Source organism: Thalassophryne amazonica, chromosome 18 (genome assembly GCF_902500255.1).
Source record: "Thalassophryne amazonica chromosome 18, fThaAma1.1, whole genome shotgun sequence".
NCBI lineage: Eukaryota > Metazoa > Chordata > Actinopteri > Batrachoidiformes > Batrachoididae > Thalassophryne > Thalassophryne amazonica.
Genome location: NC_047120.1, coordinates 50,826,624 through 50,932,236, shown reverse-complemented (window position 1 = coordinate 50,932,236; position 105,613 = coordinate 50,826,624). Strand labels below are relative to the sequence as shown.

The window sequence follows — 105,613 nt, the reverse complement described above, 5'->3', positions numbered from 1 at the left end:
AGCAACCCAGTCCAGTCGAAGATTCAAGCTTCTCTACTTTTTTCCTTGACTGAAGTCAGTTGACTCCACTCTTAACACGTCATGTATGCACAAAAACGAGTGTCTGGGTTCATTCTGACTTTGACTGTTTCAACTTAAAAAAAAAAAAAAAAAAATCATCCTGTCTTGATCTTGCATCCTTTGTGGTGTTCAAATACAAAGCAAGACAAATCAGATACTACTTATTTTGCAAATAGAATTTTTACTCTTGATTATTGCAGACTGAAAGGAATTTTCTTGGAGTTGAGTAACAGTACTTAAAGGGTTCATTCCCCTTGTACATCCATGCTTTAAAAGATGTACAGTGTCTGTTTTTTTTTTTTTTTTAATAGACATACAAAATCTTTGGTGCACATGTTATTGGATTAATTCTTACATAGAGTAGACGTAGAGCTGTGCTTGATTGTATGTTTATAGTTTAAAGTTTCTCAGCCTAGTTAACTACCTAACCAGTTATAGTGGTGTGATGTTTTTCTCAGATTTAGCTTTCGCTGACAAATTATTTTCAGATAGTTGTATCTCCTGGTAGATGCATTTGCACAAATTGCAATGCTACTTTGAAGTTGCAATTCTTATTTTTATATTAACTTTTGTACATCATTGTAAATGTAAGAGTAGTAGTGTGTATTCAACATTTCCCAGATTTCCTGAAACATAAGCTAAAAAAGTTATTTTTAATTGTGTTCTGTTGGTACAGTTGAGGCAGGTGTGACAAAGGAATATTGGATGGGTTTTTTTTTTTTTTTTGTATGCACTTCGAGGGGAAAGGATTATGTCCTGCTTTCATTGTCCGGCAGAGATGTTGCTGGTGTGTACGAGGACTGAATGCTGACTATTTGACTTTTTGATTTACCTACTCATCTTTTTACAATCCCGGTGAAATACTGATGGATTGAAACTCTGTTTCCCTTTAATGAACTTGATGATGAGACTGTTTTATGAATCTGTGTAGTTGCTGGACAAATGTTAACTCAGGTTCTTTGTCTCTTCTTCCTGTACTTTGTTCACATAAATCCATCAGTGTGTTTGGTTATTAAAGTAGCCTCAAAAGTGTTGGTACTCTGTGGTTTCTTTTGGTGAGAAAAGCAGAACTTTGAAACTGTCATATGAGCACACTGGCTTAAAAGAATCTCACATAAATGGGCGGCTTTGTTGGCTCTCTAGATGTCTTCCACATTTCCAGTGGCAGTTTTGAATTGAGTATGTAGTACAAAATAATTCAAAATGTGAAATCCTGAGTGAAACATGGCAATATAAAGGATAAGCCAGCACAGTAGTAATCACCAGTGTTCATACTGCCTGTGTACATATGGCCCTACTCTGATCCATAGTGGGACCATATGTAAACTCAGTGTTAACACTGATTTTGCTGTGCAGTTCTTATTGCGGCTAAAATACTACAAATTATGCAACACCCCATGTCTTTCTCAAACCTCATATTACCTTAGGATAGGTTGAGTATGAATTCAGTCAACTTTCACTCAATTGGTAATTGGAGTATTGGTCTGACTTTTTCAAAAAAAAAAAATTTTTTGTTGGGTTTCAAGTTAAATACAGTACGTCTGTATTTCCTTCCGTTGTATCTACTTGCCCCTTTGCGCACTAGCAACAATTTTTGCTCCTGAGTCATTTGACATGGACCAAAATAACTTGTTTTGATCTAATTTGGAAGAAATGGGGGTCAGCCAAGGGCTGCTTTTTTTTTTTTTTTTTTTTTTTTTTTGACATTTATTCCAACTACAGTCAGACTGTACAACACCTCAAAATGTTTTTAGTATCATAACCACCTGCTGATTTTGCACTATTAACTACGACTTCCACCACCTTTTGTGCTTTATTACATTCAGAACTGCAATTTATCCTGTGCAATAATTTAACCATATGTGTACATACTTATGCATACACACACATAATTGTAATCTCTTCACATCAGTATTTATGCACTCACCAGTAAACATTGCAATATACTTTAGTCACCTTTCTTTAATGTAAATATTATTTTATTTTCTTTAGTATTGTACGAGACTTGCTGCTACACCAAGTGATGTCCTCCCGGTTTGAGGTCAGTAAAGTTTCTTATGGGAAGAAATGGACAAACGTCCACATCAGTTGTTAAACTCAAAGTTTTGGCCCAATGCTTATAGAGGATATTTAGAAGGAATATTTTCAGAAATGACTTGTAAAGCTATAATTACAATGAAACACTAATAGTCCTCTTCTGCCTTCCTATTGGTCATATAACCGCTGATCTTGGATGACCTTGACCAATCGCACTAATTTAGATTTGCTCATTTGAGGGATTGGTTAAAAAGACACATGGTTTAAATTCAATTTCAATTTATTTTCATTTATATAGTGCCAAATCACACCAGAGTTGCCTCAAAGCGCTTCACACAGGTAAGGTCTAACCTTACCAACCCCCAGAGCAACAGTGGTAAGGAAAAACTCCCTCTGAGGAAGAAACCTCAAGCAGACCAGACTCAAAGGGGTGACCCTCTGCTTGGGCCATGCTACAAACATAAATTACAGAACATGGACGAATACAAGAAATGCTATTGGCGCACCGGACAGGAGGATCGCCAACACGAATACAACTCCCATCTCTGGATGGAGCTGCACCTTAAACAGAAAAAACAGCATCAGGCATCAGAAAGACAAAAAATACTGTATAATTTGCCAGCATTAAACAAGAAAAACAAGTACTAAGGTGATCGCTGGCCACTAGCCCTAAACTTCACTAAAAGACCCAGAATTTAGGTAAAGCTGAGGCCGCAGCCCGCTCCACTTACTAATAAATGAATTAAAAGAGTAAAAAGTGTAAAACAAAACTGTACCAGTATGCTAGCCATATGAAAGGGAAAATAAGTGTCTTAAGTCTGGACTTGCAAATGTCCACAGAATCTGACTTATTGACGCAGGGAGATCATTCCACAGAACGGGCACGATAAGAGAAAGCTCAGTGTCCCGCAGACTTCTTATTCACCTTAGGGACACAAAGTAGTCCTGCACCCTGAGAACGTAAAGCCTGGGCCGGTACGTAAGGTTTAATTAGGTCAGCTAGGTAGGGAGGTGCCAGTCCATGACCAATTTTATAGGTTAGTAGCAGAACCTTAAAATCTGCTCTCACTGGGAGAGGAAGCCAGTGAAGGGATGCCAAAATGGGTGTAATGTGGTTGTACTTTCTGCTTTGTGCCAAAAGTCTGGCTGCAGCATTTTGAACCAATTGGAGACCCCTAATGCTAGACTGCAGTAAACCAGAAAATAGAACATTGCAGTAGTCCAATCTAGAAGAGATAAATGCATGGATCAGGGTCTCAGCATCAGCCATAGACAGGATGGGACGAATCTTCACTATATTTTGCAGGTGGAAGAAAGCAGTCCTAGTAATATTTCTAATGTGGAAGCCAAAGGACAATGAAGGATCAAAAATTACCCCAAGGTTCTTCACTTTATCAGTGTGATGTATGACACACGAGCCATTACTACTGAACAAGTACCTGTTTATGTGAACTGCTACTGGTTCTCCTTGAAAGATTAGTCACAACTTCTTAACTTGAAATGCTATGGCCACATGGAACCATATCTTCACAAAGAAAGAATCTGTCAAAAAATGTGCAAGGTGCAGATATTGGACTCTAAGATGGTGAGTCTGTTTTTTTTTTTCTTTCTTTGTCAGAATTGGAAAATGCTAAACTCATTTTGCTCAGTACAGCGCTGATGATACAAAAATCCTAAAAGAAAATGATCAGTTATGACAAATATTTCACATGGTTAATTTACACAGACAACATGCCTGTAAACTATAACTGTGCTTTGTTTAAATGGGGTTTATGCAAAATGAGACATACCATAAATGACTTCCTCATAGGCTTTATCTGGCCCATGGGCCACTAGTTTCCCACAGATTTACAGGCTATAAGCAGGTGGCACTGCCTGGGATTTTGGGCCCCATGAAAAGAAATCTTACTGCTCCCCCCACCCCCCCCATATTATTTTGTCAGTATTATAATTGCATTAGGGGCCTCTCTGAGCTCCTGTCAATCACGAGCTGCTATGACCCTTCTCCTTATTCTCCCCCTTTTCGGCACTCCTGACTTTCAGCATTAATTTTTGTTTAAAATTATGTGCTTAAGTGTAGTAATAACTTGTCAGGAATATTAGAAATTGTCTCACTGATTATATGTCCCCTTTAAGACCGATGTCCACACGGTGATGGTTTAAAAAAAAAAAAAAATCAGTCAATATGAACTCTGCCGTTTACTGAGGTCCATACTGCAGTCAACATGACGCAAATGAGAACCACAGTGGAAATGTGTTCCAATTTTGTGTGCTTTATATACTGTTGTTGCCCCCCAAAAAAAGATGATGCTGATGATGACGATGAAACTCGGAGACGGAAATCTTGTTTATTGCGCAAAAGAATGCATGCCTGGAAGCCAGCACGTGGTGCGTAGCTGTTGCATTGTGGGATTGACTGTAGAGGAGGTGATCAACGAGGACGCGCACGGACGCATTGAGTCCGCAGATCTTTTCGTTTGAACGCTCTCTTCCGTCATGCCCATGCTTGCGAGCTTCAGCAAACAGCTCAGGAGGAACCCAGCTGTAAGTGTGAAGCTCATCTTCTTTATGATTTTTGACCCGTTGATTTTTTTTATTATTTTTTTGGAACCTGCTCTTTGGATGCGCCGTGACGGCGCGCGCGCGCTGACTCACCGCAGAGTCAAATATATATATGTATATATATATATATATATATATATATATATATATATATATATATATATATATATATATATATATATATATATATATATATTTTAATTTTAATATGGGATTATTACGTTTTTGTTCTTTTTGACAGCTTCAGCGCTGAAATCAGATATATCAAGATACAAACAAAAGGCGTTATTAACATACTGATCAAACTGTGTATGGTGACATCGCGGCTAAAAATTTAATTAGGTGTCTTTAAAGGAAAATGCCTCCAGTTACAGGCTGACTCCAGGTCAGTACATCCAAGGACAAAAAGGGTGAAACTACTTTACGGCAGCCACCATATTAATAATAACACATCACTGAGAGGAAATGGGTGTGTGTTAATTTATGAAATGTTTTAAAATAGACTTAATTGTGTGGTTTTCCAAAATAAGCAAAATATTAGATTGCAAACTAGAAAGGCACTCTTGAGTTCATAGTCTTTAGCGTCACAGTGGAAGGCTGTCAAAACACTGGATTCTCTACCACATATATATATCAGCTTTGTGACATCATAAACATATTGGTGAGTGTTAAATAAAGAACTAATACAAGGGGGGGAAAGCAGACCCAGAACACCACAAGCAACATTTAAGCAACTATTCCTGGAGTCCAGGAAAATCTGGTGGTAAAATTTTTGACAAAAATGACCACTTTTTTAATTTTTTTTTTTATTTATTTAACCCCTTAATGCCTGAATTTATATAGCTGTATATAAAAAATGTTTTGTGTGTGTTTTTGCCTTTAAGTAGATGGTAAACAATGTTGAGCTTATTAATTACACTTTTGCACAAAAAATAAATAGTAATTTTGGTATTTTGGTAATAATTTATGTTATAATAATAATGGTATGTTGCAAATTTGCGACAACATGTTGCATATTTGAGTCAAATATTGTAGCATATATGCGACAATAGGCGTTAAGGGGTTAAATCTTGTAGATAAAGTCTAGAGAGGTCATCATATTAAGGAAGCTGGGGAATAATAATGTTTGACGAACATGTTGTGGGCTGTGTCTCAGGAGGATATTCCTAAAAGTCACATGATTTTCTGACGTCAAAAGTCCTCTGCCAGTGGCAATTTATGCTGTTCATTGTCTTGGAATGTGCTGTGACGTGGCAGATGTTGGATTCTTGCCCTGTGGTGTGATTACGACCTTCTGGTTTTCTAGCTGATCCCCCTCGTCGTCTTCGTCGGTGGAGGAGGGGTCATGGCAGTGCTGCACTCAGCGCGGGTGGCTCTAAAAAACCCTGATGTCTCGTGAGTCTTTGACATCTGACAATATGTATAATGCAAAAAAAACTACACCTCAAACAGTTTTGTTTGTTTTTTTTGTATTCAGATGGGATCGCAAGAACAATCCTGAGCCGTGGAACAAAATGGCACCCACTCAGCAGTACAAAGTATGAATCATTTGAATACCTTTATGTTGACTCTGATGCAAGCTGGTTCTTGCAGGAGTCCTCATGTACCCTTGTAAGGCTTCAGTACAAAGCTGCTACAGAAACTTTGACTTTACTGTGATCAGGAAGTCGGGACAGGAAGGAGAGGAATAATAGTTGCCAGTAAACCAGTATTGATCAGTATGTCTGGTATTTATATTTGTGAATTTATATTTGCACTTTTTTAAACTTTCACTTTTGATACTCTGTGTGCTTCTTACCCTGTGTGCTGCTATACAGTGCTGCTGGAATCTCAATTTCCCTCAGGGAGTCTTCCCAAGGGATCAGTAAAGTTCTATATAATCTAATCTCATCAAATGTAATCTAATCAGAGGACAAAGGACAGGCCAGTGGTCACTGATTCATGATGGCCAATACATCTATCTATCTATCTATCTATCTATCTGTCTGTCTGTCTGTCTGTAACAAATGGGACACAAAAAATTTACAAGAATCACTAAATTTCATTTTAGCTGAATTTTTATTAAACAAAAATTCCCAATTCATCAGTGAGTGAAAAATAAATACATGTACAAATATTCCTATTATTTATTTTATTTCATTGAAGATATTCATCATTTATCAAATTTCAAATCCCATTTTCAAATAAATAAATAAATACACTGCTAGTCAGATTTGGACACTCTTGTTTCCAAACGTTTGACTTACATGAAAATAAGTTAGTTTCTTAGTCTGTGCACTGCCCACTACGTAACAAGACAAACATAGTTGCCAATGATAATGATTGTGAGATGAAAATTAAAAACAAAACAAAAAAACCTAGTTTAATACAACCTTTTTTTTTTTATGAATTGCAGAAGTGTTGTGAAAACGGACCCACAACAGGGGGCGGTAATGAACGGACAATGGATAAGCCAAAAGTAACAATTTAATGTTGTGAATCGCACGACGTACAGACAATAACAATATGGTGGACTATCAATCATACACCAGGTGACGTGTGGGCAGGCTCGACGATAGAAGACGCCTGGCGAGAAAAGAGCCGGATCCCCACACAGCTTCCACCACCAACGGAGCTGAAGAACACCGGAGCCGCCAAGCCCTGCGCCCCAGGTGGCCGCTGTCTTCAGCAGTCAGACCCGGTACTGCTGGCAGAAAACAGAGACAGTCCTGATGAGTGTGAGTTCGCACACTCAGTAATCCCACAGTCAGTGTTCAGTAAAGGAGGGAGAACCTCCACCTCCAATCATACACTCGTGCAGCTCCTGTCTAACCACTTATCTGGTTGGGGTGTGAAGCGAAGCCGTCCCTGATCACACCAAACGCCAATCCCACAGATAAGGCAAACACCACAGGAAAACGGCTGCAAAGAAGTACAGATTATTACTCAATGTTTGAGTCAGCAGAGAAAGTTACCTGAATGGTATCTGATTTCTCGGCGAGGAGGTGGAGTTGCAGTCCGGCCTTTATGGTGATGGTGATGATGATGAATGAGTGACAGCTGGTGCTGAGGATGAGTGACAGCTGTCACTCCCAGTGGCTCCGGCGCCCTCTCGTGCTTGAAGCCCGCACTCCAAGCAGGGCGCCATGTGGTGGTGGTGGGCCAGCAGTACCTCCTCTTCAGCGGCCCACACAACAGGACCCCCCCTCAACGGGCGCCACCTGGCGCCCGACCAGGCTTGTCGGGCACCGACTTCAGCTTCACTGCGGCTGGACTGAGGACCTTCACGATCTGACCTTCAGCTTTTGGGATTCCGTTTGCAGAGGTATGTCGTTTGTGGATAACCAAACCGCCTGCCCGGGCTGGTATGCAGGGGCCGGGGAACGCCGGCGGTCTGCATGGGCCTTAACCCTCGTCCGGGCTCTGAGCAGGGAAGAGTGGGCGGTACGCCACACCCGACGGCACTTCCTCAGATGGGCCTGGACCGAGGGCACCCCGACCTCTCCCTCCACTAGCGGAAACAATGGGGGCTGGTACCCCAAACACACCTCAAACGGGGAGAGGCCGGTGGCAGATGAAACTTGGCTATTATGAGCGTACTCGATCCAGGCCAGATGGTCACTCCAGGCCGTCGGGTGCGCGGAGGTCACGCAGCGGAGGGCCTGCTCCAGTTCCTGGTTCGTCCGCTCTGCCTGTCCGTTCGTCTGGGGGTGGTACCCAGACGAGAGACTGACGGTGGCCCCCAGTTCCCTGCAGAAACTCCTCCAGACCTGGGAGGAGAACTGAGGACCACGATCTGAGACAGTGTCTGCTGGAATCCCATGCAGACGCACGACGTGGTGGACCAGGAGGTCTGCAGTCTCCTGGGCTGTCGGGAGCTTCGGGAGGGCCACGAAGTGGGCCGCCTTGGAGAACCGGTCCACTATCGTTAAGATGGTGGTGTTGCCCTGGGACGGCGGGAGGCCCGTGACAAAGTCCAGGCCGATATTAGACCAGGGGTGACGAGGCACAGGCAGAGGCTGGAGGAGGCCTTGGACCTTGTGATGGTCGGCTTTGCCCCTGGCACAGGTGGTGCAGGCCTGGACATACTCCCGGACGTCGGCTTCCATAGACGCCCACCAGAAGCGCTGCCGGACCACTGCCACGGTCCTTCGCACCCCTGGGTGACAGGAGAGCTTGGAACCGTGACAGAAGTCAAGGACCACAGCCCTGGCCTCTGGTGGGACGTACAGTTTGTCCTTCGGACCTGTCCCAGGTCCGGGCTTCGTGTCAGGGCCTCCCGGACGGTCTTCTCCACGTCCCAGGTAAGGGTGGCCACGACAGTGGACTCGGGGATGATGGTTTCAGGGGGGTCTGACAGCTCGGTCTTGACCTCCTCTTCATGCACCCGGGACAGGGCGTCAGATCGTTGGTTCTTAGTCCCGGGGCGGTAGGTGATCCGGAAGTCAAAACGCCCGAAGAACAGCGACCAGCGGGCTTGCCTGGGGTTCAGACGCTTCGCGGTCCGGATGTACTCCAGGTTCCGATGGTCCGTGAAAACCGTAAATGGTACCGATGCTCCCTCCAACAGGTGTCTCCACTCCTCAAGAGCCGCCTTCACCGCAAGAAGTTCCCGATTGCCGACGTCATAGTTCCGTTCAGCTGGGGTCAACCTGCGGGAAAAGTAGGCACATGGATGGAGAACCTTATCGGACTCCCCGCTCTGGGATAGCACGGCTCCTATCCCTGAGTCAGAGGCATCCACTTCAACAACAAACTGGCGCTTGGGATCAGGCTGCACCAGAACCGGTGCAGTCGAGAACCGGCGTTTCAACTCCCTAAACGCGGCTTCGCACCGATCCGACCAGGTGAAGGGGACTTTTGTGGAGGTCAGGGCTGTCAGGCGGCTAACTACCTGACTGTAGCCCTTGATGAACCTCCGGTAGAAAGTTGCAAAACCGAGGAACTGTTGTGGTTTCCTACGGTTCGTTGGTTGGGGCCAATCTCCCACCGCCGCAACCTTGGCCGGATCAGGGGCGACGGAGTTCGAGGAGATTATGAACCCCAAGAAGGACAAAGAAGTGCGGTGGAACTCACACTTCTTGCCCTTCACAAACAGCCTGTTCTCCAACAACCGCTGTAGGACCTGACGTACATGCTTGACATGGGTCTCAGGATCCGGAGAAAAGATGAGTATATCGTCTAGATATACGAAGACAAACCGATGCAGGAAGTCCCGCAAGACGTCATTAACCAATGCTTGGAACGTCGTGGGCGCATTGGTGAGGCCGAACGGCATGACCAGGTACTCAAAGTGACCTAACGGGGTGTTAAATGCCGTCTTCCACTCGTCTCCCTCCCGGATCCAAACCAGGTGATAAGCATTCCTAAGATCCAATTTTGTGAAAATTTGGGCTCCATGCAGGGGCGTGAACACTGAATCCAACAGAGGTAACGGGTATCGGTTGCGAACCGTGATCTCGTTCAGCCCTCTGTAATCAATGCATGGACGGAGTCCGCCGTCCTTCTTGCCCACAAAAAAGAAACCAGCACCCATCGGGGAGGTGGAGTTCCGGATCAACCCGGCAGCTAACGAGTCCCGGATGTAGGTCTCCATTGATTTGCATTCCGGACGTGAGAGGTTGTACAGCCTGCTGGACGGGTACTCAGCGCCCGGTATCAAATCAATGGCACAATCGTACGGACGGTGCAGGGGCAGCGTGAGTGCCAGATCCTTGCTGAAGACGTTAGCAAGGTCGTGGTACTCAGCCGGCACCGCCGCCAGATTGGGGGGGACTAAAACCTCCTCCTTAGCTGTCACACTGGGTGGAACCGAGGATCCTAAACACTCCCGGTGGCAGGTTTCGCTCCACTGAACCACAACCCCAGACGGCCAATCAATCCGGGGATTGTGTTTTAACACCCATGGAAAACCCAAAATCACTCAGGAGGTAGAAGGTGTTACATAAAACACAATCTCCTCCCTGTGATTCCCAGACACCACCAATGTCACTGGCTGTGTCTGGTGTGTGATTAGTGGAAGAAGGGTGCCATCTAGTGCCCGCACCGACAATGGTGACAGTAAGGCCACTAGAGGGAGCCCAACCTCCTTTGCCCATCTGCTATCCAGCAGATTCCCCTCCGACCCCGTGTCCACCAGTGCTGGGGCATGAAGGGTTAGATCCCCACTCAGGATCGTGACTGGGATTCGTGCAGATCGTCGGGGTTTCCCCACGTGGGTGTTGTGACCCACCCTTAGCCCAGTCTCTAAGGACGAGTGCTGCTGTTTTGACCGTTTGGGGCATTCTCTCTGTGTGTGCTCGGTAGAGCTGCAGAGAAAACACTCTCCACGGATCAGCCTCCTTTGTCTCTGATCTGATCGTTTTTTGGCCCTGCTCGTTTCCATAGCAACGTCAGCAGGGGGAGCTGTTGTCACGTGGAGAGCCCTGGCAGTGGAGCGTGGGGAAGTCGACTTCCTTTCAGACCCGGGAGGAAGAGGGACGGCTTGTACCTGACCACGCCCCTCGTCTCGCTGCCGTCGGTGTTCCGTTAATCGGTTGTCTAACCGTATAACCAGGTCGATAAGCCCATCTAAATCCCGCGGCTCGTCCTTCGCCACCAGGTGCTCCTTAAGGACCAGAGACAGTCCATTTACAAAGGCGGCGCGGAGCGCAACAGCATTCCAGCCGGCTCGCGCTGCCGCGATGCGGAAGTCGACTGCATACTTCGCTGTACTCCGACGCCCCTGCCGTATCGACAGCAGCACACTTGAAGCGGTCTCGCCTCTATGAGGGTGGTCGAACACCTGTCGAAACTCCCTCACAAACTCAGTATAAACCGTTAGGAGCCGTGAATTCTGCTCCCAAAGCGCCGTAGCCCAGGCGCGTGCCTCTCCTCGAAGCAAATTTATAACGTAAGTCACCCGGCTAGCGTCTGACGCGTACATGACGGGACGCTGTGAAAAGACGAGCGAGCACTGCATCAAGAAGTCCGCGCACGTCTCCACACAGCCTCCGTACGGCTCCGGAGGGCTTATGTATGCTTCAGGGGACGGTGGGGGGGTTCGTTGAACGACCAGCGGAATGTCTGTTTCTGGCACACGGTCAGCAGGAGGAGGTGCTGCAGCAGCGCCCTGAGCATGCGCTTCCACCTGGGCGGTGAGAGCCTCCATCCTACGATTGAGAACACTGCTCTGTTCGGTAACTAAGTCCAACCGAGCGGTAAAGGCGGTTAAGATGTGCTGCAGCTCACCCAACACGCCTCCTGCTGGCGCCTGTGCACCTCGCTCTTCCATTGGCTGTTCAAGCGATGGTTGACGCCCCTCGGGATCCATGACGCTGGCCGAGAAATCCTGTTGTGAAAGTGTCGTGACACGGACCCACAACAGGGGGCGGTAATGAACGGACAATGGATAAGCCAAAAGTAACAATTTAATGTTGTGAATCGCACAACGACGTACAGACAATAACAATATGGTGGACTGTCAATCATACACCAGGTGACGTGTGGGCAGGCTCTACGATAGAAGACACCTGGCGAGAGAAGAGCCGGATCCCCACACAGCTTCCACCACCAACGGAGCTGAAGAACACCAGAGCCGCCAAGCCCTGCGCCCCAGGTGGCCGCTGTCTTCAGCAGTCAGACCCGGTACTGCTGGCAGAAAACAGAGACAGTCCTGATGAGTGTGAGTTCACACACTCAGTAATCCCACAGTCAGTGTTCAGTAAAGGAGGGAGAACCTCCAATCACACACTCGTGCAGCTGTCTAACCACTTATCTGGTTGGGGTGTGAAGCGAAGCCGTCGCTGATCACACCAAATGCCAATCCCACAGATAAGGCAAACACCACAGGAAAACGGCTGCAAAGAAGTACAGATTATTACTCAATGTTTTGAGTCAGCAGAGAAAGTTACCTGAATGGTAGCTGATTTCTCGGCGAGGAGGTGGAGTTGCAGTCTGGCCTTTATGGTGATGGTGATGATGATGAATGAGTGACAGCTGGTGCTGAGGATGAGTGACAGCTGTCACTCCCAGTGGCTCCGGTGCCCTCTCGTGCTTGAAGCCCGCACTCCAAGCAGGGCGCCATGTGGTGGTGGTGGGCCAGCAGTACCTCCTCTTCAGCGGCCCACACAACACAGAAGAATGCAAAAAAAAAAAAAAATCAAAAAATGCATTTTTAGTAGTTAATTGGTCACACATTTTGCTTGTTTGTTTATTTATTTTACAATATATTAATGTAATATTGAATAATATTTACACATTACTGCAGTAAATACTGCTGCACAATACTGCAGTAGTTTTTAAAGTTTTGTGTTACATCTAAGGGGGGGATGTGTGTTTAGTGTACGATAATAAATTGATGGTAAATAGACTGCATTTATACATAGCACTTTTCTATAATGTCAGCGTGCTACCACACAAGGCAGCATAGCTGCACAGTTTGGGCACTTTTGTGATTTAAATGTCTGGTTGTGAATCACCACTCTAAACTCTAGGGCACTGATCACCTCCCATAAGACAAAGAGTACATACATTGCTAAATTATCAGGAATTAAGATAGTAGTAGTAATAATAATAATTCATATTATACCTTTCCTTAATCTGCAGCAGAGTTAGGATTTTTGTAAAAAAAAAAATATTTGCACTCTTTAATTACAAAAATACTTTTTGAAATGAATCTGTACCTTTTTTTTTAAAGCTCATAAATGTTTTCCTTAAAAAATAAATAAATAAATAAATAAATAATGATGTTGCAAATATGGCTGACTGTGAGCAGGGTTTAAGAGTTCGGATGACCTCTGACTTCTAATAGAGTCAAACCAACTCAGGAGTTACTTACAGTGTTAAGATGCTTTACAAGTTACCATGAAAGAATTTATATTTAAATACCATATGTAGGTAGGTGTGTGTGTGTGTGTGTGTGTGTGTGTGTGTGTGTGTGTGTGTGTGTGTGTGTGTGTGTGTGTGTGTGTGTGTGTGTGTGTGTGTGTGTGTGCGTGTGTTTCCTATACAGGCCAGTCAGGAGCTACACTGAAAAAAATTACACTTTGAATCAACTTAAAAAAAAGATGTAATTTGTTACAGCTATTTTTTTAGTTTTCACAATGTATATTTATGATTTGGTAAAGTGATTCCAGCAGATTTAAACTGGAAACCACAATTTTACATTAGACCAATGTAAATAAGTACTTTGAATTAAGTGCAGTGATGTTTCACTTTTTTTAGTGTACCATTACTATAATTCAAACATTATGTGAATATGGCCTTTGTTGTTGTTGTTTATTGTTAACATTATTATGTGCAACAGGTTCAAGCACAAGTTTTTTTTTGTTTTTTTTTTTATAATGGAAGATAAGCCATATCTTGTTTTTCTGTTTGTCCCTTCTCAAAGTTCATTCCACCTCACGCACTGACTGCCTTTGGTTCTGTGTGTTTTCAGCTTATAACAGTTAACATGGACTACTCCAAACTGGAGAAGAACAGACCGGATTTCTAAGTGCAGCCTTTTCACACCTGTTCCTTGTTGCTCTCATTGATCCACTTTGCTTCTGTTGAGCGGAGACGTAAATCATCCCTTTATGAACTGCTGTATGAATAAAGCGAACAGCCACCAGTCTTTTAATTTATTTTCATGACTTTGCTGCATTATAAATTATTGAATGTGTAATGTTGTCTGGAGCTGTTTTTCTTACATCTGACGTCATATGTAATACGTCATATTCATTCATTTTCTATACCCACACACTGCAGTCAAGTGTCACAGGGGGGCTGGAACCTATCTCGGCAGGCACTGGGCGAGAGGCTGAGTACACGTTGCCCACCCACATATAGACAAACAGATTCACACAACTTAAAGTTTCCAATTTAACTAACCTGCATGCCTCTGGAGGAAGCTGGAGCACCCAGAGGAAACTCACAAAAACACGGGGAGAACATGCAAACTCCACACAAAGAAGACCAGGTGGGAAGCGATCCCAGGACCTGCTTGCTGTGAGGCAACAGTGCCAACCAGCGAGCCACTGTGCTGCCTCAACAGCGTTATACTTTTGCAAATACTTTATAAAATGATATTATGGGAAGAATCCACAAAAAAAGTCAATCTCTGCAAATAATAGATGTAATGGCAGTAAATAAGTGCTTTAAGGAACAATTTTTCTGAAACCATGAGGATGAAAAAAAGGTTTGTGAGAAATCCATTTTGCTCTGTGCAGCTGAACAGCCATAATTAGAAAGCATGACTCTCTTTTTTGCATCAAGACTCTTTTTTTTTACGTGATTTATATATACACTCAACAAAAATATAAACGCAACACTTTTGGTTTTGCTCCCATTTTGCATGAGATGAACTCAAAGATCTAAAACTTTTTCCACATACACAATATCACCATTTCCCTCAAATATTGTTCACAAACCAGTCTAAATCTGTGATAGTGAGCACTTCTCCTTTGCTGAGATAATCCATCCCACCTCACAGGTGTGCCATACCAAGATGCTGATTAGACACCATGATTAGTGCACAGGTGTGCCTTAGACTGCCCACAATAAAAGGCCACTCTGAAAGGTGCAGTTTTGTATTATTGGGGGGGATACCAGTCAGTATCTGGTGTGACCACCATTTACCTCATGCAGTGCAACACATCTCCTTCGCACAGAGTTGATCAGGTTGTCAATTGTGGCCTGTGGAATGTTGGTCCACTCCTCTTCAATGGCTGTGCGAAGTTGCTGGATATTGGCAGGAACTGATACACGCTGTCGTATACGCCGGTCCAGAGCATCCCAAACATGCTCAATGGGTGACATGTCCGGTGAGTATGCCAGCCATGCAAGAACTGGGACATTTTCAGCTTCCAAGAATTGTGTACAGATCCTTGCAACATGGGGCTGTGCATTATCCTGCTGCAACATGAGGTGATGTTCTTGGATGTATGGCACAACAATGGGCCTCAGGATCTCGTCACGGTATCTCTGTGCATTCAAAATGCCATCAATAAAATGCACCTGTGTTCTTCATCCATAACAGACGCCTGCCCATACCATAACCCACCGCCACCATGGGCCACTCGATCCACAACATTGACATCAGAAAAACGCTCACACACGCTGTCTGCCATCTGCCCTGAACAGTGTGAACCGGGATTCATCCGTGAAGAGAACACCTCTCCAATGTGCCCAACGCCAGCGAATGTGAGTATTTGCCCACTCAAGTCGGTTACGACAACGAACTGGAGTCAGGTCGAGACCCCAATGAGGATGATGAGCATGCAGATGAGCTTCCCTGAGACGGTTTCTGACAGTTTGTGCAGAAATTCTTTGGTTATGCAAACCGATTGTTTCAGCAGCTGTCCGAGTGGCTGGTCTCAGACGATCTTGGAGGTGAACACGCTGGATGTGGAGGTCCTGGGCTGGTGTGGTTACACGTGGTCTGTGGTTGTGAGGCTGGTTGGATGTACTGCCAAATTCTCTGAAACGCTTTTGGAGACAGCTTATGGTAGAGAAATGAACATTCAATGCACAAGCAACAGCTCTGGTTGACATTCCTGCTGTCAGCATGCCAATTGCACGCTCCCTCATATCTTGCGACATCTGAGGCATTGTGCTGTGTGATAAAACTGCACCTTTCACAGTGGCCTTTTATTGTGGGCAGTCTAAGGCACACCTGTGCACTAATCATGGTGTCTAATCAGCATCCTGATATGGCACACCTGTGAGGTGGGATGGATTATCTCAGCAAAGGAGAAGTGCTCACTATCACAGATTTAGACTGGTTTGTGAACAATATTTGAGGGAAATGGTGATATTGTGTATGTGGAAAAAGTTTTAGATCTTTGAGTTCATCTCATACAAAATGGGAGCAAAACCAAAAATGTTGCGTTTATATTTTTGTTGAGTGTGTGTATATATATATATATATATATATATATATATATATATATATATATATAAAAGGTGTCCCAAAAAAAAAAAAACATTTAAAACACTCGGCTTGACCCTTAAATGCTACAAACTTAATCACTTCTTTCTTTTTTACTTGCACAGACCCTGAAGTTTATGTTGATGCCAAGCATCGATGCATTGAAGGAAAACATCTGAGAAATCCAAAACATTCCTCAGGACACTTTCCCCAAAGCGTTTGCAGGCCATAATTGGCCAGCGTGGGGCCGACATTGAACATGTCTAAGAGAATGACAAAATGCACGGCCAATATTGACATTGGTATGAAAAACTTCAACCTTTCAGCTTTCTATTCAGCCATAAATTTAGCTCCTAGACATATGCTTTGACCATTTTCTTTGCTGATAAAATGTTGCATATTTTTTTGTGTTTTAGTGTATCGGGTGTCCCAAAAAAATATGCAACATTTTATCAGCAAATAAAAAAAAAAAATATATATATATATATATATATATATGTGTGTGTGTGTGTGTGTGTGTGTGTGTGTGTGTGTGTGTGTGTGTGTGTGTGTGTGTGTGTGTGTGTGTGTGTGTGTGTAAAATGATGACAGAGATGTATAAACTTCTTCCCAGCTGTTAAGCCATTTATGACCGAAAGAGGGTACTGTTGTACAAAAAATGTGTGGATATATATAATTGCTGTGTATGCGAGATATTTGATGAAAATCATTATTTTGCTGATATGTTGTAACCACATGCGTTCTTATTACTTGATACGTCAGTTGTCATTTTGCAAAAAGTTTTATTGTGTGGTCAAGGGAATGCCAGTTCCCTTATTTGTGTATGTTTTTGTTGTATTAGTTATATTTCTTTAAGGTGACTGATTCTGCGCATGTCTGGTTTGTTTTGTGAGGGTGTTACCCTCTCGCGAGATTTAGCTTAAATATATCGCGGGAAAAATAAAAAACAAGTACGTACTCGGTCGGTGTTCAGTAGAGCGAATGAACGATTAGAAACTATTGTCAAGCAGTTCAGAACATTTTACATAGTCTGACTCAGCTTATAATACTGCATTGTATAAAAAGTCGGAGTTTATTTGACGTTTACTGGGTTAACGTTATACGGTTAGCTTGTTAGCTAGTCAGTTAACTCAGTCATAATGGATTTTTCGGGCGACTTGACAGCTCGGGTTCTACTGGAACGAATCCTCGTCACCGAATCACCCCGAACCCCGGTCACCTGCAGGTTTGTCTAAATAACTAATGTTACCCTCTGATAACTAAGCGGATGACGATACAGTTGGATGATCTTACCCTGGGTAAATTTCCTTTAACATAAAAAACAACCGTTAATCATTAATGGATATCATTTTTAATTTCAAAATGAAAGCAAGTCTATCCAGCGTGATATAAACTTAAAATTACGGCTTGCCTTTTTGTTGTTGTTTTATACTGTTTTTACTATTTGACCTTCAAAGGCAAGTAAGCAGAAAAACCTCAAACTTCTGGAAAAGCTGGAAACAATGTTATGGGTGTCCTGAATAAACAATTACTTGATTCGAAATTTGTGCAAGTACAGTACAGGCCTGTCTGCTTTTTTTTTTTTTTTTTTTTGGTCTGTGATTACAGCGCATCTAATCCAAAATAGATTCAATTCATTTTGTTCCCTACAAAATTCTACTCACAACACCCCCTAATGACGACATGAAGTGACTCTCAGACCATGAGAAACAAAATTCTCTGGTCTGATGAGACACAGATTGAACCCTTTGGCGTGAACACCAGGCGTCATGTTTGAAGGAAACCAGGCACCATCCCTACAGTGACGCATGGTGGTGGCAGTGTTATGCTGAAAGGATGTTTTTCAGAAATGGAAGGATTTGGAAGACTAGTCAGGATTGAGGGAAACACAAATGCAGCAATGTACAGTGACATCCAGACATCTGCTCCAGAGCGCTCTTAACCTCAAACTGGGGTGACGGTTCATCTTTCAGCAGGACATGACTTTAAGCACACAGCCAAGATATCAAAGGAGAGGCTTCAGGACAACTCTGAATGTCCTTGAGTGACCCAGCCAGAGCCCAGACCTAAATCCAATTGAACATTTCTGGAGAGATCTGAAAATGTCTGTGCACCGACGCTCCACATCCAACCTCATGGAGCTTGAGAGGTGCTGCAAAGAGGAATGGGCAAAACCGAGGCCGCAATTGCGACCAAAGTGTTGAGCAAAAAGTGTGAATACTCATGTAAATGTGATGTCTTAGGTTTTTTTATTTTTAATAAATTTCCAAAAAGAAAAAAGAGAACTTTTTTGACATTGTCCTTATGGGGTATTGTGTGTAGAATTTTGAGGGGGAAAAAAGAATTTCATCCATTTTGGAATAAGGTTGTAACATAACAAAATGTGTATTAAAAAAAAAAAGTGAAGCGCTATGAATACTTTCTGGGTACACGGTAAACATGTTACCCAGTACCTATATTGATCAAAAGTTAATCACATCATCTCTTACATACCAACACGTGACATGGTAAATAACAAGATGCTGGATTTTGAAGTTTTGGAGCTGTAGTGTTTAAAAGAATGTGGATACACTCGGTGACTTGCGCTTTGGCTCACACAGTTGCTGTCATATAAGCCATACTAGATTAATGGAAAATGTCAAGTATAGATTATTGACAAAGGCTAATGTATTTTCTTTTAACTGTCACTTTACAACAAATACATGCTGTTTCCAATCGAACTGCCCCACTCAAATTTCACTCCTAATCCAAGGCTGGTCCATGACCAGGCAAGGTGGCTCAGATGTAGGGCTACAGCTATCGATTGTCTTAGTAATTGAGTATTTTATCAATTATTCTTGTGATTAATCGAGTAATCAGATAAAAAGTACTTTTGCGTTTTTAAACATCAACCGTCCAGGGCTCTCCCATAGCAATGGCACAGTGTCGCTGCGCCATCACACAGATTGTCAAATTTAGTGTATCCCTTTCTGTTTTCCTGGGTAATTATTTATTTTTTCACATCTTTACAAACTTTGGCTCTTTCCCGGTGTCAGGAGCTCAGCCGAAGTCTTGACATTTTGCTGAAATGGCGATGAGATGTGGCTTTCTGCTTTTTGTTTTCCTTTCCTTGTTTTATTATCATTATTATTATTATTATTTATTATTATTATTATTCTCACTCTTGAAATCGAAATTTCGGCCTCTTCCCATGCTCAAAAACTCACCAAACTTCCCAAAGTCGTCCGGCCGGATCCGAAATTCGATATTTTGGGGGCGTCGCACATGGTCGCAGAAAAATCGCGAAATAGCGCCCCCTAGAAATTATCAAAAACCCCTCTGCATTGGGCTTTTTTCGTCGTAGCCTCACGAAATTCGGTACACATATTTACCATGCCAGGACGCACGAAAAAGTCTCTTACTGTCATGGTGAAATATTGACAGGAAGTCGGCCATTTTCATTTTAAGTTTCGATTTTGAGCAAATTTTTGCCATTTTTGGCCATTTCCACTACTTACATTTGAACGAACTCGTCCTAGGGATTTTATCCGATCGTCTTCAAATTTGGTCAAAATCATCACAACACAATGGTGATCAAAAGTTATCAAAACATTCTAATTAAGTCAAAAGGCGTGGCTGCTAGGGGTCATCAAACTTTGGCGAGCTTTTCGGAGCACGCCATTTCACTTCGAACGGCTGTCACGCCCACATACTTTATAGTAGATCCTTCAAACTTGCTGGACATGATGAGGGCTCCGCCCTGAACGTCTACATATCTTAAGTTCCCACCTGCGCCATAGCGCCCCCCGGTGGTGGCGGGAAATGTCCTATTTTTACTTTAAGAGGTCCTGATGTCACATACTTAACCCAATCAACTTCATTCCACTTCTAAAACATGCAAAACAAATTGGTGAACGTAGGCGATGAACGCCGTGACGTTACGAGTAACGGCGTCCGTGTGGCGGCGTGCCGAATATTGCCCATTCGCCATGAAATTACGTTCTTCATTTTGACGGCTTTAATTTTGTCACATCATCATGAAAATTGATACACAGGTCGAACACGATAACCTCTTACAATTCATAGGGGCGTCGCCGCAAAATGCCTCAATAGCGCCCCCTTGAAACTTTCAAAAACCCCTCCACATAGGGGTTTTTTTTTTGGAGTAGGGAGATGAAAATTGGTACACGTGTGACTTGCATAGACGTACAAAAAAGTCTCTTGCACCATGAGTCTACTCCAAACAGGAAGTCAGCCATTTTGAATTTTCTTCTCATTTTGGCGTGATTTCCACATGTTGTATTTGAACGAACTCCTCCCAGGGATTTTGTCCAATGCACTTCAAATTTCTTTGACAGCATCCAAAGATGATACTGAACAAAAGTTATCAAAAGCTTTTCTCTATGTTGAAGGGTGTGGCCGCTATGGTGCCGCCATTTTGACCCTTTGCCATAGAACATCAAGTCATGATAATTCCTTCATGCTTTGCCTGATTGACTTGAAACTTCACATGTATGATGACGGTTGGCCCCTGAACACACCCAGCCCCTCTGTTTGTACACTGAGCGCCCCCTAGTGGATGAACAATCAACATGTCATAACTCCTTGATGCATTGTGTGATTTGTTTAAAATTTTAACTGTGTGATGAGTGGTTACCCCTGCATGCACATGCCCACATGTGGTCACAAGGGCACCCACTGGCCTGGGCAGGCGGTCGCGCGGAACGAGGGCCCGTATATGACTGCTTGCAGTCCTAGTTATTAGGGCCCGAGTAGGCAACATCCTACGAGGACCCTATTGTAATTGCGCTGTTTATTATTATTATTATTATTATTATTCTCACTCTTGAAATCAAAGTTTTCTGCCTGTTCCCGTGCTCAAAAACTCACCAAACTTTCCGAAGTCATCCGGCCGGATCTGAAATTCGATATTTTGGGGGCGTTGCATATGGTTGCAGCGAATTCGCGAAATAGCGCCCCCTAGAAATTTTCAAAAACCCCTCCGCATTGGGCTTTTTTTGTCGTAGCCTCACGAAATTTGGTACACATATTTACCATGCCAGGACGCACAAAAAAGTCTCTTACTGTCATGGTGAAATATCGACAGGAAGTCGGCCATTTTGATTTTAAGTTTCGATTTTGAGCAAATTTTTGCCATTTTTTGGCCATTTCCACTACTTACATTTGAACGAACTCGTCCTAGGGATTTCATCCGATCAACTTCAAATTTGGTCAAAATCATCACAACACAATGGTGATCAAACGTTATCAAAAGATTCTAATTAAGTCAAAAGGTGAGCCTGCTAGGGGTCGTCAAACTTTGGCGAGCTTTTCGGAGCACGCCATTTCACTTCGAACGGCTGTCACGCCCGCATACTTTATTGTAGATCCTTCAACGTTGCTGGACAAGATGAGGGCTCTGCCCTGAACATCTACATATCTTACGTTCCCACCTGCGCCATAGCGCCCCCCGGCGGTGGCAGGAAATGTCCTATTTTTACTTTAAGAGGTCCTGATGTCACATACTTAACCCAATCAACTTCATTCCACTTTTAAAACATGCAGAACAAATTGGTGAACATAGTCGATAAACGCCGTGACGTTACGAGTAACGGCGTCCGTGTGGCGGCGTACCGAATATTGACCATTCGCCATGAAATTACGTTCTTCCTTTTGACGGCTTTAATTTTGTCACATCATCATGAAAATTGATACACAGGTCGAGCACGACAACCTCTTACAATTCTTGGGGCGTCGCCCATGGGCGGGGCAAAATGCCGCAATAGCGCCCCCTTGAAACTTTCAAAACCCCCTCCCCATAGGGGTTTTTTTGGAGTAGGGAGATGAAAATTGGTACACGTGTGTGACTTGCATAGACGTACAAAAAAGTCTCTTGCACCATGGGTCTACTCCAAACAGGAAGTCGGCCATTTTGAATTTTCTTCTCATTTTGGCGTGATTTCCACATGTTGTATTTGAACGAACTCCTCCTAGGGATTTTGTCCAATGCACTTCATATTTGTTCCAGATCACCCAGAGATGATACTGACCAAAAGTTATCGAAAGCTTTTCTGTATGTCGAAGGGTGTGGCCGCTATGGTGCCGCCATTTTGACCCTTCGCCATATGAACATTATACTTAAACAGGTACTGAAGTCACATATTTAACCCCATCAACTTCCTTCCACTTCTAAAACATGCAGAACAACTTGGTGAACGTAGGCGATGATCGCCGTGAAGTTACGAGTAACGGCATCTGTGTGACGGCGTACCAAATATTGCCCATTCGCCATGAAATTACGTTCTTCCTTTTGACGGCTTTAATTTTGTCATATCATCATGAAAATTGAAACACAGGTCAAGCACGACAACCTGTTACAATTCATAGGGGCATCACCCGTGGGCGGGGCAAAATGCCTCAATAGCGCCCCCTTGAAACTTTCTAAAACCCCTCCCCATAGGCGTTTTTTGTAGTAGGGAGATGAAAATTGGTACACGTGTGACTTGCATAGACGTACAAAAACGTCTCTTGCACCATGAGTCTACTCCAAACAGGAAGTCAGCCAGTTTGCATTTTCTTCTCATTTTGAAATGATTTCCACATGTTGTATTTGAACGAACTTCTCCTAGGGATTTTGTCCAATGGACTTCAAATTTCTTTGACAGCATCCAAAGATGATACTGACCAAAACTTATCGAAAGCTTTTCTCTATGTTGAAGGGTGTGGCCGCTGTGGTGCCGCCATTTTGACCCTTTGCCATGGAACATCAAGTCATGATAACTCCTTCATGCTTTGCCTGATTGACTTGAAACTTCACATGTATGATGACGGTTGGCCCCTGAACACACCCAGCCCCTCTGTTTGTACACTGAGCGCCCCCTAGTGGATGAACAATCAACATGTCATAACTCCTTGATGCATTGTGTGATTTGTTTAAAATTTTAACTGTGTGATGAGTGGTTGCCTCTGCATGTACATGCCCACATGTGCTCACAAGGGCACCCACTGGCCTGGGTAGGTGGTTGCGCGGAACGAGGGCCCGTATATGACTGCCTGCAGTCCTAGTTGTACTTGTTTTTTAAAATCCTGTCTGGCAGCAAATGAATATCTTTAGCATGTTTACAAAACAAATTTGTAGGTATCATCTTGGGCTCTAAAAGCCTTGATCACTATCATTTTTTGTATTTTTTTGACACTTTATAGACTTAATAACTAATTATTTAAATGAGATAGTAGTCAAATATGAAAGTCGTTAGTTGCCACCCTAGTTCAAAATGAAAACAACAAATTAGTGATAGCAAGGTAGTGACAGTCTATCAAGTGAAAATACCATGTTGCCAACTCCCTTTTTAAAAAAAAAAAAATTACTTTTTTTTTATTTATAAAATTGTCTTTGCTCAATCAGCTTGTTAACCCCTCTGTCTTTTGGGGGTGTTTCGGGGCAGATGTACCAGAGTCCAGTCCGTCCTATGCGGGGGGGTGAAAGACTCAGAACGGGCACCTCTGGACGACACCTGCTGCATTGCAAATTAATATGAACATCTCGTGCATCAAAACCATTAACGACTTCTGCTTATTATGACACGTACTCTGTCATTTGTCTCTGTGATAGAGTTACCCATGACCCCCTCCCTTGATCACTTCGTTGTGGCAAGAGTTTTTTTTTTTAAATCCATTTTCATTTCGAGCCAGTTCCTTATTTCTGAGACTGAGTCCCATCCACTTGGGTGACACAACAGCACTTGTTCTACACCCCTCCACACACACACCCAATTTACTGTGTGTAGCAAGTCCATTAATTCCACTACAGTGTTTTTGCTGTTAAAATTTAGACTTTCTGTTGTAGAGCTCTTGAAAGCCCAAATCCGACATTGAGGTCCAAACTCCAAAAGTTCTTTTTTGTCCTGATTTAGACAGTTCTGTCATGGAGCTACCACAAATGGTATTGTGAGGCATTATTTATTATGCTGACTCACTATCCTTGTGAAAATGCATTGATTTACACACACAACATTCAGCATGTTTACACACTGGCACGGTGGCGTAGTGGTTAGCACTGATGCCTCACAGCAAGAAGGCTGTGGGAAAGATCCAACCCCTTCTGTGTGGAGTTTGCATGTTCTCCACGTGTCTGTGTGGGTTTCCTCCGGGCACTCCGGTTTCCTCCCACAATCAAAATAACAAAAACAAATTGCTTATTTAGGGTCTGCTCCTTTCTCTGCCTTATGCTGAAGAGGACATGCCCTTGAAATGGGTGTTTCAACAAGACAATGACCCCAAGCACACTAGTAAACAAGCAAAACCTTGGTTCCAAACCAACAAAATTAATGCCTCGCAGGTGTGAAGAAATCATGAAAAACTCTGGTTATACAACTAAATACTAGTTTAGTGATTCGCAGGATTGCTAAAAAACAGTTTGAACATAACGGTTTTAGGTTTGTAGCTTCAACAGCAGATGCTACTATTATTGTGAACACCCCCTTTTCTACTTTTTTTTTTACTAATAGCCCAATTTCATAGCCTTAAGAGTGTGCATATCATGAATGCTTGGTCTTGTTGGATTTGTGAGAATCTACTGAATCTACTGGTACCTCGTTTCCCATGTAACAATAAGAAATATACTCAAAACCTGGATTAATCTTTTTAGTCACATAGCACTACTATTATTCTGAACACTACTGTATGTGTACAATGTCAATAAAGGCTATATTATTATTATTATTAAAGTGTCATTAATGCAATTTTCTGAATTCATGCGCACTTCGTGAATCTGGCGTAGTGTGCTTTTTATCGTATGGTAAGAGAATTTTAAGAAGTTTAGGAAAACGTTCAGTTGTTTTGAAACACGGGTTTGCAAATGTTTTGGAATGCTTCAGAACACTTTCAATTTTTTCCACCTCTACACAAAACTAATTGTATAAATCATGATTAAATATGAAATGCTATTAAAATTGTAAACTAATTATATAAATCATGATTAAATATGAAATGCTATTAAAATTGTATTTAATTCTGTTGGGAAATCTAAGATTTCTCAAAGTTGCCATTAAAACTTTTTTTTTTTTTCTCGGTTGCTCGCTTTTGTGTGTGTGTGTGTTTTGTCTTTAGTTCGTCTGAAACACAGAGTACGAGTGCGGTCCGCCGGAGTGACAGACTAAAAAAGAAGGATGGTGATAAACCACAGGACATCCTAAGACGCAGCCTGAAGCGTAAAATGCATGAGGCGAGTAAAATAAACTAATTTTCCTTTGATGGGCATGTTGTTAAGTGTTCTTCAGCTGACCTACCTTTTTTTCCTAGAGTGTAACCAGGATATCACTGCCTCCTCCTAAGAGGAGAACATCCTCTGTTGGGCTTAGGAAGATGGTGACACCTGGCCCAACTTCATTTCTGTGCAATGACGATGACACTCCAAGGCACATACTTGCGAATATCCTGCAGACAGGTGTGTAACTGGCCTGACTGATTTGGCTGTTGCAGCTCTTTTTATTTTTTACTATTCTGTGTACTTTGTCATGTGATTCAGAGCCGGTGAAATCCCCTGTGATTCATGAAAAAGCTGTACCAAAGGAGCCACAGCTGCCTTCTGCTCATTCTAGCATTAACAGCGGGCATCCCAGGTACACACAGATTATGTGCTTCTGAAATGTTCAAACAGTATCCGTCCTGAATTTTGGGCGGTTTGTATGCAACTGGATAAAATGTGAAGTATTGTTATTTTCTGTTTTTTTTTTTTTTTTTTTTTTTTTTTTTTAGTACTGACTTTTCAGGTTTGGATTTGACTGATGTAACGATTGCTAACTTAGCATGCAGTGCAAAAGGCCTAAGCAGAAAAAGACCACGTCGCAGCTTAAATGTCACAGCTTTTGAAAAGCAACTTAAACATGAAGATGGTAAGGTCAAAGGTTTCAATTAGGATATTTATTGTTGTAAATTTGTACATTTAAAATGGAGTTTGACTGTTTTTGGTGACTAATTTTTAATTATTTTTGGATGTTTCTGCTTAAAGATGTCAAGAAGGATGCTGATGAGTCAACAGACAGCCAGTTATCGCTGTGTTCTTTGTCAAAGTAAGTTGATTCAAAGTTTGTGTTAAATTCACTAACTCTTTGGGTTAAGAGACTAAAGGAAAAAAAAAAAATTTCTGCCTATTTGCTCTTTTTTTTTTTTTCCAGTTCAACTACATTAAATCTTAAAACGCCCATTGTGGATCTTCGGTTAGAGAAAAGGGGCCTTCAGCGAAAGATTCCTCAACGCAGAAAAATCACAGAGGATGAATTTGGTGCTGGTGTGCACAGAAGACAGATGGAAGGTGGTCTCAGTTGTTATTACTATATAATGAATATTAGTAATAATTGCTGTTATTACTCGTATGAAACTAGAGCTACTGTGGTTAATCAGTTATTAATTGACTTAAATTAATCAACAACTATTTGGATAATGGTTTGTACTATTAAAAAAATTGATATCAGCTTCTTAAATGTGAATACTTTTTTTTTTTTTTTTTTTTTTTACATCTGGCAGTAAGATGAATATTTCTCAAAACTGGACAAAACAAGACATTGGAAAGCATCATCTTCAGCTCTGGAAATAATTGACATTTTTCACTATTGTCTGACATTTTATGGAACGTGCAGCTAATTGATCATTTTTCTCAATTGGTAGATTGTGAAAATAATTATTTGCTGCAGCTCTGCATGAAACTAATGTTCTTAACTTGTGCAATATTTTCCTTCTTTTGAGTATTTTTTTCTCAATTATTTGAACTATATAATGGAAAAAAGTAGGAATACACACCAGCATCGGCCTTTCAAGATGATGCAAAATTACATGCCAAAAAAAAAAAACTATTAATACATTACATTTTGAAGCAGTATCATAAAAAGTTTGCTATATTTTTTTAATTAATTGACACAATTAATACATTCTTTCGTAAAACTTGTAACTCTCTGTTTAGCCTTCAATCTTATTTGGATGAAATTTTTTTTTTTCCCTGAAGGAATTCATACAGATAAATCTTATTTTCTGTTGATTATCCTATTGATTGCATGACTAACGAGATTGTACTGGCGGTGGGGGGGGGCACTGACTTGGCATTGTCAACTCGATTGTAGAAGTGCATTGTAATTTTAGATTGTTGGTTTTTTAAACTGTGAAAATAATCTTTTTTTTTTAATTATAATTTATAATTTTCTTCCAGGGTTGAGCGGCACTCGTCCGGTGGACCAGTCTCTTAGTGAGACAGCTCACATAGAGGGCTTCTCCCTTGGTTTCCCTGAACCTGAACTCAGCACTGATATCTTCAGCTGTAACACAGCCCTCTATGCACAGTCTGATGCAATGACATCCAACATTAACCTTCTTGCAACACAAGACAAACCCACAGTGCTGGCATCTCAGCTTCACGGAGAGATGGGAGTAGGTGAGCAGAACCAACTGGCTGGAGTCAAATTAACTTCTGGATTTACTATTAAAGAAGTTGCTGCTGTTGCTAACCCTACAGAAGAATGTTCTTCTGTTAAGTCCCAGTCTGAAGATGTTGATTCGTCTGAATCTCCAAACAAGGAAGAGAAAAGTAAAACTGATTATCAACCTGAAGCAACTGCTGCAGCCATTTCTCAGTCACTGTTTAAGGAAGATGATATTGCAGCAGAATTTCACACTGAAGAAGAAAGTGTTGCTGATTCTCAAGGTGTAGAGGAAGCTGGAGCTAATTCTGAGGGAGGAGAGGAAGTGGCGGCCCATTCCCAAAGCGGTGCGGACGTGGCAGTGACCCATTCCCAAGGCGGGGAGGACGAGGAGGCGGCGGACCATTCCCAAGGCGGGGAGGACGAGGAGGCGGCGGCCCATTCCCAAGGCGGGGAGGACGAGGAGGCTGCGGCCCATTCCCAAAGCGGGGAGGACGAGGAGGAGGCGGCGGCCGACTCCCAAGGCGGGGAGGACGAGGAGGAGGCGGCGGCCGACTCCCAAGGCGGGGAGGACGAGGAGGAGGCGGCGGCCGACTCCCAAGGCGGGGAGGAGGAGGAGGAGGAGGCGGCGGCCGACTCCCAAGGCGGGGAGGACGACGAGGAGGAGGAGGCGGCGGCCGACTCCCAAGGCGGGGAGGACGACGAGGAGGAGGAGGAGGCGGCGGCCGACTCCCAAGGCGGGGAGGACGACGAGGAGGAGGAGGAGGCGGCGGCCGACTCCCAAGGCGGGGAGGACGACGAGGAGGAGGCGGCGGCCGACTCCCAAGGCGGGGAGGACGAGGAGGAGGCGGCGGCCGACTCCCAAGGCGGGGAGGACGAGGAGGAGGCGGCGGCCGACTCCCAGGCGGGGAGGACGAGGAGGAGGAGGAGGAGGCGGCGGCCGACTCCCAAGGCGGGGAGGACGAGGAGGAGGAGGAGGAGGCGGCGGCCGACTCCCAAGGCGGGGAGGACGAGGAGGAGGAGGAGGAGGCGGCGGCCGACTCCCAAGGCGGGGAGGACGAGGAGGAGGAGGAGGAGGCGGCGGCCGACTCCCAAGGCGGGGAGGAGGAGGAGGAGGCGGCGGCCGACTCCCAAGGCGGGGAGGAGGAGGAGGCGGCGGCGGCCGACTCCCAAGGCGGGGAGGACGAGGAGGAGGAGGAGGAGGCGGCGGCGGCCGACTCCCAAGGCGGGGAGGACGAGGAGGAGGAGGCGGCGGCGGCCGACTCCCAAGGCGGGGAGGACGAGGAGGAGGAGGCGGCGGCGGCCGACTCCCAAGGCGGGGAGGACGAGGAGGAGGAGGCGGCGGCGGCCGACTCCCAAGGCGGGGAGGACGAGGAGGAGGAGGAGGAGGAGGCGGCGGCCGACTCCCAAGGCGGGGAGGAGGAGGAGGAGGAGGAGGAGGAGGCGGCGGCCGACTCCCAAGGCGGGGAGGAGGAGGCGGCGGCCGACTCCCAAGGTGAAGCTGTTGCTGCAGTCTTTCCATCTGAGGAGAGAGATGTAATTGATTCTCAGGGTGACGATGATGTTGGAAATAATATTGCCACCATGTCAACTTCTAAGAAAGTTGAATCAGCAGAGCCTCCATTTCTAGATAACAAAGCTGATTCTTTGTCTGAAGTCGAGATGCAGTCTGACAGTAAGGAATCTGGAGGAGATCATGAAAGTGGCCCAGAGGATTTCGCAGCTAAATCTCAGTTAAATGAAGGGAAGAATATGGCTCATTCTCACCCTGGATGCGAGCATGATGAGAAGCAGGAAGATGAAGACGGTGAGCAACTATCACAACAGCTGACACTTAACATTGAAACACATCAGCTTTAGGACTTATCACTTTGAAGTTGGACTCCAGAGGCAGTGAATGGAATCAAAAAACACATACACTAATTGGTATTCGTAGGCACGTTTGGCTGTTTTTAAACGAATGTTCTGCCCATACAGCGGTTGATCTTGAGGATGATGAAGAAAATGCTCCGCACCACTTGGGGATGACTTTTGAAATCGATAACGGTGAACCTGTCAGTGGCTCTGTGCCCGATCAGGCTGCTGACCAGGATGAAGAGTGGGAGGATGAAGAAGATAATGAAAAGAGTGAAGGTCAGGATCTCCTTTATGGAAATTTTTTTTTTTTGTTTTTTTTTAATGAAACCAAAATTGAATAATTATTTTGTTTCTTAAAATCTTCAGATTTCCCCATTAAGACTCCAGCCTTTGTCAGAGAGAGAAGAATTTTTTTTCACTGTGATTCTCAGGCTTCCCCAGTTGGTGTTAAAAGCATTCAGGCCAGGTAATTTTGATTTCTTATAAGACAACGTCTTCCATTTTCTTGGAAATGATGGATCGTCTCTTCTTTTACTGGCCCTGCATTTTCATATTGAGTGTTAATGGCAGTGGATGAAGGACATAATCCTCAGCTTGCAAAAACAAAAACCTATTATCAAAGTGGTATTTACATGGAATGATTAATTGTCCAGAATCCATGTTGAGCATTTACTTTTTAAATATTAGGACCAGTGGTACAAGTGGAGGTTTACCTGGAGCTAAACCTAAGCAAGTGAAAGCCAGGAAGCGGAAGTCTAAGGTGCAAGGGTGTCTGCCCAAGAGCTACCTCATGGGTGTGTTTCGGCACTTTGCCAAGACAAAGGTCTCTGCGGATGTCTACGCCGTCCTAACAGACGTGTAAGCAACTGTTTCGATATGTGTTACACATTGAACTGTTTCCAAACTGTTAACTAATGAGTTAATTGTCAAGCAATGACCCACTTGACTGAGAATACTGAAATAAAAGAATGGAAACTACAATACAGTGAAGTTAAAACAGAGATGGCTCTGTATAAGTCTGGTTTATTGCATTGTTGAAGTTCCTGATGTCTGTTGTTGGTTTAACAGAATGGAGAAATTCTTTCAGCGAATGGCAGAGGACTTGGAAGCGTATGCTGCACATGCAAAGAGAAAAACTATAGAGGTTGAGGATGTGGAACTGCTTTTGAAAAGGTATGTGTGCTCTAGTGACTGTAGGTGGAACAACAATTTTTATTTTTGAAACTCCTGAATTTGAAGAGCATTTGCAAAAGATAAAAAGTGAGGAAAAAGGACGCATAAAGGGCCACATGCATAACATCACGTTAAGACAATATACACTCATCAACCACTTTATTAGGTACACCTTGCTGAGTTGAACCTCCTTTTGCCTTCAGAACTGCCTTAATTCCTTGTTGCATAGATTGAGCACAGTGTTGGAAACATTCCTCAGAGATGTTGGTCCGTATTGACATGATGGCATCAGGCAGTCGCCCATTTAACCAGTCTGCCCATTCTCCTCTGACATCAACAAGGCATTTTTGTCCACACAACTGCCACTCACTGGATATCTTCTCTTTTTTGACAATTCTCTGTAAACCCTAGAGATGGTTGTGTATGAAAATTTCAGTAGATCAGCAGTTTTTGAAATACTGAGACCAGCCCATCTGGCACCAACAACCATTCCATGTTCAGGTCACTTAAATTCCCTTTGTTCTCCATTCTGATGCTGTTTGAATTCCAGCAAGTCATCTTCATGTCTAGATGCCTAAATGCTTTGAGATGCTGCCATGTGATTGGCTGATTAGGTATCTATTTTATAATAACCAAGTGGCCTCTGTGTGTGTGCGTGTGTATGGCTTTGATCATGGCAAAACCAAAGAGAACTGATATTTGCCGTTTTGGTATGCTTATATATTTTGGGTCAAGGATGAACGCTGAGAAAAAGGAAAGTTAATAGGACAAATATTTTTTGAGAAATTAGCAATTTTGGCTAACCAGTAAACAATGGATGTTGTGCTGCAGTGCACCATGAGAGTTTGGGGTTTTGAGGTTTTAATGTTATTCTGGATAATGTTAGTTTAACAGTGTTGTTAGTGTTATTAATTTATTGTTTTTGTAGTTCAGTTGGTTTAGTCAGTTTAGATGAGTGTTATGTTGCTGTTACCATGAGTGAAATGTGTCTTGCTTTTAATGTCTACCACCAGCGTCTCTTTGTCATATTAAAAGCACCTGCTTACAGCAGATTGCAGAAAAGACAAAAAGCTGTGCTTGCGTGCAATTTTGATCATGTACAAACTGGAGAACTGACATTTGCCGTTTGGTATGCTTATGTATTTTGGGTCAAAGTTGAATGGTGCCAAAACCGAACACTGATAGGATTAAGAGCCAATATTTTAAGGATCAGCCATGCTGTGATTCAAGCATTCACAGCCCGTCATCAGCGCCATTGATCCCCCAACCAAATATGTATATAAGATGAAAGAGTTTTCCTCCCTATGTTATTTAATAGTTAAACTAGCTTGGGGACTTGATGGTGCTGAATGTTCCACCACTTGAAAGATGGGAATTTAATGAAATGTCAGTTTTTGCATATTTTTGGCTTGAACTTTGATGACCCCTGGTAAGGTCACTGTTTGCCCTTACCAAAAAATAGTACTTATAAGTATATAAAAAGTAAACTAGAAGTATACTTGAAACATACTTGCATATACTACTTTTTGGTAAGGGTGGTTTTCAGTCCAAAACTTTTGGAAAAGTTTGTTTCTTGATAGGTTCCATCTCTGAACCAAAGTTTCGTTGAAATCCGAGTATGCTTGAATAACACCCTAATGTAAACCTATCTGAACTTTAAAAATATTGCCTCTTAATATTTTAGAGAAGCTACATATATTAGCTAACAGTGAACAATGGACACTGATATTTACTTTCTGGACTCACACGCCAATCCAGCAGGGGGCAGTAAATCTATATTAAAAGTGTGAGAGAGGATTTTTATTTAGTAAGTACATAATATTATTGTAAATGCGTTAAAAGTACATGGATAACAAAAGAAAGTTAAAACACATATTTCCATTGTGGACCATATATTAAAAATCAAATGACAAAACAGAAGTAAAAATAAAATAGCGGTATAGTAATTGTAATTGTGGTAATTGTAATTGTGATAATAAGTGTATGTGACAACAAGTACTTAAACAATTTATTAAAACATTTAGACAGTAAATTAACATAAAAATACTTAACAGGAAATAAAAGGCTTGAGTTCTTAAAAAACTGTTGAGGTCTGGGGTTCTAAAAACATTCTGGACTGACGCCATTCCAACTCATTGTAGAAACATTGCACAGTTTATTGTAACCCTTGAAAAATGTCAGCTATCTATTTTATAAACACTATCCAATCTAGAGCCTGTGGATCCCCATGAGCAACTCGCTAGTTTGTATTAACAAGCAATCTGGTAATAAAGTGGCTGGTGAGTGTAAGAATTGAGCAAAAAAAAAAAAAAAAATCTCATATTAATGACCTGATAATATAAACAAGAAGGTACTATACTCCGGAAAACATGGTCATAATTGTCTTTGTCTTCTGTATCATGCATATTGTTGTTAGATTTTAATTGTAGAGTGAGTTTACCATTGAGCACACTTTCCCACTTTCCTAAGCAGTGTAGGATGTTTTCTGGGAAAGGACATGAGGATAAACAAAACCCAATGCATTTACAGCAGAGGTTATGCATGCTGGCAGTTGCATTGTACATACTCTCCCCCCCCCACACACCCTGTGTGTTTAAATAAGCCCTTAATACCATTGACTTTTGTTCAATTTCAATTCAATTTATTAATTTATATAGCGCCAACTCACGATAGTCGCCCCAAGGTGCTTCACACAGTTCACAACACTAATCTAAAATCAAAATTAAAAGCAAGAAAAGCACAATAAAAACATAAAACACAGTAGAATAAAAAGAAATTACAAAGCAAACGCAAACAGATTAAATTAATTATAAGACAGTCTAAAAAAGTGGGTCTTCAGTCTTGATTTAAGTCTCCACCGTGTCAGACTGCCGAATAACAGCAGGTAGCTCGTTCCAAAGAGTCGGACCACGGTAGGAGAAAGCTCTACCCCACAGACTTCTTGTTCATCCTCGGAACACACAGAAGCCCTGCACCCTGCGAACACAAGGGCCTCGCAGGTACGTAGGGCTTAACCAAGTCGCCAGGTAGGAAGGTGCCTGTCCATGAACAATTTTATAAACCAACAATAAAACTTTAAAATCCGATCTGGCAGAAACCGGTAGCCAATGAAGGGATGCCAGAATGGGAGTAATGTGGTCAAACCTACTTTGTGTCAAAAGTCTGGCAGCAGCATTCTGTACCAACTGAAGTCCTCGAATGCTAGACTGCGGCAGGCCAGAAAATAAAGCATTACAATAATCCAGTCTGGAAGAAATAAACGCATGTATCAAAGTCTCAGCATCAGCCATAGACAGGATGGGACGAATCCTCACCACATTTCGCAGATGAAAGAAGGCAGTCCTCGTAATGTCTCTAATGTGGGGGCCAAAAGACAATGTAGGATTGAAAAGTACGAGGTCTATTAGATAATAAACCGACCCTTTTATTTTTTTTTAACTATATGGATTTGAATGACGTGCGATTACACCAATCATGCTTGAACCCTCGTGCGCATGCGTGAGTTTTTTCACGTGTGTCGGTGACGTCATTTCCCTGTGGGCAGGCCTTGAGTGAGATGTGGTCCCGCCATCTCGGCTGAATTCCTTTGTTTCACACGCTGCTCGAGACGGCGCGCGTTGCTTTATCCAAATTTTTTCTGGACCTGTGAGGAATATCCGAGTGGACACTATTTGAGAAATTAAGCTGGTTTTCGGTGAAAAGTTTAATGGCTGATGAGAGATTATGGGGTGTTTTGTCGCTGTAAGGACTTCCCACGCAGCGGGACATCGTGCAGCGCTTCCAGGCGCCGTCATCGGCCTGTTTCAACCTGAAAACATCCTAATTTAAGGCTTAATTCACCCAGGACGTCGTGAGAGAACAGAGAAGATTCAGAAGAGGCCGGCATGAGGACTTTATGCAGACATTCCACTGTTTAAGAACATTTTGTAATGAAAGACGTGTGCGCAAATTCGCTGAGTCGTTTCCATGACGACTCGGCAAATCTGTGTGCGCCGCGACAGGAAAAACACCTCCGTGTTGAAAACCATTTGTAAAATTCAGGCGGCTTTTGATGGCTTTCAACAAGTGAGTAATTGAGAAATTGTTTAACTGCTTGGGCATGTTCCAACTTGCCCGTTAAGGTTTCCAATGGAGGTGTTTTTCCTGTTGTGACCCCTCGCCGTCGGGTCCAGCCCGACATGTGACTCTGCCCGCACGTTCTTTCATTACAAAATGTCCGTTAACAATGGAATGTCCGAATAAACTCCTCATGCCGACTTCTTCTGAAAGTTCTCTGTTCTCTGACGACTTCCTGGGTCAACAGAGCCTGAAATGTGGAAGTTTTCAACTTGAAACGGCGAGATGCTGCCGCCTCGAAGCGCAGATCGCCGTCAGGCGCCGTGGGCCGTCCTTACGGCGACACTACCACACCAAAATCTCTCATCAGCTGTTAAAATTTTTACTGAAAACCAGCTGAATTTATCAAATGGTGTCCACTCAGTTGTGCCTTACAGTTTTGAAAAAAATTTGATCAAACAAAGCAGTAGTCTCTGAGCCATTACTAAACAATGAAAAAATCGACGAGAGGGTGGGCGACTCCTCACTCAAAGATTGCCCACAGGCGAATGACGTAACCGACAGGCGTGAAAAAACTCTTGCATGCCCACGAGGGTTCAAGCATGTCTGATGTAATCACACGTGATTCAAATCCATATGGTTTTTGAAAAAAATGTCGGATACTTTTCTAATAGACCTCGTACTCCAAGATTCCTCACTTTGTCCGTATGATGCACAACACACGAAAGATAATAGATGATGTTAGTTTAACAGTGTTGTTAGTGTTATTAATTTATTGTTTTTGTAGTTCAGTTGGTTTAGTCAGTTTAGATAAGGCAGTCCTTGTAATGTCTCTAATGTGGGGGCCAAAAGACAATGTAGGATTGAAAAGTACTCCAAGATTCCTCACTTTGTCCATATGATGCACAACACATGTCCAGAATCCATGTTGAGCATTTACTTTTTAAATATTATTTTACTTGTAGCTGTAGCAGCACCTCTTTAAAGTTTATGTTGCTTTGACTGCACGATTTGTAAAAAGCTCCCATGGCCATGTGTTGACACCACAGACTTGTATTATCCCTGCCAGATGCTGCATTTCTTTATCATTTGTGGCATAAAATTTTTTCTGTTTTGTTCTCTTCAGGCAGGGTTATGTAAACGACAAGGTTCCAGTGGAAGTACTTATTGAAAAATATCTTCGGATGGAGCAACGCAAACTTCTGATACCTATTGCAACAAGTGGAAACATTGTTGTTCCTAAACAGAGGAGATGAACTGCAGCCTTTGACGAACTCTGTTATTGATTTGGACATGGGGTGCGGGGTGTCTCCATTTTCCATGCTGTGCAAAGTAAATTGGAATATAATGGCTCTGTAATGTGTGTGTAAATATTTGATATGTTGTTTACCACTTAACCTGCAGTGTATGTTAGTACATTTTATTTTATTATTATTATTTTTTTTTTTGACAAACCAAATATTTGACAGTGCTTGCGGATGAGGGAGAGTTTAAAACATCACATTTTCTTCCTTGTTTTCTAGTTGTACTTACCTGGCACTGTGGTATAATGTCACATAAATTCTCTGTGCAGACTTTTGAAATTAATAAATGTCAAAATCGTGTTTTGTGGGAGGTGATAGTCTAGTTGTTAAGGCATTGGGCTTGAGACCAGAAGATCCTTGGTTCAAATTCCAGCCTGACTGGAAAATCACTAAAGGCCCTTGGGCAAGGTCTTTAATCCACTAGTTGCTCCTGGTGTGTAGTGGACGCCTTGTATGGTAGTACTCTCACATCGGGGTGAATGTGAGGCATTATTTGTAAAGTGCTTTGAGTGTCTGATGCAGATGGAAAAGTGCTACATAAATGCAGTCCATTTAAAATCTTATTTCATTTTTGAGCTTCACTACTAAGTACTGGAGAACATACACATTTCTTGTTGGCTTGCCTGGTCCATATCAAGAAGGGAGATGCAATTTAGAGATTAAACAGCCAGACTTCTAATCTTTTGTAAACTGGTGACATGCAGTTTTAATCCCCCGCTGGTTGAAGGCCTGAAGGGGGATTATGTTGTGCTGATTTCTGTCTGTCTGTCCGTCCCAAAAAGGGTATACAGTGTATCCGGAGAATATTCACAGCGCTTCGCTTTTCCCACATTTTATGTACTGCTTTATTCCAAAATGGATTAAATTAATTTTTTCCTCAAAATTCTACACACAATACCCCATAATGACAGTGTGAAAAAGATTTTTGAAATTTTTTGCAAATTAAATAAATAAATAAATAAAAGAAATCACATGTACATAAGTATTCACGGGCTTTGCCATAAAGCTCAAAATTGAGCTCAGGTGCATCCTGTTTTCACTGATCAATTAAGCTGTAGAAACATCTCACAGATAGAGTCCACCTGAGGTAAATTCAGCTGGCTGAACATGAATTGGAAAGGCACACACCTGCCTGCATATAAGGTCCCACAGTTGACAGTACATGTCAGAGCACAAACCAAGCATGATTTCAAAGGAGTTGTCTCCAGGCACAAATCTGGGTAAGTACAGAAACATTTCTGCTGCTTTGAATGTCTCAATGTTCACAGTGGCTTCCATCATCTGTAAATGGAATCCACCAGGACTTTTCCTAGAGCTGGCTACTGGTCTAAACTGATTGATTGGGGGAGAAGGGCCTTTATCAGGGAGGTGACCAAGATGTCAGAGCTCCAGCATTCCTCTGTGGAGAGAGGAGAACCTTCCAGAAGGACAAGCATCTCTGCAGCAATCCACCAATCAGGCCTGTATGGTAGAGTGGCCATGAAGGATTCTGACCATGAGAAGCAAAATTCTCTTGTCTGATGAGCCAGATTGAACTCGGGTGTTAATGCCAGGCCTCGTGTTTGCAGGAAACCAGGCACCATCCCTACAGTGAAGCGTGGCAGCATCATGCTGTGGGGATGTTTTTCAGCGGTAGGAACTGGGAGACTAGTCAGGATACACGCAGCCAAGATATCAAAAGAATGGCTTCAGGACAACTTTGAATGTCCTTGAGTGGCCCAGCCAGAGCCCAGACCTGAATCTGATTGAACATCTCTGGGGAGATCTGAAAATGACTGACACTTCCCATCCAACCTGATGGAGCTTGAGAAATGCTGCATAGAGGAATGGGCAAAACTGTCCAAAGATATATGCACCAAGCTTGTGGCATCATATTCAAGAAGACTTGGGGCTGTAATTCCTGCCAAAGGTGAATCAACAAAGTATTGAGCAAAAGGTGTGAATACTTGTGTACATGTAATTTCTTAGTTTATTTTGAATAAATTTGCAAAAAAAAAAAAAACTTCAAGTTGTCATTATGGGATGCTGTGAGTAGAACTTTTTTGGGGAAAATTTATTTACTCCATTTTAGAATAAGACTAACAACAAAATGTGGAAAAAGTGAAGTGGTGTGAATACTTTGTGTGCTCTGAAAGTTGTGCTTTCAGTTACAGTTGTGCTCAAAACTTTACATGCCGTGGCAGGGTTTTTTTTTTGTTTTTGTCATTTTCAAAGAATATGAATAACAAACTTTTTTCACTCATGGTTAGTGTTTGGGTGAAGCCATTTATTGTCAAACAACTGTTTACTCTTTTTAAATCATAATGACAACAGAAACTACCCAAATGATCCTGATTGCAAGTTTACATACCCCTGTTCTTTTTACTGTTTCTCCCTTTAACATCAATGACATTTGGAGTCTTTTGTGGTAGCTGTAGAAGAGGCTGCCTGATGGTAAAGCTGCCACTGAATATGTCATGGACTTTATTTACATCAATTAAAAAGAAATACAAACAGTATGGCACTCTATGGTAAATCTGCATGGAGTAGACAGTTCTCAAAAACTGACTGTGCAAGAAGGAAAAGAGTGAGGAATGTCATCAAGACACCCAGACAACCCAGAAGTTACAGGCTTATGTGCCTGTGATTGGAGAAATTATGCAAAGTGCAAGCTTTGCATTTTGTATCACCAGTTATACAGCTTCATGATGAAGTGGTATACGAGAGGAGGATTTTCTTAAAAGACCACCTGAAAGTTTAGCTACAACTTGCCAGAAGGTACATCTGAGATGCCTCAGTTTGATGTGTTTTGCTGAAAGAATGTCCTTTGCTCTACTCCACTATGAAGCTAAGAGTCTCCAGTCTGCATCTGGGCAAGGTAGCGTTCCCTTGTGTCACTCATAAAAGGGTTATTTTCAAATCACCCGTTGCTTACCTACATCCATTATGCTATGAGAGGTCCTACCAAGAGCTAATGCTCTAAACAACATGGCTCACAGGTGATTGTGGAGCTTCAATCTTCATCCACAAAACAACTGATGATGCCTTTTTCTGGATGAAAAGCAAAATGTTTTCAAGGAACTCAGCAAGTCTGTTTGACCTTACCTAACATACCTGAATGGCTCAGAGGATCACAAAGTCCTCCACCACTTTAAGGTGTCGATTCAAGGAGGGGTCTAATTTATATATTTTATGTATATTTAATGTGTAAAATAAATGTATGCGCACTCAATGGATATTCTGCAAATGTAAAACACAGGCTATAGTTAGAATCCATATCGTATTGTGGTACATGATGGCGCTCAAGGCTTGGTGTCGGATCAGTCATCAGAATTATGTAGTCAACTCGGCTCAAGGATCATCTCCATAGAATTTCATCAGAAAGTGTCCGCTACATTTTGAGAGATATTGTCTTCAGTTTGTAGTTTTACAGATTTGTGAAGATACTGTGTAATTAACTGGACATTCATTCATTTTCTAGACCTGCTTACTCCAGGTTGGGGGGGCTGGAGCCTATCCCAGTGGTCATAGGGCAGAAGGCGGGGTACAAGCATGGTTAGGCCACGAGTCTATTGTAATTTGTTCACAGCTACGGTAAATTTCATCACCAATTCGCCTAACCTGCATGTTTTTGGAGGTGGAACCCACCAAACACAGGGAGAACCAGGTCGAAAGCAAGCCTGAGATCGCAACAGTGCTAACCACTAAGCCACAGCAGAGTTCGAAGAAGGAAAAGCAAAACTCCCGTACAGTAGGGGGCGCACTTTAGAAGCAAATCCTTACAGCGCTTTATAGACACTGCTAGCCTAATCGCTAACAACAACAGAGGACTCCGAATAACTAGTAACAAAAAGGTGAGTACAGTGATAAATAAAACAAAACGTACTTACAAAAAGAAATATTTAAAATCGTATGTTGCGTTTTGGCTAGCAGTTGTTACAGCAGCTATTTGTTTTGTTAGTCTTAATTCACTAATAATGCTAACCAACGTTAGCTCGCTCGGATCACTTAGCAAGCGGGGTATCGGAAGATAGTTTACAATATTTATTTTTATGTAATTTTAATATACTTTGTCATCACTTTGTAGTAATCTTTACCCCACATTTACTCCATATTTGACGAGTTGGGAGCTCATCTAGGTGTGGTAGTATTGTCGGCTATGTACAATTTTGGCTCATTTACTACAGCTGTTAGCGCCAACCTGAACTGCGAAATCTCGATTGTCAGATTCTGTTGATTTAAATTTTAAGCTTTTAAACATTGGGCAGTTGATTTTACTATATATGTTCGGTAATGGACGTCAAACAGAAACGGGGAATGTATTCTTAACGGTTTACCGGGCCTTCATTACAGTTTTGTTAGATTTTTTTAATAATAAGTGGAGAATTTCGTGTGGAATGGAAAGGCTCTGGACTCTTTGCCGAAGTAATCAGGAACCGCGGTGCCTGTTGAGCAGGATGTCTTATGCACCAATTTCTGCAGAAGGCCACATCAGCTTCTGTGGCAGTGTTCAATGGCTTGACTTTTTTTTTTTTTTAAACTCTAAATTTAATGGCAACTTCTCAAGATTGCAATTGATGTTCGTCAAATTGTTATCTGTATACTTCTTTAAATGTCCCTAGTTACATAATACTTGATGGTCTCCTACTGGGGCTCTCCGTTAACTTTAGGATACACCTGTCCATACGGCAGGTCATTTTTGAAAAATGCTACACACACAAACAAGGGCCTATACACACACATCTTATAGTTACCAGCATGTTTTTGCATTTTATGTTTACTTAGAACATATGTTGCTGGTGATATTAAATGTAATTTAATATGAGAGGTGATGGTTTTAGTGGTTGAGCATTGGGCTTCAGACCAGAGGATCCTCGGTTCAAAACCCAGCCAGACTTGAAAATCACTAAGGGGTATTTACACGGGCATGCCTTTGCATACTGGAGAGTAAACTCGTCTTTATCTGGTGCAGACAGCATGCCAGAGGGGCGCCGGTGTGTGCTATTGCACACAGAGAATTTTAAAAATCTTTCACGCACAAATGTCGTGCTATGTGGCACGATCTAATCTCCAACACGATGTGCAGCTCATCAGGTGGAGTAAACAAGCAGTGAACAGAGCGAGTGGTGATGTCAGCGGATTGGATCAGAGTGCAGCTCATCTGAAGGATTATAACAAGAAGTTAAATCTGTTATAAACATACTTTAACAACTGCACACAAGAAGCAAAGAACATGCAACTGTTTTATCAAGCCATGACGATGTAAACAAGACAAATAATTACCATTTTAGACGGCTCGGATTTCTGAAGCTTGTTAGGCGCGCGTGAATGGCTCCGGCTGAAGCCTCCTCTGTGATTCAGGAAGTGATTAGAGCCGTTTTCAACGGGCAATTTGCAGAAAAAAATGATTAATCGGCCACAAAATAATTATTTTATATATGCAGCATCCAGCGCAGAGCGCGTGGCAGCCTGTATGACAAAGAACGGCGTCCAGTTGTGAATGCAACGGGTGGGATCGTCACGACACAGTTCGTGCTATTGCGTGAAGCAAAGGCATGCTTGTGTAAATGGGCCTTAAGGGCCCTTGGGCAAAGTCCTTAATCCCCAGTTGCAGCACCCTGACATCGGCGCATGAGTGTGAATGTGAGGCATAAGTGTAAAGTGCTTTGATCTTCTGATGCAGATGGAAAAGCACTATATAAATGCAGTCCATTTACCATTTAATTTGGGACTATCTATGGGTGCTACTCTTTCTGTAAACTTGTACTGAATATTCGGTGTCCGCTTTGTTGTAAAAAATTTTTTTTTAAGTTTCAGGAAACAAAAATGCTTTAGCTGTGTGTCAACCTTTTCAGTTAGTAGTAAACAAGTATCACTTTTGCTTTGGCTGGTTTACCACAGGGGCTTTTTAAAAAAAATTTATGTTGGATTTGTGTTATTTATGTTTCCTGGTTTTGGTTTCCATGTGGTGGATTTCAGTGAAACTTCCCACAGTGGTTGCACAGCATATGAAGATATACGTGAAGGAATTTTTTTCTGTTCAGATGTGTTCAGGGGAAGCAAATTGGACTTTTGTTGTTGTTACGTTTTTATTTATTCCTTTAAACAATGTATCATATCAATTACATGTAGGACTGGGCAGTACAGGACAAATACCCCCCCCCCCCCTTTATTTTAACTTTAATTTTTAACTTTTATATCTTATTGTATTTCATTTTGGGAAGCACTTTGGTCCAGATGACATGCTAGTGGAGGCATGGAAATGTTTAGGAGAAATGGCAGTGGAGTTTTTAACATTATTTGATTCAAATCTTGGAAAGTGAGAGAATGTCTGAGGAGTGGAGAAGAAGTGTACTGTTCCTGATTTTGAACCTTCCTGTTGTGTTCGTTTCGGACTGCATTCCTTTAACGCTTCTTCACTGTCAATTGGGCTTCTGTCCTCCTGATCACTGTCGTGGTCAAAGATGTAATCCAGAGTGCAGTATATCGCTTAGCCATCTTGCTGCCACAGAATTAACTATGAGCAAGGCCTCAAAAAAGCTTTATATACAAGATATGCGAGAAAAATGTATGATTGAAACAATGTTGCAATCTTATTATTTTTATTTTTATTCCCGGGGGGTAAAAATTATATTGACGATAGGTTCCCATGGGGGTTGCCATGGAAGCCAAAAAGGGGCATAAGGTGTGTGTGTGTGTGTGTGTGTGTGTTCATTTTTGATTGGGAACACCGTGGGGCCATACAAGTTCAATAAAACACATTTTTATAAAAATATTTCAAATTTATTTTTTATGTTTAAATGCCTTATGTGAGCAAAGTCATGGAACCTTTATGACAAACACATGAAATTTACTGTACTCTTTTTAGAGAGAAAACTTGTAAATCGGTCAGATTTTGCCGGAATACAACAGGAAGGTTAAGAATAAGGATGATATCCAGTAGGGGTGCCGTAAAAAATCGATTCACGTTCGAATCGCGATTCTTATTTATTACGATTCTGAATCGATCCAAAATGTCCAAGAATCAATTTTTAAAAAGCATTTTTGTAAACATTTTCTTACTTGCTGCGTGTACTGTTTGTCAGGCAGCAGCCTCCGTACTACAGCGTCCCCACGAGTGGAGGGTACGACGTGCTTCAAAAATTCGTGAGCTGCAGCTTAGCATGGCGGATGAAGAGCTAATTCAGCCAGCACCGTCTTTGCTGAAGGCAAATGTTTGAGCGCATTTTGGATTTTATTATTTGCTGCGTAAGAAGGAGATTGACATGACTCATGCGGTGTGCAAAATCTGCAAAATGAAAGTCAAGTACTTCGGAAACACTTCACATCCGCAAGCCCACATGCTACGCCATCACCCGGAGCTAAATTAAGCGGAGCAGCGGTCTCTGCCGACTAGTGACCAACGCTTCGCTAAACTGCCAGCCAACTCTGAACGAGCAAAGCGGATAAGTAAATTTACATCTAGAATCGCTTGATTAACCTTGTAAAGCTGCATTTTCTTAATCATAAACATTTTTAAGTAATATACCTATTTCTCAGAGCTCTTTCAATCGAAAATCAATTCTGAATCGAATCGTCACCCCAGGAATCGGAATCGAATTGAATCCTGAGTTGTTGTACGATTCACATCCCTAATATCCAGAGCTGCAGGAATACAGAGGCATAAAGTTGATCAGCCAAAGTGTGAAGTTGTGGGAAAGAATAGAGGTGAAGATTGGCAAGCATCAATATGGTTTCATGCCAGAATACAGCACTACAGATGCAGTGGTTGTGCTGTAATAGGCTGTGTGATCTGTCCATGCGCGTATAAACAAAGCTTATCATTATCGACGTAAATTTTATCATGATACATTATGGTGATCGTTTTACCCAGCCCTAATTATATGCACAGAGGGTGACCAGTTTAAGTATTTCATTACAAAAGATTTGTAACTACAGTTTCATGTAAGAAACTACTGTGGCAGAGCAGAGGCTATTATTTTGTGAGCTTGTCCTCAGAGCTCAAGTTTTTCCTAAAAGGATTTCTTCCAAATGAAGCAATCATCAGAGGTGAGTAGAGCACTTAGAGCAGTGGTGTCCAAAGTCATTCCAGAGAGGGCCAAGAGGGTGCAGGTTACTTTGCAGCCACTGACTCCAGGGTCATTCCATGTCAATTCAACAAGGGCCTCACTCACTTTGCCTCAGATTTTCTTCAAATTTTAATCAAATATTCACAGACTAGACAGAACAGTAAATCAGAATTTTGAGGCCTGTAGGCCAAGTAGTTTATGAGATATGGCCAATTTAGTGTGCATGGGGTCTGCCGTTTCTTAGGCAAAAATTATGGCCATCATTTCTGGAGCCATGTTCAAGGTAGAATATCTCAGCAAATAATGGACTTAGAGGCCTGAAATTTTTTATGGCAGTTGTCATGGACACCCAGACACTATACTGTGAAGTTTATGTATGCTCAAACTATGGAAAATATTACATTGACTATTGCGAGCATCCATGTTTGAGACACTGAAGCACTCCATTACACTCAAAGAAGCCTCTCTATTTCTTGGCTCCTTAATGCCTGCTATACTGGCTATGAAATATGTAAATTTGACCTATCTGTGGTAAACAGTTATTGTGGGAGAAACCTGTGAAATCTGAAAAAAGCATTTTGTGGTCAAATTTTATTAGAAGAAAAGCTCGTGTGGGCAGTATATAAAACTCTTCAAACTGATTCCATTTTGAAGGTATTGATATCTACTTTATGTGTTATAAATATGGCCTTCTTTATGAAACTCCTTCCTGGTTAATTTAAGCATCCGATTATGGCTAATTTGTGCACTCGCGAGTGTATTTCTAGTGCTGAAATGGCCATTTCATTTTAATTGTGTGCACACACTGCATTCATATGATTCATGGCACACCCCAAGTTTTGATCCAGACAACAAATGATTTACAACCCCAATTTCAATTAAGTTGGGACATTGTGTAAAATGTACATTAGTGTTCAGAATAATAGTAGTGCTATGTGGCTAAAAAGATTAATCCAGGTTTTGAGTATATTTCTTATTGTTACATGGGAAACAAGGTACCAGTAGATTCAATAGATTCTCACACATCCAACAAGACCAAGCATTCATGATATGCACACTCTTAAGGCTATGAAATTGGGCTATTAGTAAAAAAAAAGTAGAAAAGGGGGTGTTCACAATAATAGTAGTGTGGCATTCAGTTAGTGACTTCGTCAGTTTTGTGGAACAAACAGGTGTGAATCAGGTGCCCCCTATGTAAGGATGAAGCCAGCACCTGTTGAACATGCTTTTCTCTTTGAAAACCTGAGGAAAATGGGGCGTTCAAGACATTGTTCAGAAGAACAGCGTAGTTTGATTAAAAAGTTGATTGGAGAGGGGAAAGCTTATACGCAGGTGCAAAAAAATTATAGGCTGTTCATCTACAACAGGGGTGTCCAAACTTTTTTTTAGTGAGGGCCAAAAAGCATTGGAGATCATTGTAGATTCTACAATGATCTCCAATGCTTTAAAATGGACAAAAAACCCAGAGATGCTTGGAAGAAAACGGAAAACAACCATCAAAATGGATAGTAGAATAACCAGAATGGCAAAGGCTCACCCATTGATCAGCTCCAAGATGATCAAAGACAGTCTGGAGTTACCTGTAAGTGCTGTGACAGTTAGAAGACGCCTGTGTGAAGCTAATTTATTTGCAAGAATCCCCCGCAAAGTCCCTCTGTTAAATAAAAGACGTGCAGAACAACTCTAAATTCAAGCCACAGTTCACAGTGAAGACAGTGAAGCTTGGTGGTGCAAGCATCATGATATGGGCATGTTTCTCCGACTATGGTGTTGGGCCTATATATCGCATACCAGGTATCATGGATCAGTTTGGATATGTCAAAATACTTGAAGAGGTCATGTTGCCTTATGCTGAAGAGGACATGCCCTTGAAATGGGTGTTTCAACAAGACAATGACCCCAAGCACACGAGTAAATGAGCAAAATTTTGGTTCCAAACCAACAAAATTAATGCCTTGCAGATGTGAAGAAATCATGAAAAACTGTGGTTATACAACTAAATACTAGTTTAGTGATTCACAGGATTGCTAAAAAAAAAAAAAAAACAGTTTGCACATAATAGTTTTAGGTTTGTAGCGTCAACAGCAGATGCTACTATTATTGTGAACACCCCCTTTTCTACTTTTTTTTTTTACTAATAGCCCAATTTCATAGCTGTAATAATTTCATAGCCTTAAGAGTGTGCATATCATGAATGCTTGGTATTGTTGGATTTGTGAGAATCTACTGGTACCTCGTTTCCCATGTAACAATAAGAAATATACTCAGAACCTGGATTAATCTTTTTAGTCACATAGCACTACTACGTATTATTCTGAACACTACTGTAAATAAAAACAGAATACAATGATTTGCAAATCCTGTTCAACCTATATTCAATTGAATACACCACAAAGACAAGATATTTAATGTTCAAACTGGTAAACTTTATTGTTTTTGTGCAAATATTTGCTCATTTTGAAATGGATGTCTGCAACACATTTCAAAAAAACTGGGACAGTGGTATGTTTACCACTGTGTTACATCACCTTTCCTTCTAACAACACTCAATAAGTGTTTGGGAACTGAGGACACTAATTGTTGAAGCTTTGTAGGTGGAATTCTTCTTTCCCGTTCTTGCTTGATGTACGACTTCAGTTGTTCAACAGTCCGGGGTCTTCGTTGTCGTATTTTGCGCTTCATAATGCGCCACACATTTTCAATGGGTAACAGGTCTGGACTGCAGGCAGGCCAGTCTAGTACACACACTGTTTTACTACGAAGCCACGCTGTTGTAACATATGCAGAATGTGGCTTGGCATTTTCTTGCTGAAATAAGCAGGGATGTCCCTGATAAAGACGTTGCTTGGATGGCAGCATGTGTTGTTCCAAACCCTGGATGTACCTTTCAGCATTGATGGTGCCATCACAGATGTGTAAGTTGCCCATGCCATGGGCACTAACACACCTCCATACCATCACAGATGCTGGCTTTTGAACTTTGCACTTGTAACAGTCTGGATAGTCTTTTTCCTCTGTCCAGAGGACATGACGGCCATGATTTCCAAAAACAATTTGAAATGTGGACTCATCAGACCACAGCACACTTTTCCACTTTGCGTCTGTCCATTTCAAATGAGCTCGGGCCCAGAGAAGGTGGCAGCATTTCTGGATGTTGTTGATGTATGGCTTTCACTTTGCATGGTAGAGTTTTAACTTGCACTTGTAGATGTAGCGATAGGGCTGTCACAATTATTGCAATATTTGCCAATCGTGATTATTTTTCATATTCGCGATTACCGTGAATTATTTAGCATAAAAGCATAAAACGACTCAGAATCTGACGTCGCTCTGGTCTTAAGGCGGGACAATAACAAGGAGGCTGACGGCCGATTAAAACAGTGGCCGTCTTCTTCAAAAGCCGTCTAAAATGCGGAGCTGTCGGTGTGTGTCTGTGCCTGTGTGTGTGCGCGCAGAGTTAACAGGCTGCAGACTGCGAGGGAGGGGGTGGGTGAGGGAGATTCCTGAATGCAGGCGCGACACGTTCAGTGCACAGCGAGCGCGGAGCAGAGAGAGGATTTTAACCCCAGTGAACATGTTAACAAAACGAAACATGAAGCTGCTTTTACTTCTCTCTGAACTTTCTCTAAAGGTGTGATTCTGCCGTTACTGTCCTGTTCACACCATGTGCACGTCGTATGCTGAATTTATGAGATCATGACATGAAATAAACGGTCAAATATCTTTAAAAACATATTTAAAAAATGAGAATATATGAATGAACTGAGCCACAAAAAAAACAATGTTCAGACACACAGATCACAAAAGCAGGTGAGAACTCTGAACTTTAACAGCTGTTATTTTCCAAAGGTATTTATTTGTTCAATCTTGAGCTTAATGCAGTGTTTAAGCACAAAAGGTGACTGATGAGGAGAAACAATTTCAGAAATGCAACAGAAACAACCACAATTCAGAAAAGTTGGGACTGTATGTAAAATTAAGATAAAAATAAAAATGTTGCACCATTCCCAGTTTCTCCACTCACAGAAGCCAAACGTTCTTCCAGAGTTGTGTAATTATACTACTATAGTAGAATATAAAGAAGGGAAAAAAAATAAAAAAAATAGACAATATATTCTTCAATCGCAATTATTTGTCTGACAATTAATCGTCTCCAGAAATTCCTAATCGTGACAGCCCTATGTAGCGACGAACTGTGTTAACTGACAATGGGTTTCTGAAGTGTTTCTTAGCCCACGCGGTAAAATCCTTTACACAGTGATGTCGGTTTTTAATGCAGTGCCGCCTGAGGGATCGAAGGTCACAGGCATTCAATGTTTTCGGCCTTGCCACTTGCGAGTAGAAAGTTCTCCAGATTCTCTGAATCTTCTGATTATATAATGGACTGTAGATGATAGAATTCCTAAATTCCTTGCAATTGAACTGTTGGACTATTTTTTTTCATGCAGTTGTTCACAAAGTGGTGATCCTCACCCCATCTTTGCTTGTGAATGGCTGAGCCTTTTGGGGATGCTCCTTTTATACCTAATCATAACACTCACCTGTTTCTATTAGGTGTTCTTTGAGCATTCATCAACTTTCCCAGTCTTTTATTGCCCCGTCCCAACTTTTTTGAAACATGTTTCAAAATTAGCAAATATTTGCACAAAAACAACAAAGTTGATCAGTTTGAACATTAAATATCTTGTTTTTTTGGTATATTCAATTGAATATAGGTTGAAGGGGATTTCCAAATCATTGGAATTGGGGTTGTACACTTGATTCCTAGTTCTTGTGTTGTTTTGTTACAAGTTGAATTTTAATCTTTTTGTGGCAGCAGATATATCATCCTTCAGGATTATTTGTCCTATAGCTGAGTGACTTTTTTTTTTTTTTGGCAAAATTTTATGCTTTAGGTAAGATATAATACTTATTTTACTATGGTGGTGATGTTTTTAAAACTATATTTACAAACTGGATACCAAATTAATCAGTGGGTCATGTGCAGTCCACTGATACCTTACAAAAACCAATATCTAACTGTAGTTAAGAAAAAGTCATCTTTCTCAACCCATACCCCTTAGTTCCACCTGCACGAGTGTCTACCCTTGGAGGATATATTAAGTAAATTTCAGTCCCATCGTCTGCTCCATTGCTTTCACTTGGGGTCACCACAGCAGATCCAAGGTGGATCTGCATGTTGATTTGGCACAGGTTTTTACACCGGATGCCCTTCCTGACACAACTCCACATTACATGGAGAATGGGCAGGCGGGGGGGGCAGGCCTTGTGCACTGAACCCAAGCAAACTAACCAGTTGGCCACCACCTCTGCTGTTAACACAGCAAATGTAACTGTTGGTAATGATATGAACAAGGTGACTGAAGACATTAGACATGCATTGAGAGCTCACCTCCCTTTCACCTCCCTTGTCTGAAATGAGGAAGGTTAAGTGAAGAAGTACAGAAGGGAGTGAAGTCTGTGCACTAATACTTTATTTATTTATTTATTCCCCCCCCCCCCCCCCCCCCCCCCCGTCAAATCCCCTTCAGCGTAATTGTAGGTCTGTTCAAAGTCAGGGATGAGAGGCAGGCACGCTGATCGCTGTAGCAAAATCAATAGTTCATACCAATCTGAGATTGGGTTTTTAGGAAAGGCAGTGCACCACAAGCAAGGGCAGAATATGAAATCACTCCCTACAGGCTCAACGTGCTTTGTGCCATCGATCCCCGGCCCCTGTACCAATTATAGTTTTAAGGTTTGTCTGTGGGTTACTGTCGTCCTCAATGACTAAAGCTTTAGAAACAGACATTGTGTTCACTGGCGTTTTGACAGGAGTTGCAATTTTTCCATTCCCTTTGGAAATTGCAATCTGAAATACCTCCATACCTTCAGTCTTTAATCTAGCACAGGGATTTTTTTCTTTTTATTTATTTGTGAAAGATTACATGTCATTGTGACATGACATATAACCTCTCATAATAAGTACCACAATTCTAAACAGATGTTAAACATTTTAATTGTCAATTGGAGATTGCAAATATAGATACTGTTTAATTTAATAAACAAATTCAAATTCCGTATGAATTTAGAAACATTGGCAAGTAGTAATACTGTACAAAGTTTTTAGCTTGCATTTAAACTATCCTGGTCGTATTTAGGTTTTGTGTTAACTTTTCAGTCTTGAGACACTCTTAACTTATCACATTTTGGTTTGATAATAGAAGCCATGAGTGGATTTGATGTTTGGATGCATTGTTTATGCCAAAGTTGCTTGTCTTTATATTGAGTACTTGTATCAACAAAATTACAATTATAGAATCTGCATCAGTTTGGTTCATAAAAACGATTATTAAAGTATTAATTTGCCAAAAAGGCATTAGAAAGAAGAAGAATTTAAAAAAGTGTGTCCCTTGTTTTCACTCAGGGTTGCCACAGCAGATCCAAGGTGGCGCATTTTACGCCGGATGCCTTTCCTGATGCATGTGGCAGGGATGGGGTTTGAACCCGGAACCTTCCACACTGAAACCAAGCGCTCAAACCACTTGGCCACCACCACATGAATGTTTTCCTGGTACAATCCCCCCCCGATTTACTGTTGTCTGAAATAAGATTGGATCGATGAACCATCTGACTTTGAATCTGTGTCTGATTTAGATTTCAGTCTGTCAGTGGAACAATGTACCACTGTTGTGTTTCAGGATTAACACTACAACACACGGCACGACGCAATTACAGTTCACCTTTCCAAAAAGCAGTATTTGATTTATCTTTCATCCTTCTTTTTGATTCTCTTGTTTCTATATTAAAAAACACTTTCCTTTGGCAGTTGAACATTTTTCTTTGAGTGGGTCTAGAGGCTGCTGGCCCGTGTTTCATTTGCCATCTGTTTTTCCATTTAGCTTCTATATGATTTTGCTTTCTTCTTTCTTGTGCCTCTACCTTCACTGCCTCAATCTGTCTTAGAACTTGACACTGCTGTTGAAGAAATGAGACCTATGGTTGACTCTTCATTCAGTGGGTTATTATTGTTATTCTTAGACAGCTGATGGATCTCAGCTGAACCAACCCACTGATGTGGCTTTCTTTGTGCTATTTGGAGTGAACTTAAACAGAGCTTTCAGTAACCACAACTGGTAGTTAAAATTGGGTGGTTAAGCATTTAACCTGTTCTCTTTGGTAGAGATTTTGTGGACTGTGCAGGCCGCTGGGCTGTGATGGAAAGTACACTCAGCAAAAATATAAACGCAACACTTTTGGTTTTGCTCCCATTTTGTATGAGATTAACTCAAAGATCTAAAACTTTTTCCACATACACAATATCACCATTTCCCTCAAATATTGTTCACAAACCAGTCTAAATCTGTGATAGTGAGCACTTCTCCTTTGCTGAGATAATCCATCCCACCTCACAGGTGTGCCATACCAAGATGCTGATTAGACACCATGAATAGTGCACAGGTGTGCCTTAGACTGTCCACAATAAAAGGCCACTCTGAAAGGTGCAGTTTTGTTTTATTGGGGGGGGATACCAGTCAGTATCTGGTGTGACCACCATTTGCCTCATGCAGTGCAACACATCTCCTTCCCATAGAGTTGATCAGGTTGTCAATTGTGGCCTGTGGAATGTTGGTCCACTCCTCTTCAATGGCTGTGCGAAGTTGCTGGATATTGGCAGGAACTGGTACACGGTGTCGTATACGCCGGTCCAGAGCATCCCAAACATGCTCAATGGGTGACATGTCCGGTGAGTATGCCGGCCATGCAAGAACTGGGACATTTTCAGCTTCCAAGAATTGTGTACAGATCCTTGCATCATGGGGCCATGCATTATCCTGCTGCAACATGAGGTGATGTTCTTGGATGTATGGCACAACAATGGGCCTCAGGATCTCGTCACGGTATCTCTGTGCATTCAAAATGCCATCAATAAAATGCACCTGTGTTCTTCATCCATAACAGACGCCTGCCCATACCATAACCCCACCACCACCATGGGCCACTCGATCCACAACATTGACATCAGAAAACCGCTCACCCACACGACGCCACACATGCTGTCTGCCATCTGCCCTGAACAGTGTGAACCGGGATTCATCCATGAAGAGAACACCTCTCCAACGTGCCAAATGCCAGCGAATCTGAGCATTTGCCCACTCAAGTCGGTTACGACGATGAACTGGAGTCAGGTTGAGATCCCAATGAGGATGACGAGCATGCAGATGAGCTTCCCTGAGACGGTTTCTGACAGTTTGTGCAGAAATTCTTTGGTTATGCAAACCGATTCTTTCAGCAGCTGTCTGAGTGGCTGTTCTCAGACGATCTTCGAGGTGAACATGCTGGATGTGGAGGTCCTGGGCTGGTGTGGTTACACGTGGTCTGCGGTTGTGAGGCTGGTTGGATGTACTGCCAAATTCTCTGAAACGCCTTTGGAGACGGCTTATGGTAGAGAAATGAAAATTCAATACACGAGCAACAGCTCTGGTTGACATTCCTGCTGTCAGCATGCCAGTTGCACGCTCCCTCAAATCTTGCGACATCTGGGGCATTGTGCTGTGTGATAAAACTGCACCTTTCAGAGTGGCCTTTTATTGTGGACAGTCTAAGGCACACCTGTGCACTAATCATGGTGTCTAATCAGCATCTTGATATGGTACACCTGTGAGGTGGGATGGATTATCTCAGCAAAGGAGAAGTGCTCACTATCACAAATTTAGACTGGTTTGTGAACAATATTTGAGGGAAATGGTGATATTGTGTATGTGGAAAAAGTTTTAGATCTTTGAGTTCATCTCATACAAAATGGGAGCAAAACCAAAAGTGTTACTTTTATATTTTTGTTGAGTGTATGATGGTGCTATAGCCATTTTAAGGTACTTTTGTATGATTCTTTTAAACTTTGAAGTACATCCTGTTTTGCCTCAATGATCTCATTGATTTCACTTAGTGAGGAAAAAAGAGGTGACTGAGCTGTGTACATGAGTGTAATATTTGGATACAGTCAGTAACAGGGTAGAGCTGCAGGTATTAATTTGGCAAGGTGATGGTCTAGTGGTTAAGCAGTGGGCTTGAGACTAGAGGATCCTTGGTTCAAACCCCTATCTGGGCCCTTGGGCAAGGTCCTTAATCCCCAAGTTGCTTCCAGTGTCTAGTGCACGCCTTGCATGGCAGCACCCTGACATCGCTATGTGAGTGTGAATGGGTGAGTGTGAGGCATTACTGAAAAGTACTTTGAACTTCTGATGTAGATCGGAAAATGCTATATAAAAGCAGTCCATTTAAATGAATGTTAAATTAATGCCCTTTTTTTAAATTAATTGTTTGAAAATGTCCAAAGCCTCTGATTTCAGGTGTGTGTGTGTGTGCGCACGTGCGCGCGCGTTTAAACTGAGTATTGTGTGAATGTGGTCACAATAAGACATTTGACTGTCACCTTGGGCTTTGCGAAACACTCATATTTTCACCACACATTTAATGGATTAATCTGGAAAATAATCATCAGATTAATTGATGATGAAAGTAATTGTTAGTTGCAGCCCTATGAAATATGTTAGGATTTTATTATTTTGTGTGTGTGTGTGTTTCAGGAAGAGGCAAAGCTGTGTACAAGATTTTCTTCTATATTTTTTCCTTGATGACCTTTTTATTTATGGCACGTTATATACTTGAATTGAATGTTCCCAATCATACGCATAAAGAGTCAATACTCTAATAATAATTAAGTAGACATAGAAAATAAGCATTAGATTAATCAAAAAATAATTAATAGATTGATAGATAACAAAATAATCATTAGTTGCAGCCTGAGATCAGGGTAAAACTGAAAAACTCAGTGTAATTAAATATATTTTTCTATCATCACAAAATATAGTAACATTATATCGCATTGATACTGTCTCATAAAATACATTTTTAAGGAACTTAGAAATAATTATAGCTTGCCTAATAAACCGGTTGATTGATAATATCCAATATGAGCCTTCCATCAACATATCTGTATCTGTTTTTGCCTATATGAAAACTTTACTTTTACAGAATAAACAATGTAGAAATACACTTTGGCTGTTGTAAACGTGTCATTACATAGCCATTGTTTACAGTGCTGTCATCAAGCATGGTTGGGAATCCCATCACTTCTTAAGCCTGGTTCACACAGCAAGATTTTCAGATTGTCTGTAGGTTTCCATTACCCGAGAGACCACACACACATGGAAATAAAGTAATCATAGATCTTTGGTCGTACAGTGTGTGGTGTGCAGCCATGTGGTAAAGACAACACACCACACATGAATAGATTTCACACAGGAATAGAGATCACACAGGAAATCTCACGAAATCTCTCAAAATTAAACGTGACTTCAGAATAAACAAACATGGTGGACGAGAAAGACGCAACGGAGATAAGTTTGTGGACTATTTCTAATAGGAAAAAAATGATAGAAAAATAAAAGGCGTAGTGCAGCAGATAACAGAATATTGATTGTGGAATCGTTCAAATGGTGATGCAAGCACCAAATTCAGCAGAAATACTCCTTAGACATTATTCTTTTGAAAAAATGACTGGCCACTTGAATGTTCAGTAGGCAGCCAGGTAGGGGCCAATTGAGGAATTACACAGGGGTCAAAAATTAAAAATGCTCCAATATATTGAAGAATGTACCACATTTGACTGATCATAAAGATTCCAAAAAGGTATAGTTTGGACTATCTACAACTGAATGTTCTGGAGTTATGGTGTAAAAACAGCAAAAATGGTGACAAAGGTCAATTTCAGTTTGTACAGGGGTCAAAAGTTAAAGTTACTCCAATTTTGGTAAAAAGTGGTGCAAGTTATTGGTTGAGTTAATAGGGTTTCAAAAACAAATAGTTTGCACCTTGTGTCATCCTTAGTTATCATGTTACAGGGTAACATATGTCACATGTCATAGAATCCAATGGATGTCCACACTGACCTTTAATTTGGAGACCAAGCATTCAACACTGTCAGAACTATTCCATTTATTAATCCTGTAACGGCAGGAATATCTGATAAGATTATCTTTAGCATCCTCATAATAATCGGGGTGTCCTTAAGATTGTCGCAAGGGGAAGATCGGGTCCAATATTGGCCTAATTATCTTGCCGTGTGAACCAGGTTAGTCACATTAGCTGTAATAGGCAGACAAAGCAACCACATGCCATTCATTTTCAATTAGACTGGACTTTTTACAGTGACAAGAGATAAATGGTTGCTATGCCACCAGTTAGGTGGAACCATAATAGATGAGAAGTCTATTTTATGCAAATGCTAAGTGATGCGACATAGTAAAGGCAGCGTGACATACGTTTGTTGGACATATTTAGAGGTATTTATTATAAAGTTCATGTTTAAACTGTAAAACATCAAGCCTCAGTTACATTTCTTTGTGTCATAACGGTTTGAGACTGATATGTTAAGACTCATTGCCATTTTTATGTATATATATATCTGTAAAAAAATTTACTCTCTAATGTAAGTACTTTATCGCTCCCCAAAAACCCCTATTGATCTTGCTGTAAAAATAATTGTAAAGGTTTTGAGTAGCCTAAAATGATTCAGTAGAGTGGCTTATTTCTGTTCAGGTTTACTTGTATTTGCAGTCAGGTCCATAAGTAGTTGGACAGTGACGCAATGTTTGGTAATTTTACCACTCTAAAAGTCCCTCTGGCTTGTCCCTTCTTTCACTTGGGGTTGCTACAGCAGATCGAAGGTGGTTATGCATGTTGATTTGGCACAGTAATGCCGGTTGCCCTTCCCGATGCGACTCCACATTACATGGAGAACGGGCAGGTGGGGGGTGTACCTTCTGCCTGGAAATAACTGCACTAACCGCTTGGCCACCACCGCTGCCTGGTAAATTTGCCTGTGTATGCCACCACAATTGAGGAGGAATGAAGCAATCAAGCTGTCATTGTCATACTGCCCCAACCGGTCCCAGCAGAAGACTGCCCCTCCCTGAGCCTGGTTCTGCTGGAGGTTTCTTCCTGTTAAAAGGGAGTTTTTCCTTCCCACTGTCGCCAAGTGCTTACTCACAGGGGGTCGTTTTGACCGTTGGGGTTTTTCCGTAATTATTGTATGGCCTTGCCTTACAATATAAAGCACCTTGGAGCAGCTGTTTGTTGTGATTTGGCGCTATATAAATAAAATTGATTTGATTTGATATAGCCTAGAGTTTCAACTTTAATTCAACAGTGTAATCATAATACCACATTAACATTTAGGAATTACAGCCATTTTTATACACAGTGCCTCCATTTTCAGAGCGCAGGAATTGTTCAAACTAAATACTATGATTGCTTTACATAATGACAACTCCGAAGGAGTAGTGGCTCCTATGGATGTGATTGGAGAGACTGAGGATAGTGCAACCTTTGCCCATTATGTCACCAGTTACAGCTTAATGGTGGAGTGGAACTGAGAAGGGTTTTATCACAAGCAAATAGGTTAGATTTATGCTAGAGGCTCCCGTGTGGCTTCTGGGAAAATACCTGAAGTTTCAGTTCTTAGTTTTAAGTAAACCCTCTGTGCCACTCGACTATGAAGAACATAACACTGTTTAGATTTCAACATGCAGCCTTTGAACAAGATCCAGGGTTCTCCCTAGACAATGGAATAACGGCACTGTGCCGTTATAGTCTCATCACAGCGCCTGAGGGTGATTTTGCTCAATGTCAGGCCACTATAGGTCAGTACAATTTATAGTGATGGCCTGTTCGGGCCTCTACAAATAATCTTAAAATTCTGTTTATTATGTTTTTCCTGTAGCAGAGTCAAATTTCTTCATATCTCCATGGCATCAAACTTCATTGTGCCCGCCATGTTTATTTTTGTCTTGCGCACGCTCCACTGGGGAAACAAGATTTGCTACGCAATCAGTGGGTCCGAGTCCGACGATTTACCCAGACTGACAACAAATATGAGTAAATTAATTTTTTGGTGGTTTCTTGTGGGATTTTGTACCTCAAAACACGCCCTTGTGAAATAAATCAAGAGCACCTGCTCTTCTTCTATTGCACTTAACGGCAGCTGGCATCCTTATTGATGCATTGCTGCCACCTTCTGCATCAGTCCGTTATAGCATTAACAATCCTCTTGATGAGTCCAGTGTCTTTCAAGTATTTAAAAAGCCAACACTTCCCCCTCCCACTTGACCTTATGTCTAAAATGCTTCCTACAGAAACTTCTTTCAGGCCTATTCTTCTAAATTCTGAGGGAAGCTCTTGCGTTTCTCTGAAATATTTATTATAATACATGAGGATATCCATAAATGACAAAAGAATGCCCTAAATGAGGTCTTGCCAACTCCTGGATGAACCTGTGCCAATACTATTGATAGCTGTCACAGAGTCAGTTCAATGTGCACAGTTTTATTAAATGTATTTAAGTAATATTGTGTGTGACATTACTGCCTGAGCATTCTTTAATCAAATTTATGATAGAAATGTACATGTAATGTTTTAGTTTCAATAAATGTTGTTGTGAGCTCATGAATTGGGTGCTATTGTGAGCTCAAGTATCTGATTGTCCAATATTTTAGAAACATGCCAAAAATATGTCGCCTCAGGTGATAATTGCCAACAGCACCGCTATACTAAAAATTTCTGGGGAGAACCCTGAAATCTCATTGTATATTATCTGTATTGCACTCACTTGGGCACCGCATTCTTGTTTGAGGGCGGCCGCTAAAGGGGTAAAATATGACACATATGACGTAATTTCTCTGCTTACAGATGAAAAACCACAGCATTTTCTATGAGTTTTTGAGCAAATTACATGCAAACAAAGTGAAAATGCAAAAAAAAAAGAACAGATGCCGTGGAAAAGTGGACATGCGTTACGGTTTGTTCATGACCCGAATCACAAACATGTCGAGGCAGTTTTGCAGGCAAGAGAATGTAGCTACTCTGGTTAGCTGTGTAGGCTAACACTTAGCGACACAACCTCGCCCACTCGTTTTGTCTTTCCTTCTTCACTGGGAACTGAAAAAGACACTTTTCACGACTGCTTTGGTGATTGCAGACAAAAACAAAACAGTACAACATTTGTCTGTGTGGTTATGCTGTGTATACGAGGGCTGTCCGTAAAGTATAGGTCCTTTTTATTTTTTTCAAAAACTATATGGATTTCATTCATATATTTTTACGTCAGACATGCTTGAACCCTCGTGCGCATGCGTGAGTTTTTCCACGCCTGTCGGTGACGTCATTCGCCTGTGAGCACTCCTTGTGGGAGGAGTCGTCCAGCCCCTCGTTGGAATTCCTTTGTCTGAGAAGTTGCTGAGAGACTGGCGTTTTGTTTGATCAAAATTTTTTCTAAACCTGTGAGACACATCGAAGTGGACATGGTTCGAAAAATTAAGCTGGTTTTCAGTGAAAATTTTAACAGCTGATGAGAGATTTTGAGGTGATTCTGTCGCTTTAAGGACTTTTCATGGTGCGAGACGTCGCGCAGCGCTCTCAGGCAGCGTCATCAGCCTGTTTCAAGCTTAAAACCTCCACATTTCCGGCTCTGTTGATCCAGGACGTCGTGAGAGAACAGAGAAGTTTCAGAAGAAGTCGGTTTCAGCATTTTATCCGGATATTCCACTGTTAAAGGAGATTTTTTTAATGAAAGACGTGCGGACGGATTGCAGCGTCGGCTCGCAGCCGCCGCGACGCTCCGTCACAGGAAAAACACCTCTGCTGGAAGCCTTAAGGACAAGTTGGAACATCTCCAGCTGATAAACAAACAATTTCTCATATACTCACTCCACTGAAAGCCATCAAAAGCCAACTGGATTTTAACAAATGGTTATCAACACGGAGGTGTTTTTCCTGTGCTGCCGCGCCGCGTCGGCTACGTCCCGTCTTTCATTAAAAAAATCTCCTTTAACAGTGGAATATCCGGATAAAATGCTGAAACCAACTTCTTCTGAAACGTCTCTGTTCTCTCACGACGTCCTGGATCAATAGAGCCTGAAATGTGGAGGTTTTAAGCTTGAAACAGGCTGATGACGCCGCCTGAGAGCGCTGCGCGACGTCTCGCACCGTGAAAAGTCCTTAAAGCGACAGAATCACCTCAAAATCTCTCATCAGCTGTTAAAATTTTCACTGAAAACCAGCTTAATTTTTCGAACCATGTCCACTTCGATGTGTCTCACAGGTTTAGAAAAAATTTTGATCAAACAAAGCGCCAGTCTCTCAGTAACTTCTCAGACAAAGGAATTCCGACGAGGGGCTGGACGACTCCTCCCACAAGGAGTGCTCACAGGCGAATGACGTCACCGACAGGCGTGGAAAAACTCACGCATGTGCACGAGGGTTCAATAAAAAGGACCTATACTTTACGGACAGCCCTCGTATATTGCACACGGGGAGTGGAGGTCCCCATAAGGGATCAACTCCCGCCGTATCACGCAGGGTTCAAACGAGACTGCGGTGCCCTATAAGTAGTAATGTTTCAAGTTTTGTGAAGGCACCAGGAGTGTATTGAAGGATTTGGCTACCTTGACCATGGACCTGCCCCCCGCCCAATTTAAAATCTATAATTAAATAAAACATATTTACCATGTTTTCATTACAGCCACACTGCTCAATTGGAAGAGCTACTCCAGTGGTGTTCATCAAAATAGACCCACATTGACCACATAAATGTAATGTAATTAAGTGCAATGAAGCAGTGCTACAGTAAATACACTTTCAAACATCAGTGTCAACTTTAAATGGAGAGAATATGCCCTACATAATTTTATTTGTTCCTGGTTTTACTTGTGTAAGTCTTGTAAATGGAATACAGCATAATTTCCATCACCTGTAGCCCCAGCCATTTAATTTCTGTACAGATTGTGTAAAAGGAGCGACACTTTCACACAGCGCTTCTTAGTACTGCTTCTGGTGTTGCCTGTTACCCATGTCTCTCCAATTTACCTGCAGCTCATTTAATTGAACATGTGCTCAACCAGGTGGGAGCCTGGAGTCTTGATCATCTCAAGTTGCCTGAACTAGTCGAGGTGGAGTTGGTCTCAATGGGGAAACATGTCCTTATTGCACTTAATTTAATCTGTTGACCAGGCATGGCCTACAGCTGTGTTTTGTTGAATCCAGCTGTGTGTGCAATTTGTGTTTATCTTGAAGAACGAATTGTCCATCATAAATACATACACAGCACTTCATAGTTACATAGAAGTGTTGAGATTGTCCTGTACGCCCTTCCTGCCACAGTCCTTAGGGGCAGTTTTCTACCTTGTTTATTTACAGTTCATTTTAAGACTCAATTGCTGTTGGAGCAGGTATTGATCTTGGAACAGGTCATCGATCTCCTGATGTGTCCCCCAATGAGCCAGAGAGTTTGTCTGCCACCAGCCCAACAGGTCTCATGAGCAAGCAGTGTGACCACATGAATTAAATGATTTTGAGTCTTACAAACATTTTTGAAGGATCTGGGGCCTGTGTCTTGCTCCACAGTGACCTGTGCCTTTTTTTTGTTTGTTTGCAACATTTTTGTGTGTACATATCAGGAGTGTATCAGTCTCAACTTCAAGGAAATACATTAAGGAATGGAAATACAACTTTAGTCTGTTAATCTTGGTGTTTTTGTTTTCAGGGGGCAAACTGCTTCCATGTCTTATGTACTGATGCAGATGGGCGTTCGGACTGAAGAGTGACGAGTGGAAGTGACAGGTCCTCCTCCTCTTCCTCACCCTCTTACCCCAACACCTTCTGTCACGCTGGCAATGTCAAGAGTCCCGAGTCCCCCTCCCCCTGCGGAAATGTCCAGCGGCCCCGTGGCCGAGAGCTGGTGCTACACACAGGTAAAGAGACTGCGGTGTGAACAAATAATTAGCAGGGCCGTGTGATGTATCAGAAAATGCTATCACAATATTTTTTTCATATTGTTCCATATCAACATTTATCTGTGTGTGTATGTATGTATGTATGGGTGTATATATATATATATATATATATATATACATATATATATATATATATTTTAAACCTGAAAATATTAGAGGGTTCATCTGTTAAATGTTGTCTTTTATTGTATTTTACTTAACAGAAAGTGCTTCACAAATATTATTTTTATAGTTCATATCTAGGGCTGTTGGTGTGAAATGACAGGAAGGGAGGTATCTCCTCATGTGTCATTCACCTGTGATTTTTATGGTTGTAAAATTTCTGCAATGTTTGTTCACATAGCGGAGTCAGTGTTTAAAAAAAAAAAAACCTTGCTTAGCTTTTTATTTTTGTCCTCAGCTTTAGATTATATTCATTGCTAAATATATATATATATATATATATATATATATATATATATATATATATATTCCTGTTCAAATGCAACTAGTTGAACATGTGAAGGTGAGGTAGAGTAATTACCAAAATTTCTCAGTGACTTATTTATATTTTTTATCCATTCTGAATACAGTTTTTCTGCTATTTTTATTGCATACACATTCCTGTGATGGTATAGATTTCAGCACCATTAGCTTTCTGTAAAAATGACCTCATTCATTTATTTAGTAGAGTGACTTTCTTTTTTTCCTTTTTATTTATGTGTTTATCAGGTGTGTATATTGAGTGGCCACTCCCATCTCTGTCATTTATACAGAGCTTTCTTGTCCCATGCAACTTGGCCATAAATATAACAAATGTCCTGTGGTAAAATTCTATTACTCCACCTCATATAAAATTGTGTCCCAATAGGGCTTGCTTCTCACTGACTCCACCCCCCACGCCCCACTTTTTTCTCACCCCATTTTCAGATTGTGCTTCACCATCAGTAGCTAAAATGAAACTTCGCAGTAGGAAATACTTAATAGATTTGTCCAAACTGAGAGCCAAAGCTTAACATTGACTAATTTTGTTGCGGTATTTTATTGTGAATATTATATCACCCAGCCCAACTAATTGCCCACATCAGTCATTTATAATTGCACCAGAAAAGACTTTGTTCTGCCGCTCTGTTATGCTACACAAACTGTTGTTGATCACACTGATCCAGTAAAAAAACAAGTGCCATTAAGCTGAACTTGTGTTTCTCTGTCTCTCTCTCGTACACCAGATCAAAGTGGTGAAATTCTCTTACATGTGGACCATCAACAATTTCAGCTTCTGTCGTGAAGAGATGGGTGAAGTCATCAAGAGCTCCACCTTCTCCTCAGGGGCCAATGACAAGCTGAAATGGTGGGTTGCCAAGATAGCTGACGGACCGGATCATCATCGTGTTCCAATCTATTCTAATATTGGAAGTACTGTATGTGAATTAACATACTGCAGCACCTTAATGTTGCAGTAAATAAACAAATGCCTTTGTATGCCTTTGTAACATGGACAGTTTTCTTTATGGAATCATTATCAAGTTAATCAATTCCTTCATAAGTCAGCTTTACTTGCACCGTATCTGCTATTACTGACAACAAGTGGTGTCTTGCTACCGTATCCTACTTGGTCTGCAAGGTTGGTTGTTAGGCTTGGTTTATTCCAGCTGTTAATTGCTTTTACCGATAACTGTGATTGAAATCCTACCCTTCCATTGGGTTGGGAGCTCGTGCACAAATCATTTGCATAGCTGTCAGAAAAGGGTGATTGTTGGGGAGAACGGTCCACATTCCATGGCCTTTGAGACCAAGGGACAAGACAGGTTTTTGGGCCCAACCATCACATTTGCACTGACACTTATATCCAAGTCCCATTTACTTTGTTGGGAGCTACTAGGAACTTCAGTGTGGGCATTGCTACAGTGGCATGTAAAGAGGACCTGGGAGGAAGCAGAAGAAAAAACAATAATTATGATTCCGTTTTCAATGCATGCCTCACTGCTGTGCCTATCCTCAGGTGTTTACGAGTGAATCCCAAAGGCCTGGATGAGGAGAGCAAAGACTATCTTTCGCTCTACCTGCTGCTGGTCAGCTGTCCAAAGGCTGAGGTGCGCGCCAAGTTCAAGTTCTCCATCCTCAACGCCAAAGGAGAGGAGACCAAAGCCATGGGTGAGTTGACCCTTTGTCATAGAGGCCATTTAACAGACATCGTGTGAAAGATAAGTGTTTACCAGGGCTTATTCCTCAAATATGCCATATGATTGATTGTTTTGTTTTTTTTTCCTCACAGGAGTATTGTCATTATTTAAACTTGACTTAAATGTGATTTCTGTGCATTTTCTTTGTTTATAGAAAGCCAAAGGGCATATCGTTTTGTCCAGGGGAAGGACTGGGGGTTTAAGAAGTTCATTCGCAGAGACTTTCTCCTTGATGAAGCCAACGGTCTTTTACCTGATGACAAGCTCACTCTCTTTTGTGAGGTATGAGCTGCATAAGCCTGAGACTAGATGCATAAGAAGGCAAAATTTGCTGAATTTATATTATTATTATCATCATCATCATTAATGTTTTAATGTTAAAGGATCTAGTATTGAAACATTCACTGACTGTATGGGAAAAACGTTCTCAAAAACTAATCAAAAAACTGTGTTCATTTGTGGTGACTTAAATATTTATCTGCTCAATCCAAATAAGCATAAAATAACAGATGAATTTATCAATATAATGTACAGTATGAGTTTATATCCAAAAATCACCAGGCCAAGCAGAATTACATCCCATAGTGCTACCTTAATTGATAATATATTCAGCAATGATATTGAGAATAACACTGTGAGTGGATTATTAATCAATGATATTAGTGATAATCTACCAGTTTTCATCGTTTATAATAGAAACCATCAGCGGAATCAGCCAGAGGAGAAAATAAAATACAGGCGAGTGCGGACAGAGGAAAACATGAACACACTAAAGAAGGATTTACAGGAGCAAAACTGGGAAAAGGTATACAGTGAAAGTGATGTTGATAGTGCATATGAAACTTTTTTACAAAAAATCATTATATGATAAAATTGTCCAATTAAACAAGACTACAGAAACAAAAAATCCATGCTCGACCATGGATGACGAAAGGGGTTACGAAATGCATGTAATAAGAAAAATACACTGTATAGAGAATTCATAAAACTAAAGACTAAAGAGGCAGAAAATAGATATAAGAAATACAAAAATAGATTAACTAATATTATACAGGTATGTAGGAAGGAATATTATAGTAACATATTATATAATAACAAAAACAATATTAAAGGAATATGGGATATATTAAATAGCATTATCAAAAATGGTAATAAAAAACAGAGTTACCCTCAGTATTTCATTGATAATAATGTCAAGAAGGAAAATGAGGATGAGGTAGTCAACGGTTTTAATAATTTTTTTGTAAATATTGGACCAAGTTTGGCAGAAAAAATTCCCGATTCCCAACCTGAGGATTGGGATAATAATCTCATAGAAAGAAATCCCTGTTCAATGTTCCTCACAGCAGTGGATGGAAAAGAAATTATAGACATTGTGAATAATTGTAAATATAAAACATCTACCGATTTAAATGAAATTGATATGGTGGTGGTAAAACAGGTCATTGAATGGATTGCAGAACCATTAACATACATCTGTAACTTATCATTTCAAACCGGTAAATTTCCCAATCAAATGAAAATAGCTAAGGTTGTGCCGCTGTATAAGACTGGGGATAGACACCACTTCACAAATTATAGACCTGTTTCTTTGCTTCCACAATTTTAGAAATTATTAGAAAAATTATTCAATAATAGATTAGACAAATTCATAAATAAATATAAATTACTTACTGATAGTCAATATGGATTCAGAGCACATAGTTCAACATCACTTGCATTAATAGAATCAGTTGAGGAGATTACAAACGCCATAGACCACAAATTACATTCAGTTGGAATATTTATAGACCTAAAAAATGCTTTTGATACAATCAATCATGACATATTAATCAATAAACTTGAACAGTATGGGATTAGGGGGTTGGTGTTGCACTGGGTGAGAAGCTACTTAAGTAACAGAAAACAGTTTGTGAAGTTGGGGGGAATATACATCATCATGCTTGGACAATGCTTGTGGCGTCCCACAGGGGTCAGTATTGGGTCCAAAACTGTTTCTAATTTATATAAATGATATTGTCAATGTTTCCAAAATATTAAACTTAGTATTATTTGCAGATGACACAAGTATTTTTTGTTCAGGGGGGGATTGCAGGAGTTACTGAGGAGGATCAGTATAGAAATGGGAAAATTGAAAATATGGTTTGACAGAAACAAATTATCATTAAAATTAAGTAAAACAAAATACATGTTATTTGGCTATTGTAATACAGACATACAGGTTCAGTTACAAGTCGAGGTGGTAGATATTGAAAGGGTACATGAAAATAAGTTTCTGGGGGTGATAATAGATGATAAGATAAACTGGAAGACTCATATAAAACATATACAAAGTAAACTGTCAAGAAGCATTTCAGTTCTAAACAAAGCAAAACATATTCTCAACTCACTCCGCATTCTTTACTGCTCACTGGTTTTACCATATTTACAGTACTGTGCAGAGGTATGGGGTAATACTTATAAAGGTACAACACAATCACTATCAGTAATGCAGAAAAGAGCTATAAGAATCATTCATAATACTGGCTATAGAGATCATACAAATCCACTATTTTTACAATCCAAAATCTTAAAATTCACAGACTTGGTTCATTTTCAAACAGTACAAATCGTGTATAAAGCAATAAACAATTTACTTCCAGCAAATATTAAAAATATGTTTTTTAACAGATCAGGGGATTGCAGTCTGAGGGGGAAATTTAATTTAAAGCATCAGTGGGCAAGAACAACATTAAAAGGTTTCTGTATTTCTGTCTGTGGGGTGAGGATGTGGAACAGATTGGGAGTGGGGCTCAAGCAATGTCCAAGCATGAACCAATTCAAACAGCGGTACAAAAATATGTTTTTTTTTCTAGGTATAGGGAGGAGGAAGGGTAATGAGGGTTAGGGTGTTTTTGTTTTTTGCTTCGGCTTGTAAATATATAGTATTTTGTATGTAAGTAGGTATGTGTAGGTGTATATTTATGTTTGTGTATATGTGTATGTATATATATATATATATATATATATATATATATATATATATATATATATATATATATATATATATATATACGGTTTAGGTGTGTAGGAATCTATGTGTATATATGGCAAAGGGTATTACTGGTTGTGGGGAAGAAGGGGTAGGGATAAATAAGCTGATGCTTCACCCTACCCCTTTTCGGACATGTTGGGTACACAGTAGGAACTTTTTTGTTGTTGTTTTCACTGATCTATCTTGTATTTGTTGTATCAAATGTTCGAAATAAACAGTTTTCATTCATTCAATGTTTAATCTGCTATTGTGAAAGTATATTCACTTGCACAGGTTTATTCTTACTCCCTCAATCAGTTTTTCATGAAACAGAATTAAAGATAAGACGAGGGGAAAAGGTGGAATAAATAACAGTATAGCAATCAGTTATTAAAAGTTATCTTTTTCCTTGTTCCTGATTAGAACATTTAGTCATATAAACCTTTAAAACAAATGCACCCCCTAAGCCCAAAAAGTCTGAAGTATTGCACACTGAATGACATCAACAGACTAAAACAATTCTTCTGTTTCAGGACTTATCCGTTTCTGCTTCAGCACGGCACACTAGAGCGACATGTGGTTACTTTTAAATGGTGCCTCTGTAAATTGCATAAGGAACATTTTGGATTCAAGCATTGTTTCCCCTCCATAGGTTAGTGTGGTGCAGGACTCGGTCAACATCTCGGGGCAGAACACCATGAACATGGTGAAGGTGCCTGACTGCCGACTAGCAGACGAGCTGGGGGGTCTGTGGGAGAATTCCCGCTTCACTGACTGCTCCCTGTGTGTGGCTGGTCAGGAGTTTCAGGCCCACAAAGCCATCCTGGCAGGTGAGTCAGTCAGGTTTCATATTTGTTCTTCTGTATTTTTTTCCCCCTCTTGCTTTCTTGTTTCTATGTTATTAAAGGATTAACATTGTGTGGTTGTTTGTTCGCTGTATATTTGATCTTACTAATACTCGCACTTAATGTTTCAAAATGTTTTCATTTTGGTTGTTTCAGCACGGTCTCCTGTATTCAGTGCCATGTTTGAGCATGAGATGGAAGAGAGCAAAAAGGTGAGGCCAAGGTCCCCCCTGAAGAAATAAATTAGTTTTGTTCCTCAATGGTGCAGCTGCTCACCTTTTCTCTTCTGTGTTGAAAGGTTAAAGTGAGTGAAGGATTGTGCACTGACAAAAGGCTACAGCACAAAAGTATGTGTTGAAACTGAATGATGGCACACATGAAATTCTGCATATGTGACTATAGCAAATGAAAGTGCAGGAGAATATGCCCAAATATTTTTTTCATACGAAGGTCAGTTCAGATTGCTTGTTACAAACTTTTTAAAACGATGTAAAGTTTCATCGGGTCGCATACTGTATGTGAGGGAGGTGACAGTCTGGTGGATGGTTGAAGACCAGAGGATCCTTTGTTCGATTTGCCGTTGTTGTCACAAGTTTAGCAAGCCATGGGCTTAAGACTAGCCAAAAATAAAAAATACAAAATGTCATTAATTATGATTGTTGTACTTGTTGAAACACTATACAGTGGATTATTAAATTACATAAATTGCTGCAGCGTTGACCTCCAGCAAAAAAAAGAAGAAAAAAGAGAGAGACTTTGAAGAACTTTGTGCCACTTAACCCCAGTTTTACACTGGCTGTGTCATGTGTGCCTAGCAGCTGAGTTGCTGTGGCTCATCCTTGTGTATGAATTTACACCAGGGAGTCTTATCAGCTGCATCTCTCTTGTGTCACTGTTCAGTCTATATGCATATCTTTCCATATCATTTGTCTCTGATAATGGCTTTCCTCCACACTCTTTCTTCTTTGAAGTGTACCAGTTATATAAATACATATAGACTTACCATCTGGACCAGCAGCTTTTCCTTTGTTTAATTACAAGGAGTGATTGAGAGGTTTTAAGCCTGACCCAGGAAATGTAGGGTGTGGTTCTCCATCTTTTACATTTTGAGAAAACGTTTCTCAACATTGCAACCAGTGAGTCAAAACTTCACACATTCTCAAGAAATGTCGGTTTCACAGAATGCAAAAGATGGAGAGCCATGCCCTACTTCTTCTGTGACTGGCTCAAAGCTTCCCAGTTGCCCCTCATATTTTTGTAATCCAGATGCTGTGGGTCATAGAACTCTTTGTGAGGTGAGTTGTAGAGCACTGAGAAAAATGGCTTTTTGTAACCCACATAGCTGCGAAGTAACTTTTTTTTCCTTCAATATTTATAATTTTCATTTCTGTGACCTCTTCCACAGACATAGAAACTCCAGTAAAAAGGTGCTAATTATTTATTCCCTATATTGTGTCATATTGACTGCCTACAGACTTGTGTTGGTTTTTGCTGTCTGACACTTGTGTCACGCATGAAAACTAGGCTTTTTTTTTTCTCTAGAGGGTTGCTGTAATCACAACGCAAGACATGTATCTGTGATACTTCTCATGCAGTAGGTGTGCAAGGCATAATCTTTTCACATGGTTGCTGAAAAATAAATTCCATGCACACACATCTGGTGTGTTTCACATCTAATGTGCTGCAAATTGACACAACCTTTACACTGAGATTAATATTTAGATCTGAAATACTTATGGTCTACTTTGACACAAAACCGTGTTGTTAAACTGCGTATTTGGTTCTCGAGTAATAAGCTAAATACCTGGTGTGTTTTAGTGTCAAATATTGCATCTAAGGTCGCTTTAGTTTAAAACTGGAATTCATTAACAACGTTAAATCTAGTCTCGGTCATTTTTGTTCACAACTCTTTAGTTTAAAACTGGAATTCATTAACAACGTTAAATCTAGTCTCGGTCATTTTTGTTCACAACTCAAGGTCGGTCATGTTTAGTGCTAGCCTGGCTTTCCTTCCATGCAGTGTGCGCTTTGGCCTTGAAACGTTTCCCCCCTCTGCATTATAATTGTAGCTGCTTAGCCCAGGTGCCGAGCAAGATAACAAGGAAACAAAAATGGTAAACACCATTTGTAGCCACTTGGATTGTAGTCCTGCAGTAACTGTAATGTAGTTTTGTAGTTGGACCAATGCTGTGTCGTGAACAGTTTTAATTCTCTCTTTGGAAACTTTCTTTGGCTGTCAGTCATTTGTATAACAAATAACTGCTTCTTTTGTGATGTAATACAAAATCATCAACCTAATTAGTGAGGATATCTGCGGGAAAGGGTGGAAAAACAAATCATAGGGGCACATGTCAAGGTGAAAAGCTTTAATCTCGGTCTCATCTTTGTTTCTGTCAGAACCGTGTGGAGATTAACGACGTGGAGCCCGAGGTGTTCAAAGAGATGATGTGCTTCATTTACACAGACAAGGCTCCCAACCTCGATAAGATGGCTGATGACTTGCTTGCAGCAGCTGACAAGGTAATATGATACAATAGTGCTACGTCTTTATATTTTGACGTATTGAGGAGTATTTGGAATATGGTGGCATTTTAAAGTAGACGTGTGTGTGAGAGAAGGGCTGGTGATTCTTAGAAGTCCACTGACTCTGTTCATATCTCTCCCTCTCTCTCTCTCTCTCTCAGTCTCTCTCTGTCTTGTTAGACGATGACTGATCCAGGTTCAGATTTAGTTGTCATACTAAATCCAAACCTGGGCTAGCTGGTGAAACCACATACCGCTAATTGTGTAGTATATTGTAGATGTTAATTTCCCAACCATTATGTCCCAACCTGAAAGCTGCTGTGCATCGTTCTGCCATCTTCTGTTGCTGTTCTGCTGTTGATGACTCATTTTCCTGTGTAGCCTTCATAATAAATGGATTTGAACCTAAATGCGGCAGCACAGTAAAGAATTTTGTTATAAAGTTCATAGCAGCAAGGTCATCATTGTGAAAACACTGAATAAATATCACATTTTACAGAGTGTAAGTCACACCTGTCAATAATTGCCCCTTGAAGAGGAGATGTATATGTATGTTGCACCTTTTTCTCTATTATGAGCGCTTTGATTTTGGATTTTTGTGCATTGCTGTAGTGTACTTTTTATTATTTGGCATTTGTTATTTTATTTTGTTTAGTGCTTTGATTCCTGGAAAAATCTGGTGTAAATAGTTACTCTAATTACTATTACCAAACAGACTTGTGATATTTCAGTGTGAAAGTCGCACTGGAGTATAAAATCGCAGGACTTCCCAGACAAGTCCAAACAAAAACAAAACTTATACTTTGGGAAATGCGATAAGCAAATAATCCGACCTGCAGTAAAGTAATTTTAAAAATGCAACTAGCTGACAACATGTTATTATATTTTACAATGATTTGACTAGTCAGAGCATTAAATGTGATTAGTTTTTTTTATTATTATTATTATTATTATGTTAGCTACATGTGTGGTTAGCTACTGTGGAAGTCATGTTTTAACACAGTGCAAAGATGTTCAAGCTGTTGAATCCTCCATTCTAATGACTAATCAAGTTTGGACCATTGTTTCCAACTCTAAAACGGGGGATTTGCAGATCCAGGAAGTGAATGAAACATACTCTCTTCTGGAATATGGCTGCATATCGTGCCTGAGGTTGTCAGACTGTTTTGCCACTTCACACAACGCTGCAAGAAACTGAGTTTGGTGCACGCTATTTAGCTGACGATGTGTATTGTGAGCGTCCATCTGTGAGGAATACGTTTAAGACCTGACCTGGTAGAGTTGCACAGTGTCTGCTGAAGTGTTCACTCACTAAGCAGCAAGGATTTGAAGAAACAGGTGGATGGCTTCACGCTCTTCTCACATCTCCTTGACATCACGTGGTATTTTGTGACTTTGAGCCAAAGCGTCTCTGAGTTTAAGTAAGCAAATGTCAAGAGTGTTATCATTTTTAAACATGTATGTTTTATTTACAGTTAGGTACGTTTTTGCATCCGTTCACCACCACAATAGAGATGAAATTAAACAAGATGTGTATGTTGCAATGTAGACTTTTAGGTTTAGGTCAAGCAGTTTAACAAAAATATTGAAAACACCATTTAGGAATTGCACCCTTTTTTTATATACTTACACTCCTTTTTCAGAAGGCAAAGGTAATAGGGCAAAAAAAAAAACCCATTATATATATATATATATATAAAGAATTTATTAGTGAGTTCAAGCAGTGACTGTTTTAAACTCTGCTATGGTGACTGGAAGAAGTCTTCTGTTCTTTGTGCATTTGTATTAGCTTGGTTATTAGTATCCACTAACTCGATTACGGCAAATGGAGACATTTTCCATATTTGTTACTATGTGATGTAAAGGTAACAGAATTTAAATAGTTTTTTTTATTGAAACATGTTTTAAAAGGTTTTACACTTGACAGACACGCGTTGTCAACAATTTTGCAGTTTTTACTTGTTTGCTAGTTGAATTGGCCCCATATCAGCTCCCATTACTCCTGGCAAATGTTTTGTTTGCAAGAAGTCAATCTGGAGTTTCTGTTATAAATATATAGATTTTTATACCAGTGTCAGCAGTTAGTATTGTTAAGTCCTGTCTGCTTAAACTCCTCAGATACAACCTCTGTTGGAGAAACGTAGGTCCATTTCCAGTCACTGCTTAAATTCCCCATTGTTAAAACAGACTATCACTTTTACAGCCAGTTTGCTTCAGACAAGTTAGAGAATGGATGCATGAACATTTCCAAGTCACTGAATGAGTTTGGCTTCATTTAATACAAACAGTATGGTGCTGCATGTTACATCTGGAGTAAGCAGTTAGAAAACTAGTGAGGGAAGCCACCAAGACACCTGTGGCTACACGGAAAGAGCTATATAGGCTTCTGTGGTTGTGAGTGAAGAAACTGGGTTTATTTTTTTTCCTGTTGTTGCATCAGTATTTATACAGCTTCATAATGGAGTATTACACAGAAGGAATTTCATAAAAAGATGATGTGGAATGTCAGCTGCAGTTTGCCCAAAGGCTCACGAGAGATGGAGCTTTCTTGTATGAAAATCCTTCTGTGTTCGACTCCAACATGAAGCTGTCAAGGTTGGTATAACAGACAAAAGGGGCGGTCACTGTATTCTTACCTTTAGAGACCCTTCATCACAGATGTTCTTTTTTCTGTACGTGGATAAAAAGAGTGGTTAAAGTGCTGTTAATCTTGCATCTTTCAGTATGCCCTGGAGAGACTGAAGGTTATGTGCGAGGACGCCCTGTGCACTAGTCTCTCTGTGGAGAACGCTGCCGAGATCCTCATCCTGGCTGATCTGCACAGTGCCGACCAGCTGAAAACACAGGCTGTCGACTTCATTAACTAGTCAGTACCCACACACACACACACACACACGAGGAGCTCACAGTTTCAGTATCTGTTCTTGATTTTGTGTCTTTAGAGGTTTGTTGATTTGTTTGTCTTTTGCTCTCACACCCCCCCACCCATTCCTCCTTTCATGATGCCAAGACTCTGTGTTCCTTCTGTCATCTCTTGCTGTCTCCTTGTCACACTTAACAATTTTAATTTCACATGTCCCCCTGTCGAGCGCTCAAACTGTTATTGTTAAATCCTGCCGAGGCTTTGAGAGAGATCAGAGCAACCTGACTCCTCACCACGACTGGCGTCAGCTTCGAAGAATGTGATAATTACACCAAACATGTCTGCCCCTACTTACCTGGTTTCTTCTCATATGCTCTGTTTTGTGCACTTTTAGGCTATATGTATGCTAGCAACAATACATAGGCAACAGGACATACCAGTAGCATACATGCTACAGTACTGGCAGATGTTTCAAACTTGTACATGGGCATTATAACATGCATTAAAGCATTTTTTATACATCACACCTTCAGATTGTACAATGACAGTCATAATATTAGCAAGAATAATTGATGATGTAGCGATGGCTTATATGGAATTTGACAAAAAACAACTTTAAGAAGATGACATCCTCAGAGTACAACACGTGCTGCTTACATGTTTGACACCATCATGCAGATTAATTCTTTGCGATTCAGTGACTCCAGATTATATGCTTCAGTGTGTCAGTGACATTTGATCATTTCGGTCCAAAATGGAAACACTGTTATACTCCATCTTAACTCCAAACAGATTTAGTTACACAGTTAAGACTTTGATCTGTCATGCTCACCCAAGGTCACCTGACCATTACATGGGTGATGTACAAGTTTTAATATTAACAACCTAAAGAATATCTTTAACTAATTCTTGAAAATAGCCATTTTAAATGCACCCAGTATGTAAGCACTGGGCCCAGATTGTGATCTTGACTTTTAGCTATTTTTCTTGAAATAAAATAATTTAGTCCGTGGTTAACTCTCAGGTCAGAGGTGCCAATTTCCCGCAGATCCACAGTTTCCAGCAGTTTTTGCCTTGCCAGGATACATTTTTGTGATCAGTGTAAAGCTGGTGTAAAATTCTGGAGGCGGGGGGGGGGGGGGGGGGGGGGGGTGTAACTCCAGCTCCATTTGCCACGGCTTGTCGCTGAACATTGTGCTTCATTTATTTTGTTAAACAGTCCCCCCCCCCCAATGCACAAAGGACAAAAGTCCTGATTGGACGTTTTTGTGGGTGTGTCCTTCTCACTGCGAATCAAAGCACTGCTTGGTTGAGTGATTAAGCAACACATACGCATTTGCTGAAAACAGCAAGAGGAACCCTGAGAAGGTGAGCTGCAAACGAATAAAAAAAATCTGCACCTCCCCTCATGCCACTGTTGGTGGCATCATGGGCCTTCAGGCGTTCTAGCTTTTTCTGTCATGACCTGTTGGCACACCTGCTCAGTTATTCCATCAGTTTTTCAGTTGTTCACACACACAAAATTAAATGTATGGGCTGCTAAGAGTGAGAGCATATATTATATATAAAACACACACAAAGAGCATTTTCTTAATCAGCTCGTTGTTTCTGATTTGATCTGTGTAGCCATGCTGCGGAGGTCATGGAGACGGCAGGTTGGAAGTCCATGGTCGCATCTCATCCTCACCTGGTGGCTGAAGCTTATCGCTCCCTGGCGTCTGCCCAGTGTCCTTTCCTTGGGCCCCCACGCAAACGCCTTAAACAGTCCTAACAGCCTTGGAGCAAGGCATACACACGCGCACACACAGACGCACACATACACACCCACACACATGGACAAATTACCCCTTACTGTTACCTATGACACTACCTACCGTTTCCTCCAAAGTCCCCCCCTTCTGTCCCATCCAAAACCTGCTGTACTTAGTCTCTTGTGAAGATGGAAGGAAGGAAGAGGAAGAAAAGTCATGGTTGGTTGTTGTTTATGAAAAACTGCAGCACCCCTCCCTTCTTCTTCTCAGCTCCACTGACATTGTGCTCCTCTGTGTGTGTGAAGATCTGACCTAAATCCTTTGATATCCTGCCAAGGTCCCGTGGCATTTGGAATCCGTTATGGAGGAGAACTGGACACAACAATCCATTAAGAGCCGACCATCTGGGAATCGACAAGTGCAGATAAATAACGTCTTCAACTGTGTATTTTTCAGTGAGGCTTCTTTGGAGTTGAGCTGCCAGCGAAGCCCCCCCCTCCCCCCCCCCAAAAAAAACGAACAAACAAACTAAAGGACACACAGGCATTTGAGGGACTGTTAGTTACAAACTAGAAGCCCCGAGAAAGATAACAAAAGGGCTAGACAAAAAGGAAGCTATTGGACAGAATCATCAAACTAATTTTCCCTGAAGAGTTGGGAAACATTGCACTAATATCACAGCTCACCCTTTGTCAACCCTTACCAGCAGTAAAGTAGAAATGCTGTAGGCAAGCACATCCTGAAGCTAGCTTCATGGACTAAAGACCCCAATGGACCACAGAGAACAAGTTACCCTTTAAGAGATTTATCAGTGAACGACAAACCAACAATGTCAGTCTATATCGAACTCTGCTTCACCTGCGTCCGTTTTCATTTTTCAAGAAGCCAGAAAAGTATACAGAGAAATTATCAGTGCACAACTGGATGTCTTTCTGAGGGAATCATATTTTTGATCCGTCTTTGTCGCCCTTGAGAGAAAATGAAATCCAAGGTGTCAACAGACAGGAGGAAAAGGTTACAGGACGTTGACATTCAGTCAGGCATGTTAATGTTTTATGATGGATTTCTTACTTGTTTTTCCTCAAAGCTGTTGTTTTAATTTTATTTCTTTTTCCATAAGAATTTGTATAGACACTAGTGTTTTTGAAGCCGGGTTTAAAAAAAAAAAGAAAAAAAAAAAAAGGCATTTTCAAACATGAGATTGGAAAAAAAAAATGGACAGATGTTTTCTTTGCTGGCATGAAGACTGAGGGGAAATTAAATTGAATGAACACGTTTTAATGTTCAGATTAGTCAGAATGTAAAATGCACACCAAACCACCTGAAATGAATTTGAAGTTATTTTAACTTGATGGAAAATGGTAATCAATAGAAGGAACCTTTGCCGTTTCTTTTCTGTAGATATTGCTGGTTATGAAAAGTGACACTTACACTCAACAAAAATATAAACGCAACACTTTTGGTTTTGCTCCCATTTTGTATGAGATGAACTCAAAGATCTAAAACTTTTTCCACATACACAATATCACCATTTCCCTCAAATATTGTTCACAAACCAGTCTAAATCTGTGATAGTGAGCACTTCTCCTTTGCTGAGATAATCCATCCCACCTCACAGGTGTGCCATACCAAGATGCTGACTAGACACCATGATTAGTGCACAGGTGTGCCTTAGACTGCCCACAGTAAAAGGCCACTCTGAAAGGTGCAGTTTTATCATACAGCACAATGCCACAGATGTCGCAAGATTTGAGGGAGCGTGCAATTGGCATGCTGACAGCAGGAATGTCAACCAGAGCTGTTGCTCGTGTATTGAATGTTCATTTCTCTACCATAAGCCGTCTCCAAAGGCGTTTCAGAGAATTTGGCAGTACATCCAACCAGCCTCACAACCGCAGACCACGTGTAACCACACCAGCCCAGGACCTCCACATCCAGCATGTTCACCTCCAAGATCGTCTGAGACCAGCCACTCGGACAGCTGCTGAAACAATCGGTTTGCATAACCAAAGAATTTCTGCACAAACTGTCAGAAACTGTCTCAGGGAAGCTCATCTGCATGCTCGTTGTCCTCATCGGGGTCTCAACCTGACTCCAGTTCGTTGTCGTAACCGACTTGAGTGGGCAAATGCTCACATTCGCTGGCATTTGGCACGTTGGAGAGGTGTTCTCTTCACAGATGAATCCCGGTTCACACTGTTCAAGGCAGATGGCAGAGAGCGTGTGTGGCGTCGTGTGGGTGAGCGGTTTTCTGATGTCAGTGTTGTGGATCGAGTGGCCCATGGTGGCGGTGGAGTTATGGTATGGGCAGGCGTCTCTTATGGACGAAGAACACAGGTGCATTTTATTGATGGCATTTTGAATGCACAGAGATACCGTGATGAGATCCTGAGGCCCATTGTTGTACCATCCAAGAACATCTCATGTTGCAGCAGGATAATGCACGGCCCCATGTTGCAAGGATCTGTACACAATTCTTGGAAGCTGAAAATGTCCCAGTTCTTGCATGGCCGGCATACTCACCGGACATGTCACCCATTGAGCATGTTTGGGATGCTCTGGACCGGCGTATATGACAGCGTGTACCAGTTCCTGCCAATATCCAGCAACTTCGCACAGCCATTGAAGATGAGTGGAGCAACATTCCACAGGCCACAATTGACAACCTGATCAACTCTATGCGAAGGAGATGTGTTGCACTGCATGAGGCAAATGGTGGTCACACCAGATACTGACTGGTATCCCCCCCCAGTAAAACAAAACTGCACCTTTCAGAGTGGCCTTTTATTGTGGACAGTCTATGGCACACCTGTGCACCAATCATGGTGTCTAATCAGCATCTTGGTATGGCACGCCTGTGAGGTGGGATGGATTATCTCAGCAAAGGAGAAGTGCTCACTATCACAGATTTAGACTGGTTTGTGAACGATATTTGAGGGAAATGGTGATATTGTGTATGTGGAAAAAGTTTTAGATCTTTGAGTTCATCTCATACAAAATGGGAGCAAAACCAAAAGTGTTGCGTTTATATTTTTGTTGAGTGTAGTTGTTACCTTTTTTTTTGTTTGTTTTGTTTTTTTCCCCCAAAAGAATAAACCACAACTATTTTGTATGGAATTCAGTTCAGACTTTGTGTGGATACTTCTGTGTGTGTTCAAATTTAATCTTGGATGTCTCCTTAAGAAAATGAAAAGTTAAGAAAATGACTCTGCAGACCGACTTGAACTAATTTTGGGCAAATATTTTTCCTTTTCTGAAGAAAATGAAGTCAAATATGTTAAAGCTTATTTTTCTTAGTTTAATGAGACTTCACCCAGCACAGTGACATGTTGTCACAGAGGTGAAAAAAACAATTGTGCAGCTAATGGTGGCTGCTTTCGGTTGAGGAGCATGGTAGATCAAAACTAGATCAAAACTCAGTTTTGATCTAGTTTGGTCCAAACTTGATGGAATGTTTGATTATTTCCCAAGTGACAAAATTATTTGATTTTAGGGTGAAATCAGTTAAAATTGAATAGTAGGTATGAAAAATACAAATATAACCCCTGGCAAAAATTATGGAATCACCGGCCTCGGAGGATGTTCATGCAGTTGTTTAATTTTGTAGAAAAAAGCAGATCACAGACATGACACAAAACTAAAGTCATTTCAAATGGCAACTTTCTGGCTTTAAGAAACACTATAAGAAATCAGGAAAAATAATTGTGGCAGTCAGTAACGGTTACTTTTTTAGACCAAGCAGAGGGAAAAAAATATGGAATCACTCAATTCTGAGGAAAAAATTATGGAATCATGAAAAACAAAAGAACGCTCCAACACATCACTAGTATTTTGTTGCACCACCTCTGGCTTTTATAACAGCTTGCAGTCTCTGAGGCATGGACTTAATGAGTGACAAACAGTACTCTTTATCAATCTGGCTCCAACTTTCTCTGATTGCTGTTGCCAGATCAGCTTTGCAGGTTGGAGCCTTGTCATGGATCATTTTCTTCAACTTCCACCAAAGATTTTCAATTGGATTAAGATCCGGACTATTTGCAGGCCATGACATTGATCCTGTGTGTCTTTTTGCAAGGAATGTTTTCACAGTTTTTGCTCTATGGCAAGATGCATTATCATCTTGAAAAATGATTTCATCATCCCCAAACATCCTTTCAATTGATGGGATAAGAAAAGTGTCCAAAATATCAACGTAAACTTGTGTATTTATTGATGATGTAATGACAGCCATCTCCCCAGTGCCTTTACCTGACATGCAGCCCCATATCATCAATGACTGTGGAAATTTACATGTTCTCTTCAGGCAGTCATCTTTATAAATCTCATTGGAACGGCACCAAACAAAAGTTCCAGCATCATCACCTTGCCCAATGCAGATTCGAGATTCATCACTGAATATGACTTTCATCCAGTCATCCACAGTCCACAATTGCTTTTCCTTAGCCCATTGTAACCTTGTTTTTTTCTGTTTAGGTGTTAATGATGGCTTTTGTTTAGCTTTTCTGTATGTAAATCCCATTTCCTTTAGGCGGTTTCTTACAGTTCAGTCACAGATGTTGACTCCAGTTTCCTCCCATTCGTTCATTTGTTTTGTTGTGCATTTTCGATTTTTGAGACATATTGCTTTAAGTTTTCTGTCTTGACGCATTGATGTCTTCCTTAGTCTACTAGTATGTTTGCCTTTAACAACCTTCCCATGTTGTTTGTATTTGGTCCAGAGTTTAGACACGGCTGACTGAACAACCAACATCTTTTGCAAAATTGCGTGATGATTTACCCTCTTTTAAGAGTTTGATAATCCTCTCCTTTGTTTCAACTGACATCTCTCGTGTTGGAGCCATGATTCATGTCAGTCCACTTGGTGCAACAGCTCTCCAAGGTGTGAACACTCATTTTTAGATGCAGAACGAGCAGATCTGATTTGATGCAGGTGTTAGTTTTGGGGATGATAATTTACAGGGTGATTCCATAATTTATTCCTCAGAATTGAGTGAGTCCATATTTTTTTCCCTCTGCTTGGTCTAAAAAAAGTAACCGTTACTGAGTGCCACAATTTTTTTCCTGATTTCTTAGTGTTTCTTAAAGCCAGAAAGTTGCCATTTGAAATGACTTTAGTTTTGTGTCATGTCTGTGATCTGCTTTTTTCCTACAAAATTAAACAACTGAATGAACATCCTCTGAGGCCGGTGATTCCATAATTTTTGCCAGGGGTTATAATAAAAAAAAGCATAAGAAAATTATTGAACTGTTTAAAACAAAGTTCCTGTAATAAAGACTGGAAGGGATTTGCTTATTTATCCTAGAGTGTCTAATATTAAGCAATTCAAGGAATTTGGAGGAATTTCAGTGTGGAAATGGCAAGGGTGCAATTTGAAGCTGTACACCCATGATCTCCAATCTCTCAGATGGCAATGCATCAAGAACAGTGATTCATCAATAGCTGATTTAACCACATGGGCAGTGTATTACTTTGGGAAGTGTTTGTCAAGCACTACCATACAGTTACATTCACAAATGCCACTTAAAACTTTACTGTCCCAAAAAAACCTTATGTTAACCTTGTCTGTAAGTGGAATCAACTTATCATGGCTCAGACACATCTGGGTTGGACCATCATACAGCAGAACTGTGTATTATTGTCAGATGAATCACTGTAACAGACTTTTTTATTGGAAAAATTTGACACTATACTCTGGACAAAGGATGAAAATGGCCATCTAGACATCAATAAGTCCAAAAGCCAGGGTCTTCATGTTATGGGTTTGTGTCAGTGCCCTTGGCCACTAAAATTTTAGAGCAGCATACGATGGATGCATCTGGAAAGTATTCACAGCACTTTACCACATTTTATGTTACAGCCTTATTCCAAAATGGAATAAACTCATTTTTTCCCCTCAAAATTCTACTCACAACACCCCATAATGACAACAGCTCATCTTCAACCGCTTATCCGGCATCGGGTTGCCTTTCCACTGATCATCCTTGAGATGTTTCTGCAGCTTAATTGGAGTCCACCTGGGGTAAATTCAGTTGATTGGACATGAATTGGAAAGGCAAACACCTGTCTACATATGAGGTCCCACAGTTGATAGTGCATGTCGGAGCACAAACCAAGCATTAAGTCAAAGGAATTGTCTGTAGACCTTAGAGGCAGGATTGGCTCAAATCTGGGGAAGGGTACGGAAACATTGCTGCTGCTTTAAAGGTCCCAGTGAGCACAGTGGCCTCCATCATCCATAAATGGAAGAAGTCCAGATCCACCAGGACTCTTTTTAGAGCTGGCTGCCCGTCTAAACTGAGCGATCAGGGGAAAAGGGCCTTAGTCAGGGAGGTGACCAAGAACCAGATGGGCACTCTGTCAGAGCTCCAGAATTCCTCTGTGGCGAGAGGTGAACCTTCCAAAAGGACAACCATCTCTGCAGCAATCCACCAATCAGACCTATATGATACAGTGGCCAGACGGATGCCACTCCTTAATAAAAGGCACATAGCAGCCTGCCTGGAATTTGCCAAATGTACATGAAGGACTCTCAGATCATGAGAAACAAAATTCTCTGGTCTGATGAGACAAAGATTGAACTTTTTGGCGTGAATGCCAGACATCATTTTGACGAAACCAGGCAACATACCTGCAGTGAAGCGTGGTGGTAGCATCATCCTGTGGGGATGTTTTTCTGCAGCGGGAACTGGGAGACTAGTTAAGATTGAGGGAAAGATGGATGCAGCAATGTACAGAGATATCCTGGATGAAAACCTGCTCCAGAGCTCTCTTGACCTCAGACTGGGGTGAGGGTTTATGTTTCAGCAGGATAATGACACAGCCAAGACATCAAAGAAGTGTCTCCAGGACAACACTGTGAATGTGCTTGAGTGGCCCTGCCAGAGATCAGACCTGAATCCAACTGAACATCTCTGGAGAGATCTGAAAATGGCTGTGCACTGGCGCTCTACATCCAACCTAATGGGGCTTGATAGGTGCTGCAAAGAGGAATGGACAAAACTGCCCAAAGATAGGTGCACCAAGCTTGTGGCATCATATTCAAAAAAACTTGAGGCTGTAATTGCTGCCAAAGGTACATCAACAAAGTACTGAGCAAAGAGTGTGAATATTTATGTAGATGTGATTTCTTAGTTTTTTGTTTTTTATAAATTTCCAAAAAAACCCAATCTTTTTTCATCTCATTATGGGGTGTTGTGAGTAGAATTTTGAGGGGAAAAAATTAATTTACTCTGTTTTGGAATAAGGTTGTAACATCACAAAATGTAGAAAGGTGAAGCACTGTGAATACTTTCTGGATGTACCTTATCTGAGGGTAAATGGATGATCAACAGTTGGCAGAGTTTGGTGGTTTTCATTGTTTGCCAGTTGGGTGGTTGCAGCTTTACTCCTCATCGAACAAACTGAATTTTATGACACTTGGTAAACCTGTTTCCCCAAAATATACCAGTGAAATCTTTGATGGTTCTACATACTAAAAAAACTGAAAAGGCTGAACTACAATGCTTTACATAGGGTGAATTTGAGGTGTTTTCCTGGCATGGGTTAGTTCTGAAGTTAATCTTGTTAGCATGTCTCAGGTACTGACGTGTTTATAGAACAAATTCAGGCAAAGAGTTTGGAGAGAAGTCAGCTGCTTCAGGCTGGTTGGATTTAATTTAGTCTTTTGCACAACATACAATGTAGTGTTATGAAATGAACAAGAGAATATGACAAAATGTCAAGATACACAGTACAGTCCATGGTTGTCTTGAGTATAGCATAATGCACGAAATCTGTCTCTATTTCTATTTATAGTTTGCATTTTTCAGACAAATTTGTTTAATATGACAGATGAGATAATACATCACGCTTATTCCAGGCTTGGGGGTACTTGTGCAACTTATGACTCATAGTGTCTTAAAGATTCATTGACGTACCATCGACCCTTTGATTAAATGTCACATCATCTGCATAGATTCAACAGTGGCTTAAGTTTGACCTTTTGACATGTGACCTCCATGGTTCTTGTAGCTATAGTCCGGACAGACTTTTTGAACCAGCCTGTAGTCCGTACTGTAGAAGGACACATAGATGCAAATGACCTGAAAGGGTTTGGAACACATCCAGATCACGTGGTTCTGAGTCTGTTCCCGAGCGCACGTCTTTGACGGGTCGTAGTTGCACAGCATCACCTTCTTGCTGCGTTCCGTTTTCTCGTAGTCCACTCTACAGCTGAACGTCTTGGAGTCTTTGGGGTTGACCACGCTTTGGCGTTCCAGATCGAACTCCACCTCTTTCAGCGGCGGGACGAGGCTGACGGATACGTTGCCCACACCTGTGGAGTTATGGTGGAAATAGACTCCGAGAGAGCCGTTGCCGTGATCTACGATCTTTCCCATTATCAGCAAATTCAGTTTGACGGTCTTGATATTTGAGTAAAAGTCTCCCCAACTAAACATCCTGGAAAATTTAGACGTGCTGTGAACATTCATGATGGGGCGGAGCTGAGTTTTTAAGGAGAAATTGGAATGTGAGTGGGTGTGTCCTCGAAGTATGTCATAAAGCCCCTTCTTTGATGAAGGGATGAAAGGATTAATTGTAGGTTTGACATTCTGAACCAGACTCCTTGTTTGCAGCAGATTATTGTGTTTTCCGTCAAGTTCGGTGGATGTCTTGCCAGAAATGAAGTTGCTGTTCGTCTTGTGGTGCCCAAGAACCAACTAGACAGAGAATTACGAGAAAAAGAGAAACACTCATAGTGAGGACAACCTTCTATGACAGCAGGCATTGTCGCTTCATCGCTAGATCTAATTTGATTGATTAAAAATTTAAAACTGTTGTCACTGAAAGAACAGGAAGGCATTTTAAAATTTATATATATATATGTATATATATATATACGTATATAAATTCAGTACATTTCAAGCATCGACACGAGGTTTAGAAATGTAGAAATAAATTGACAAGTTGATGTAGAACCTATTTCAGGGTGTGTGCAGTATGTTATTAGTACAATGTGCATTCAGGTAGAGTCGGGTTTTTATAAGAAGCTGCTTTTTTATATTTAGCTTTCCAAGTGACATGACTATGAATTGCCACAAATTGCTTCATTGGAGGACATTAAAGTTATCCCATCATCTCATCTGTCTGTACAACCATATATACATAGGTTAATTGTTGAAATCCTGACATGACAACTTTCTGGAGGGACTGAAAAACAATAAATACTATTGTCATTCATGTCTCCAAATTAAAAGTGCAGACAATGAGGACAAACAGATTATAACCGGATAAACGCTGATGCAGGATCAACATTAAATACAACCCCTGGCAAAAATTGTGGAATCACTGGCCTCGGAGGATGTTCATTCAGTTGTTTAATTTTGTAGAAAAAAAGTAGATCACAGATATGACACAAAACTAAAGTCATTTCAAATAGCAACTTTCTGGTTTTAAGAAACACTACAAGAAATAAGGAAAAAAAATTGTGGCAGTCAGTAACGGTTACTTTTTTAGACCAAGCAGAGGGAAAAAAATATGAACTCACTCAATTCTGAGGAATAAATTATGGAATCACCCTGTAAATTTTCATCCCCAAACCTAACACCTGCTTCAGATCAGATCTGCTCGTTAGTCTGCGTCTAAAAAGGAGTGATCACACCTTGGAGAGCTGTTGCACCAAGTGGACTGACATGAATCATGGCTCCAATACAAGAGATGTCAATTGAAACAAAGGAGAGGATTATCAAACTCTTAAAGAGGGTAAATCATCACGCAATGTTGCAAAAGATGTTGGTTGTTCACAGTCAGCTGTGTCTAAACTCTGGACCAAATACAAATAACATGGGAAGGTTGTTAAAGGCAAACATACTGGTAGACCAAGGAAGACATCAAAGCGTCAAGACAGAAAACTTAAAGCAATATGTCTCAAAAATCGAATATGCACAACAAAACAAATGAGGAATGAATGGGAGGAAACTGGAGTCAACTTCTGTGACCGAACTGTAAGAAACCACCTAAAGGAAATGGGATTTACATACAGAAAAGCTAAACGAAAGCCATCATTAACACCTAAACAGAAAAAAAGGTTACAATGGGCTAAGGAAAAGCAATTGTGGACTGTGGATGACTGGATGAAAGTCATATTCAATGATGAATCTCGAATCTGCATTGGGCAAGGTGATGATGCTGGAACTTTTGTTTGGTGCCATTCCAATGAGATTTATAAAGATGACTGCCTGAAGAGAACATGTAAATTTCCAGAGTCATTGATGATATGGGGCTGCATGTCAGGTAAAGGCACTGGGGAGATGGCTGTCATTACATCATCAATAAATGCACAAGTTTACGTTGATATTTTGGACACTTTTCTGATGTTTAAGGATGATGAAATCATTTTTCAAGAAGATAATGCATCTTGCCATAGAGCAAAAACTGAAAACATTCCTTGCAAAAAGACACATAGGGTCAATTTCATGACATAGGGTTAATGTCAACGAGCAGATGTGATTTGAAGCAGGTGTTAGTTTTGGGGATGGAAATTTACAGGGTGATTCCATAATTTATTCCTCAGAATTGAGTGATTCCATATTTTTTTCCTCTGCTTGGTCTCAAAAAGTAACCGTTACTGACTGCCACAATCTTTTTTTCTTGATTTCTTATAGTGTTTCTTAAAGCCAGAAAGTTGCCATTTGAAATGACTTTAGTTTTGTGTCATGTCTGTGATCTGCTTTTTTTCTACAAAATTAAACAACAGAATGAACATCCTCCGAGGCCGGTGATTCCATAATTTTTGCCAGGGGTTGTACTAGTGATGTGTTGGAGCGTTCTTGTGTTTTTCATGATTCCATAATTTTTTTCCTCAGAATTGAGTGATTCCATATTTTTTTCCCTCTGCTTGGTCTAAAAAAGTAACCGTTACTGACTGCCACAATTTTTTTTTTTCCTGATTTCTTATAGTGTTTCTTAAAGCCAGAAAGTTGCCATTTGAAATGACTTTAGTTTTGTATCATGTCTGTGATCTGCTTTTTTCTACAAAATTAAACAACTGAATGAACATCCTCCGAGGCCAGTGATTCCATAATTTTTGCCAGGGGTTGTACATACTGGTGTGCCAGCTGCTGGACATGTCTGGAATGTTGCAGGGAATAATCTTAACCATCAAATGTATGAGAAGAATTAGGAGTAGGTGTTATTAGTTTTTCCATCTGTCCATTTTCTATACTCGCTTACTCAAATTAAGGGTTAAGGGTCATGGGTGGGAGGGCTGGAGCCTATATCTCAGCAGTCATAGGGCGTGAGGTGGGGTACACCCTTGTAGAGTCATCCGTTTTTCATTTCCAAAGTCTGGTGGCCACCGAAACTACTGACGCTTGTATGAAAATAGATAAATAAAGTGGATACTCTTTCAAAGTGCTGACATATCTGCTTAGAAGAGAAATTACAGATGTTACAGATGAGCTACATTCAATAAGCACGTGGCTTACATCCCGCAAAATAATTCCTTAAAACTACTTTCCACCTGCAGGACACTACCCCAGCCCCCCGGTCAGCTGGACTCACCAAACAAAAGATGCCTTTCAGAAGAATCCAAACAAAGCTCTCCATCCTGCTGCTGTCACAACATCCATCCACGTTCTCCTCAAGCAAAAGTCAGACCAAGTAAATGTGCTTTTACATGCTGAGGACAAACAGCCATGTGAAATCCTGCACAACCTTCTGAGACTTCCCAGCAGACACTCTGGTCGCTCTCTCCCCTCTTTTTCCTCTCTCTCTCCATCTCTTCCCCCTCTCTCTCTCCCTATCTCTCATTCTCCCTTTCTCTCCCCTCTCTCTCACTCTCTCCCTCTCTCCCTCTCTTTCTCTCCCTCTCTCCTCCCTCTCTCCCTCTCTTTCTCTCTCACTCTCTCTCTCCCTCTCTCCCCCCTTTCTCTCCCTCTCTCTCACTCTCTCCCTCTTTCCTCCCTCTCTCCCTCTCTTTCTCTCTCTCTCTTTCCTCTCACTCTCTCTCTCTCTCTCCCTCTCTCCCTCTTGCTCTATCTCTTTCCCTATTCCCCCCTCTCCCTCTCTCTCCCTTTCCCCTCTCTCCTCTCTCTCTCTCTCTCTCTCTCCCTTTCCCTCTCGCTCTCTCTGTCTCTCTCTCTCTCTCTCCCTCTTGCTCTATCTCTTTCCCTATTCTCCCTCTCTCTTGCTCTATCTCTTTCCCTATTTCCCTATCTCTATCTCTCTTTCTCTCCCTCTCTCACTGTATCTCTCTCCCCCCTCTCTCTCTCCCTTTCCCTCTCGCTCTCTCTCTTTCTCTCTCTCTCTCCCTTTCTCACTCTATCTCTTTCCCTATTCCCCCCCTCTCTCTCTCCCTTCCTCTCCCTCTCTCTCTCCCTTCCTCTCCCTCTCTCTTGCTCTATCTCTTTCCCTATTTCCCTATCTCTATCTCTCTATCTCTCCCTCTCTCACTGTATCTCTCTCCCTCTCTCTCCCTATCTCTCTCTCTCTCTCCCTCTCCCTTTCTCTCCCTCTCTCACACTCTATCTCTTTCCCTCCCTCTCCCCCTCTCTCTCTCACTCTCCCTTTTCTCCCTCTCTCTCACTCTTTCTTTCCCTCTCTCCCTCTCTCTTTCCCTCTCTCTCACTCTATTTCTTTCCCTCTCTCTCTCTCCCTCTCTCTCCATCTCTCGGTCTCTCTCCCCCTCTCACCCTGTCTATTTCCCTCCCTCTCCCCTCTCTCTCTCTCCCTCTCCCTTTCTCTCCCTCTCTCACACTGTATCTCTTCCCCCCTCTTTTTCTTTCCCCCTCTCTCACTCTATCTCTCTTTCTCTCCCTCTCTCTCACTCTCTTTCCCTCTCTCTCCCTCTCCCTCTCTTTCACTCTCGCTCTATCTCTTCCCCCCCACACTATCTCTCTCTCTCCCTCTCCCCGTCTTCCTTTCTCTCACTCTCTCTCCCTCTCCCCCACTCTATCTCTTTCCCTATCTCTCTCTCCCCTCTCTGTCTCTCCGTCTCCTGTCTCCCTCCCCCTCTCACTCTATCTCTCTCCCTCTCCCTTTCTCTCTCGCTCTATCTCTTTCCCCCCTCTCTCTATCTCTCTCTCACTCTTTCTTCCTCTCTTTCCCTATCTCTCCCTCTCCCCTTCTCCCCCTCTCTCCCTCTCACTATCTCTTCCCCCCCCCCCCCTTTCTCTTCATGGATAAAACAGTGAGATCACATGCCCTGTCTTCTGAACACACTTCCAGTCTTCCCCACTGACAATCGACACAATTACTAAACAAATTAACTCTTTCTGTCATTACCACCACGTGGTGGTAATGACTCTCACTGGTGTTTGAGAGTGATGCTTGGTCGGCCTCATCAACATCAAACGCTTTGTTATGCTGCCATCGTGTGGCCGTGAGGTGTGTGCTGTCTGCTGCTACATGAACCCAAATACAAAGTTTGATCCACAACATACGAGGTCTGTCCAAAAAGTAACGGACCTTTTTATTTTTTCAAAAACTATATGGATTTGAATCACGTGTGATTGCATCAGCCAAGCTTGAACCTTCGTGCGCATGCGTGAGTTTTTTCACGCCGGTCGTTGCATCATTCGCCTGTGGGCAGGCTTTGAGTGAGCACTGGTCCACCCCTCCCATCGGATTTCTTTTGTCTGAGAACTTGCTGAGAGGCTGCCGGTTTGCTCCATGAAATTTTTTTCAGAAACTGTTAGAGACAGGCAGTTGGAAACCATTTGAAAGATTCAGATGGATATCGGTGAAGATTCTGTCGGCGTCACGCGGAATAAGGACTGTTAAAACCTTTTTAAAGACGGCCCACAACGGCGGAGGGCGCGCGGCACGCCGAGCGGCCATCGACAGGCTGGATTGACCAGATCATTTCTAAACTGAACACTGTGTTGATCCGGGACATCGTGTGACTACCACAGAAATGGCAAGAGAGCTGGACATAGCACTTTTGCGGCACATTCCACTGTTACAGGAGATTATCTAATGAAAGACGTGCGGAGGATTTCGCGCGTCGGCACAGAGCCGCTCATGGCACACAACAAAAAAACACCTCCGTGTTGGAAGTCTCACAGGACATGTTGGGGCATGTCCAGCTGTTACACAATTTCTCGGCTACTCACTCAACTGAAAGCCATCGAAAGCCGTCTGAATCTTCTGTGGTTTCCAACACGGAGGTGTTCTTTTTTGTTGCGCGGCATGAGCAGTTCCATGCCGACGTGCGAAATCCTCCGCACGTCTTTCATTACAAAATCTCCTGTAACAGTGGAATGTGCCACAAAAGTGCTATGTCCAGCTCTCTTGCCATTTCTGTGGTAGTCACACGATGTCCTGGATCAACACAGTGTTCAGTTTAGAAATGATTTGGTCGTTCCAGCTTGTCGATGGCCGCTCGGCGCGCCGCGTGCCCTCCGCCGCTGTGTGGGCCGTCTTTAAAATGTTTTTAACAGTCCTTAATCTGTGTAATGCCGACAGAATCTTCACCGATATCCATCTGAATCTTTCGAATGGTTTCCAACTGGCTGTCTCTAACAGTTTCTGAAAAAAATTTCATGGAGCAAAGCGGCAGCCTCTCAGCAAGTTCTCAGACCAAAAAATCTGACGGGAGGGGTGGACCAGTGCTCACTCAAAGCCTGCCCACAGGTGAATGACGCAACCGACAAGCGTGAAAAAACTCACGCATGCGCACGAAGGTTCAAGCTTGGCTGATGCAATCACACGTGATTCAAATCCATATAGTTTTTGAAAAAAATAAAAAGGTCCGTTACTTTTTGGACAGACCTCGTATGCACACCCACACCAAATCACACACCAACACCAAACCTGAGTGGAGAGAGAAAAAAGAAGTGGTTTTCCTCAGCTACAGTCATACAGAATTCTTTATGCAGTGACTTTTACGACAAAACCAGCGTGAGTTAATGAGAAAATAATGGTTGTCTTCCCCGTTTAAATCAGCACACTCTGACTCCCTTCACTCTTTTTATCAGCTACTTTCATAAATCCTTTCCGCTGGGTTATGTGTTGGTAAGATAAGTACAAGAACATATAAGTTCAACTATACAATCCAGCATCCATGAACCATCCAGCAGATGGGAAACACATCTGTGAAATTATTACATAAGGGTGATTCTTAGACTACGGGCACTTATTGTCCTTTGATCATATTGTATGAAAAACAGAAAAAAGGGGAAATTTCACACTTTTATAGTTATCTTTACAATGAAAGTATGTTAAGAAATTTGTTCTAGTAGTCTGTGATGACTTTTTCACCTTTTTTCAGCATCATTATATGCAAATATTGCCGTTTTGTGCTTGTCCCACACCCAGACTTTTGATCTTCAATGATAAAAATGAATGGTAAAGAAACATTTTTTCTAATGTTTTAAAATATCTCTGAATAAAATATCAGTAAAGTAATCAAAACATAATTGGGGTATTCAATGTCATACAACTGTTGTGATTTTTTTAAACAAAATGTAGTTGTCCCACACTATTGCTGTAATTTCCACCACAACACTGTAATGTCCCTTTAAACAGTTTGTATGAAAGATTGTTTGGGTAGTTTCTATGGAGATAAACAGTGACATCAGAGCACATGTATATAGCGCCAAATCACAACAAAGAGTTGCCCCAAGGCGCTTTATATTGTAAGGCAATGGTGTGGTGGAAATTACATTTACAAGGCCAATAGTGCCCGTAGTTAAAGAATCACCCATAAGCAAAACAAAGGTTTTTTTGTTTTGTTTTGTTTTTTGTGCTGATTTGATGCATCGAAGCTGCATTAGCGTTGTTAGAGGACCTTGCAAATGGTGCGATCCAAGGTCAGCATGTATTCAGGGAACGCAAAGATTTACCTGCAAATGATGATAATTAGCTCATAAGCCGATTTTGTGTACCAAGGCCACTGTTACTGGAGTTGCACGCAGAACTGTGGCTGGCCCAGAGCACAATACAGTGAGGAGCCAGGGGTTGTCTGTGCCCACACAGGTGCATGATGAATTTGTTTTTGTTAATAAACATTTTCATTCTATTAGTGTTCAAATCACATGTGATGCGCAAATCCATTGGGTTGGGAACAGGCTACAGGCTGGCATGGTGCGTGATGGATGGCTGCGTGGTTCAAATCACATGTGATGCGCAAATCCATTGGGTTGGGTTGGGAACAGGCTACAGGCTGGCACGGTGCGCGATGGATGGCTGCGTTGGTAGATAGTTTATTCATGTAATTGTTCTGAAAGAAAAGCAGCGCGAGCACATTTTGGCATGTGCGCATTCAAATTCTTTTTTTGTTATTATTATTATTAATGTTTCTCTTTTTCTTGATGGTGAAACTAGAGCTGCAGATTCTTAACAGGCCCCCGACTGTCTTCCTGTGTTCAGTATTTGTCAATAAACGTATGTGTAAAGTTGTGAATGTCACACACTGTCAGCCGCGGCACCCCTCCATTTTTTAACTTCAGTGTGTGTGCACTGCTCTGAGCCCACAGCGTTTACGAACTCTCTCTCTCACTCACTCACTCTCTCTCTCTCACACACACACACACACACACACACACACACACACACACACACACACACACACACACACACACACACACACACACACACACACACACACTCCCACTAACATTTTTGTTAGGTACCTCTGCATGTGCGCTCAGTTCCATGTTCAGTGGGATGTACAAATGGAATGTGCTTGAATCCATGTGTACGCACACTGTGATACATTTGGATATTTTTGTGCTTACGTCAGTTTCTGGGTTTTAGCGTACGCCATGTTTCAGTAAGACATCCACACACACAAGTCTTTGGCCCCCGGTTACTTCGGCTTTCAGATTAAAGATATAAAGAGGATTTTGCAGTGTTACAAATCAATTTTGATGATGTCCTGCTCCCGATCAGATTATTTCCCATCATTACTAATCAATGTTATTGAACTCCAAAGGACACTGGAAATGAACTCTAAACCTTTTATGTGTGACGTGTCACTAAATAATGAGGGAATAACACATTGGTGGTGAAACATTCAGCACTTGATTTAATAGTCGGCTTGCATTTCTATAACAGTTTTCCTTCTGCTGCACAAAAGATATGAAATTTCAGCTACAGTTTGCTAGAAGGCACATGGGAGACTCGACCAGATTTGTTCTGTTTTCTTGTAGGCAAATCCTTCTCTGTGCTGCACACGCAAGTCATATTTGCACAATTTCTCCAACCACAGCCACAGAAGCCTAGAACTCCTTCAGAGTTGAAATGAGTGTCTTGTTGGCTTTGATCACTTAGCAACTCAGTTTTTGATAACTGGCACTACAGGCAGAAATTTCTTAATGATTGTAGCAGAAAAAAATATAAAGTCAGCGTCAAAGTGATGATTTAAGGCTGACCATAGGCATTCCATTATTTTGGCTTTGATGCCTTTGTGTAATTTATATCACGTTTTGTTTTCACTATGAGATTAAAGTCCATAATTTTAGAATTTTTGGTATAGAGCAGCTTGAATTCTCTAAATAAATAAAATAAAATAAAATTATGCGTAATTTTCAAAAAGTGCATTCACAAATATTTGATCCTTCTACGTGCTATTCTTTTTCCGAACATTAGGGGGCAGCCCAGGATCAAACAGATTTGTCTCATTTTTTGATTTCAACACACAACTGATAAGTTTAAATATATCACAATAGTTTTGGAACGAGATGTAGACATAACAACATAACTGGATTTGTGGTCTGAACCATTCCACAGATGGTGGAACAAGGCTTTTTAAAACACGGAATCAAAGGAACCTTTTGCTTCAGAAAGTGAGTCACTGCTTTGAAGTGGTTGAAACATTTAATGATTCAGAAAATTAATTCCAAACTTATTTGGAAAATTAATTCCAAACCGCTTCAGAACATGAGGAGTGGATTTCATGACTGAATGCCTCCTAAACCATTCCATAGATTGTCAACGCAGGAACAAGGCTTTTTCAGGCAATGAACAAAATGAAGCAGCTTGAAAAACTTAATGAAACACCTGCTTCATTATCACCTGATTCGCTATTCTTAAGTTCTTGAAACACCCAATAAAGAAACCGCATCAGAAACTGTATTTCAAACAGATCCAGATTATTAATCGCTGTAATGAGAGGACTAGATTTTAGGATTGAAACACTCCAGAGTTCCAGGCGTACTGAACAAAATGAACCAGGTGCTTGTTTGAAATCGCTTGAAGACCTTGACATTGATACACTCAATGAACAATCTCCTTTGAAAATTAATTTCAAAGTGAATCAGAAAGCATGTGATTTTCTGAAAATCTGAAATTTCAGCTATAGTTTGACGTCACATGGGAGACTCAAACCTAGATTTGATCTGTTTTCTTGAATGAAAAACCTTCATGCTTGAAATCAGGAGCGCTGCCAGAGATTTTGGGCCCCATGAAAAGAAAGCTTACTGGAGCCCCCATACCCGGCCACTAGGCCAGTGGAAAATTTTGATAATGTTTTACATAAAACTATGCATTTTAATGAGATTTTTAACTATCGTTCTCATATTTGTGAAAAGAAGAACATGATTTGACAGTTATTTGGTAGGAGAAGCAATGAAAATACAATGAAATTCATTTAAATCAGTTATTTGCTGCAAGACTGATAGACTGACAAAGATACATGAGGCTGCAGGCTGGTTGTTGATGTTTAATCTTCTGATTTCCAGAAAATGTAAACATTTCTCTGATTGGATTGAGAATAATCACCCAGTCTGCATGCACTAGATATGTTTTTTGTTCCTACTGCAAAGCAGAAGGATTAGAGTCCCAAACTACTCACCAACATTTTGCCACCCCTGGCAATAATTATGGAATCACTGGCCTCGGAGGATGTTCATTCAGTTGTTTAATTTTGTAGAAAAAAAGCAGATCACAGACATGACACAAAACTAAAGTCATTTCAAATGGCAACTTTCTGGCTTTAAGAAACACTATAAGAAATCAGGAAAAAAAATTGTGGCAATCAGTAATGGTTACTTTTTTTAGACCAAGCAGAGGGAAAAAAAAATATGGACTCACTCAATTCTGAGGAATAAATTATGGAATCACCCTGTAAATTTTCATCCCCAAAACTAACACCTGCATCAACTCAGATCTGCTTGTTAGTCTGCATCTAAAAAGGCGTGATCACACCTTGGAGAGCTGTTGCTCCAAGTGGACTGACATGAATCATGGCTCCAACACGAGAGATGTCAACTGAAACAAAGGAGGATTATCAAACTCTTAAAAGAGGGTAAATCATCACGCAATGTTGCAAAAGATGTTGGTTGTTCACAGTCAGCTGTGTCTAAACACAACATGGGAAGGTTGTTAAAGGCAAACATATTGGTAGACCAAGGAAGACATCAAAGCATCAAGACAGAAAACTTAAAGCAATATGTCTCAAAATCAAAAATGCACAACAAAACAAATGAGGAACGAATGGGAGGAAACTGGAGTCAACGTCTGTGACCGAACTGTAAGAAACCGCCTAAAGGAAATGGGATTTACACACAGAAAAGTTAAGCGAAAGCCATCATTAACACCTAAACAGAAAAAAACAAGGTTACAATGGGCTAAGGAAAAACAATTGTGGACTGTGGATGACTGGATCAAAAGTCATATTCAGTGATGAATCTTGAATCTGCATTGAGCAAGGTGATGATGCTGGAACTTTTGTTTGGTGCCGTTCCAATGAGATTTATAAAGATGACTGCCTGAAGAGAACATGTAAATTTCCACAGTCATTGATGATATGGGGCTGCATGTCAGGTAAAGGCACTGGGGAGATGGCTGTTATTACATCATCAATAAATGCACAAGTTTACGTTGATATTTTGGACACTTTTCTTATCCCATCAATTGAAAGGATGTTTGGGGATGATGAAATCATTTTTCAAGATGGTAATGCATCTTGCCATAGAGCAAAAACTGTGAAAACATCCCTTGCAAAAAGACACATAGGGTCAATGTCATGGCCTGCAAATAGTCCAGATCTTAATCCAATTGAAAATCTTTGGTGGATGTTGAAGAAAATGGTCCATGACAAGGTTCCAACCTGCAAAGCTGATCTGGCAACAGCAATCAGAGAAATTTGGAGCCAGATTGATGAAGAGTACTGTTTGTCACTCATTAAGTCCATGCCTCAGAGACTGCAAGCTGTTATAAAAGCCAGAGGTGGTGCAACAAAATACTAGTGATGTGTTGGAGTGTTCTTTTGTTTTTCATGATGCCATTTTTTCCTCAGAATTGAGTGATTCCATATTTTTTTCCCTCTGCTTGGTCTAAAAAAATAACCGTTACTGACTGCACAATTTTTTTTCCTGATTTCTTATAGTGTTTCTTAAAGCCAGAAAGTTGCCATTTGAAATGACTTTAGTTTTGTGTCATGTCTGTGATCTGCTTTTTTCCTACAAAATTAAACAACTGAATGAACATCCTCCGAGGCCGGTGATTCCATAATTTTTGCCAGGGGTTGTATTTCAGTCAGCTGATTCTTTGTAAGCCATTAAAATCATTCTGAAATAAAACAGACAGGCTTTTTAAAATTTCTGAACTTTTTTTTTATTCTTTACTGTTTTTTCTGAATAATAAATGATTAATTCAACACACAGCTGCTCACCTCCTTTGTGAAGGGGTTTCTGGGCTTGTTCAGGTGGGTCAGGGGGACTGACAGACGTGCTGCTACTCCTGATGTGTCTGCTTGGAACATGCGTAATTTTTTGAGCACAGCAACTTGCTAATCTTTTGCCTATATTGATTATTTAACTAATACAACAGTGAAATGTATAAATCCAGTTTTCATCAGAAATATGAGCCAACATGGGGAGAAAAGTGAGCTATCTTGTAGACTATGGACAAAGTTAGGAACAGACAACAGGCTAACATTGCAGACCTTTCCATCACAGACCCACCTTGCCTATGAAAGAACTGGGTGATATACTGTCGACCCTTCGACCCTTTCTCCTGTCTAAGCTTTTTTCTTTTCTGTTTTTTTTTCCTCTCTGAGCTCTGATCTGTCCTGCCTCTCATCCTCCACTTCTTGTCTGTGAAAAGTTTCTGCAGCTATCTGAGGGAGCAGGTGGACTGAACCATTTTACATAAATACAGGAGAGGATTTGAGCATTGAGAAATGTTTCCAAAACAAATAAACTTAGTGTTACCAATATATTGTAAATAAAATATAGGTGTGATTGTAAGTTTATAACTGACCATCATGTTATTTTGACAGTATTATAATTGTATTAGAGACTTCTCTGGGACCCTGTCAATCATGGGCCCCTAGAATCCGTCTCCTTATTCTCCCCCTTTTCAGTGTCCCTGCTTGAAATGAATTTATTTGTGACTTTCTTTTGTTTCCCAAGTGAGGTCTGATGACGACCACAGCCACTGCTGCTTTTCCTAATGTTAAAAAACCATATTCCGCTTTTGTAATCTTATATTGTCAGAAGGACTTACAGCAGCTTCTCCTAGTTGCTGTTGCAACACTTTAAAAAGCTACAATGTGTTGTGCTGAAAATCTTGATGCGCTTTAATCCCCGCCTGATATCATTAAGCCTTCTGTTTAATCCCATTTACTATGTCTGTTTCTTCCATTTGTCAATCCTATAACAAATTGGATTACCTTAATATGGACCCTGATGCTTTGCCGGTTTAAACCCGCCTACTGGAATCCACTCACATACGTGAAACATAACAAAATCCATAAGTCTTTTATTTGTAAACACAGAGTCGATTGTTCATGTGTGCCTTGAAGTAGAAAGATAGCTTATATATATACATATATATATATATATGCAACACTTTTGGTTTTGCTCCCATTTTGTATGAGATGAACTCAAAGATCTAAAACTTTTTCCACATACACAATATCACCATTTCCCTCAAATATTGTTCACAAACCAGTCGAAATCTGTGATAGTGAGCACTTTTCCTTTGCTGAGATAATCCATCCCACCTCACAGGTGTGCCATACCAAGATGCTGATTAGACACCATGATTAGTGCACAGGTGTGCCTTAGACTGCCCACAATAAAAGGCCACTCTGAAAGGTGCAGTTTTGTTTTATTGGGGGGGGATACCAGTCAGTATCTGGTGTGACCACAATTTGCCTCATGCAGTGCAACACATCTCCTTCGCATCATCCGTGAAGAGAACACCTCTCCAACGTGCCAAACGCCAGCGAATGTGAGCATTTGCCCACTCAAGTCGGTTACGATGATGAACTGGAGTCAGGTCGAGACCCCGATGAGGATGACGAGCATGCAGATGAGCTTCCTTGAGACGGTTTCTGACAGTTTGTGCAGAAATTCTTTGGTTATGCTGAAACAATCGGTTTGATTGTTTCAGCAGCTGTCCGAGTGGCTGGTCTCAGACGATCTTGGAGGTGAACATGCTGGATGTGGAGGTCCTGGGCTGGTGTGGTTACACGTGGTCTGCGGTTGTGAGGCTGGTTGGATGTACTGCCAAATTCTCTGAAACGACTTTGGAGATGGCTTATGGTAGAGAAATGAACATTCAATACACGAGCAACAGCTCTGGTTGACATTCCTGCTGTCAGCATGCCAATTGCACGCTCCCTCAAATCTTGCGACATCTGTGGCATTGTGCTGTGTGATAAAACTGCACCTTTCAGAGTGGCCTTTTATTATGGGCAGTCTAAGGCACACCTGTGCACTAATCATGGTGTCTAATCAGCATCTTGGTATGGCACACCTGTGAGGTGGGATGGATTAACTCAGCAAAGGAGAAGTGCTCACTATCACAGATTTAGACTGGTTTTTGAACAATATTTGAGAGAAATGGTGATATTGTGTATGTGGAAAAAGTTTTAGATCTTTGAGTTCATCTCATACAAAATGGGAGCAAAACCAAAAGTGTTGCGTTTATATTTTTGTTGAGTGTATATATACTCGTATATATAATGTTCTCCACTCAGATTGCAATAGCCAATCACAGATTAGCCTTTCTGTCCATCATTTACCTGTATTTTGGCATGCTTGGTGCCAGAAAGTTATGTTGGATCCAAAGGGATCCAAAAAGGCTAGGACCAAAAGTTATATTTTGCATCGGTTCCCACTAACCAATAGCGTTAGAGCTTACTGCCAACAGCTAGCCAATCAGAGCGCAGCATACAATTATTCATGAGATGACATCACTAATGACATAGCGGAGGTCAGGAACTTGCTGACAGACGCTGGTTGAAAAAATGGCAACAAACATGTCAACAACAGCAGAAAATTGTCTGCCAGCGAGGTTTGCTGAGTTTACAGAGGAGGAACTGGTGGAAATATTGAACTCCAACATACCAAAAACACTAAGAAGGTAGACAAGCATGCTACTGATGTTTTAGAAGCATTCATATGCTGTTCACAACAAAATAAATTGATCTAATTTACTTGACTCTTTGTTGTTTGGTTAATTTGGGAGGGGGTGGAGAACTCCTTACCATCCATTATTTGTATAATATAAAGCCCTATCTTTCAAATTACAAGGTGCTACCCGGTGTAAGGGGTTTGACTCCCCGTTAAAACTTGTATTCCCCAAAAGAGGAAAAACAACAAGGTTTCAAAACATTTATATGTTCTTCTTCACCTGTAATTGAAAATATTAACGGATTATTAACCGAGCGAGAAGTCTGTACGGGGAAATATCAGACCGAGGTGTTGTCCAGGCGAAAACACGGAGGTCTGATATCGTGGTACAGACCGAGCAAGCGAGGCTAATAATTTGTTTACTATATGATTGTTTTATATATATAAACACACTTACAGTATCGCCCGAATATGTTACTGATGGTGTTGAGCTTGTTCGCTTTTTCACCTCCATGGATAACTTGATAACAGATGGTTCTTCGTTAGCTGCTAAGCTTTCAATCTGTGTGATTCTTCCAATACTGTTTAGATGTTTATGGAGTACGTTCATGTCTGACTTGGTTTTTTTCTAATCACGCTTTAGCTTCCAGGTTTGTAAAGAAAATACGCGTTGCGGACCAATTGTCATGGTAACAAGTCCGGATATAGGAAAATATCCGACCGGTAATCAGCCACTCAGAGCGCGTGTAGCGTGGTGGCTATATAATAATACTATGTATTTCCCATATTCATGACTAGATACCCCCAAAGTGGAGCATATCGTTTATGAACCTTAGTCAAACCTCTGGCAAGTCTGGAGCAAGGCAATGGTTACTGTACTAAATAGTAGCTAGCTAGCTTGTTTAATACACTTTACTTTCTTATCTTCAGAGGTCCTGAATTACATTGTGTCAAGTGTTTACAGATGAATGCTAATGTTAGCTAGTTTCTAACATTTGCCTTAAGTTGCAGAGTTACAGTTTAACTAGCATTGGCTAAATAATGCAAACATTAACCATTAATCACCTCTAAATTATTTACACATTATTCACTTCATGTGTTTTTAGGAATCCGCTAGCTTAGCGCAGCTACTAGCTCTTAGCCGGTTTAGCATGGCGGCTTCTCCTGTCTCTCCCGCACTTTTCTGCTCTGGGTATGAAATGTTTAGTTATTCCTCAGCCTGCTTTAGCAGTAATGGTACTTGTAATAAGTGTAGCTTATTCGTAGCTTTGGAGGCCAGACTGGGCAAATTCGAGACTCGGCTCCACACCGTGGAAAATTCTACAGCTAGCCAGGCCCCTGTAGTCGGTACGGACCAAGGTAGCTTAGCCGACGTTAGTTTCCCTCTGGCAGATCTCGAGCAGCCGGGAAAGCAGGCCGACTGGGTGACTGTGAGGAGGAAGCGTAGCCCTAAACAGAAGCCCCGTGTACACCGCCAACCCGTTCACATTTCTAACCATTTTTCCCCACTCGGCGACACACCCGCCGAGGATCAAACTCTGATTATTGGCGACTCTGTTTTGAGAAATGTGAAGTTAGCGACACCAGCAACCATAGTCAATTGCCTTCCGGGGGCCAGAGCAGGCGACATTGAAGGAAATTTGAAACTGCTGGCTAAGGCTAAGCGTAAATTTGGTAAGATTGTAATTCACGTCGGCAGTAATGACACCCGGTTACGCCAATCGGAGGTCACTAAAATTAACATTGAATCGGTGTGTAACTTTGCAAAAACAATGTCGGACTCTGTAATTTTCTCTGGGCCCCTCCCCAATCGGACCGGGAGTGACATGTTTAGCCGCATGTTCTCCTTGAATTTCTGGCTGTCTGAGTGGTGTCCAAAAAATGAGGTGGACTTCATAGATATTTGGCAAAGCTTCTGGGGAAAACCTGGTCTTGTTAGGAGAGACGGCATCATCCCACTTTGGATGGAGCAGCTCTCATTTCTAGAAATCTGACCAATTTTCTTAAATCCTCCAAACCGTGACTACCCAGGGTTGGGACCAGGAAGCAGAGTTGTAGTCTTACACACCTCTCTGCAGCTTCTCTCCCCCTGCCATCCCCTCATTACCCCATCCCTGTAGAGACGGTGCCTGCTCCCAGACCACCAATAACCAGCAAAAATCTATTTAAGCATAAAAATTCAAAAAGAAAAAAATAATATAGCACCTTCAACTGCACCACAGACTAAAACAGTTAAATGTGGTCTATTAAACATTAGATCTCTCTCTTCTAAGTCCCTGTTAGTAAATGATATAATAATTGATCAACATATTGATTTATTCTGCCTTACAGAAACCTGGTTACAGCAGGATGAATATGTTAGTTTAAATGAGTCAACACCCCCGAGTCACACTAACTGCCAGAACTCTTAGTCTTGTCCATCCAAATTGGAAGTCCCAAAAACCAGTTTTATTTGTTGTTATCTATCGTCCACCTGGTCGTTACTGTGAGTTTCTCTGTGAATTTTCGGACCTTTTGTCTGACTTAGTGCTTAGCTCAGATAAGATAATTATAGTGGGCGATGTTAACATCCACACAGATGCTGAGAATGACAGCCTCAGCACTGCATTTAATCTATTATTAGACTCAATTGGCTTGCTCAAAATGTAAATGAGTCCACCACCACTTTAAATCATATCTTATAATCTTGTTCTGACTTATGGAATGGAAATTGAAGACTTAACGGTATTCCCTGAAAAGTCCCTTCTGTCTGATCATTTCTTCATAACATTTACATTTACTCTGATGGACTACCCAGCAGTGGGGAATAAGTTTCATTACACTAGAAGTCTTTCAGAAAGTGCTGTAACTAGGTTTAAGGATATGATTCCTTCTTTATGTTCTCTAATGCCATATACCAACACAGGGCAGAGTAGCTACCTAAACTCTGTAAGTGGGATAGAGTATCTCATCAATAGTTTTACATCCTCATTGAAGACAACTTTGGATGCTGTAGCTCCTCTGAAAAAGAGCCTTAAATCAGAAGTGCCTGACTCCGTGGTATAACTCACAAACTCGCAGCTTAAAGCAGATAACCCGTAAGTTGGAGAGGAAATGGCGTCTCACTAATTTAGAAGATCTTCACTTAGCCTGGAAAAAGAGTCTGTTGCTCTATAAAAAAAGCCCTCCGTAAAGCTAGGACATCTTACTACTCATCACTAATTGAAGAAAATAAGAACAACCCCAGGTTTCTTTCAGCACTGTAGCCAGGCTGACAAGAGTCAGAGCTCTATTGAGCGGAGTATTCCTTTAACTTTAACTAGTAATGACTTCATGACTTTCTTTGCTAATAAAATTTTAACTATTAGAGAAAAAATTACTCATAACCATCCCAAAGACGTATCGTTATCTTTGGCTGCTTTCAGTGATGCCGGTATTTGGTTAGACTCTTTCTCTCCGATTGTTCTGTCTGAGTTATTTTCATTAGTTACTTCCTCCAAACCATCAACATGTCTATTAGACCCCATTCCTACCAGGCTGCTCAAAGAAGCCCTACCATTAATTAATGCTTCGATCTTAAATAGGATCAATCTATCTTTATTAGTTGGCTATGTACCACAGGCTTTTAAGGTGGCAGTAATTAAACCATTACTTAAAAAGCCATCACTTGACCCAGCTATCTTAGCTAATTATAGGCCAATCTTCAACCTTCCTTTTCTCTCAAAAATTCTTGAAAGGGTAGTTGTAAAACAGCTAACTGATCATCTGCAGAGGAATGGTCTATTTGAAGAGTTTCAGTCAGGTTTTAGAATTCATCATAGTACAGAAACAGCATTAGTGAAGGTTACAAATGATCTTATGACCTCAGACAGTGGACTCATTTCTGTGCTTGTTCTGTTAGACCTCAGTGCTGCTTTTGATACTGTTGACCATAAAATTTTATTACAGAGATTAGAGCATGCCATAGTTATTAAAGGCACTGCGCTGCGGTGGTTTGAATCATATTTATCTAATAGACTACAATTTGTTCATGTAAATGGGGAATCTTCTTCACAGACTAAGGTTAATTATGGAGTTCCACAAGGTTCTGTGCTAGGACCAATTTTATTCACTTTATACGTTTCCCTTAGGCAGTATTATTAGACAGCATTGCGTAAATTTCATTGTTACGCAGATGATACCCAGCTTTATCTATCCATGAAGCCAGAGGACACACACCAATTAGCTAAACTGCAGGATTGTCTTACAGACATAAAGACATGGATGACCTCTAATTTCCTGCTTTAAACTCAGATAAAACTGAAGTTATTGTACTTGGCCCCACAAATCTTAGAAACATGGTGTCTAACCTAGATCCTTACTCTGGATGGCATTACCCTGACCTCTAGTAATACTGTGAGAAAGTCTTGGAGTCATTTTGATCAGGATATGTCATTCAATGCACATATTAAACAAATATGTAGGAACTGCTTTTTTGCATTGTGCAGTATCTCTAAAATTAGAAAGGTCTTGTCTCAGAGTGATGCTGAAAAAACTAATTCATGCATTTATTTCCTCTAGGCTGGACTATTGTAATTCATTATTATCAGGTTGTCCTAAAAGTTCCCTGAAAAGTCTTCAGTTAATTCAAAATGCTGCAGCTAGAGTACTGACAGGGACTAGAAGGAGAGAGCATATCTCACCCATATTGGCCTCTCTTCATTGGCTTCCTGTTAATTCTAGAATAGAATTTAAAATTCTTCTTCTTACTTATAAGGTTTTGAATAATCAGGTCCCAGCTTATCTTAGGGACCTCATAGTACCATATCACCCCAATAGAGCGCTTCGCTTCGCAGGCTTACTTGTAGTTCCTAGGGTTTGTAAGAGTAGAATGGGAGGCAGAGCCTTCAGCTTTCAGGCTCCTCTCCTGTGGAACCAGCTCCCAGTTCAGATCAGGGAGACAGACACCCTCTCTACTTTTAAGATTAGGCTTAAAACTTTCCTTTTTGCTAAAGCTTATAGTTAGGGCTGGATCAGATGACCCTGAACCATCCCTTAGTTATGCTGCTATAGACTTAGACTGCTGGGGGGTTCCCATGATGCACTGATTGTTTCTTTCTCTTTTTGCTCTGTATGCACCACTCTGCATTTAATCATTAGTGATTGATCTCTGCTCCCCTCCACAGCATGTCTTTTTCCTGGTTCTCTCCCTCAGCCCCAACCAGTCCCAGCAGAAGACTGCCCCTCCCTGAGCCTGGTTCTGCTGGAGGTTTCTTCCTGTTAAGAGGGAGTTTTTCCTTCCCACTGTTGCCAAGTGCTTGCTCACAGGGGGTCGTTTTGACCGTTGGGGTTTTTCCGTAATTATTGTATGGCCTTGCCTTACAATATAAAGCGCCTTGGGGCAACTGTTTGTTGTGATTTGGCGCTATATAAATAAAATTGATTTGATTTGATTTGATTTGAAATGTGCTAATTTGTATCGTGTCAGTTTCTGTGAAGGAATGTTCATTTCAACCAGCACAACCTCATGAATGTTCTCCACGTCTGACCAGATCTGATCTGTTTTTAGAAACCGCGTGGTGTTTTTTTTTTATAGGCCCGTTGTAGCTTTGGGAGAAAGAGAAAGAGGAGGGAATTAGGAAAGTGAACATTGGGGGAATATTAGTGACAGCTTGTTGACTTTTGCTGTTTAAATTAGATTCCCTCAAATCAGTTCGCATCATCCCCCCATGTGCTTCTTCGGAGAGGTCACCGATAGTCCCTTCTGACATTTGACCTCTGCTGCTCCCTGCCCGCTCCTCTATATGTCATCACCACTTGATCCCTGTGTACTGCTGCTCACCACCTAATTGCATGTGAACTCAAGCCCACGTGTGACAGAAGAAAACATCTGGGATTCTAGTGAAAGGAAAGTTGGACTGAAAAAAGATTTAACGCTTTGTGTTTTAGAAAAAGAAATCACATTAATCACTGAAACTGAGCTCCTCCAGCATCTCAGGGGTCAAAGGTTGCCACACCTATAAAGGAGTGCCATATGATGCACATGTGGTGTTACAGTTACTTGAAAAATATTATTAGTATTATGAGAAGCAGTCAGAAGAACAAAAATAATATCAGACTGTTGAAAGACACAAGAAATATAAAACAGACCTGTATATTAATAATCCTACAGAACAACTACAGAATGATTTGTTATTCTTAGTGGAGCAGATAACTGTAGCAATTGTTCATTTCTGGAAACAAGCACCAAAATTGGCACACATAATCCTTAGACAATAGTCTTTTGAAAAAACTGAGTATCCACTTGAATTTTCAATAGGCAGCCAGGTAGGGGTCAATTGAAGAATTGCACAGGGGTCAAAACTTAAAAATGTTCCAATCATATTGAAAGCTATACCACAATATGTGTCTGATCACAAATATTCCAGAAGGGTATAGTTTGAACTATGTATGATTGAATGTTATGGAGTTATGGGGTAAAAATTTTAACAATGGTGACAAAGGTCAATTTCAGTTAGCACAGAGGTTTGAGTCTGGTCTGCTTGAGGTTTCTTCCTCAGAGGGAGATTTTCCTTACCACTGTTGCTCTGGGAGTTGGTAAGGTTTGACCTTACTTGTGTGAAGCACCTTGAGGCAACCTTGTTATGATTTGGCTCTATATAAATAAAATTAAATTGAAGAAAAAAAAAAGAAAAGAAAATTTGAAGTTAAAGTTGTTTCAATTTTTGTAAAAAAAAAAAGTGAAAATTATTGGTTGAACTAATAGGATTAATAAATGGAATAGTTTTGACTGTGTTAAATGTTTGGTCTGCAAGGTAAAGGTCAAACAATGTCGACGTCCATTGGATTCTATAGCATGTGACATATGTTACCCTGTAACATGACAACTAAGCATGGCACATGGGGCAAACTATTCCTTTTTAAAATCCTATTAACTCAACCAATAATTGGCATCACATTTTTTACAATATTTGGAGCAGTTTTGACTTCTGACCCCTGTACCAACTAAAGCTGACCTTTATTACCATTCTTGCAGGTTTTACCCCATAACTCCATAAAATTCAGTCACAGATAGTCCAAACTATACCTTTTTGGAACATTTATTTTAAGACAAATAATGTGGTATAGCTTTCAATATGACTGAACCGTTTTTAAATTTTAACCCCTGTGTAATTCTTCAATTGACCCCTACCTGGCCGCCTATTGAAAATTCAAGTGAATACTCAGTTTTTTCAAATGAGTAATGTTTAAGGAGTTTTTGTGCCAACTTTGGTGTTTGTATCACCGTTTGAAGGATTCCTCTGTAAATATTCTGTTATCTGCTGCACTATCTTGTCTGGCACACAAACCTTCCACCATGTTTAATCCACATTGGCTCCAAAGCCTTTGAGTTAAACAGTGATGACCTTGCGTTTGACCTTGAAAGGTCCACTAAGTTCAAAAAGGTCACATGAGCAATAAAAAGGTGATGTATGCCTTCATATTAGTGTTTAATATAATAACCATAGGTGTGTGTTTAGCCTCAAAATAGTCATTCGAAATGAGTTAGACCTTTAAAAGTCACCCAAGGTCAAATAAAATGTTGATACATGAGCTCATATTCATGATGACTATAACTTAAAGGTGCATCTAATCAATTTCTCAAAATAGCTTGTCCTGAATGACTTTCACTTTTCAAGGTCACCCAAGGTCAAAGGTCATGTGGACTATAGAAAGCTGACATTTTCTCTTTTTATTTGCTGGACTATTTTCTCTTTTTCTTTCTTTGTATGTTTTGTTAATTGCTTGGATCCATGTGTGCCGAAATAAATTCAAATAAATTCAAAAACGTGTGACTGTTGTGAAAGTGTAGGAACACGGACCCACAACAGGGGGGGAAAATGAACGGACAATGGAGGAATCAAATAACACTGTTTTTACTGTTGTGAAAAAAGGCACAACAAATACAACTGATAACAATAGGGAGATTGAGTCTAATTCAAAGGTGTCGTGTGGGCAGGCTCGACGATAGGAGACGTCTGTCCAAG

The 105,613-nt window shown here is 41.1% G+C and overlaps 4 protein-coding genes across 5 annotated transcripts; 3 read left to right on the top strand and 1 right to left on the bottom strand.

Moving 5' to 3' along the window:
* The first annotated feature begins 4,510 nt into the window (after positions 1–4,510).
* Positions 4,511–14,284, top strand: ndufa4 (NADH:ubiquinone oxidoreductase subunit A4). Of its 2 annotated transcripts, XM_034193725.1 has the most exons (5): positions 4,511–4,641; positions 5,966–6,054; positions 6,137–6,197; positions 14,057–14,155; positions 14,199–14,284. In XM_034193725.1, exons 1-4 carry the CDS (start codon positions 4,594–4,596, stop codon positions 14,111–14,113), a joined length of 255 nt encoding a protein of 84 aa, XP_034049616.1. In that variant the 5' UTR covers positions 4,511–4,593; the 3' UTR covers positions 14,114–14,155; positions 14,199–14,284. The 2 variants fall into 2 exon arrangements, with proteins under 2 accessions (XP_034049616.1, XP_034049615.1); XM_034193724.1 differs by having other exon boundaries at positions 14,057–14,284.
* Positions 14,285–17,493: 3,209 nt separating this feature from the next.
* cenpt (centromere protein T) lies at positions 17,494–36,399 on the top strand. Its single transcript, XM_034193474.1, has 14 exons — positions 17,494–17,753; positions 25,616–25,730; positions 25,808–25,952; positions 26,034–26,127; positions 26,264–26,400; positions 26,517–26,577; positions 26,683–26,819; positions 27,708–28,781; positions 28,820–29,722; positions 29,893–30,048; positions 30,139–30,238; positions 30,460–30,630; positions 30,841–30,945; positions 36,128–36,399. Exons 1-14 carry the CDS (start codon positions 17,668–17,670, stop codon positions 36,255–36,257), a joined length of 3,414 nt encoding a protein of 1,137 aa, XP_034049365.1. The 5' UTR covers positions 17,494–17,667; the 3' UTR covers positions 36,258–36,399.
* Positions 36,400–40,015: 3,616 nt separating this feature from the next.
* On the top strand, positions 40,016–75,759 carry LOC117530754 (speckle-type POZ protein). The gene is made up of 10 exons (XM_034193673.1): positions 40,016–40,138; positions 60,933–61,140; positions 62,391–62,512; positions 63,164–63,315; positions 63,499–63,626; positions 67,010–67,187; positions 67,359–67,414; positions 69,600–69,722; positions 72,449–72,591; positions 74,215–75,759. The coding sequence occupies exons 2-10, from the start codon at positions 61,063–61,065 to the stop codon at positions 74,357–74,359; spliced, it is 1,125 nt and encodes a 374-aa protein (XP_034049564.1). The 5' UTR covers positions 40,016–40,138; positions 60,933–61,062; the 3' UTR covers positions 74,360–75,759.
* A 6,215-nt stretch (positions 75,760–81,974) lies between these two features.
* Positions 81,975–86,337, bottom strand: LOC117530755 (neurexophilin-1-like). Its single transcript, XM_034193674.1, has 3 exons — positions 86,322–86,337; positions 85,882–86,075; positions 81,975–83,039 (listed from the first exon to the last, which is right to left on the bottom strand). The coding sequence occupies exons 2-3, from the start codon at positions 85,924–85,926 to the stop codon at positions 82,308–82,310; spliced, it is 777 nt and encodes a 258-aa protein (XP_034049565.1). The 5' UTR covers positions 85,927–86,075; positions 86,322–86,337; the 3' UTR covers positions 81,975–82,307.
* Positions 86,338–105,613: the final 19,276 nt, after the last annotated feature.

Coding starts and splice junctions, on each gene's coding strand:
- ndufa4 (XM_034193725.1), top strand. CDS start 4,594: ATGCCCATGCTTGCGAGCTTCAGCAAACAGCTCAGGAGGAACCCAGCT. Junction 4,642..5,965: donor AGCTCAGGAGGAACCCAGCT/GTAAGTGTGAAG, acceptor CTGGTTTTCTAG/CTGATCCCCCTCGTCGTCTT. Junction 6,055..6,136: donor CTAAAAAACCCTGATGTCTC/GTGAGTCTTTGA, acceptor TTTTGTATTCAG/ATGGGATCGCAAGAACAATC.
- cenpt (XM_034193474.1), top strand. CDS start 17,668: ATGGATTTTTCGGGCGACTTGACAGCTCGGGTTCTACTGGAACGAATC. Junction 29,723..29,892: donor GAAGCAGGAAGATGAAGACG/GTGAGCAACTAT, acceptor CTGCCCATACAG/CGGTTGATCTTGAGGATGAT. Junction 30,049..30,138: donor AGATAATGAAAAGAGTGAAG/GTCAGGATCTCC, acceptor TAAAATCTTCAG/ATTTCCCCATTAAGACTCCA.
- LOC117530755 (XM_034193674.1), bottom strand. CDS start 85,926: ATGGAGAGCTTTGTTTGGATTCTTCTGAAAGGCATCTTTTGTTTG. Junction 83,040..85,881: donor TGAAAGGCATCTTTTGTTTG/GTGAGTCCAGCT, acceptor TTCTCTGTCTAG/TTGGTTCTTGGGCACCACAA.
- LOC117530754 (XM_034193673.1), top strand. CDS start 61,063: ATGTCAAGAGTCCCGAGTCCCCCTCCCCCTGCGGAAATGTCCAGCGGC. Junction 67,188..67,358: donor CCACAAAGCCATCCTGGCAG/GTGAGTCAGTCA, acceptor TGGTTGTTTCAG/CACGGTCTCCTGTATTCAGT. Junction 69,723..72,448: donor TGCTTGCAGCAGCTGACAAG/GTAATATGATAC, acceptor TGCATCTTTCAG/TATGCCCTGGAGAGACTGAA.